Source organism: Hyla sarda, chromosome 9 (genome assembly GCF_029499605.1).
Source record: "Hyla sarda isolate aHylSar1 chromosome 9, aHylSar1.hap1, whole genome shotgun sequence".
Taxonomy (NCBI): Eukaryota; Metazoa; Chordata; class Amphibia; order Anura; family Hylidae; genus Hyla; species Hyla sarda.
Window position 1 is genome coordinate 95,167,416 of NC_079197.1, and position 144,179 is coordinate 95,311,594.

Here is a 144,179-nt window from a genome sequence, read left to right on the forward strand (position 1 = left end):
AGGCTTTGGACAACACTAAACGCTTTCACTGGCACAAGGCAACAAGATCCGGCAAGGGAGTGCAGGGGAAGTGAGGTATTATAGCCAGGGAGCAGGTGGAAGCTAATTAGGCTAATTGGGCCAGGCACCAATCATTGGTGCACTGGCCCTTTAAATCTTAGAGAGCTGGCGCGCGCGCCCTAAGGAGCGGAGCCGCGCACGCCAGGACATGACAGCCGGGGGCCTGGACAGGTAAGTGACTTGGGATGCGATTCGCGAGCGGGCGCGTCCCGCTATGCGAATCGCATCCCCGCCGGCAATGTCAGTGCAACGCTCCCGGTCAGCGGGCCTGACCGGGACGCTGCAGAGAGAGGAACGCCGCGAGCGCTCCGGGGAGGAGCAGGGACCCGGAGCGCTCGGCGTAACAGTACCCCCCCCTTAGGTCTCCCCCTTTTTTTGTCCGGCAATTGCTTCACCTGGGACGAGGACACTGGGAGCGATTGTAGGGTTTCCTCAAAGGCAGGCAGTACAGCAGGAGTGGGAATGGGGAGGGAGGGTGAAGCTTGGCACGGGACAGGGTGTCACCAGGACGGGGGCTAAGAGGAGGCACGGCACAGTCCCGATAGGCCTTGGGGAGACCAGGCACAGGAGGAGACACTGAGGTCCGACAGACGGAACTGGAAGCAGAGGTGAGGCATTTCTTAAGGCAAGCAGAACCCCAATTCTTGATCTCCCCGGTGGTCCAGTCAAGGGTGGGAGAATGATGCTGGAGCCATGGCAGACCGAGGAGGACTTCAGAGGTGCAGTTGGGAAGAACGAACAATTCAATCTTTTCGTGATGGGGTCCAATGCACATTAAGAGGGGTTTTGTGCGGTAACGCACGGTGCAATCCAATTTAACTCCCTTGACCGAGGAAATGTAGAGCGGCTTGACGAGACGGGTCACCGGGATGCAGAACTTATTCACCAAAGAGTCCAGAATAAAATTTCCAGAGGCACCAGAGTCCAAGCAGGCCACGGCTGAGAGGGAGGAGTTGGCTGAAGGAGAAATCCGCACGGGCACCGTGAGACGTGGAGAAGCAGACTTCGTACCAAGAGACGCCACACCCACGTGAGCTGGGTGCGTGCGTGCGTTTCCCAGACGTGGAGGACGAATAGGGCAATCCACCAAGAAATGTTCGGTACTGGCGCAGTACAGACAAAGATTTTCTTCCCTACGGCGAGTCCTCTCTTCCTGGGTCAGGCGAGACCGATCCACTTGCATAGCCTCCTCGGCGGGAGGCACAGGCGTAGATTGCAAAGGATACTGTGGGAGAGGTGCCCAGAGATCTAGGTCTTTTTCCTGGCAGAGCTCCTGGTGTCTCTCAGAAAAACGCATGTCAATGCGGGTGGCCAAATGGATAAGTTCTTGCAGGTTGGCAGGAATCTCTCGTGCGGCCAGCACATCCTTGATGTTACTGGATAGGCCTTTTTAAAAGGTCGCGCAGAGAGCCTCGTTATTCCAAGATAATTCAGAAGCGAGAGTACGAAATTGGATGGCGTACTCGCCTACTGAAGAATTACCCTGGACCAGGTTCAGCAGGGCAGTTTCGGCAGAAGAAGCTCGGGCTGGTTCCTCGAAGACACTACGGACTTCAGCAAAGAAGGACTGGACTGTGGCTGTGGCAGGATCATTGCGGTCCCAGAGCGGTGTGGCCCAAGACAAGGCCTTTCCAGATAGAAGACTCACTACGAACGCCACCTTAGACCGTTCTGAAAGAAATTGGTCCGACAACATCTCCATATGCAGGGAACATTGATACAAGAAGCCACGGCAGAGTCGGGAGTCCCCATCAAACTTGTCCGACAGGGACAAGCGGAGGCTAGGAGCGGCCACTCGCTGCAGAGGAGGTGCAGGAGCTGGCGGAGGAGATGGTTGCTGCTGTAGCAGTGGCAGAAGTTGCTGTAACGTGGCATTCAGCTGCGACAGCTGCTGTCCTTGTTGGGCAATTTGCTGCGATTGCTGGGCGACCACCGTGGGTAGGTCAGCGAGACTTGGCAGCGGCACCTCAGCGGGATCCATGGCCGGATCTACTGTCACGATTCGGCTAACTGGATGTGGATCCTTTGTGTCAGCGAGGGATTGGCGTGGACCGTGTCAGTGGACCGGTTCTAAGATGCTACTGGTATTCACCAGAGCCCGCCGCAAAGCGGGATGGTCTTGCTGCGACAGCAACCAGGTCGTATCCACCGGCAACGGCTCAACCTCGCTGACTGCTGAGAAGGCGTGGGACAGAAGGACTAGGCAGAGGCAAGGTCAGACATAGCAGAAGGTCGGGGCAGGCGGCAAGGTTCGTAGTCAATGAGGATAGCAGAAGATCTGGAAACACAGGCTTTGGACAACACTAAACGCTTTCACTGGCACAAGGCAACAAGATCCGGCAAGAGAGTGCAGGGGAAGTGAGGTATTATAGCCAGGGAGCAGGTGGAAGCTAATTAGGCTAATTGGGCCAGGCCCCAATCATTGGTGCACTGGCCCTTTAAATCTTAGAGAGCTGGCACGCGCGCGCCCTAAGGAGCGGAGCCGCGCGCGCCAGGACATGACAGCCGGGGGCCGGGACAGGTAAGTGACTTGGGATGCGATTCGCGAGCGGGCGCGTCCCGCTATGCGAATCGCATCCCCGCCGGCAATGTCAGTGCAGCGCTCCCGGTCAGCGGGTCTGACCGGGACGCTGCAGAGAGAGGAACGCCGCGAGCGCTCTGGGTAGGAGCAGGGACCCGGAGCGCTCGGTGTAACAATCGTCGTATCTATTGCAGAGATGCAGAGCGGCTCTATACAGCGCTCACATCTCTGCACTGTACTCCAGCCAGTTATGTGAATAGAACGTCACTCATTCATATTTCCCTCTGAGAGCTGTGATTGGCCGGAACCATCTGGCCAATCCCCACACTGGGCGGAAAATGTGAATGAGTGCACATCACTGGCCGGAGTACAGAGCAGAGATGCGAGCGCTGTATAAAGCCGCTCCACATCTCTGCTATATTATGGACGATTGCATCAGGGTTCACAACTGACACCCGGGCGATATGTCTATTTGTACAGGTACTACAACTCCCATCATGGAACAGTGTGTTCCATGCTGGAAGTAGTAGTACTATCTAAAAACATATATGTTTTTAAATAGAGAAAAAAAAGTGAAACACATACACTTTATTAAAAATGTATTAAAATTTACTTAAATACATCTTTCTTCCACCACTACTGCATCCTTTTAGTTTTTTTGGTACCCAACAAATTTTGGGTAACAAAAAAAATGCCATTGGGGACAAAAATGCAATTTCCACTAAAATGCAAAAACCGCAAGAAAAAACGCAAGAAAAAAACAGACACAGGAAAATGCTGTGACGTTTTTTCTGGCGTTTTTTTTTTTTGCGTTTTTTTGGGCCATAAAAAAACCAAGTAGAAACTTAGCCTCAGTCTATCCTATCTTATTGTATAAAGAAAAAGTTTCTGAATTGGTCATTTGAACTCACTTAGCTAAGATGAAAGGGCTGTGTAGAATATATCATCTGCCCATTCTTTTTCATAGTAATTGTGGACGTACCAAACAGCATCCCAAACTTTAGGTTAAAGATAAGAAGTTTTCACGATGGATGCTTTGTCACCTAGTTGCATCACTTAGTGGTATAGCATTTGGGATTTAACTTTAATAGTGACATTACAAGGATCATTAGGTCATGTCTTGAGATAAGGTTTCCTGGGTGACTACTCTGTGTGAAAAGGGATACAGTTGGGTCAAATGAAGGGTAAGTAAATATAGGAGGGGTCAATGTGTCTTAAATATGCTATTTCCGTCTATTACCTTGTCCTCTGTGTAGCCCATGTTATTATGGATGAGATGTTACTGTTTGTTTGCATTATTATCTGCACTGTTATCTGATTATACTGTACATAGATATAATATATTAAATTAAATTTAAAGGGGATGCACAACCAAGCTGACAGAGCAGGGAGAAGGAGGAGAAGCTCTTGAAGAGACAGGGAATGAAAGGAAAGACTCATGAGAGATCCCTAAGAAAAAATCTGTAGAGAGACCCCTGAAAGAAGATTCTGCAAAAAGAGTAGCATTTACAAAAGCTTAGGAGACTTAACTGGTTGCTATCTAAGGATTAGGTGGCTCATCCTGAGACGGCAAGTGGTGTATGGCAAAGGCTTCCGACTCGAGCCTGCACCATACCTGCCACCCCCCAGCTGATTCCTGTAGCTGAGGGCCGGCGTTAATAGTAGACATGCTGTGATTGCCACGGCCACTGCTGAGGTAGCCGGAGGACTTACCTCTCCTTCCGTCCCGGCTCTGAGATTGATAGAGCCTGGCTGAACCAGGCTTTATCAATCGAGTGCAGAGTGCACAGATCAATGTTCTATGGAACCACATTGATCTGTATGAGGAATCTACTGATTCCTCCTGAAAGTCTCCTAAGGGGACTAAAAGTGTAAAAAAAAGTTTAATAAAAAGTTTAAAAAAAACACCCATTAACCCCTTCCATTGTAAGAGTTTGAATCACCCCCTTTTCCCAAATTCCATATAAAAAAGATGTAACCATAATAAAAATAAACATATGTGGTATCGCCGCATGCGTAAATGTCTGAAACATAAAAATATAATGTTAATTTAACTGCACGGTCAATGGCATACAAGTATAAAAAAAATCCAGAGTCCAAAAATGCATATTTTTGGTCACTTTTTATACCTTACAAAAAAGTATAAAAAGCGATCAAAAAGCCACATTAAAACAAAAATGGTACCAATAAATACTTCAGATCATGGCAAAAAAAATTGAGCCCTCATATATACCTGTATATGGAGAAATAAGAAAGTTATAGGGGTCAGAAGATGAAAATTTTACATATACAAATTTTGATGCATGCAGTTAATTTTTTTAAGTAGTAAAATAACATAAAACCTATATAAATTAGGTACCATTGTAACCATATGGACCTACAGAATAAAGATATGGTGTCATTTTTACCGAAAAATGCACTGCATAGAATCGGAAGCCCTCAAAAGTTACAAAATGGCTTTTTTTTTTTTAAAATTGCCCCACAAATTTTTTTTCTGGTTTCACCGTAAATTTTGTCGTGAAATGATTGATGTCATTATAAAGCACAATTGCTTATGCAAAAAAAGCACTCATTTGGGTCTGTATGTGCAAAATTGAAAGCATTAGGATTTTTAGAAGGCGATGATGAAAAAACGAAAAGTGCAAAAACTGAAAATGTCTGTGACCTTAAGGGGTTAAACAGAAGGACACGTGAGTTACAGGAGCATGACTAAGAATTGTGATGATGTCTGTATAAATGTTTGCAGATACTGTACATTGTGTCAACATATGTCTCATAGTTTGTCCGTTGGTGAAGTTAAGTTTTGTATTGCCTCTCAATAATAGTGCTTTGGTGATCACATATTATACTGCTTATGCCACCCTTAAGTTTATGGAATACTTATATTTTTTTTTATCAGGATATTTTGCATTTGGTTACAAACAGCAAGATTTTGGTACTTCAATGTTGTGATATTTTGTTATTTTAGTGGTTATTCAATGTGGTACATTTTGCTTAATATGTAGCTTGGTCAAGATGTACAGTATTTGGACAATGATATGATTTTTATAATTTAGACCGCCACAAAGAAATTGAAACCAACTATATTATTTTTAATTATTTAAAAAGTTTTTTTAGTTAAAACTTTTAACACAAATATTATAGTGCTTCTTCAAGTTACAATATAAATTGATTCCAGGATGACCATTGTATGTTAAAACCATTGTATGTCAAGACCATAACCTTTGGAATCAGGTACTGAACATTCGAGCTGATGATAGTAGTAGATGCAAATAATAGCAACGCTATTTGTAAAACTGCCAGGGTTGGAAGGCGCGATCCGCATTGATGTATGGCAAAACAATTGTGGTTATTGTACAAAAAATCTTTTTTATTCGACCAACATCAAATGCGTTTCGGGACAGCTTATTCCTTTCTCAATGAAAAAATGGCTATGACAGACAAAGGTAACATGTTCACTATTAATTATTTTTTTTTTTTTAAAGGTGCACAGTTACAGCCTGATTTACAGGTTGCCTAATGTGCATGGCACCTCACAGGAAGTGCATAACAATGACGTGTTCCAAAAATAAAATAAAACTTTAAAAAGGACACTGTTTCTAAAACAATAAAATATGGAAAAACACATTTGCTACGATTTCATATTTTGCCTAAAATCCTATTATGTGGTATTGGTGCATGTATTTGCATTGTGCATGATTGTTTTAAAATGTCCAGTTGTATGAACTCCATGTTCTTCATTTTCACTGTTGCAGATGTATGTTTATTTCATATTTTTTAAGTGAAGGTGATTGAACAGACTATTATACAGTCTTCTTTTGTTGGTCTTTATGATGAGTTCATTCTTTTGTTTTCTATTTTTCCGGGGATCCTGACTGCGGGCTTTCATGAGTGCTGCGGACTATGGCAGTTCGTACTGGCATTGCGCTTGGGCATTGCATGGGTTATAGTATGATGCTCTAGATCAGGGGTCTCAGACTCCCGACCCACAAGACGAAAGTTTGTGGCCAGCACCAGGTATGTGTAATTTATTTTGCCCAATGCCCAGGACAGTTCCGGGTGCCAGGCAGGTAACTTCTTCAGGCATTTAGCCCTGCTTTGGGCAAGCAGCGCTAGATGCTGGAAGGCTTCATTTACCCCGCCCTCCTCCTCCCGATCTCCGGTTGTCCGGCCCGAGTCTGATGAGGGACGTCGCACATGTGACATCCCTCCGCAGACCCGCACAGGAGGATGTCAATGACATCACTTGTCAGGCCACCGCCAGAGAGGAGAAGTGCAAGACAGGTAAGTGTGTCTATGTGTGTGCATGTGTGGGTGTCTGTCTGTCTGTGTGTGTCTGTGTGTGTTTGTGGGTGTCTGTGTGTGTGAGAGTTGGGGACGACGACAACAATGCTACCTAATGTGGGGAACCTGCTACTACCTAATGTGGGAAACCTGGTTCTACCTAATATAGGGAACCTGCTACTACCTAATGTGGGGAACCTGCTACTACCTAATGTGGGGAACCTGCTTCTAGCTAATGTGGGTAACCTGCTACTATCTAAAGTGGGGAACCTGCTACTACCTAATGTGGGGAACCTGCTTCTACCTAATGTGGGGAATCTGCTTCTACCTAATATGGGGAACCTGCTACTACCTAATGTGGGGAACCTGCTTCTATCTAATGTGGGGAACCTGCTACTAACTAATTTGGGTAACCTGCTACTACCTAATGTGGGGAACCCGCTTCTACCTAAAGTGGGGAACCTGCTTCTACCTAATGTGGGGAACCTGCTTCTACCTAATGTGGAGAACCTGCTACTACCTAATGTGGGGAACCTGCTACTACCTAATGTGGGGAACCTGCTTCTACCTAATGTGGGGAACCTGCTACTACCTAATGTGGGGACCCTGCTACTACCTAATGTGGGGAACCTGCTGCTACCTAATGTGGGGAACCTGCTTCTACCTAATGTGGGGAACCTGCTACTACCTAATGTGGGGAACATGCTTCTACCTAATGTGGGGAACATGCTTCTACCTAATGTGGGGAACCTGTTTCTACCTAATGTGGGGAACCTGCCACTACCTAATGTGGGGAACCTGCCACTACCTAATGTGGAAAACCTGCTTCTACCTAATGTGGGGAACCTGCTACTACTCAATGTGGGGAACCTGTTTTACCTAATGTGGGGAACCTGCTACTACCTAATGTGGGGACCCTGCTACTACCTAATGTGGTGAACCCCCAGAAGTAGCACCCCCATCATCCGTCAGCTCATACTATTACCACATGGGGGTAGGGGGAATGGGAGGAATGCTGGTGGATGATGAGGGGCGCATGATGGGGCATTATATGTGAAGTGAAGGTGATTGAACAGACCATTATACAGTCTTCTCTTGTTGGTCTTTATGATGAGTTCATTCTTTTGTTTTCTTTTTTTCCAGGGATCCTGACTGCGGGCTTTCACGAGTGCTGCGGACTATGACAGTTCGTACTGGCATTGCGCTTGCGCATTGCATGGGTTATAGTACGATGCATTAGATCAGCCGTCTCAAACTCCCGACCCGCAGGATGAAAGTTTGTGGCCTGCACCAGGTATGTGTAATTTATATTGCCCAACGCCCGGGACATGCAGTTCCGGGTGCCGGGCAGATAACTTCTTCAGGCATTTAGCCCTGTTTTGGGCAAGCAGCGCTAGATGCTGGAAGGCTTCGCTTACCCCGCCCTCCTCCTCCCAATCTCCGGTTGGCCGGCCCGAGTCTGATCAAGGACTTCGCACATGTGACGTCCCTCCGCAGACCCGCACAGGAGGATGTCAATGACATCACTTGTCAGGCCACCGCTGGAGAGGAGAAGCGCAAGACAGGTAAGTGTGTCTATGTGTGTGCATGTGTGGGTGTCTGTCTGTCTGTGTGTGTCTGTGTGTGTTTGTGGGTGTCTGTGTGTGTGAGAGTTGGGGGGGGGGGGAACAACAACAATGCTACCTAATGTGGGGAACCTGGTTCTACCTAATATGGGGAACCTGCTACTACCTAATGTGGGGAACCTGCTACTATCTAATGTGGGGAACCTGCTTCTAGCTAATGTGGGTAACCTGCTACTACCTAATGTGGGGAACCTGCTACTACCTAATGTGGGGAACCTGCTTCTACCTAATGTGGAGAACCTGCTTCCACCTAATATGGGGAACCTGCTACTGCCTAATGTGGGCAACCTGCTTCTATCTAATGTGGGGAACCTGCTACTAACTAATTTGGGTAACCTGTTACTACCTAATGTGGGGAACCTGCTACTACCTAATGTGGGGAACCTGCTTCTACCTAATGTGGGGAACCTGCTACTGCCTAATGTGGGGAACCTGCTACTACTAAATTCACATTGCGAATATTCGCGAGCAACACTATTCATGACCACTGAGTCCTCTGTTCATGTCCACTGATCTATAGTGTCCTCTGTTCATGACCGCTGATCCATAGTGTCCCCTGTGCTGCTCACTGATCTGTGTCCTCTGAACTTAATATGTTATAGATTTCTATGTTCCTGTTATGTTTCTGGTTTTTGAGTGACTATTAGTGTTCATTTTTATTAGGCCCCTGCACTTTAGTTCAGGAAGGGACCGGCGCCCAGTTGTCGATCCACCGGTTAGGGTGAATGGGCAAGTAGGCAGGGAGAGTGAGCCCTAAAATGACCCTCAAACTACTCTCCCTGTCCCCCGGTCCTTCCCTGACATTACCTTTATAAGCATGCTGTTGTACCTTCCTTGTCATGCCTGAAGAAGTTGCACATGTGAAGCGAAATGCTTTGCATCTTGGTCAATAAAGTCCTTTTGCATCCTCCATACCTTGTTCCTGGTCGGTCAGCACCATGTGAGCCGGAATTCCCTCATTGAAGCCATTTTATTCCATTGCATCTACTATCACAGGCAGAGAGAGAGATGTCCTTAATAAAGGACTATCCTTTTGCCATACAGGGAAAATAGATGAATTTCAACTATTCATAGATCTTAATGCTTATATTAGAAAACTCACCTTTACTCGTCACTTTTCTATGTTGGAACATAATGGATGAAACCATCTACCATCCAGGAGACCTCTACCATTAGACCTCTACCACCAGTAACCTTCACAGCTCTCAAACCAAAGTAAAAATTCTACCCGGCACACCACAAATGGGAATTTGTGGAAACCTTCGATGACCTAGTGGCAGAAGATTTCTGAAATATTAATAACCCCAAGGAAATCCAGTGAAACCTTACAGTAAAAGAAGAATCAATGAAAGAACTGGCAAACAATAGGGACATTGTTGTAAGGAGCGCAGACAAAGGCAATGAAATCGTTATTCAGGATCGTCTTGCGTACACTGCTGAAGCATTAAGAATTATATCTGACCAACACTACTATATTCAACTACCATCGGATCCTACCGCCAACTAAATGGGCGAATGCAACATCCTTATTGATCATGCATTTGACATGGGAATTTAAAATAAAAACAAACATGACTTTGTAAAAATGCAGAACCCCAGAATGCCACTATTCTACCATTTACCTAAGGTTCATAAAGATCCTGTCAACCCCCCTGGATGCCCAATTATTTAGGGAAACAGACTGGAGAGAAATGTGACCTATTGTAAATAATACAATTACATCTAGGGACTCACAATTACATCTTTTCTGATCAGTGGCATCTTCTTTGCTTTTCTTCTCCGTCTGAATCAGACCACCATGTCAATCTCTTACCATCTGTAGGACAAACCTGTTAGACATGTTTCCAGTGCCGTCCCCTACTCTACACAATCTCCCTATCTATAAGCCCACAAAATGTAATAATGCCCTCCTTGGTGTCCTTCTCAGAAAAATGGTAGGTAGGTAGGAAGTAAGGGAAATAGTTAACTAGCTAGGTAGATCAGGAAGGTTGCTAGCTAGGAAGTTAGGCAGCCACGTATGAAGGCCAGGTATATACATTGTTAGGTAGCAAGGTATGTAGGTAGGTAGCAAGATATGTAGGTAGGTAGTTAGGCAGCCAGTTATGTAGGTAGTTATATAGCAAGGTAGGTAGGTAGGTAGGTAGCCAGGGATTTAGTCAAGTAGGTAGCCGGCACCGCCTCCACCCAGTGGCGAATCCCACATTCTAGTTTTGGGAGGGGCACTATCAAAACCCCTATGTAGTTAGTAGGTAGCCCTTATATTAGTTTGGTAGTTTGTCCCCATATTAGCTAGGCAGGAACATAGTAGATGGTCCCTCACATTAGGTGTAGGCAGCAGAGTTCCCCCATAGTAGGTGTAGGCAGCAGAGTTCCCCCATACTGGGTGTAGGCAGCAGAGTTCCCTCACAGTGGGCGTAGGCAGCAGGGTCCCCCACAGTAGGTGTAGGCAACGGGTGCCTCAACAGTTGGTGTAGGCAGCAGGGTCCCCCTACAGTAGGTGTAGGCAGCAGGGTCCCCCCGACAGTAGGTGTAGGCATCAGGATTCCCCCCCACAGTAAGTGTAGTCAGCAGAGTTCCCCCCCAAGTAGGTGTAGGCAGTAGAGTTGGAGTTCCCCCATCCAAGTAAGTGCAGGCAGCAGAGTTAGAGCCCCCCAGTAAGTGTAGACAGCAGAATTAGAGTCCCCCCAGTAGGTGTGGACAGCAGAGTTAGAGTCCACCCCCAGTAGGTGTAGATAGCAGAGTTAGAGTTCCCCCTCCAAGTAGGTGTAGACAGCAGAGTTAGAGTCCCCCCTAGTAGGTGTGGACATCAGAGTTTGAGTCAACCCCCAGTAGGTGTAGGCAGCAGAGCTAGAGTTCCCCTCTCCAAGTAGGTGCAAGCAGCATAGTTATAGTTCCCCTCTCCAAGTAGGTGCAAGCAGCAGAGTTAGAGTTCACCCTCCCAGTAGGTGTAGGCAGCAGGGTTAGCGTCACCCCCCCCCCCCAGTAGGTGCAGGCAGCAGAGTTTTTACCCCTCCCCCTTCCCAGGTTGAAAAAAAAAAAAACGTATGCTCACCTGATGTCCCACGCAGTGATCTTGTACTCCGGAGAGCAGCAGGGCCCCGCGTCTTCCATCCTCTACAGTGCAGGCACCATTGAGTGACGTCATCCGTGCCTGCGCTGCATGGGGGCGGAGGTCATGTCTCCTCTGTGTATGTTGCAGATGCGACTCACACAGATGGGACACATTCTCCTGTATGTGCGTGTGTCTCCTGTATGTGCAGGAAAAGGCAGTGCTGGGGATCCGGGACAAGTGTCCTGGATCGTCAGGAGCGCCAGCATTGGAGGGCCCTGTACCTGGGTCAGTCCTCCCCTATTGATTTTAAAAAATTTTTTGCACATTGTTGGTCCCCTTTGAGGACTTTAAGGAGGAATCATTAGTTGCAGCTCCATAGAACTCCATTGATTTGTGTGATCTCTGCTCATTTGGTTAAGTCTGCTCAATGCAGGCTGAATCAAATGCAGATCTACAGCCACCATGGAGGAAGAGGTAAGCCCTCTGGCTATCTCTACAGTGGATCACCCCCTCAATCGGGCTGCAGGGGGACATCCACTACACTACACAAACAGGGACGCATTAAAAGTCCCTTAAGACACCGCTGTCAGCTTTGAAAGCAGCTATCTAGAGGATTAATAGCCAACAGCAGTGATTGCTGCATTCCAGCTATTAGGGGCAGCCCCCAGCTAGACAAATCAGCTGTGGGCCGTCTGGTATGGTGCAGGCCCAAGTCTGGAGCCTGTGCCATACACCTTTAATGGCACAACAACATGTATACACGTCATTGGTCATTAAAGGAAAACTGTCAGTAAACTCCCCCAGCACTAACCAGATGTACTGGCTGGTAGTGTGGGGGACGCTGATCAATTTGCCACCTACCATGCCCAGATCAGTCCTGCTGTTCACCCGTTATCTTCTTTTTTGTGAATATGCACATGAGCTGCTAACTGGCACGGGCTGAGTTACAAGGCTCCTTCTGACAATCTGACGTCAGTGCCGTTCGTCTGCCGCATCGCCCGACCTATGAATATTCCTCCCTCCCTCCGACTGTTCCTCCCCTCCCCGCTCTGTACTGGACTCCATTGGGGAGGGAGGGGATGAATATTCATAAGCCGGGTGGTGCGGCGGACGAGCTGCACTGACATCTGAGTGCCAAAAGGAGCCTTGTAACCCCGCCCATACCAGTTAGCAGCTCATTTGCATATCCACAAAAAAAGGAAGATATCGGGTGAATGGTGGAACGGATCCGGGCACGGTAGGAAGCATATCGATCAGCGTCCCTCAGGTTAATGCGGGGGGAGTTTACTGACAGTTTTCCTTTAAAGGGTTAAAGAAAAATTTGTAGCTAACTCATACAGAAAAAGCAAGTCCTAACATATAAAAGTAAGAAACAGCTGCTGGAAGTTGTAAATCACTGTCTATGTAGAGGACAGGAGCTTCTTCAGGTTCCTGTATAGTACACACAGTGTTCCAAAAAAGTTAAATGGAGCAGCCAACACCTGGTGTCCAAAGGAGCAGCTAACTCTGGCACAGGTAAAGAGTAATACAAAATACGTAGTACCTCCCTGTACTATAGGAATAAACGGAAGGAGAGGAAGTGGAAGCCGGTGATTGCACTGTCAGAATTGAGAAGGTAAATCAAGAATATTTTCATCAATTTATTTAGTTCAGTGAACACGCAACGCGTTTCAAAACCATCTGTTTTTTTCATCAGGCGTCTGATGAAAAAACAGACGGTTTTGAAATTTCCAATAAATCACTCACCTTGGTGACACCACTGATTTCACACAGGGAGCGCTCCGTGTTTGTTTAGTTTTGTACTGTAGGGAGGCATTACCAGACAGCCAGTCAGTGCATGCACTTCAGTAATACTGGTGTTTTACCAGTGAAATGTGAAATGCCCGATTGGTCAGTTCTTCCAGCCTTTAAAACGTTTCACAGATCTAGACTGTCCATTGCATTGTATTTTACAGAAAAGACCATTGTATGTTAAAAATACTGTAAGTTGATGCCATTGTAAGTTGAGGGACCATTGTATAGCCATTTCTAAATACTACCCCCCCCCCACATTTTAACAGGTTCAAAGGTTGACAAAAACTAACAAATTTAAATGGTAACTGTTTTCAAACAACTTCATGTGATAGATTCCTTATATGCTGTCTACTGACTTTTGTATGATGTCTACTGAGTTTTAAACCATCTTTTGTAAAAGTCAGCAGGAGAAGTTTGCTACATGGATTTGTTCCTACTCTGGACAGTTCCTGGCACAGGCAGAGGTGTCAACAGAGAGCACTGAGGTCAGACAGAAAAGATCAACTCAACCTGCTTTGCCATTTGTAGCAGCTGATAAGTACTACAAGGATTAAAGGGGTATTCCAGGATTAATTTTTTATTTGACTATGCTAAATGGGCTGTAACGTTAGTGTAGTTAATAATATAGTGTCTGTACCTGTGTGTGTGACGGTTTTCTCACAATTCTTCTGTGATTTTCAGCCCACTATTTATTTTTAACAGCATACAAAATGACTGTTGTCTCAATTTTTTCCCAGGTTGCTGTCAGAACCTGTAGTTAAAAAGTTCTGACAGCTTCTTGTTGTTCTTTGTTGCTGGGTAACGCCCAGCTGTCTGGACTGGTTAGCTGACCTTGTTTGCAGCCTCTGGTCTGGCTCTATATAAGCTGGCAGTTTACTCCCAGTCAGTGCTTGCTATAGAGCTCAGTTTTGTACTCTAGCTAGCTGTCTGCTGAATTTGTTATACCTGGCTATCTGAAACTTTGGCTCCTCTCTCTGACTACTCTCTCTGGTATTAGTGACTTTGTACTTCTGTCCTCTCCTTGATTTGACGCAGTTTGTTGTCTCTGACTTTTGTGTGTTTGTTTAGTTTTATTTTGTAAGGTTGCCTGTTTCCCACTGGTCCTGGACATTGACAGTTTCTTTGTATTTTATTGTGTCGACATTTACTCCCCTCATATTCAGGAAGGGACTGTCTTCGTGGTTACGGACCTGTCGGTTAGGGCAGGTACGTAAGTAGGCAGGGATAGGGGAACAGGCGAGATTAGAGTGCACTCCTTCCCTGCACATATGTGACATTATAGCAAGTCCATATACCTGCAATTGCTCGATTTCCTGCATTATGGAAGCAATGTCTGCTTTGGTGGAGCAAATGCAGGGCTTGACTCAGTTGGTCCAGGATTTAGCTGAGAAGGTACAGCAGCAAGAGTCATCTCAGTCTCAGTCTAGAAAGATTCAGGACTTGACTGAGAGACTTGAACATCAGGAGCAGCTGAATCAGAGGTTGTTTACCAGAATCTTGGAGCTTGAGTCTTCTCAGTCACAGCCAGCATTAGTTCAGACCTTGACTCAGAGACTGCAAGATAAGGAGCACTTAGTTAAGAGTTTGCTAGCCAGAATTCAGGAGCTGGAGTCTGCCTGAAATCAGGTGTCATCTGTTTTTGCTTCCGCTCCTGTGGAGCCACAAGTTAGTCTCCCTGACCGATTTTCGGGTAACCGCAAACTGTTTAAAACCTTTTGTGAGAGCTGTAAATTGTACTTCCGGTTAAGGCCTTACACATCTGGTACTGAGGCCCAAAAAGTTGGTATTATGTCTCTTCTGCAATGGGGTCCCCAGGAATGGGTATTTTCCATTGGTCCCAACGCTACGGAGTTGTCCTCAGTTGTCCTTATTTGCGGGATTGGGTCTTTTGTATGCTGTACCGAACCGTGGTGCATACGCTGAGAGTCAATTGCGTACATTAAAGCAAGGTCGCAGACCAGTAGAGAAATACTGTGCAGATTTTAGAAAATGGTGTGTGGCCTCCAACTGGAATGCTCCAGCCTTGATTTGTCAGTTCAGACTAGAGTTATCTGACACCTTGAAGGACATGCTTGTTATGTATCCCTCGCCTGACACTCTTGACCAAGCCATGACTCTAGCTGTACAATTGGATAGACTTTGCGAGAATGCAAACGGGAGTGTTCTTCATCCTCTGTCTCCTGTCCTGCTTGATTCCTCTCCTGTTTCCAAATTTTATACCTGAGGATGATCTATGCATATAGAACAGAGAAGAAATATCCAGCATCCAGGTAAGTTCCAAGGGTATACTTTATTGGAGGTAGCAAATACACATATATCTCTGACGCTTTTCATAGAGTAATAAAACAGTGATACAATACACTTATAAGTACTAAAACCATTTGATCACATCACCATGTTAAAAAAGAACACATAGAAAATCCGTACTGGATTCTAGTAAATCTAAAACCAGAAATGGAATAGCAGCTATAGAATTTCTCAGTATCTGTTCACACCTGCAGATTAAAAAATGACCAGAAATTGTCTACTATATCTGAGCACGTAACAACCAGATTAGGTGGCCAAATATTCAAAGCAAGGAAAAAAGACCAGATTTAATTTAACTAAACATAAACATAAAAGAATCTATCCGAAACTCTTCAGAAAAAATTCCCTGAGGATTCAATACTAACATGCATGTATAGTAGTCAAAAATATCTAAAAGTGGAGGATAATTATAAGGTATATATTGATATCTGTAACTACACAGATATCAAACAGAGGGGAGAGGACCATGTTTAATTATGATTATTGTATTGCCACATCTACGCATAATTATAAAACTATAAAAAGGTGGACATACATATGTGTATATGTTTTTAATAATTTCTTACCCCATTGTATCACAATGGATAATTATAATATTAATAATTTGTTTTCTACACATATATATATATTAATTTGTATTATTAGTTGGTATTCTATGCATATATATATTGATTGATATTATACTGTATCAATTGTTATCATATATTGCAGTAATCATACGTATTAAATTAATGATTAATTCATTTTATATTTGTATTATATGTTATTAATTATTCTGTTCCTATGAATCGATCATTATTGTGATTGTGGCGCAAGGCTAATGTGGTACCAATCTTCAAGAAGGGCTCTAGGTCTTCGCCAGGCAATTATAGACCGGTAAGTCTAACGTGCATTGTGGGTAAATTGTTTGAAGGACTTATAATGGATTACATACAGGAATACATAGGGGATAATAGTATTATAAGTGATAGCCAGATAGAAGTTGTCAAACCAATCTAATTTGCTTTTATGAAGAGGTGAGTAGAAGCCTTGACAGAGGAATGACTGTGGATATAGTGTTTCTGGATTTTGCCAAAGCGTTTGATACTGTCCCTCACAGACGTCTGACAGGTAAGTTAAGGTCCTTGGGCTTGGAAACTTTAGTTTGTAAGTGGATTGAACACTGGCTCATGGATCGTACCAAGAGAGTGGTGGTCAATGATTCGTACTCTGATTGGTCCCCGGTTATTAGTGGTGTACCCCAAGGTTCAGTACTGGGCCCGCTGCTGTTTAATTTATTTATCAATGATATAGAGGATGGTATTAACAGCTCTGTTTCTATCTTTGCAAATGACACCAAGCTTTGTAGCATGGTACAGCCTATAGAGGATGTGCATAAGTTACAAGATTACTTGGATAGACTAAGTGCCTGGGCATCCACTTGGCAAATGAGGTTCAATGTGGATAAATGTAAAGTTATGCATCTGGGTACTAAGAACATGCATGCATCGTATGTCTTAAGGGGGGATTAAACTGGCAGAGTCACTGGTAGAGAAGGATCTGGGTGTACTTGTAGATCACAGACTATAGAATAGCATGCAATGTCAGGCTGCTGCTTCCAAAGCCGGCAGGATATTGTCATGTATAAAAAGAGGCATGGACTCAAGGGACAGGGACATAATACTCCCCCTTTATAAAGCATTGGTACGGCCTCACCTGGAATATGCTGTTCAGTTTTGGTCGCCTGTTCATAAAAGGGACACTGCGGAGTTGGAAAGGGTGCAGAGACGCGCGACTAAACTAATATGGGGCATGGAACATCTTAGCTATGAGGAGCGATTAAAGGAGCTACAACTGTTTAGTCTTGAGAAGAGACGTTTAAGGGGGGATATGATAAACGTATATAAGTATATAAATGGCCCATACAAAAAATATGGAGAAAAACTGTTCCAGGTTAAACCCCCCCAAAGGACGAGGGGGCACTCCCTCCATCTGGAAAAGAAAAGGTTTAGTCTAAAGGGGCGACACGCCTTCTTTACCGTGAGGACTGTGAATTTATGGAAAGGTCTACCTCAGGAACTGGTCACAGCAGGAACAATTAACAGCTTTAAAACAGGGTTAGATACATTCCTGGAACAAAATAACATTAATGCTTATGCAGAATTATAAAACTACATCCCTTTCCCTTATCCCCTTACACCCTTCACTTCAATTCCCTGGTTGGACTTGATGGACGTATGTCTTTTTTCAACCATACTAACTATGTAACTATGTAATGTATTCCAAATGAAGAACAAACAATATCCCCATAAATTTCTTAATTTTACTTTGTTTATGATAAAACACAATATATTTTATTCTATTATATTCATGAATATATATCTATGTCCCTTAGTTATTATTTAATGCCCACAATATGTATCAACTGGAAATAACCTACTATCAATATGACATAATTAAATCTAATCTATGATTTAAACCTTGAGGGTATCTCGTGTTCAAAATGAACATCCAGTACGTCTCTCGGTTAAGTAATTTTTTCCTCATGTCTCCTCCTCTAATATTACACCTAACTTTCTCTATTCCCATGACACTCAGACTACTAGTGTCTCCTGCAAGTTGTTCTCTGAAATGTCTACTCAAAGCTGATATATTGAATTTCTCCGTACGGATAACCGAAATATGTCGTCTGATCCTCTCTTTCAGGTGATTACTCGTACAGCCAACATATTGTTGTTGGCATATATCACATGAGGCCAAATATATAACTGAACTTGTATTACAGTTTATATAAGATCTGACGGCATATTTCTTTTTAGTTACATAAGACATAAATTCTTTACTTATATTCATGTATGAGCATGTTATACATTTATTATGGCCACATTTCCAGTTTCCCGTAGTATTCAGCCAATTCCCATTATTAAAGGTTTTTTTAGGGTTACTGCTGAATAAAGTAGGGGACACTTTAGAGCCTATAGTGGGACCTTTCCTTGACACTACGTTCACACCACTCTCAATAGTTGCTTTAAGTATTGGATCCATTTCCAAGATAGGTAAGTACTTGTTAATGATCCGTTTAATACGTATGAACTGATTGCTGCAGGCTGTGACAAGCGTGGGTTTCCTCAAGCCCATGTTCACACCAGTTTTCTTTTTCTTCGCGCGTTTCTAAATTTTTTCCTAAAGTAATCCATTTTTTACTTTTGTCCTCTCTTGATTGATTTATTGTTTTTTCCTCTATTAGATCCTTATTATCTATTTTATCCACTCTCACTTCTGCTGTTTAAATGCCCTGCATACAATACCCTCTCTCATAGAAGCGTTTTCTCCATTAATTTTTCTCTTCTAGGAAGGTTTTAGGGTCTGAGCAATTACGTTTAATACGGCATATTTCGCTGAATGGTATATTTTTAACTACATGGTGTGGATGACAGGAACTAGCAAGCAATATTGCATTGCTTGCTGTTTCCTTCCTATATGGATTAATTTTAACACCATGTTCATCTGATGAAATAGTGATATCCAAAAAGTTTACTGACTCTTTACTATAATGGGACTTGACTCTTTACTATAATGCGACGTTTTCTGAAGAGTTTCGGATAGATTCTTTTATGTTTATGTTTAGTTAAATTAAATCTGGTCTTTTTTCCTTGCTTTGAATATTTGGCCACTTAATCTGGTTGTATGAGTACTGCAATCCATATGATTACTGCAATATATGATAACAATTGATACAGTATAATATTAATCAATATATATATATATATATATATATATATATATATATGCATAGAATACCAACTAATAATACAAATTAATATATATGTGTAGAAAACTAATTATTAATATTATAATTATCCATTGTGATACAATGGGGTAAGAAATTATTAAAAACATATACACATATGTATATCCACCTTTTTATAGTTTTATAATTATGCGTAGATGTGGCAATACAATAATCATAATTAAACATGGTCCTCTCCCCTCTGTTTGATATCTGTGTAGTTACAGATATCAATATATACCTTATAATTATCCTCCACTGTTAGATATTTTTGACTACTGTACATGCATGTTAGTATTGAATCCTCAGGGAATTTTTTCTGAAGAGTTTTATGTTTAGTTAAATTAAATCTGGTCTTTTTTCCTTGCTTTGAATATTTGGCCACCTAATCTGGTTGTTACGTGCTCAGATATAGTAGACAATTTCTGGTGTTTTTTGAATTCGCAGGTGTGAACAGATACTGAGAAATTGTATAGCTGTTATTCCATTTCTGGTTTTAGATTTACTAGAATCCAATACGGATTTTGGTCATGTGATCAAATGGTTTTAGTACTTATAAGTGTATTGTATCACTGTTTTATTACTCTATGACTAAGCGCTAATGCGTGAAAAACGTCAGAGATATAAGTGTATTTGCTACCTCCAATAAAGTATACCCTTGGAACTTACCTGGATGCTGGATATTTCTTCTCTGTTCCTTCATTGCGTGGCCAGGGGCGGAACCAGCCTATCCGAGCACGGGTGCTAACAGTCCAGAGGTGAGCTGTTTCCACTTGGATATTTGGTATCTATGCAGATAGAGTCCATTTGTACCCCGTAAGAACGAAAGAGGTTTCGTCAACTCTATGGCCTGTGTTTCTACTGTGGTGAGGACACTCATTTCATCGCCTCCTGTGTCAAGCGTCAGCGTCCAATTGACCATCGTGGTAACTACTTGGGCGCATAGGTATGTCATGCCTTCCATAGAGTTCTGGCAAAGTTCTTCTGGGGGCCATTGTTCCTACTAATGTACAACCGGATGTTAACTCTAAAAGTAGTATGAAGCCTTTTTTGCATCAGCCTCTGGTTAAATTGGCATCTTGTGACATAATTTGCAATAAGAGTCTGAAGAGTACTCGAGTTGATTTGGGGTCAGAGGGTAGTAATGAGGGTCTGGAGGATGACTGTGTGGACACCAATGACTGGTGTGATTTGGAGGATGAGGATACAGATGAGGATATTGATGGTCCATCTGTATCCAAGTCAAGACCTCTTTACTCTCAGGTTGTGAAGGGTCCGGTGGCCCCTACTAAAAGGGGGGGAACTGTCAGAACCTGAAGGGTTAAAAAGTTCTGACAGCTTCTTGTTGTTCTTTTTTGCTGGGTTCTGCCCAGCTGTCTGGACTGGTTAGCTGACCTTGTTTGCAGCACCATGTCTGGCTCTATATAAGCTGGCAGTTTACTCCCAGTCAGTGCTTGCTATAGAGCTCAGTTTATACTCTAGCTAGCTGTCTGCTGAATTTTTTATACCTGGCTATCTGAACCTTTGTCTCCTCTCTCTGACTACTCTCTCTGGTATTAGCGACTTTGTACTTCTGTCCTCTCCTTGCTTTAATGCGGTTTGTTGACTCTGACTTTTGTTTGTGTGTTTAGTTTTATTTTGTTAGGTTGCCTGTTTCCCACTCCTCCCGGACATTGACACTTTCGTGGTTACAGACCTGTCGGTTAGGGCAGGTACGTAAGTAGGCAGGGATAGGGGAGCCCGTGAGATTAGAGTGCACTCCTTCTCTGCCCATACGTCATACGTGACAGTTGCAATGCGGCCGGGACCTGACCTCACTAGTCAGCTGAAGACAGGGAGCCTTTCAGCTTCAATGGGTGGAGGGATCGCTTGGTGGGCGAGAGATTAATCTGCAACTAATGCAACAGCTGTAGGCACCCTGATTGAAAGCAACAATTTTTGGAATGAATGCAGCTCATTTATGTTTCAATGGGTGGGGTGGCTGATGTGTGGGAGGAGGAAAATGGAATTATGGGAATTGTAGGCAAAAAAGAAAACTCAAACAGGAAATACCAGTTCACAAAAAGCTAGTCAAAGTGTTATGATAATCTCACAACAGAGCCATTTAGCCCCAAGACAAGCACAGATCCTTCCTAAGCATGTCCATTACTGCCTGCCAGGTACGTTCTAAAATCACCTTATGGTGGATAACCCCTTTAAGATTTTTTTTTATATAAGTAATTTACAAATCTGTTTAACTTTCTGGAGCCAGTTGATATGGAAAAAAAATGTTTTCTATTGGAGTACCCCTTTAAAATTGAAATCAACATTTTATAGATAGCAAAAAGAAAGATCATATGACTTCAGGCAGTGGCCTGGCATGATTCCTCTTCTGCCTTGAAGCCAGTCCTTTCTATGTGGCAGTCAATCAGTAGGGACTATAGGTCTGACACAGTAGAGCAAGTGACATAGAGTGACACAGAGGAACAAGTCATAGCCACTGCAAAACCAGGAAATTTTGCTCATATGTGGGGATTAAGATAGCAGAGAGAAAACATCAAGCAGAGTTAGTGAGAGATAAAACAGATACAGAAGTTAGTAAGCACTTAGTATCAGTATGTGTTTCATAATGAAAAGGGAATGGAAGCGAGAGGTAGGATTTATCCTAAGGCAGACTGTGTAAAGCATCAAACATACACTTAAACTGTGCTGCTATTCATCAGCCTGTGTCCAAGGCTTAAATCTTGTTCCTGATAGCAACATGCAGTCAGTATTTACTGTATTTAATTGTTTATTTAGTGTCAAGTAAGAATGGGTACAGTACTGTTTTTCTTCAGCCTGTCTCCAAGTGAAAATGTAAATCCTGTTGCCAATAGCAACATGTAGCATGTTTCACATCTAATTGTTATTACCACCAAAAATAGGATTGTTTTGCATCAAGCAAGTGTTTATACAGAAAGGCTTAACTTATGCCAGACAATTTTACTTGTTTTGCCAAAGCACTGTTTTGTATCTAATTTTGTGCCTTAAAAAATGCAATTGTCTGCATCAAACAAGCATTTGTATACATTTAAACAGCACCACTAAACTTCTGCCTATATTTAAGTGACAGTTAACCCCTTAAGGACTCAGCCCATTTTGGCCTTAAGGACTCAGACAATTTCATTTTTACGTTTTCATTTTTTCCTCCTCGCCTTCTAAAAATCATAACTCTTTTATATTTTCATCCACAGACTAGTATGAGGGCTTGTTTTTTGCACGACCAGTTGTCCTTTGTAATGATATCACTCATTGTATCATAAAATGTATGGCACAACCAAAAAACACTATTTTTGTGGGGAAATGAAAACAAAAAACGCAATTTTGCTAATTTTTGAAGGTTTCGTTTTCACGCCGTACAATTTATGGTAAAAATGATGTGTGTTCTTTATTCTGAGGGTCAATACGATTAAAATGATACCCATTATTACATACTTTTATATTATTGTTGCGCTTAAAAAAAATCACAAACTTTTTAACCAAATTAGTACGTTTATAATCCCTTTATTTTGATGACCTCTAACTTTTTTATTTTTCCGTATAAGCGGTGGTATGGGGGCTCATTTTTTGCGCCATGATCTGTACTTTTTTTTGATACCACATTTGCATATAAAAAACTTTTAATACATTTTTTATATTTTTTTTAATAAAATGTATAAAAAAAAGTAGGAATTTGGGACTTTTTTTTTTTTTCGTTCACGCCGTTCACCGTACGGGATCATTAACATTTTATTTTAATAGATCGGACATTTACGCACGCGGCGATACCAAATATGTCTATAAAAAATGTTTTTTACGCTTTTTGGGGGTAAAATAGGAAAAAACGGACGTTTTACTTTTTTATTGGGGGAGGGGATTTTTCACTTTTTTTTACTTTTACTTTTACATTTTTTTACATTTTTTTTACACTTGAATAGTCCCCATAGGGGACTATTCATAGCAATACCATGATTGCTAATACTGATCTGTTCTATGTATAGGACATAGAACAGATCAGTATTATCGGTCATCTTCTGCTCTGGTCTGCTCGATCTCAGACCAGAGCAGGAGACGCCGGGAGCCGGACGGAGGAAGGAGAGGGGACCTCCGTGCGGCGTTATGGATGATCGAATCCCCGCAGCAGCGCTGCGGGCGATCCGATCATTCATTCAAATCGCGCACTGCCGCAGATGCCGGGATCTGTATTGATCCCGGCACCTGAGGGGTTAATGGCGGACGCCCGCGAGATCGCGGGCGTCGGCCATTGCCGGCGGGTCCCTGGCTGCGATCAGCAGCCGGGATCAGCCGCGCATGACACGGGCATCGCTTCGATGCCCGCGGTTATGCACAGGACGTAAATGTACGTCCTGGTGCGTTAAGTACCACCTCACCAGGACGTACATTTACGTCCTGCGTCCTTAAGGGGTTAAACTCTTCTTGCTGATAGCACCATGCACTCAATGTTTTGCATTACATTTGGTGCCATCAAAAATCATATTATGCAAAGTAACCATTTGTTATAAAATGTAAATAATATTGAAATAATAATTATAACCTGTCTATTTATATAATGCCATAAAATTCCAAAACACTGTACAGAAATTGTGACTGACAGTTTGTGATCAATCTTTATTGCAATTTTAAAAAATTGTGTAAAAATGTAAATGTATTTTATTTATTCCTAAAATTTACTTTTGATCATTATAGCATGTTTCTGTTACTACTGGCCCTGCACAACCTTCTATCTCCGGCCTTGTTCTTTATGTTCCATACTGTACCTCTGTGTCTGCTGCTACTTCCCCTGCTACCAAACTACTAGCCTTACACAGCTGCACATCTCCTGCATTGTCCTTCATGTTCCATAGTCTTTTTCTGCTACCATTGCTGCAGCTACAAGCCCTTATGCCCAGACTACGTGCTCTACACAGCCACCTATCTCCTACCTTGACCATCATGTTCCATAGTGTACTGCTGCTACAGCTACTACTACCTCTGGTGCCCCCTCTATTCCCCCTACAGAAACACATATCTCCTGTCTTGTCCATCATATTCAACACTGTACTGCTGCTGTCATTGATGCAGCTACTACTACCCATGCTGACATTACTATTAGTTCTACTTTACTCTTCTACATTGTCCATCATGTTTTATAATGTACTGTTGCTGAAAAACATACTGTATCATAAACCTAAAACTAATGCTAAAATGGTGTAATATTTTGTGTAATATACAGTGGGGAAAAAGTATTTAGTCAGCCACCAAATGTGCAAGTGGTCCCACTTAAAAAGATTAGAGAGGCCTGTAATTTTCATGATAGGTACACTTCAACTATGAGAGACAGAATGGGTGGAAAGAATATAGGAAATCACATTGTAGGATTTCTAATGAATTAATTGGTAAATTCCTCAGTAAATTAAGTATTTGGTCACCTACAAACAAGCAAGATTTCTGGCTCTCACAGACCTGTAACATCTTCTTTTTAAAGTGTCTCCTCTGTCCTCCATTTGTTACCTGTATTAATGGCACATGTTTGAACTTGTTATCAGTATAAAAGACACCTGTGCATAACATCAAACACATGTTGCCTGATGAAGAGACCGTCCTAGGTCTCGAAACTCTTATGTTGCACAGAATAAAAATAACCATGTTTTAAAAGAAACTGGTTGTTCCTACGATTTTTCTTCGGAGGGGAAGCGCGTGGATAAAGTCCCTATTTTTATTGCTGGAACGCAATATCCACATAACCTACATAACCTACATAACCTCAAACAGTCACACTTCAAACTCCACTATGGCCAAGACCAAAAAAGAGCTGTCGAAGGAGACCAGAAATAAAATTGAAGACCTCTACCAGGCTGGGAAGACTGAATCTGCAATAGACAAGTAGCTTGGTGTTAAGAAATCATTTGTGGGAGCAATTATTAGAAAATGGAAGGCATACAAGACCACTGATAATCACCCTCGATCTTGGGCTCCACGCAAGATCTCATCCCGTGGTGTCAAAATGATCGCAATAACGGTGAGCAAACATCCCAGAACCACATGGGGGACCCAGTGAATGACCTGCAGAGTGCTGGGACCAAAGTAACAAAGGCTACCATCAGTAACACACTACGCCACCAGGGACTCAAATCATGCAGTGCCAGACATGTCCCCCTGCTTAAGCCAGAACATGTCCGGGCCCATCTGAAGTTTTCTAGAGAGCATTTGGATAATACAGAAGAGGATTGGGAGAATGTCATATGGTCAGATGAAACCAAAGCAGAACTGTTTGGTAAAAACTCAACTTGTCGTGTTTGGAGAAGAAAGAATGCTGAGTTGCATCCAAAGAACACCATACCTACTGTAAAGCATGAGGGTGGAAACATCATGCTTTGGGGCTGTTTTTCAGCAAAGGGTCCAGGACGACTGATCCATGTAAAGGAAAGAATGAATGGGGCCATGTATCGTGAGATTTTGAGTTAAAACCTCCTTCCTTCAGCAAGGGCATTGAAGATAAAACATGGCTGGGTCTTTCAGCATGACAATGATCCCAATCACACCGCCCGGGTAACAAAGGAGTGGCTTTGTAAGAAGCATTTCAAGGTCCTGGAGTGGCCTAGCAAGTCTCCAGATCTCTACCCCATAGAAAACCTTTAGAGAGAGAGAGGAAAGTCCATGTTGCCCAGTGACAGCCCCAAAACATTACTGCTGTAGAGGAGATCTGCATGGAGGAATGGGCCAAAATACCAGCCAGCAACAGTGTGTGAAAACCTTGTTAAGACTTACAGAAAACTTTTGCCAACAAAGGGTATATAGCAAAGTACTGAGATCAAATACTTATTTTCCAACATAATTTGCAAATAAATTCTTTAAAAATCAGACAATGTGATTTTTATGGATTTTTTTTCTCATTATGTCTCTCATAGTTGAGGTATACCTATGATGAAAATCACAGGCCTCTCTCATTTTTTTAAGTGGGAGAACTTGCACAATTGGTGACTGACTAAATACTTTTTTTCCTCACTGTATCCTAAGCTTGAAAGGAGTTAAATGCAAATCTAGAAGACCTCCACCTTTTATTGGCCTCAGAATCAAAATCAAACCGAATGACATATTTGATCAAATCAGAAATGAAAAGAATTTCGAGAAATTCTTTCATCTTTAGTCACCACTCCAGTGAGTTATATTTAGCTACTATATTGGCATTCATGAAGGCATCTGCTGATTGTAGTCTTAGTCCATGATATTATGGTATTTCTAACTCGTTTAGAGTATTCTTGACTTAGCTAAATATTGTAAAATGTTTTTTATTTATTATATACAAGAAATAAATTCAACAATCATCCACTTTAGTTATCTTTTGTACTCTGCTAAGCCTTGCTAAGTGTTACTGAGCTTAAAAGTTTTAACCTTTTAAGTATGTACCTATTTGTTGTATTGGCCACACCTAATGTTTCTGATTTTATTTTTCAGCCCATGATGGATCCCAGAAGAAGGCTGTAATGCCAAAATGCATTTAAAGGGGTACTCCGCACCCCTAGACATCTTATCCCCTATCCAAGGAATAGGGGATAAGATGTCAGATTGCCCCATGTGACATCACACCCAGCCCCCTCAATGCAAGTCTAAGGGGGGGGGGGGGCGGCGCATGACGTCACACGGGGCGGAGTCGTGACGTCATGCTCTTCTGTCATTGTGGTCGGGATCCGAAGCCTCCAGCGTTGCCGGTGTGAGGTGGAAGCCGTACAGGTGGGTGCTGCAGCCGAGATCCCGGGGGTCCCCAGCAGCGGGACCCCGGCGATCTGACATCTTATCCCCTATCCTTTGGATAGGGGATACGATGTTTAGGGGTGCGGAGTACCCCTTTAAGTGGTCAGCCCACCGGATGTCTTGCTGATAACTGTCTCACCTGTATGGGCATTTTCATTGCTACCTGTTGTTATTTTGGGGACTGCATTTACACTGTACTATTGCAGTTTTGCACCTAGATTATTTCCAATAGAATTTCCACACAGAAGTATTATGAATTTACTTTTGCTTTAACTAGTGATGTTTACATAATACTTGGCACTTAGCTATGTGGAAAAACAGAGCTGATTTCTTCACAAAACAGCATCACACCTGTCCTCAGGTTGCATCTATTGCAGCTCAGTACTATTGAAGTGAATGGAGCCAAGTTGTAATACTACACACAACATGAAGACAGGTCTGGTGCAGTTTTTTGAAATAGGAGTAGTTTAGGAGTAGACATGTCTCCTGTGGCTCAACACCACCCTGTTGACACCTTAGCTCTGACCATAATCTAGAGATGACAGTTTCACTTTAAAGAGGTTTTTCAGGCCTTGAAAAATGCCTGTCATCACTTGTACAAGAAGGCAGTAGAATCCCTGGGAGGGCAAGCTAAGGGGACTAAAGCTCTGGGTCTGGCGCCCAATTCCCAGGATCTGAGACCAGCACCACACAAATTAATCCCGCTGCTACTTTTAGTGACTTGTACTGTAATACATTTAGGGAAATGATCACCTCCTTAACAACCCTAGCTTCAGTGTTCAGCAGAGGCAGCTCTAGACTTTATGAGGCCTTAGGCGAAACTCAATCATGAGGCCAAAATACAACCCAATCGAAGAAAAGTTATTCTTTTGGCTATAGCTTTTAGAAAAAAAAACTAGAAAAATAGGTACAAATATGACCAGAAAATAGACTACAAGTGTTAAATGTGTTGAAATTATGGTCTACAGTATAAACATCTCAAAATATATGTGAAAAAAACTGACATTTATAAGCCATAAATATTAATTTAAAAAATGTTGTTGGACTCTTCTGTTAATTAACTTTGTTGGCATAAATTGGATTCAAGCACTCACTAGAGATGAGCGAACTTACAGTAAATTCGATTCATCATGAATTTCTCGGCTCGGGGGTTGCTGACTTTTCCTGCATAAATTAGTTCAGCTTTCAGATGCTCCCGTGGGCTGGAAAAGGTGGATACAGTCCTAGGAGACTCTTTCCTAGGACTGTATCCACCTTTTCCAGCCCACCGGAGCACCAGAAAGCTGAACTAATTTATGCAGGAAAAGTCAGCAATCGCCGAGCTGAGAAGTTCGTGACTAATCGAATTTACTGTAAGTTCGCTCATCTCTAGCACTCACCTCAAGGAAGTAATACCAGCTGGAATAATGGTTTACTAACTTGTGGGCTATACATTCTACTGTACAGAAACAGAGACTATTACACTGTAAGCTGAATTTTAAATATATGTATAGATGTATATAAACTGGACAACCCCTTTAAAATACAAACTAAATTTAAATTAGTGTAAAGATAATAAATATACAGTACAGACCAAAAATTGGGACACACCTTCTCATTCAAAGAGTTTTCTTTATTTTCATGACTATAAAAATTGTAGATTCACACTGAAGGCATCAAAACTATGAATTAACACATGTGGAATTATAGACATAACAAAAAAGTGTGAAACAACTGAAAATATGTCATATTCTACGTGGAAAGTGTCCCCAAGTACAGTCACAAAAAACCTTCAAGAGCTACAAAGATACTGGCTCACATGCGGACCGCCCCAGGAAAGAAAGACCAAAAGTCACCTCTGCTGCGGAGGATAAGTTCATCCAAGTCACCAGCCTCAAAAATCGCAGGTTAACAGCAGCTCAGATTAGAGACCAGGTCAATGGCACACAGAGTTCTAGCAGCAGACACATCTCTAGAACAACTGTTAAGAGGAGACTGTGTGAATCAGGCCTTCATGGTAGAATATCTGCTAGGAAACCACTGCTAAGGACAGGCAACAAGCAGAAGAGACTTGTTTGGGCTAAAGAACACAATGAATGGACATTAGACCAGTGGAAATCTGTGCTTTGGTCTGATGAGTCCAAATTTGAGATCTTTGGTTCCAACCACCGTGTCTTTGTGTGACGCAGAAATGGTGAACGGATGGACTCTACATGCCTGGTTCCCACCGTGAAGCATGAAGGAAGAGGTGTGATGGTGTGGTGGTGCTTTGCTGGTGACACTGTTGGGGATTTATTCAAAATTGAAGGCATACTGAACCAGCATGGCTACCACAGCATCTTGCAGCGGCATGCTATTCCATCCGGTTTGCGTCTAGTTGGACCATCATTTATTTTTCAACAGGACAATGACCCCAAACACACCTCCAGGCTGTGTAAGAGAAATTTGACCAAGGAGAGTGATGGGGTGCTGCACCAGATTACCTGGCCTCCACAGCCACCAGACCGGAACCCAATGAAGGCAAAAGGGCCAACAAGTGCTAAGCATCTCTGGGAACTCCTTCAAGACTGTTGGAAGACCATTTCAGGTGACTACCTCTTGATGCTCATCAAGAGAATGCCAAGAGTGTGCAAAGCAGTAATCAAAGCAAAAGGTGGCTACTTTGAAGAACCTAGAATATGACATATTTTCAGTTGTTTCACACTTTTTTATGTCTATAATTCCACATGTGTTAATTCATAGTTTTGATGCCTTCAGTGTGAATCTACAATTTTCATAGTCATGGAAAAAAAAGAAAACTCTTTGAATGAGAAGGTGTGACCAAACTTTTGGTCTATACTGTATATATATATATATATATATATATATATATATATATATTTTTTTTTTTTTATTTTTATTTTTTTTAAGTTTAGATGTGGTTTATATAAGGTTTAGTTCCTGTATACCCTTTATTAGTTAGTGTCAGCATTCAGCTTGATGTTCAAACAGAATAATATGCTGAATAGTACAAGCAGTTCTTTTATTCTCTGGGAGCACTGGTTACCGTACATTAACATTCTTGTTACTAGAAGCAATACTTGCAAATCATAATTTCATATGTCATATTATAAAATAACTAGGAGTCATATTAAATAAAAAGAATGAAGTAACTCTGAAACATAAAATGGGTCATAGTTGAAACATTTATAAATGCCTATAGAGCAAGCAGAAAACATCATAATGCACCATTTTAGGAGACAGTGGGAGGATAAGAGATACTGCTGCATAGATATTGACAGACATAATGCTGTGCCATTGCAACAGGTAGTTATGATGTATAAGCTCTGCTCCACAATAAACTACTGTTTATTCTTGGACACTATGAAAAGAAAGCCAGGGTCACATGACAGTCACTCAATCAAACCATCAGTGAGGTCCTAGCCATCAGACATTGACTGTTCAGTCTAGTGGTAATAACATGTAGCTCACAAAATTAGTGTCACTTTCTTCCATGCATCGTTTATTAAAGGGGTTGTCCAGAGGAAAAAAGTATGATAAAGCAACTTACTAACATTATGTTATTAGCTGTAGTGCTAAGATTTCTATATCAGCCATGCTCTAAGCTGTGATTGCACGTCACAGGCTATAAAATAAGTCTAATCCATATCTCCTCCTCCTTCCTCTCCTGTCAGCATGGAATGAGACCAGTCATGTGAAGTGAGGGGGGGACCGGTATTACTGCTCATCATATTTATGATTCATAAAAATAAAATATTCATTCATAAACATATTCTGATGGAATAGTGTCTCCCTGCTGCCTTATCTAATGAGTCATAAATCTAATGAGCAGTCATTCCAGCACCCCCCCATACACACACACACATCACATCACTTTTCTCATCCCATGCTGACAGGATTTTTCTGCATTCAGAACACGTGACCTGACACCACAGCTTACACAAAAAAAAAAGAGCACAGCAGATATGACTCTGCACTATGGCTAATAACATTATATTAGTAAGGCTGCATTCACATCATGGTAAGGCACTAAGGCTGCCGGGTCCGGCTGGAAAATTTCAAAACCGGAAGGTCCCGTATCTCAACCGGACTGGCGTGAAACCCATTTACTTTATTGAGCCGACCAGAGTCAGATAGTGACTCCGGTCGGCTCATTTTTGCCCCATATACAATTTTCTGACCGGACCTAAAACTGTAGTATACCACGGTTTTAAGTCAAAACCAGATACGGGGCCAAAAATTAGCCCAGTGACTCTGGTCGGCTCAATAAGTGGATGGATTTCAGCACCGGTCTGACTCGGATACAGGAGCTCCAGGTTTTGAAACTTCCCAGTCGGACCCGGCAGCCATAGTGCCTAAATGGGATGTGAATGCAGCCTTGGTTGCTTTGTTGTACTTTTTGACTTCACACAGAGGTTTTCTCTTTCCCCAGACAACCCCTTTATTGCAAAGGAAAAAAGTATTTCATTACAAAAATAGGACAGTTGCAAAGTTATGGCAAAATGATAATAAAGTTATAACACAAAAATCCATTGCACAGGCCAGAGTAAAAACAACGCATTCAGTACTATGGCAATCTTTCCAGTAACATTTAAGTGCAGGATTTTACCCTTAGAGAACACGCACGGTAAATGTACTTTGTTGTGCCCTGGTACTTAGAACACAGCAACTTACATGTATGTTGTGGTGTCCACAATACCATTGATGTCTGCCATTAACCCTTCAGATGCTGTGATCAATACTGATCACGGCATCTGAAGTATCTGCAGGGCTTGTGGGTAGTCATTGGACCACCCGTGGCACGATTGCGATGATTCAATGCCTGCAGATGTCTACCGGAGTTCCCCTTAACTGCTCCTGGCCAGACCAGAGAAGTAGATTGTAGATAATACTGATTAATGCTATGCCTATGCATAGGCATAGCACTGAACAGTATTAGCAATTAATAGATTGCTATAAATAGTCCCCTATGGGGACATTAAAAATGTAGAATAAATAGTTTAAAAAAATATAAAAAATATAGTTTTAAAAAATGTGAAAAAGTTCCTCTCCCAATAAAAAAAAATTTGCCCCTTTTACCCATTTTACAAAAAAGTATTGATCAAATTGATCAGAGTTATGTGTTTGAATAAAATTAAACAGGTTTGTTTTCTTCTATAAACTACTGAAAAAATTATATTAAATATCCTTCAGAGCATTTATTTGTAGAAAAAAAAACTTGTCAAAATTAGAAAAAAGATGAATTGTTTCCAGACCTTAAATAATACAAACAAAATCATTTATAATTATTTTCAACAAAATACTAATGTTATAACTTAGGATAAGTTCAGAAATCCGTATTTGGTAAAATAACCATGTTTTTTAATGACAGATTTCAGGTATTTTCTCCACCAATATGTCAAATTGCTGTTGGGTGAAAGAGGGGACCAAAGTTCACAGTGGATACAAAGGCCTAGAGGTCACAGTGTCTCATTTCCCCTGTGAAATTTGGTGAAGGATCCATTATGATCTTGGGAGGCTTTAGCAAGGCTGGAATAAATGCAGAATCAAGCCGAGTGCAAGGCATAGCACATGCATAGCACGGACCAGTATAATAGGCAATTTATTTATCTGGTCTGCTAGAAGGCAGACCAGAGAATAAGACCCTGTGAGATGAGGATACCTTATCAGATCTTCACAGTTGTGCCACAAGCAATCTGATAAGCTCCACCAAACTGCTGTGCTGAAGTAGACACCCAGATCAGTAATGATCATCTGAAGAGTTAATGGTGGGGATCAGCATGATCACTGATGTCCGCCATTGCCAGTGGGTTCCCAGGTGCTAATAGCGCTCCTGTGCTTCCTTCATGTACAGAACAAAATGCATATCCTGGTACACGAAGTACCAGGATGTGCGTAAGAGGTTAAAAAAATCTGTTTATTTTGCTTTAAATATACCTATGAATAGTAAAACTAGAGAAAATGCCTAATTTGCAGTATACTCCTAACCCCTTAAGGACACAGCCCATTTTGACCTTAACCCCTTAATGCATATGGATATTTATAAATCTATAAGCGGTTCCTGCTCAGCAGGTGAGGGCGCATCATACCTATAAGCAACCAGGACCCGTGACTAATGCCGGACATCACCAATCGGGCTGATGTCCGACATTAACTCTTTAGACACAGAGATCAAAGTTGATCGCTGCATCTAAAATGAAAGTAAAAACTTCCTGGCAGCTTTATTTTACACTGTGTCCCAATAATGGACCATTAATAGCAATCTATTGATTGCTAATACTGTTTATTGCTATGTATTATCTATGCATTATCTGTGATCTACTTCTCTGGTTTGCCATAATGCAGATCAGAGGAGAAGATCATTGGAGCCTGCCAAGAACAGGTAAGCAGAGCCCGACACCTATCTTCATTCATCAGACCACTGCAATTCCACTGTGAGTGCTTTGATGGCAACCCTCGAGCCCACAGTTACGTCAAATGCCTTGATCAGTATTGATCTGAACTCCGTGCTGGGCGATGCAGTGATCACAGAATTGTGCAACGTACATGTATGTTAATGTTCACTAAGTACCCTCTAAGGCTCAAAGAGGACCTCTGGCTTCACCAAACATTCTCACTTTTTAATACCTTTAAAAGCTTAGGGTGCCCTGAGTTTAGGGGTATTGTTATTTTATTACTGAACCCCTCCCCCATTCCCCCATGAAGTTTTTATGTACCCCCATCGAACTGTCCGTGAATCTGTCAAATGGGAGTATCCTTCATTACATACAAATCATTTTCAGCCCGGGAAGCATGGCTCGTGCTGCCTGAAAGTTGAAACAACAAGGGGAATCAGAAAAGAATTGTGCAGCTATTATCACACCCATCATCCCCTACACTTGCTGGAAGGTATGTGATCACATACATCTCATAACATGCTGCTGCCTGAGACTTACACAGCCGGCTTCAGCACACCCCTGTATGTAAATTACAGCACCTCACTGTAACATCAGCACACAGTACTGTCATGAAGGGTTGATATACACCCATATAGATATACAGTGGTCCCTCAAGTAACAATAATAATTGGTTCCAGGATGAAGATTGTATGTTAATACCATTACTCTATGGCAGGGGTACTCAACTCTGGACCGCAACCGCCAGTCATCCGGACCACCTGCCAGATCTCCCCTCATTCATTTGTATAGGTGTCTTACCGATACAAATGAATAGCCGCGGGCGAACGCTGTGTCACCTGCCCGACACTTGTTTTGTGATGCAGGCTGCGCGATCAGGCTGAGAAGGGATGGGGGGGGGGGGGGGGGGAGAAGGGGCACTAAGGCATCATTCACTGTGGGGGCACAGCTACATCATTTATGGAGAGGGCACAGCGGCATCATTCATTGTGGGGGAACAGTGACATAATTTATGAAGAGGGCACAGCGGCATCATTAATTGTGGGGGCATGGCAACATCATATATGGAGAGGGCACAGTGGCATCATTCATTGTAGGGGCACAGTGACATCATTTATGGAGAGGGCACAGCGGTATCATTCATTGTTTTATGGTAGAATAAGTAGGTACAGGGCACAGTGTTTGTCAAAATTATATTTGGGGACATAGGGGGAGATTTATCAAAAGCTGTGGACAGACAAAGTTGCCCAGTTGATCATAGCAACCAATCAGCTCGCTTCTTTCATTCTTAAAGGGGTTATCCAGGAATAAAGTTTTACATATATATATATATATATATATATATATATATATATATATATATATAGACAAAGAATAAGTTCTGTTGCTGTATCTATCTATCTATATATATATATATATATATATATATATATATATATATATATATATATATATATATATCAACTGGCTCCAGAAAGTTAAACAGATTTGTTAATTAGAAAAAAGAACGGAGAGGCTCCTGCGGAAAGTTTAACTAGAATGACCCGGGCAACTCAAACTAACACCTGTACCCAAGGTGTCTGAAAAGAGAGTACTAGACAAAAAGAATTTTTGAGGCTCAAGGTCTTTGGATAAGGAACACACTTGTTGGTCAAAATATATGCAATATTTATTAATTAATTAATTACTATCAACTGATAGTCCGGGATCACAGGGCCCTTGTAAATCCACGGAATCAGAAGATTCATAAAAATATAAAATCATAAAATTCATATGTATATTCATAAAATAAAATTATATATATCTATAGATGTATAAGACCACTGAAAAGGGTAGCAGCTATTTCAAATCGGCACTCTGGATAGTAATTGTATAAATAATGTCCATCAAAGTGCTAGTGCAGTCCTGAAAATTTGTAACACAGTCTATCACACTTATAAATGTCCTTTCAAGACAGTAAAGTGGCAGTTGAATAATATTCAGGTGTCTGTGGCTCCAGACTTAGATGTCGCTCTGTATGTTATACAGAGCAATCCTAGGATGCTGTATTCCACAGCGGTAAATTCAAACTATGCGCATAGTGTTTGGGAAAGGTTTAGCTCACCGGTCCTGATGCAATTCTCGGGAGGTAACTTTACCGTTCCTTGCTTGTCCTCAGCGATGTCAGGCAGCCGTCTGTCCCCGCTCTCTGGCCTGAGAGCGCACCGCTGGAGTCTCCGCCGACTCCTATTCGCGCGATGTTAGCAGATGGTGGGCGATAGATACAGGGGCTGCTGCGCTTGCAAGGCAGGTAATCCAGGTAGCGTCCTCGTGTAGAGAGCGCGCGCTCCCGGTCTCTGACCGCGCTCTCAGAAATGTCCGTGTGATAGCTGATAATAGCTCTGGACTGCAAATGATGATAGTGGTCTCATACGTCTCTTAGGGGGGGTCGCCGGACGCGTTTCAGCACCCACTAGGTGCTTTCTTCAGCGGCTTAAATATATTATATTTTAACCAACAAGTGTGTTCCTTATCCAAAGACCTTGAGCCTCAAAAATTCTTTTTGTCTAGATTTGTAAATTACTTCTATTAAAAAATCTTAATCCTTTCAGTACTTATCAGCTGGTGAAGTTGAGTTGTTCATTTCTGTCTAAGTGCTTGTCACGATGCCGGCTGGCAGGTAGTGGATCCTCTGTGCCAGAGAGGGATTGGCGTGGACCGTGCTAGTGGACCGGTTCTAAGCCACTACTGGTTTTCACCAGAGCCCGCCGCAAAGCGGGATGGTCTTGCTGCGGCGGTAGTGACCAGGTCGTATCCACTAGCAACGGCTCACCTCTCTGGCTGCTGAAGATAGGCGCGGTACAAGGGAGTAGGCAAAAGCAAGGTCGGACGTAGCAGAAGGTCGGGGCAGGCAGCAAGGATCGTAGTCAGGGGCAACGGCAGAAGGTCTGGAAACACAGGCAAGGAACACACAAGGAACGCTTTCACTGGCACTAAGGCAACAAGATCCGGCGAGGGAGTGAAGGGGAAGTGAGGTGATATAGGGAAGTGCACAGGTGTAAACACTAATTGGAACCACTGCGCCAATCAGCGGCGCAGTGGCCCTTTAAATCGCAGAGACCCGGCGCGCGCGCGCCCTAGGGAGCGGGGCCGCGCGCGCCGGGACAGAACAGACGGAGAGCGAGTCAGGTAGGGGAGCCGGGGTGCGCATCGCGAGCGGGCGCTACCCGCATCGCGAATCGCATCCCGGCTGGCAGCGGAATCGCAGCGCCCCGGGTCAGAGGACGTGACCGGAGCGCTGCCGCGGGGAGAGTGAAGCGAGCGCTCCGGGGAGGAGCGGGGACCCGGAGCGCTCGGCGTAACAGTACCCCCCCCCTTGGGTCTCCCCCTCTTCTTAGAGCCTGAGAACCTGAGGAGCAGACTTTTGTCTAGGATGTTGTCCTCAGGTTCCCAGGATCTCTCTTCAGGACCACAACCCTCCCAGTCCACTAAAAAAAAATTTCTCCCTCTGACCTTTTTGGCAGCTAAAATTTCTTTGACCGAGAAGATGTCCGAGGAGCCGGAAACAGGAGTGGGAGGAACAGACTTGGGAGAAAAACGGTTGAGGATGAGTGGTTTGAGAAGAGAGACGTGAAAGGCATTAGGGATACGAAGAGAGGGAGGAAGAAGAAGTTTATAAGAGACAGGATTAATTTGACACAAAATTTTGAAAGGACCAAGATAGCGTGGTCCCAACTTGTAGCTAGGGACACGGAAGCGGACATATTTAGCGGAGAGCCATACCTTGTCTCCAGGGGAAAAAACGGGGGGAGCTCTTCTTTTCTTATCCGCGAACTTCTTCATGCGTGATGAAGCCTGTAAGAGAGAATTTTGGGTCTCTCTCCATATGATGGAAAGGTCACGAGAAATTTCATCCACAGCGGGCAGACCAGAGGGCAAGGGAGTAGGGAGGGGGGGAAGAGGGTGACGGCCGTACACCACGAAAAATGGGGATTTGGAGGAAGACTCAGAGACCCTGAAGTTATACGAGAATTCGGCCCATGGGAGGAGATCTGCCCAGTCATCCTGGCGGGAGGAAACAAAATGTCGCAAATAATCACCCAAGATCTGGTTAATCCTTTCTACTTGTCCATTGGACTGGGGATGATATGCAGAAGAAAAATTTAATTTAATCTTGAGTTGTTTACAGAGAGCCCTCCAGAATTTAGACACGAATTGGACGCCTCTATCCGAGACAATCTGCGTAGGCAATCCGTGAAGACGAAAAATGTGTACAAAAAATTGTTTAGCCAACTGAGGCGCAGAAGGAAGACCAGGAAGAGGGATGAAATGTGCCATTTTGGAGAATCGATCAACGACCACCCAAATAACAGTGTTGCCACGGGAAGGGGGTAAATCAGTAATAAAATCCATACCAATCAGAGACCAAGGCTGTTCGGGGACAGGCAGAGGATGAAGAAAACCAGCGGGCTTCTGGCGAGGAGTCTTATCCCGGGCACAGATAGTGCAGGCTCGCACAAAGTCCACAACATCCGTCTCCAGAGTCGGCCACCAATAGAAGCGGGAGATGAGTTGCACAGATTTCTTGATACCCGCATGACCTGCGAGATGGGAGGAGTGACCCCATTTGAGGATTCCGAGGCGTTGGCGAGGAGAAACAAAGGTCTTTCCTGGAGGAGTCTGCCTGATGGAGGCAGGAGAAGTGGAGATCAGGCAGTCAGGTGGAATGATGTGTTGCGGAGAGAGTTCAACTTCTGAGGCATCCGAGGAACGAGAGAGAGCATCGGCCCTAATGTTCTTATCGGCAGGACGAAAGTGAATCTCAAAATTAAATCGGGCAAAGAACAGAGACCACCGGGCCTGGCGAGGATTCAGCCGTTGGGCAGACTGGAGGTAGGAGAGGTTCTTGTGGTCGGTGTAGATAATAACAGGAGAACTTGATCCCTCCAGCAGATGCCTCCATTCCTCAAGTGCTAATTTAATGGCTAGAAGCTCTCGATCCCCGATGGAGTAGTTCCTCTCCGCTGGAGAGAAGGTCCTAGAGAAAAAACCACAAGTGACAGCATGCCCGGAAGAATTTTTTTGTAGAAGAACAGCTCCAGCTCCCACTGAGGAGGCATCAACCTCCAATAGGAAGGGTTTGGAAGGGTCAGGTCTGGAGAGGACGGGAGCCGAAGAAAAGGCAGACTTGAGTCGTTTAAAGGCGTCTTCTGCTTGAGGAGGCCAGGACTTGGGATCAGCATTTTTTTTGGTTAAAGCCACGATAGGAGCCACAATGGTAGAAAAATGTGGAATAAATTGCCTGTAATAATTGGCGAACCCCAAAAAGCGTTGGATGGCACGGAGTCCGGAGGGGCGTGGCCAATCTAAGACGGCAGAGAGTTTGTCTGGATCCATCTGTAGTCCCTGGCCAGAGACCAAATATCCTAGAAAAGGAAGAGATTGGCATTCAAACAGACATTTCTCAATTTTGGCATAGAGTTGGTTGTCACGAAGTCTCTGAAGAACCATACGGACATGCTGGCGGTGTTCTTCTAGATTGGCAGAAAAAATTAGGATATCGTCCAGATATACAACAACACAGGAGTATAACAGATCACGAAAAATTTCATTGACAAAGTCTTGGAAGACGGCAGGGGCGTTGCACAGTCCAAAGGGCATGACCAGATACTCAAAGTGTCCATCTCTGGTGTTAAATGCCGTTTTCCACTCGTCCCCCTCTCTGATGCGGATGAGGTTATAGGCGCCTCTTAAGTCCAATTTAGTGAAGATGTGGGCACCTTGGAGGCGATCAAAGAGTTCAGAGATGAGGGGTAAGGGGTAGCGGTTCTTAACCGTGATTTTATTAAGACCGCGGTAGTCAATGCAAGGACGTAGGGAGCCATCCTTTTTGGACACAAAGAAAAATCCGGCTCCGGCAGGAGAGGAGGATTTACGGATAAAGCCCTTTTTTAGATTCTCCTGGACGTATTCGGACATGGCAAGAGTCTCTGGGGCAGAGAGAGGATAAATTCTGCCCCGGGGTGGAGTAGTGCCCGGGAGGAGGTCGATAGGGCAATCATAAGGCCTGTGAGGAGGTAGAGTCTCAGCTTGTTTTTTGCAGAAAACATCCGCGAAGTCCATATAGGCCTTAGGGAGACCGGTTACTGGAGGAACCACAGAGTTACGGCAAGGGTTACTGGGAACCGGTTTTAGACAGTTCTTGGAACAAGAGGACCCCCAACTCTTGATCTCCCCAGTGGACCAATCCAGGGTAGGGGAATGAAGTTGAAGCCAGGGAAGTCCAAGGAGAATTTCCGAGGTGCAATTGGGGAGGACCAAAAGTTCAATCCTCTCATGATGAGATCCGATGCTCATAAGAAGGGGCTCCGTGCGGAAACGTATGGTACAGTCCAATCTTTCATTATTTACACAATTGATGTAGAGGGGTCTGGCGAGACTGGTCACCGGGATGTTGAACCTGTTGACGAGAGAGGCCAAAATAAAATTTCCTGCAGATCCAGAGTCCAAGAAGGCCACTGTAGAGAAGGAGAAGGCAGAGGCAGACATCCGCACAGGCACAGTAAGACGTGGAGAAGCTGAGTAGACATCAAGGACTGTCTCACCTTTGTGCGGAGTCAGCGTACGTCTTTCCAGGCGGGGAGGACGGATAGGACAATCTCTCAGGAAGTGTTCGGTACTAGCACAGTACAGGCAGAGGTTCTCCATACGGCGTCGTGTCCTCTCTTGAGGTGTCAGGCGAGACCGGTCGACCTGCATAGCCTCCACGGCGGGAGGCACAGGAACAGATTGCAGGGGACCAGAGGAGAGAGGAGCCGAGGAGAAGAAACGCCTCGTGCGAACAGAGTCCATATCTTGGCGGAGTTCCTGACGCCTTTCGGAAAAACGCATGTCAATGCGAGTGGCTAGGTGAATAAGTTCATGTAGATTAGCAGGAATTTCTCGTGCGGCCAGAACATCTTTAATGTTGCTGGATAGGCCTTTTTTGAAGGTCGCGCAGAGGGCCTCATTATTCCAGGACAATTCTGAAGCAAGAGTACGGAATTGTACGGCATACTCGCCAACGGAAGAATTACCCTGGACCAGGTTCAACAGGGCAGTCTCAGCAGAAGAGGCTCGGGCAGGTTCCTCAAAGACACTTCGGATTTCCGAGAAGAAGGAGTGTACAGAGGCAGTGACGGGGTCATTGCGGTCCCAGAGCGGTGTGGCCCATGACAGGGCTTTTCCGGACAGAAGGCTGACTACGAAAGCCACCTTAGACCTTTCAGTGGGAAACAGGTCCGACATCATCTCCAGATGCAGGGAACATTGGGAAAGAAAGCCACGGCAAAACTTAGAGTCCCCATCAAATTTATCCGGCAAGGATAAGCGTATCCCAGGAGCGGCCACTCGCTGCGGAGGAGGTGCAGGAGCTGGCGGAGGAGATGACTGCTGAAGCTGTGGTAGTAACTGTTGTAGCATAACGGTCAGTTGAGACAGCTGTTGGCCTTGTTGCGCTATCTGTTGTGACTGCTGGGCGACCACCGTGGTGAGGTCAGCGACAACTGGCAGAGGAACTTCAGCGGGATCCATGGCCGGATCTACTGTCACGATGCCGGCTGGCAGGTAGTGGATCCTCTGTGCCAGAGAGGGATTGGCGTGGACCGTGCTAGTGGACCGGTTCTAAGCCACTACTGGTTTTCACCAGAGCCCGCCGCAAAGCGGGATGGTCTTGCTGCGGCGGTAGTGACCAGGTCGTATCCACTAGCAACGGCTCACCTCTCTGGCTGCTGAAGATAGGCGCGGTACAAGGGAGTAGGCAAAAGCAAGGTCGGACGTAGCAGAAGGTCGGGGCAGGCAGCAAGGATCGTAGTCAGGGGCAACGGCAGAAGGTCTGGAAACACAGGCAAGGAACACACAAGGAACGCTTTCACTGGCACTAAGGCAACAAGATCCGGCGAGGGAGTGAAGGGGAAGTGAGGTGATATAGGGAAGTGCACAGGTGTAAACACTAATTGGAACCACTGCGCCAATCAGCGGCGCAGTGGCCCTTTAAATCGCAGAGACCCGGCGCGCGCGCGCCCTAGGGAGCGGGGCCGCGCGCGCCGGGACAGAACAGACGGAGAGCGAGTCAGGTAGGGGAGCCGGGGTGCGCATCGCGAGCGGGCGCTACCCGCATCGCGAATCGCATCCCGGCTGGCAGCGGAATCGCAGCGCCCCGGGTCAGAGGACGTGACCGGAGCGCTGCCACGGGGAGAGTGAAGCGAGCGCTCCGGGGAGGAGCGGGGACCCGGAGCGCTCGGCGTAACAGTGCTCTCTGATGACACGTGTCTCGGGAACTGTCCAGAGTAGAAGCAAATTTCCATAGCAAATCTATTCCGCTCTGTGCAGTTCCTGAGACAAGCAGAGATGTCAGCAGAGAGCACTGTTGCCAGACAGAAAAGAACAATTCAACTTCAGCAGGATTAAGATATTTTAATAGAAGTAATTTACAAATCTGTTTAACTTTCTGGAGCCAGTTTATATATATATATATATATATATATATATATAAAAAAAAAAAGTTTTTTCCTGGAATACCCCTTTAACCCCTTAAGGACGCAGGACATAAATGTACGTCCTGGTGCGGTGGTACTTAACGTACCAGGACGTACATTTACGTCCTATGCATAACCGCGGTCATCGGAGCGATGCCCGCGTCATGCGCGGCTGATCCTGGCTTCTGATCGCAGCCAGGGACCCGCCGGCAATGGCCGACGCCCGGGATCTCGCGGGCGTCCGCCATTAACCCCTCAGGTGCCAGGATCAATACAGATCCCGGCATCTGCGGCAGTGAGCGATTTGAATGAATGATCGGATCGCCCGCAGCGCTGCTGCGGGGATACGATCATTCAGAACGCCGCACGGAGGTCCCCTCTCCTGCCTGCGTCTGGCTCCCGGCGTCTCCTGCTCTGGTCTGAGATCAAGCAGACTAGAGCAGAAGATCACCGAAAACACTGATCTGTTCTATGTCCAATACATAGAACAGATCAGTATTAGCAATCATGGTCCCTATGGGGACTATTCAAGTGTAAAAAAAAATGTAAAAAATGTAAAAGTAAAAGTAAAAAAAAGTGAAAAATCCCCTCCCCCAATAAAAAAGTAAAACGTCCGTTTTTTCCTATTTTACCCCCAAAAAGCGTAAAAAAATAAATTTTATAGACATATTTGGTATTTCCACGTGCGTAAATGTCCGAACTATTAAAATAAAATGTTAATGATCCCGTACAGTGAACGGCGTGAACGAAAAAAAAAAGTACAAAATTGCTACTTTTTTAATACATTTTATTAAAAAAAATTATAAAAAATGTATTAAAAGTTTTTTATATGCAAATGTGGTATCAAAAAAAGTACAGATCATGGCGCAAAAAATGAGCCCCCATACCGCCGCTTATACGGAAAAATAAAAAAGTTAGAGGTCATCAAAATAAAGGGATTATAAACGTACTAATTTGGTTAAAAAGTTTCTGATTTTTTTTAAGCGCAACAATAATAAAAAAGTAAGTAATAATGGGTATCATTTTAATAGTATTGACCCTCAGAATAAAGAACACACATCATTTTTACCATAAATATGTGAAAACGAAACCTTCCAAAATTAGCAAAATTGCGTTTTTCGTTTTAATTTCCCCACAAAAATAGTGTTTTTTGGTTGCGCCATACATTTTATGATATAATGAGTTATGTCATTACAAAGGACAACTGGTCGCGCAAAAAACAAGCCCTCATACTAGTCTATGGATGAAAATATAAATGAGTTTTGATTTTTAGAAGGCGAGGAGGAAAAAATGAAAACGTAAAAATTTAATTGTCTGAGTCCTTAAGGCCAAAATGGGCTGAGTCCTTAAGGGGTTAACAAGGCCTGTGAAAAATGAAAGAAGCAATCTGATTGGTTGCTATGGGCAACTGGGCCACTTTGCCTCTCCACAGGTTTTGATAAATCTCCCCCATAGGGTGTGGCAGAAATATACCAGGGATATAGCGTGTGGCAGTACTATACCAGGGGAATACCGTACGGTAGAAATATACCAGGGCACAGTGTGAGGCAGTAATATATCCAGTGGCACAGCATGCAGGCAGTAATATATACAGGGGCATAGCATGTGGCAGTAATATATGCAGGGGTATAGTGGATGGCAGTATTATATTCAGGGGGTACAGTGTGTGGCAGTAATATATTTAGGGTTACAGTGAGAGGCAGTAATATATTTAGGGGTACAGTGTGTGGCAGTATTATATTCAGGGGTACACAATGCGGCAGTATTAAATTCAGGGGCAGTATTTTATTGTCTGTGGCAGTATTATTTTCATGAGTACAGTATGCGGTAGTATTATTTTCAGAGATACAGTCTGTGACAGTATTATTTTCAGGGGTACATTATGCAGCAGTATTTTCAGGGGTACAGTAGGCAGCAGTATTTTATTTAGGGGTACAGTATGCGGCAGTATTATTTTCAGGGGTACAGTAGGCAGTAGTATTATTTTCAGGGGTACAGTAGGCAGTAGTATTATTTTCAGGGGTACAGTAGGCAGCTGTAGTATTTATAGGAGTACAGTATGCGGCAGTATTATTTTCAGGGGTACAGTAGGCAGCTATATTATTTTTAGTGGTACAGTATGAGGCAGCATTCTTTTCAGGGGTACGGTAGGCAGCAGTATTATTTTTAGGGGTACAGTATGCGGCTGTGTTATTTTCAGGGGTACAGTAGACAGTGGTGGTATAGTTATTGGGTACAGTATGTGGCAGTATTATTTTTAGAGAGTCTGACAGTATTATTTTCAGGGGTACAGTATGCAGGGGTATGATTTATAGGGGTACAGTATGCAGCAGTATTTTCAGGGGTACAATAGGCAGCAGTATTATTTTCAGGGGTACAGTAGGCAGTAGTATTATTTTCAGGGGTACAGTAGGCAGCTGTAGTATTTATAGGAGTACAGTATGCGGCAGTATTATTTTCAGGGGTACAGTAGGCAGCTATATTATTTTTAGGGGTACAGTATGAGGCAGCATTCTTTTCAGGGGTACGGTAGGCAGCAGTATTATTTTTAGGGGTACAGTATGCGGCTGTGTTATTTTCAGGGGTACAGTAGACAGTGGTGGTATAGTTATTGGGTACAGTATGTGGCAGTATTATTTTTAGAGAGTCTGACAGTATTATTTTCAGGGGTACAGTATGCAGCAGTGTTATTTTTAGGGGTACACTAAGCAGAGGTATTTTTAGGGGTACAGTATGCGGCAGTGTTATTTTCAGGGGTACAGTAGGCAGCGGTATTCTTTTTAGGGGTACAGTTTGCAGCAGTATTCAGAAAATACAGAAAACAGTATATTTACATCCTCCAGAGTTCAGTCATTTTACCCATATCCTTCTTGGCCCTGCGGCCACTAGGTGTAAACCAGGCTTTAGCGCTTAGCTCGGACCTTTACCAGTGACAGACCTGGATGAGCGGACCCTCACTAAAAATAGTTGAGTACCCATGCTCTATGGAAACCTGGTAATTGGTTCTGAAACCCCCAAAATGTCATCCAAAATAGGAGAGTGAGGAATAAAGAAAAATAAGTAGATAACTAATAAAGATAAAGCAAGACCTTACATATAAAAGTAAGAAAGCTGATAAAAGCTGTATATCTATGTAGGACAGGACTGTTTTCAGGGTCCAGTACAGTACACACAGGCCACTTTTTTGACTTAGCTGTGCCACATTTGCTTAAAATGTGGTGAACACTATTAGTGCCACGTATTCATATATTTAGCCCCTGATATAGCACCCTGTTAGCCAATTTTCTAAAAGGGGCGTAGTTAGGTTTTGGGCTATTTTCACCTTATTTTCACCTTATAAAAGTTAAGCACAACTTTCTCGAGCACAAAAGTGTTGCAGTTTTTACTAGGGATGAGCGAATCGAATCGGAAGATTTCAAATTCGTTAAGAATTTCAGGAAAAATGTGTGTCACGCATCTGAATGGAGAATGTCACGAAACTGGAAGTGGATCCTCCACCTGTGTGGCTGATGACTCGGACCGTATCGGGGAGTGGAGTCTAAGGTGCTGCTGGTTTTCACCAGAGCCCGCCACAAGGCAAGATGGGCTTGCAGGTCGCTACCTCTGACACGGCTCGACCACACAGGTAACTGGGCAAGACAAGGTACCAAAGGATGAGGCTGTAGCGTAGCCAAACATAGCAGAAGGTCAAGGCAGGCGGCAAAGGTTCGTGGTCAAAAAATGTAGCAGGAAGGTCTGGATACACGGAAATGGCAAAACAGGCAATGGGAACGCTTTCTCTCTGGCAAATGGCACTGAAGATCCGGCAGAGAAGTGTGGGAGGTGCAGGGACTTATAGAGTAGTGTCAAGTGTTACACATAGTTATGGGCGTGTTGGCCCTTTAAATTTCAGAGCTCTTGCGCATGCGCGTCCTAGGAGATGGGGACACACGCACCGGAGCTGAGACACAGTGGAGGAGGTGGCAGAGGAGCAAGGTAAGTGATGGTCCGGGATTCGCATGCGGGCGCGTCCCACGATACGAATCCCAACATGTGCGGCCGGAGCGTAGGCTGTAACAGTACCCCCCCCCCCTTTTTGGTCTCCCCCTCCTTTTGCAGCTCAGGAATTTCTTGAGAAGGTCTTTGTCCAGAATATTGTCCTGCGACTACCAAGACCTCTCCTCCGGACCAAAACCTTCCCAATCTACCAGAAACAAGCGTTTTCCTCTGATGAACATAGAGTCCAAGATTTCCTTTACAACATACACATCTGAGGTACCAGAGATGGGAGCAGGATGGATGTCCCTTTGAGAAAAACGGTTGAAGATGTCTGGTTTCAGGAGGAAAACATGAAAGGAATTCAGGATCTGGAGAGAGGAGGGAATATGGAGGGAATAAGCCCATGGATTGAGCCATTTCTTGACTTTATAGGGACCCAAATAACGAGGACCTAGTTTATAACTGGGTATCTTGAAACGGATATATTTAGTGGAAAGCTAGACTGTCACCAGGAGAATATTCAGGAGGAGGAGGTCTAATTTTGTCTGCCTGAAATTTCATGTGAGAAGTAGCCTAGAGTAGTGTCAGATGTTACACATAATTATGGGAGTACTGGCCCTTTAAATTTCAGATACAGTGAGATACAGTGGAGGAGTTGGCAGAGGAGCGAGGTAAATGACAGGCCGGGATTCGCATGGGGGGGCGTCCCGCGATGCGAATCTCGGCCCCGCCGGGAGTAGGGACAATGCGCTCTCGGCCAACATGTGCTGCTGGAGTGCAGGCTGTAACAATGTGATTCGTAATGAATCCAAATGTCGCCGCAATTCGATGAAACAAATCGCTTCATTAAACTCCATTTAGTGCGGTCCAGGGCATCTAAAATATGCGGATCCACATGTGAGGATATGGAGCAAGAAACTCCAGGAAGGCGGGTAGGCGGGATGGCCCTGAATCACATGCAGCATGCAGCCTATCAGCAGCCAGACAGTCCTGTGATGTCACAGCCCTATAAAATTGGCAGCTATCTTGCTGCCAGCCATTCCCGCATTTTATGTCAGAAAGAGAATTTTATTGCAAAGAGAGATAGAGCCGTGTGTGTGTGTGTGTGTGTGTGAGAGAGAGAGAGAGAGAGAGAGAGAGAGAGAGTGAGAGAGAGAGAGAGAGAGAGAGAGAGAGAGAGAGAGAGAGAGAGAGAGAGAGAGAAGTGAAAGTACACTCTTGGGTACTTACTGCTATAGAATGGTGTACAGCAACTCTAAAGCATATAGGGGCCAGTTAGGCTGAGGCTAAAAGCCATTGTCATCTGCTATTAATGCATTATAATACTGTACTGGGCTGTACTACACAAAGACTTTGTGCTGCAGCACAAGTGTGTACTACATCTCTAAAGCTAACAGGGCCAGTTAGGCTGAGCACAAAAAGCCATAGTCACCTGACTTCAATGCCTAATACAAGTTGCATAGCGGAGCATGTTGTACTCATAAGTGTAACCTGTGCGTACATAAGTAGTGTACATTTTTTTCCCTGTCAAACTAATTTGGGCTTTCTTACTGTCAAAGGCCAGCCAAAGCTACACACTTGTTTTTGTAGCCTAATACAGTTTTAAGCGGAGCGTATTGTCCACCTCTCATAAGTGTAAACTGTACGTACACCTACGTGGTGTACGTTTTTTTTTTTTCCCTGTTAAACTAGTTTGGGCATAGTCCCTTTTACACACTTGTTTCTTTAGTCTAATACACAAAAAGAAGGATAAATGGGATAGCTCACAGATCAAGACCAAGATTAGAGATAGACCGGGATGGCCAAATGTTGCACTAATACCCTAGGTACAATAGGATAAACAGAAATACGAGAAAAGAATTTGGAGCTCAAGGTCTAAAAAAATATATGGATAAAGATGAATTAAAAATCAATTGATTTATTGTATTAAATAAAAGAACAGGGCCCTTGTGGGTGGTTATGGTAGAGTAAATGTACAAATGATGCAAAGAAAAAATATATATTGAAATAAAGATGCAAATCAAAACATTTTGCAGTATCTTGTAATACCTTATTTTATTGGACTAACAGAATTTTGTAGAGAAGCTTTCGGGATTCCTACCTTTATCAAGTCCAAAGCAAATCTAAGCTCACAAGCAGAAGACACAGGTTACATCTCACAAATATGCAGGGGTTAAGACAATAGATGTGGAAAATTCACACTAAGATGGGTCATAAATTGTCCTGCTATAGGAACATAGATTACATAGATAAGGATGAGAGAAAGGGGGAGGGAGGGAGGGAGAGGGAGCAAGGGAAAGACTGTAATTAAGCAGGACAAAGTGAGATGTAAAAGAAAATCAAGTAAAGCATAGGTAATAATGAGATATCAACATTTCTTATAACCTGTTCTATACTGGATTCTCTTTTGCATCACACTTTGTCCTGCTTAATTACAGTCTTTCCCCTTCTCCCCCTCCTTCCCTCTCCCTTTCTTTTATCCTTATCTATTTAGTCTATGTTCCTAAAGCAATATAATTTATGGCTCATCAATTATCCACATCTATTGTCTCAACTAGAGATGAGCGAATCGAAGCAGATGAACCCGAATTCCTTACGAATTTCAGGATTTATTCGATTTGCAACAAATGTGAATATCGCAGCGATTCTATGGCGTGAATCACTTAATTAAACTCCCTTTTTACAGCGTTCCAAGCTCCAGGACACCTAAAATGGCGGATCCACACGTCAGTACATGGGGCAGGGGATGCTGGGAATGCAAGGCGGGAAGGGAGGTAGGCGGGATGACCCTGAATCACAGCCCTATATAATCGGCAGCCATTTTGCGGCTGCTCATTTCATGCCATTCACTGCAGAGTGAGAGGACGGCTGAATGTCTCTGTGTGTTACACAGAAAAGCTGAATTGATCATACCGCAACGTTCCACTTCCATCTGCTAGTCACATCAGCGTTGTGGACAGAGAGCAGTGCAGTGCTTTTCTTGTTCTCACTGAGAATGATTTTTACACCAGCCATTAACCTCCCAGTCAGGGGCGTAGCTAGAAATCATGGGGCCCCGGTGAGAAAAATTGCCCTGGGCCCCCTACAACCTAACGACCCTCTTCCCCAATCCCGGATGACCCCTTACTCGGCTGCACAAAGATATCAGTGACTACAGTCAGGGGAATACACAAAAATATAAGTGACTAACAGGCAGGGCCAGACAGACAAAACAGGCATTTAAGAATAAGCAGCCCATTTTTCTGGAGGGGGTCCAACTGCTGGGACCCCTATCAATCAACAATCAGCTGTTAAAAAGCTATAACTCCCATCATGTCTGGAGAGCCTCAGGCATTATAGGAGTTGTAGTATTTCAACAGCTGGAGAGCAACAGATTAAGGTACAACATCACCCATCATCACTGCGGAACTTACAAGTGACTCCAGCTCTGATGGGACAGTTAGGAGAAAACACAATGATATCTGTGACCTGAGTGACATCTTCTCTGTTGTCTTTTCTTTTCTTCTTCATCTGGTCCAGACGTCAGGACTTCTTCCAGCTCCATCTTCTCTGCAGAGTCTGACACCCAGACATCATAGGTTCTCACTTTGTCAGTAGATCCTCATCCTCTGTATGAAGACAATAATCATTATTATTGCTAAATACTGTACCCCTTGAATATAATACTGCCACACACTGCACCCCCTGAATATAAAACTACCATCCACTGTACCTCCTGCATATGTACTCCCTGAATATTATACTGCCACCTACTGTACCCCCTGAATATAAAACTACCATCCACTGCACTCCTTGAATATAATACTGCCACGTACTTAATCCCCTGAATATAAAACTACCATCCACTATACTCCTTGAATATAATACTGCCACCTACTGTAGCCCTTGAATATAAAACTACCATCCACTATACTCCTTGAATATAATACTGCCACCTACTGAATCCCCTCAATATAAAACTACCATCCACTGTACTCCTTGAATATAATACTGCTGCCTACTGTACGCCCTAAATATAAAACTACCTTCCACTGAACTCCTTGAATATAATACTGCCGCCTACTGTACGCCCTGAATATAAAACTACCATCCACTGTACTCCTTGAATATAATACTGCCACCTACTGTAACCCCTGAATATACAATTACCATCCACTGTACCTCCTGCATATAATACTGCCACCCACTGCACCCCCTGAATATAATACTGCCACCCACTGCACCCCCTGAATATAATACTGCCACCCACTGTACCCCTTGAATATAATACTGCCACCTACTGTACCCCCTGAATATATATCTAATATCCACTGTACCTCCTGCATATAATACTGCCACCCACTGTACCCCTGAATATAATACTGCCACCTACTGTACCCCCTGAATATAATACTGCCACCTACTGTACCCCCTGAATATAAGACTAATATCCACTGTACCTCCTGCATATAATACTGCCACCCACTGTACCGCTGAATATAATACTGCCACCTACTGTACCCCCTGAATATAATACTGCCACCTACTGTACCCCCTGAATATATAACTACCATCCACTGTACCTCCTGCATATAATACTGCCACCCACTGTACCCCCTGAATATAATACTGCCACCTACTGTTCACCCTGAATATAATACTTACCTCTTAAATATAATACTGCCACACACTGTGCCCCTGAATATAAACCCTCAAAATAGCCATGCTATACGCTGTACCCTCCCGCACATCATACATACATACATCTATCTTACACACATCTATCATTCATACACACACATTATTCATACATATATCATACATACAGTGACTTAGAGAAACAGAGAGTCGGCACTGATTGACTTCTGCTAATACTGCACATCTGCAGAGTCCATGTTAGTGCTTGTGGAAACACAAATCCTAAAACTGTATGCTCCGTGGTGCTCAACCTTCAGAGTGCAGGAATTTCATTCACATAAAGACAATGAAGAAAATCAGGTGGCACTCACGGTATTGTGAACAGAATCTTCTTGATTCGGTGTGGTGCATAAACAGACAGCGGGGCGCTTGGATCAGCAGTGTAACGGACGACAGCTATAGCTGTCCTCCATTACACTGCTGATCCAAGCGCCCCGCTATCTGTTTATGCAGCGCACCGAATAAAGAATATACTGTTCACAATACCGTGAGTGCCACCTGATTTTCTTCATTGTCATCATGCATACACACACATCATTCATACACACACCACCTCCGGACCCCCCAAACACATGCATTATACATACATACACACACACACATCATACACACACATACATCATACATACATCTGCCGCCTTCAGATCCCTCTGCATAATTCATCTCCACACATCATACATACATCCTTATAGCTTACACACATCTCCACACATCATACATATACATCTTGATTACACACATCATTCATACATCATACATACAGTGCATACACACATCATTCATACACACAACGTCTCTGGGCCCCCCACACATGCATAATACTTACACATCATACATACACATACATCATACATAAACACATATCATACATACACCTGCCGCCTCCAGATCCCCCAACATAATACATGTCCACACATCATACATATATCCTTCTAGCTTACACACATCATACATTCATCTTGCTTACACAACATCTATCATTCATACATCATACATACAGTACATACACATGATCCCCCCATACACTCGCTGCCTCCAGACACCAAACCCCCCATGCATATATACATCGCATAACACATACATGCAAACATCATACATACACATGATCCCCCTCATACACACACAGCATTCATACACACGCTGCCTCCAGACACCAAACCCCCCATGCATATATACATCGCATAACACATACATGCAAACATCATACATACACATGATCCCCCCAATACACACACATCATTCATACACACGCTGCCTCCAGACACCAAACCCCCCCATGCATATATACATCGCATAACACATACATGCAAACATCATACATACACATGATCCCCCCCCCCATACACACACATCATTCACACACACGCTGCCTCCGGACCACAAACCCCCCCCCCATGCATATATACATCGCATAACACATACATGCAAACATCATACATACACATGATCCCCCCATACACACACATCATTGGTACACAAGCTGCCTCCAGACACCAAACCCCCCCATGCATATATACCTGGCATAACACATACATGCAAACATCATACATACACATGAACCCCCGTCCCCGGGTCCTTGGCCTCCTCACCTGCATACGCCGCGAGCCGCGAGTTCTGGGTGATCCAGTCCCGGGAATCCAGTGTCGGAGGCAGCAGGCCGCACGGAAGCTTTAGTGCCCTGGGTAGGCCAAAGCAGAGTCCCGTGCTACAGGCCCGGGGGTGCGGGAGGTTGGGGTTCGGGGTTTTTAGGGGTTTTAGTTCAGAGGGGGGCACTGCTGGGGGCCCCTAGATAGACGGAAGGCCACCAGGAACATGTTGCCATGGATGTTGGGCTCAGAGGCAGATAGGGAGCACCGGCTCCCATCTACTTGCCAGCCTCCACTTCTTCCTAGGCGCCAGGAGCAAGAAGACGTTCGTGCCTGCGCGGCGCACGTTTGCCTCCAGCAGCCAATCTGCTGCGGCAGGAGGAGGGGTAAGAGCGGCCGCAAACTTAAAGAAAAAAAAAGTTTTTAAACATTGCGTTGAGGCAGATAGCCCCCTGGACGGCCCGGCGTGCCCGATATCCAGTCCGGCCCTGGCTGCAGCATAGCATAGTATAGTGAAGTGGCAGGGGCGCAATTGCGACCCTTGCGACCTCTATAGCTACGCCACTGCTCCCAGTCACTTTATTCAGCATTTTATCAGAGAGGGGCAGATAGCTTTTCATTGCCTCATACATATCAACAAGCTGCCTTAACTTCATGAACCTTATCATAGGAGGCAGGAATGACTTTTCAGCGCATTCTGTGTAATTTTTCCACAAGAAATCATCTGCTGCTTATACTAGTCTGTAGACGGTATAATAACCAGCAGAGTGCAATTTTATTTTATTTATTTTGTGGTGCTGCACTGTTGTGTCCTGCTGCTGTGCAAAAATAAGTTTTTTTTCAGCGGACTATAGTGCATTTTTCTGCCCTCATACGTGCATACCACATACCTACATCAAAGAAGTCTACTCTTTTGTATCTGTAAATCTGCAACAAGTCTAGATACTGGGAAAGTCCAGGCAAAAGTAATCACCGGCTGGTGTTTTACGAAAATACGTTTTCCAAGTGTACTGTAGCGCATTTTTTGCCTTCATACGTGCATACCACATACCTAAATCTAAGTAGTGTACCATTTTGGACCTGTTAATCTCTCAAGGGCCCAAATACTGTGAAAGGCCAGCCAAAAGTAATCACCTGATGCTGTTCTAGACAAATGCTGTTTTAAGAGTAGTGAAGCATATTATACTACCCTCATATACGCACTAAGTATGTCATTCAGAGAAATGCCAGGATGTGCACAGAGGAGTGGCAGAGGCCTAAATCCTTCAGGCAAAGGTCGCAGCAGACTAGGGACGAGTGGCAGCAGGAGTCACAGCGAGACGCCTGAGCTCCCTTTATCAACTAGCGGTCGAGTCTTGACCAGCAACCCATCTACCATTGTCGATTGGTTAACACGGGCATCCACTTCATCACAAGTGACATCTGACACCCCCAGTAAACTGTCGTTGGGTTTCTCAGACACAACCTTCAGTTGACATGGCCCGGGAGCAGTCCCTGTCCTCCCATTGCCTCTGTCCTATCTGTTCCCTCTCCTACAGAAGTATCTTATGCTGTGGGTTCAGCTCCACTATTCACTGAGGACGATCAAATAGAGAACAGTCAGCAGCTACTGGCCAGCCGAGAAGTGGAGGAGACATGCGCCCCTTCCTCCGCTAGGCAGGCAAGTAGTGATGAGGAGAGTGACATGGGAGGCGGTGTTGCCAGGGTTCAGGGTCCTGAAACAGACACTGTTGAGGAACCTGAGGAGGACATCAGTGACATGCAGACGCAACTCAATGATGATGATGGTGAAGTTGATCGCAATTGGGAGCCGGGTGCAGAAGGGGCTTCATCATCATCAGGAGAAGAGAGTTGCAGGTTGCCCGTGAGGCAGCAGCTGAGCCAGCAAGGCGATAGCATGGTTGCCAGTTAGCGTGGTGGCAGAAGTGGAAATTCTGGAGCCAAACGTGCCGAGGGGAGACCACCTGCTTCACAGAAGCCTACCTTTCCGGGAGGTAGTGGACCAGGGGTTCCTGGAGACAGCATCAGTAGCAGTCAATTAGTGCGGACTGTAGGTGAGAAAATCGATTTTTATCTATATATATATAGCACCGCCCCTACTGTAGTACTACTATACTACATTTCATTTTATTTTACTCTCTGCTATTTTATTTTGGAATCCTTGTCCGTACCTTTTGGGAAACCTCAGATCCGGCATGCAGACTTTACACGAGGACGACAGCTTGCCGACTTCTTCTTCCATACTTGCACACTGCCATATGTGCCGGCCAGCGCAACAAGAACTACATACCGCAGCGCAAGAAGAACTACACACCGCAGCCAGCACCGCAGACCCAGCAAGATACCCCGCTTTGCCACACCCAGGTCTGTATACTGAGAGGGCTTGCGGAACTCCGCTAGCAGCCGCTCTCACTGCAAGAACCAGGGAGGACTCGCTTAACCCCTTAAGGACCAGGCCATTTTACACCTTAAGGACCGGAGCGTTTTTTGCAATTCTGACCACTATCACTTTAAACATTAATAACTCTGGAATGCTTTTAGTTATCATTCTGATTCCGAGAATGTTTTTTCGTGACATATTCTACTTTAACTTAGTGGTAAAATTTTATGGTAACTTGCATCCTTTCTTGGTGAAAAATCCCAAAATTTGATGAAAAAAATGAAAATTTTGCATTTTTCTAACTTTGAAGCTCTCTGCTTGTAAGGAAAAGGGATATTCCAAATATATTTTTTTGGGGTTCACATATTCAATATGTCTACTTTATGTTTGCATCATAAAATTTATGAGTTTTTACTTTTGGAAGACACCAGAGGGCTTAAAAGTTCAGCAGCAATTTTCCGATTTTTCACAAAATTTTCAAACTCGCTATTTTTCAGGGACCAGTTCAGGTTTGAAGTGGATTTGAAGGGTTTTCATATTAGAAATACCCCATAAAAGACCCCATTATAAAAACTACACCCCCCAAAGTATTCAAAATGACATTCAATAAGTGTTTTAATCCTTTAGGTGTTTCACAGGAATAGCCTCAAAGTGAAGGAGAAAATTCAAAATCTTAATTTTTTACACTCGCATGTTCTTGTAGACCCAATTTTAGAATTTTTGAAAGGAATAAAAAGGAGAAAATTTTTACTTGTATTTGAAACCCAATTTCTCTCGAGTAAGGACATACCTCATATGTCTATGTTAATTGTTCGGCGGGCGCAGTAGAGGGCTCAGAAGGGAAGGAGCGACAAATGTTTTTTGGGGGGCATGCAGCATTTAGGAAGCCCCTATGGTACCAGGACAGCAAAAAAAAACACATGGCATACCATTTTGGAAACTAGACCCCTCAGGGAACGTAACAAGGGGTAAAGTGAACCTTAATACCCTACAGGTGATTCACGACTTTTGCATATGTAAAAAAAAATATATATATTTTTTACCTAAAATGCTTGGTTTCCCAAAAATTTTACATTTTTAAAAAGGGTAATAGCAGAAAATACCCCCCAAAATTTGAAGCCCAATTTCTCCCGATACAGAAAACACCTCGCATGGGGTTGAAAAGTGCTCTGCTGGCGCACTACAGGTCTCAGAAGTGAAGGAGTCACATTTGGCTTTTTTGAAGGAAATTTTGCTCTGGGGGCATGCCGCATTTAGGAAGCCCCTATGGTGCCAGGACAGCAAAAAAAATACACATGGCATACCATTTTGGAAACTAGACCCCTTGGGGAACGTAACAAGGGGTAGTTTGAACCTTAATACCCTACAGGTGTTTCACGACTTTTGCATATGTAAAAAAATATATATTTTTTTTACCTAAAATGCTTGTTTTCCCAAAAATTTTACATTTTTAAAAAGAGTAATAGCAGAAAATACCCCCCAAAAGTTGTTAGGCAATTTATCCCGAGTACGGTGATACCCCATATGTGACCCTAAACTGTTGCCTTGAAATACGACAGGGCTCCAAAGTGAGAGTGCCATGCGCATTTGAGGCCTAAATTAGGGACTTGCATAGGGGTGGACATAGGGGTATTCTACGCCAGTAATTCCCAAACAGGGTGCCTCCAGCTGTTGTAAAACTCCCAGCATGCCTAGACAGTCAACGGCTATCTGGCAATACTGGGAGTAGTTGTTTTGCAACAGCTGGAGGCTCCGTTTTGGAAACAGTGGCGTACCAGACGTTTTTCATTTTTATTGGGGAGGGGAGGGGGGCTGTGTAGGGGTATGTGTATATGTAGTGTTTTTTACTTTTTATTTTATTTTGTGTTAGTGTAGTGTAGTGTTTTTAGGGTACAGTCGCACGGGCGGGGGGTTCACAGTAGTTTCTCACTGGCAGTTTGAGCTGCGGCAGAAATTTTGCCGCACCTCAAACTTGCAGCCCGATACTTACTGTAATCCTCCGCCCATGTGAGTGTACCCTGTACATTCACATTGGGGGGGAACATCCAGCTGTTGCAAAACTACAACTCCCAGCATGTACGGTCTATCAGTGCAAGCTGGGAGTTGTAGTTTTGCAACAGCTGGAGGCACACTGGTTGTGAAACACCGAGTTTGGTAACAAACTCAGTGTTTTGCAACCAGTGTGCCTTCAGCTGTTGCAAAAGCTACAACCCCCAGCATGTACGGACAGCGGAAGGGCATGCTGGGTCTTGTAGTTATGCAACAGCTGGAGGCATACTACTTTGGCTGGGGATGCTGGGGATTGTAGTTATGCAACAGCTGGAGACACACTGGTTTGCTACTTAACTCAGTGTGCCTTCAGCTGTTGCAAAACTACAACTCTCAGCAGTCACCGACAGCCAACGGGCATGCTGGGAGTTGTAGTTATGCAACCACCAGATGCACCACTACAACTCCCAGCATGCACTTTAGCTGATTGTGCAAGCTGGGAGTTGTAGTTACACAACAGCTGAAGGTACACTTTTCCATAGAAAGAATGTGCCTCCAGCTGTTGCAAAACTACAAGTCCCAGCATGCCCATAAGGGAATGCTGGGAGTTGTGGTGGTCTGCCTCCTGCTGTTGCATAACTACAGCTCCCAGCATGCCCTTTTTGCATGCTGGGAGCTGTTGCTAAGCAACAGCAGGAGGCTGTCACTCACCTCCAACGATCCTTGCCCCACAGGTCAGTCCCTCGTCGTCTCTGCCGCCGCCGCTCCTGGGGCCCCGATCCCAACAGGGGCGCCGGGGATCAGGGTCCTCAGCACCCGGGGTGCACGTCCCGCACCCGCTCACGTCCTCCGGAAGAGGGGCGGAGCGGGTTGCGGGAGTGACACCCGCAGCAGGCGCCCTGATTGGTCGGCCGGTAATCCGGCCGACGAATCAGGGCGATCGTGAGGTGGCACCAGTGCCACCTCACCCCTGCTGGCTCTGGCTGATCAGCCAATAATTCCGGGTCACCGGGTCACAATCAGCGATCTGCGGCCATCGCCGACATGGGGGGTCATCATGACCCCCCTGGGCGATATGCCCAGATGCCTGCTGAACGATTTCAGCAGGCATCGGGGACCGGCTCCGCTCCAGATGGTTGCGGGGTGCCGGTAAAACACATGACGTTCTCATACGTCATGTGTCCTTAAGGACTCGGAAATGGAGACGTATGAGAACGTCATGTGTCCTTAAGGGGTTAAACATCTAACGGTGAGTGGTACAGTGTACCGGTATCTATTACAGGATCATCTCTTATCTCATTTGTGCATTATTGATGACTGTTTCATTTATTTAATACAACAAATCAATTAATTTTTAACTCATCTTTATCCATATATTTTTTAGACCTTGAGTTCTAAATTATTTTCTTGTATTTCTGTTTAGGCTAATACAGTTTTAAGCGTAGTGGAGCGCATAGTCCAGCAGAGTAGGGGCGTGGGGCAGCAGGAGTTACAGCGAGAGGTCTGAGCTCCCGGTGTCAGCTTGCAGTCATGTCTCGACCAGCAACCCAGCAGCGGTGATTGATGGGTTCACTCGGTCACCCACTTTATCCCAAGGGACATCCGACAACCCCAGTCAACAATCGGTGGGTTCCTCAAACTTAACCCTTAGTTGGCATGGCCCTCATGCTGCTGCCACCTCCAGGCTCTGTCATTGTGCCACCATATGGTCTCCTTATACTAATGCTGCCACCTCCAGGCTCTCTCATTGTGCCGCCATATGGTCTCCTCATGCTTATGATACCACCTCCAGGCTCTCTCATTGTCCCGCCATATGGTCTCCTAATGATGATACTACCACCTCCAGGCTCTGTCTTTGTGCCGCCATATGGTCTCATCATGCTGATGCTACCACCTCCAGGCTCTCTCATTGTGATGCCACGGATACTGAAAAAATAATTAAGGTGCTGCTCCCCAGTTACAGAAATTCCTCCACATCACACCATAAGTAAGTGTTGAGGATACGTATAAGCTAAAACTTAACTTTTCTAAGGATAAAATATATGGAGCCAAATTTTTTTTGAAATCTAACAAAAGGAAAGGTGTTCACAAAATATCATGTGCCACCTACACCACCAAGTATTGATGCGATGCAAAGACCTCTAAAAGGTGGAAGGGAACAACGTATGGTCCATTGTAACAGGTGGGGGTAAAAACTTTCCCTCTCAGGCCCTACTCTCGCACTATTAGTTCCCTTCTTTGTAAGTGTTACTCGTCCTAAAAAGGGTGGCCCCATATAGGAACCTCTCCCTATTTCAACCTAAAAAAACACTGCCATTTCCCAGGGCTTTTAGGTGGAAATAGGGAGAGGTTCATGTGTGGGGCCGCTCTTTTTAGGGCGAGTAACACTTGCTACAATAGACAATACGTTGTTTCCTTCCACATTTTGGAGGCAAGTGTTACTTGTCCTAAAAAGGGCAGCCCCATACAGGAACCTCTCCCTATTTCCAACTAAAAACTCTGGGAAATGGCAGTGTTTTAAGGTGAAAATAGGGAGAGGTTGCTGTGTGGTGCCGCCCTTTTTAGGGCGAGTAAAACTTGACAAGAAGGGAATTAATAGTGCAAGAATAGGGCCTTACAGAGGAAGTTTTTACCCCCCACCTGTTACAATGGACCGTAAGTTGTTCCCTGCCACCTTTTAGAGGTCTTTGCATCACATGAACACTTGGTGGTTGAGGTGGCACATGGTGTTTTTTGCACACCTTTCCTTTTGTTAGATTTGAAAAAAAATGTGGGTCCATATATTTTATCCTAAAAATAATATTAAAAGTTAAGTTTTATGTAATGCATATCCTCAATACTTACTTTGACAAAAGAGACCATTTTCTTCTGCCTACCTGCCTGGCGGTTCTTCACATAGTCACACATGGGAGGAACTGCTAAAAGTGATTCATCAAGAAATTGATTCATGGCTTACGCCACGAAAACTGAAAATGGGAACCATGGTGACCGACAACGGGAAGAACACCTTGCCTGTGCTGTGTCAAGGAACCCTGAGCCATGCGCCCTGCATGGCACATGTGTCAATCTGGTTGTCAAGAGGTTCCTACATCTGCAAGACATCCTAACAATGGGAAGGAAAATTTGCATGCACTTCAGCCACTCGTACACTGCAAAGCACACCATCCTTGAGCTGCAGCGTCAGAATGGCATCCACAACATGGTCTGATTTGCGACGTTGCCACACGTTGGAATTCCACCCTCCATATGTTGGACCGACTATACAAACAGAGAAATGCCATCACCGATTTCTTGATGATCCAAGCAGATAGGGGGACTCCCCTGTGTAACTTCAATGTCAACCAGTGGCAGCTCATACGTGACACCTGCCGTTTGAGGAAGCCACATTATTAGTCAGTCCAGAGGATTATGGGATTAACAACTCCATTCCACTGCTTTACTTTCTACAGCACATATTTGAAATGATGGCTGGCCAGGGCACTGTAGATGTGGCGCCTACATCTCACAGCCACATGAGCCCTCCGGGGGCTGAACTGGAAGAGGGGGAGGAGGGGGAGGGGGCCAGTGGAGTACAGGCAAGGTTTTGCAAAATGGGAGAGGAGGAGCAGGCTGTGGAGCTACAGGGTGATGAATAAGACGAGGCAGAGGACCCAGAAACACCGTGGCCATGTGGTCTCCTCATGCTGCTGGCACATTAGTTTCTTTTTTTTACGTTAATCTATTTGAAATCTTCAATTTAAATTTCTAAAAATATCTTTGATCTTTTCAATTGTGAGTCCCTATGGTCTCGTCGGGCTGCTGCCACCTCTAGGCTTTGTCATTGTGCCGCCATGTGGTCATACAGTATTAGTTCAACACTTCGGGCACCCGGGACATTAAACTTGAGAATCTATTCAAAATTTTAAATTTATAATTTATAAAAATCTATGTAATCTTTTCAAGACTGAGGCCCTATGGTCATCATCATATATTACATCTGGAATTACCACAAGTACCAAATGAAACAGGTCGGAGCTAAAAAAAAAAATGAACCACAACTGATTAAATGAAACATTTGCTGTTTCACACAGAGTAAGACTGTCGGGGGGTGGGGGGAGGGGAGGCGTTGGGGCGCTGAGAGACAGGGGCTGGAACAGGTGGCAGCTTGCATCACGGCGGACCACCAACTCGAGTGCTTGAGTAACCAGAATGGGTCCTCAAAAAAGGATTTAAAAAAATTTTAATAAATGAAAATTAAATTAAATAAAATTTAAATTAAATAAAAATGTAATTAAAAAATCTCTTTAATCTCTTCAATTGTGATGCCGTATAGTCTCCTGACCCTGCTGCCACATCCAAACGGCCTGTGGCAGTGATTCTAATAGTGATGCCTGTAATCTGCATATTATACCAAATAACAGTATTATTTCACTAACACGGCACACACTCTATGCGTGTTATGACAAGGCAAAGTGTTCTACACCCCTATTGAGGCTCTCTGTAGCCAAGAAATAGCCGTTTTTAATAATGATTCGCTGCAAATAAATTCGGACCAAAACTATTTTTTTTTGTAAATTTGGTGAATCAATCACCCAAATCAAATTTTCCCAAATGTCGCTCATCTCTAGTTAATACCAAGCTAACCTGATGCAATTTTTGGGTTTTTGCCGGAGGACAAAAATTTTCAATATTTTCAAAAGCCATGCTCTACTTTCTGAAAATCTGTCGCTAATAAAACAGCACTGATAACACTATAATAGTCTTTGAATATTCCCCCACAGCGTCCCAAAAAAGTAAGATGGATATGCCCCCTCCTGGTGTCCAAAGAAGCAGCTAACTCTAGCACAGGTAAAGAGTAGTAAACAACATGTAGAACCTCCCTGTACTGTGCACTTCAGGAATCCAGGTATTTTCCAGTGAAATGCGCACTCTGATTGGTCAGTTCTTCCAGCCTTGGACACATCTCACAGATCTAGACTGTCCGTATGATTGTATGTTGACTACGATTTCAAGTTACAATGGTCCAGAAAAGACTATTGTATGTTTAAAATCAAACACACACATATATCTATCTATCTGTCTATCATCAATAACTGTGTTTTATTTTTTCAAGAGATTTATCTACTCATTTTTATTTCTAACAGCTTAAAAGACATTTTCATTTCTATTTTTGGCAACAAGCAAAGTGTGAAAGGCAATAATGCCAAAAGGAGGTGTTAGAGATCTCAGAACAGAAGGGTGTTATGCTTGTTTTTGTTATGCAGAAAAGTTTAAAAAAAAATAAAAAAAGACTGCATATACAGAAATTCATCATGAGATGTAAGGTAAAACTAAGACAAACATATGTTCCTAAGAATATCTTGTGTTTCTTATATTTAAGAATATATATTTATATACTATTGTTTATTTCTTGTAACCATAAAGAGGTATTCTGTCCCTAATACATCTTATTCCTTATCCAAAGGTCATTGCGCACCCACCTTTGGGAGCTCTAGGCAGCGCTGGAGGATCCGAGTGTGTAGCGTGACGAACACAGGGCCGGAGTATCATGATGTCACGTCTCCGCCCCCGTGTGACATCACACCCTGCCGCCTCAATGCAAGTCTATGGGAAGGGGCGTGATATCACGATACTCTGGCCCCATGGTCGTCACACCACACACTCGGATCCTCCAGCGCTGCGTAGAGCACACAGAGGTGGGTGCGCAATGACAGATTGCGGGGGTCCCCAGCGAGGAGACCCCCGCAATCATACATCTTATCCCCTATCCTTTGGATAGGGGCTAACATGTATTGGGACCGGAGTACCCCTTTAACTCCTTGGAGACGAAGGGCGTATGCATATGCCCTTGCGTCCCGTCACTTTAGGATGGAGGGCGTATCCATACGCGCTCTGCATTTCCGATCACCGCCGCTCGCCGGGCGGTGATCGGACCGGGATGACTGCTGATATCTATGTCAGCATTCGCGACAAATCGTTTACCCGATCGCCCGGAAAATAAAAATGATCGGAGTTGTCAGAGACAGCTCTGACCATCCTAAAGGATTGGAGTGAGGTGGCAGTGTTGCCACCCCCTCCTATCTCCTGACATTAGTCTGTCAGGCTGACCACCAGTGTCAGGAGGGGGGGGGGTAGAGTTAATTTCCCCCGCTCTGGCCACAGATCAAAGTCAGGGCAGAGCAGGGGGGAACACGAACGGCGAGGTGGGATCATGGCCCGCCTTACCCGGACCGGCGGAGTCGGCATCTCGGAGCAGCGGCGGCAGCAAGAAGAGCGGCGGCCGGAAAGTGCAGTGGAGAAGGCTGCAGTGAAGATCGCGGTAAGTGATCTTCTCTGCAGCCTTCTAAAAGCTGTAAAACTGCAACTCCCAGCATGCCCACACAGCCAAAGGCTGTCTGGGCATGCTTGGAGTTGTAGTTTTGCAACATCTGGAGGGTCACAGTTTGGAGACCACTGTGTAGTGGTCTCTAAACTGTGGTCCTCCAGATGTTGCAAAACTACAACTTTCAGCATGCACTGACTGTCTGGGCATGCTTGGAGTTGTAGTTTTGCAACATCTGAAGTGGCACAGTTTGGAGACCAGTATACGGTGGTCTCTAAACTGTAGCCCTCCAGATGTTGCAAAACTACAATTCCCAGCATGGCCAGACAGTCAGGGATGCTGGGCATGTAGTTCTGCAATATCTGGCCCTTCATATGTTGCAGAACTACAACTCCCAGCATGCCTGGACAGTCTGGGCATGCTTGGAGTTGTAGTTTTGCAACATCTGGAGGGCTACAGTTTGGAAACCACTACTTAGCGGTCTCCAAACTGTTCTTCCCCAGTTGTTGCATAACTACAACTCCTAGCATGCCCAGACTGTCCAGGCATGCTGTGAGTTGTAGTTCTGAAACTGTGAACTCCCGCCTGTGTGAATGTACCCTAAAAACACTACACTACACTAACAAATAATAAAAACACTAAATAAGTAAAACACTTCATATTCACCTTACACGTTACCCCCCCCCCCCCCCTCAATAAAAATGAGAAACTTCTCATACGGCAGTGTTTCCTAAAGGGAGCCTCCAGCTGTTGCAAAACAACAACTCCCAGTATTGCCGGACAGCCATAGACTGTCCTGGCAGGCTGGGAGTCTTGCAACAGCTGGAGGCACCCTGTTTGGGAAACACTGCTGTAAGGTTTTACTGTAGGTAACCGGGTTTGCCCCATTGCAAATTATTATTTAGGCCTCAAATGTGCATGGTGCTCTCTCACTTCAGAGCCCTGTCATATTTCAAGGCAACAGTTCAGGGCCACATATGGGGTATTTCCGTACTCGGGAGAAATTGCACTACAAATTTTGGGGAGATTTTTCTCCTTTTACCCCTAATTAAAAGGTAAAGTTGGGGGCTACACCAGCATGTTAGTGTAAAAAAAATAAAAAATGTTTACACTAACATGCTGGTGTTGCCCCATACTTTTCATTTTCACAAGAGGTAAAAGGAGAAAATGACCCCCAAAATTTGTAACACAATTTCTTCTGAGTACGGAAATACCCTATATGTGTACGTAAAATGCTCTGCGGTTGAACTACATGGCTCAGAAGTGAGAGAGCGCCACGTAGATTTGAGGCCTAAATTGGTGATTTGCACAGGGGTGGCTGATCGTTACAACGGTTCTGACATAAACGCAAAAAAAAAAAAAAAAACATTTTGGAAACTACACACCTCACAGAACATAACAAGGGGTATAGTGAGCCTTAACACCCTTCAGGTCTTTGAAAAATTTTCGTTAAAGTTGGACATAAAAATAAAAAATTTGTTTCTTTTCCCCTGAAATGCTGGCGTTACCCCAATTTTTTTCATTTTCAAAAGGGGTAATAGGAAAAAAGCCCATCAAAATGTGTAACCCCATTTCTTCTGAGTATATAAATACCACATATGTGGAAGTAAAGTGTTCTGTGGGCGAACTACAATGCTCAGAAGAGAAGGAGTGCCATTGGGCTTTTTGAGAGAGAATTAGGCTGGAATTGAAGGCTATGTGTGTTTACAAAGCCCCCATGTTGCCAGAATAGTGGACCCCCTCCACATGTGACCCCATTTTGGAAACTACACCCCTCACGGAATGTACCAAGGGGTACAGTGAGCATTTACGCCCCACAGGTGTCTGACAGATTTTTTGAACAGTCGTCCGTAAAAATGAAAAATTTAATTTTTCATTTACACAGCCCACTGTTCCAAAGATCTTTCAAATGCCAGTGGGGTATAAATGCTCACTGCATCCCTTATTAAGTTCTGTGAGGGGTGTAGTTTCCAAAATAGTATGCCATGTGTTTTTTTTTTCTAAATGCGACATGCCTCCCAAAACCATTTCAGCAAAATTTGCTCTCCAAAAGCCCAATGTTGCTCCTTCCCTTCTGAGCCCTCTAGTGCACCCACAGAGCACTTTACATACACATATGAGGTATTTCATTACTCGAGAGAAATGGGGTTACAAATTTTGTGGGGCATTTTCTCCTATTACTCCTTGTGAAAATGAAAAGTTTTGGGTAACACCAGCATTTCAGTGTTAAAAATCACATTTTTCATTTTCATGTCCCACTTTAACGAAAGTTCGTCAATCACCTGTGGGGTAATAAGGATCACTGTACCCCTTGTTACGTGCCTTGAGGGGTGTAGTTTCCAAAATAGTATGTCATGTGGGTATTTTGTGCTGTTCTGGCACCATAGGGGCTTCCTAAATGTTACATGCCCCCCAAAAACCATTTCAGCAAAATTTGCTTTCCTATAGTCAAATGTGACTCCTTCTCTTCTGAGCATTGTAGTTCACTCGCAGAGCATTTTACACCCTAACATGGGGTATTTCCATACTCAGAAGAGATGGGGTTACACATTTTGGGGTCCATTTTCTCCTATAAGTGGGGCAATAGGGCTTGAGCACCATCTCCAAATTAGTAATGGGGCAAAACACTTTTGTCGGTACCCTGGAAGCAGGCAAACTCTCCATGTCAGAAGAGGGCCTTGGTACATAGGTTGGTACTTGTGCAGAAGGCAAACTCTCATTGCTCCGAGAGGGCCTAGGTATGTACGTTGGTACCTCTGGAACAGACAAACTCTCATTGCTCCAAGAGGGTCTAGGTACGGTCTTTGGTGCCCGCAATTTAGGCTTACTTTCTTGAACTTGAGCAGGACTTGACACTTTACTGTACACAGAAGATGATTGGTGTTGTAGAGGCTCCTCCTCCTTGAGTACGTTGGTGGAGGCATCAGGAGCAGACCATTTTGGCCTCAGGTTGAAAGGATCTGATTCCCAATCTGTAGACGGAAAGCATTTGAAGGGAAGCTGTGTTGGGGCTGTTGGTCTTATGTACCCCACAATTTCACCCACCTCCAAAGAGTAGAACTTTTTATGAAGATATGGCCTCTGTACTGCTCGCCGGTTTGTGAGGATGGTTTGCCCAGTGAGGCAATCAAGAAGTGTCCCATAACCTCTGACCTTGTCGAACTTGGCCACAGTTACACTTCGTCGTTCTAGAGGCTCCTCCCCTTCTCGGTGATGGTCCCTCTTGCGGATGAATAAAGCTTCCATTTCTTTAGTATTCTCCTGGTAGCGGATTCTTTCTTCAGGAGGCAAATGCACATGCTTAGGGGCATACAGTTCTTTGCGTCGGGCCTTTAATCTTTCAGCCAGCTCGGCTTCTTGACGGGCCCTTTCCCTTTGTGCGGCTGGAATTGGTGGGAGTGGCTTCCCAGGTATAGGTTGTAGAACCGCGTGCATATACTTGATGAGTCCCGGCTTGTCCCCAAAGATCGACTGGGGACGTGGTGAGCACGGTCTTGCACTTGGCAAATTTGATCGAGGTATAGCATCAGGGCTGGAGAAGGAAGAAAAGTCCGCCTCTGGCGGGGTACTCACTGCAGACTCCTCCGATGGGATCTCGGCCCACGAGCCCCAAGTTCTGTGGTGAGGGGACAGTCTCACCGGCAATGCACCTCCAGGTGCCCTGCGCTCTCCGCTGGAGGTGTCTCTGGGCAATCGTCATCATCATCAGGCAGTGGGGGGAAGATTGCAGGCCAGGGGCTGGGCGTGGCGCAGCGCGGGCCTTCTTCGCACGCTTTTCCGGCAGCAGTTCAGCTCCGTCTGTGCTGACCGGACTAGAGAATCGCAGCATGAATTCATTGCGTAGTTTACACATCCTAGTTGCAGATAAATTTTCACCTCCCTCCTTACTTTTCTCGTGGCCCCCTTGTATGGTGCACCACGGACACCGCTCCTGTACACAACAACAGGGTTCACAGCACATGAATAAAGTTCGTTATTTTGGGGGAGTACACTTTCACTAGTGGCAACTGTAGTAGGCACACACCCAAATCCTGTTCGTGCGATGCCAAAAAGGCTTTGTGGTAGCCCTTGGGGGGGTTATAATACAGTGGGGGTGTTGCTTCGGTGTATGAGGGGTTAATTTAACCCCTGTCACTCGTGACGCCAGGGTGAGGGTTAAACACTGAGGTAAATCTTCGGCCTATTGCCACCCTTCCCAGAAACGATAGGTGCGTGCTTAAATGAATGAAGGTCCACAATAGGGATGAACTTGAACTTGCATAAACTTTACTGAAGTATTTGCGGTATATCCAATTAACAGCAACAGTCTTAGTAATACAGTTTCTATGCAGCTCAGCAATGATTGACAGATTCTGCGGACCATTGACTTATCCAAGGATTAATAGAATTAGAGATCTGTCCGGATTTAGGTGTCTGTTTAGGTCCGGTGATCTTGCGAAGTTAACAGGGATTGAGATAACTCACAGTTTTGTATGGATGGCCGTTGTGGCAAGGCTTGGGCCTAGTCATTGCGGAAGACAGCTGCGCAGATCCTTCATCATCAGCAGCCCACGAGGAAAGAGAGTGAGTAATGGCTGCCGCTCCCTTATATGAGCAGGGGCAGGGCCGTTTTGGATTGGTCCGTGTCAGCTGTCACTCATCGTTACAATGCATGGTGGGTGCATACGTCACGGGAACGTCCAAAGGTCCTAAAGCAAAACCATAGAGTTTCCACCTGATTACATGACCCGCAGGTCTTGCTACGCTGCAAACAGGTACATAACTAAATATATACATCTCTATACCTATAGTTGCATAAATATCAAATAGAAGCACCACATATGTACTGACTAAGTGAGAGGTGACAAGGGGAAAACTAGACAAGAGAGACACCGATGTCCTAGGGACTCTGACTATGGGGACCTCTATACAGGTAACGTATAGGATACGGTACCGGGACACCACATTACTAATATGTGGTGAGGGGCCCCTCAAATCCACTTCAAAATGGAACTGGTCCCTGAAAAATTCCGACTTTGAAAATTTTGTGAAAAATTGGAAAATTGCTGCTGAACTTTGAAGCCCTCTGATGTCTTCCAAAAGTAAAAACATGTCAACTTTATGATGCAAACATAAAGTAGACATATTGTATATGTGAATCAATATATAATTTATTTGGGATGTCTATTTTCCTTATAAGCAGAGAGTTTCAAAGTTAAAAAAATACAACGTTTTCAATTTTTTCATCAAATTTGGGAATTTTTCACCAAGAAATGATGCAAGTATTGACAAAATTTACCACTAACATAAAGTAGAATATGTCACAAAATCAGAATGAAAAGTAAAAGCATCCCAGAGTTACTAATGATTAAATTATTGACAGTGGTCAGATGTGCAAAAAATGTCAGGGTCCTTAAAGGGGTACTCCGCCACTAGACATCTTATCCCCTATTCAAAGGATAGGGGATAAGATGTCAGATCACCGTGGTCCCGCTGCTGGGGACCCCCGAGATATGGCACCCCGCTATCATTACTGCACAGAGCACGCGCTGTACGTAATGACCGGCGATACAGGGGTCAGAGCATCGTGTCTTCACGGCTCCGCCCCCTTGTGGTGTCACGGCCCGCCCCCTTAATTCAAGTCTATGGGAGGGGGCGCCACACCCCCTCCCATAGACTTGTATTGAGGGGCGGGCCGTGACGTCACGAGGGGGCAGAGCCGTGACGTAACGATGATCCGGTCCCTGTATTCCTCGTCATTACACACAGAGCGAGTTTGCTCTGTGCAGTAATGATGGTGGGGTGCCGCAGCAGAGATCCCAGGGGTCCCCACTCCCAGCGATCTGACATCTTATCCCCTATCCTTTGGATAGGGGATAAGATGCTATGGGTGGAGTTCACCTTTAAGGTGAAAATGGGCTCAGTCCTTAAGGGGTTAAAGGCAGATGCCTGCCAGTGTTTATCTGCCCACACAGGTATTAAAGTAATAGATTTTTCCAAGCATTTAAAACGTATACCCATATAAATATCTGTGTTATTAACTACTTCACTGCACTAGTGTCCCTCACAGAGATCTTCATCTAACACCTGCTATCTCTAAAATGGCTGCAGAAGCTTAGTGTATAGGCATATATAGTGATATTGACATCACCCCCATACCTACTCCTGATTTATAGAGAGAACATTTTAAAATACATTTTGGGATTCCTTGAGGTCATATCATCCTTTCTCCATCTCCTTTCTGCCACATTGCTGATTTTTTTTTAGCATGTTCTGCTGAACCGAACCTCCCAAAGTTCGAGTTCTGGCTGAACTTGAGTTCTTTGGGTTCAATTTGCCCATCAATACTCCTGACTTGATACTATTATAAGGTTAAAAGTAATATGGTCACACATTAATGACACCCTCTTATCCTGAACCTAGGTCATCATAGTACATTTTACAATTACAACCATCTAAAGTTTTTGACTTCATTTTAAGCATAGTAATTGTCTGTTATGAGAATAGCCCAGGGGATCACCATCTCCAGGGTTAGACAAGCACTTTTGGCACACAACAAGGGTATGTTCACACAGCGGAATTTCCGTACGTAATTCAATGCCTATTGATTTGAATGGGATTCCGCTGTCCCATTCTGTTACTCTTTCCATATTTCGCAGAAATATGGAAATCAATTAAATCAATGAGGCTTGAATTTCAGTGGAAGTCTGTGTTTTAGGAACTTTGCTGAACGGAATGTCTGTGAAATTGGGTAAAATTTACAGTCTGACCATATCCTAACAGTCCACATTAGTCAATTATGGGCCACTAACTATACATTAAATAGCTAAGCAGAACGAAGGCTAGTGGACAGCTCCCAAACAAAAACATCCACCATTTGGTTACTAACAATGTGTTTTTTATATTTTGTAATTTAAAAACAGTTCATGGAAAGTATGGTGCCTATTTAAAGGGGTACTCCACTGGCCAGCGTTTAGAACATTTAAATCAGAACGTTAAGTTCTCACTGTGGGGTTGGCCTTGCCCCCTCGTGGTGTCAGGCCATGCCCCCTCACTGGATGTCTATGGGACGGGGCATGGTGGCGGTCACACCCCCTCCCATAGAATTGCAGTGAGGGGGCATGGCCTGACATCATGAGGGGCGTGACCGATCCCCTGCAGCCCGAACACAGCATTAAGAACTAAATGTTCTGAACACTGCCCAGAGAAGTACCCCTTTAAATTGTTTAAGCTTCACTCACCACTTTTGAACCCATTCTATTATATGAATGTCTTTTTATAGGTGAATTCTTAATAATAAAACACAATATTCCAGATGTGGTATCATTAATGCTTGATAGAATGAGATCACTGTCTTTCTCTTCCTACTGGTCATACCAGTGTTTTCCTGCAGGTGTGCCTCCAGTATGTCCAGACAACCAACGCTGGTTAGGAAACACTGGGTTGCATATTTCAGAGTAAATTATAAAAGATTATATTCTTTAATCTCATTAGGCTACATTAATCAATTGCAATTAATTGAAAGAGTAAAAAGAAGAGTAAATACTGGTCCAAAAAATCTTCGTTGTCATGTGCAAATATTAAAATTCTATTGTTATAATTCCAGTCTGCATAACAAAGCCCAGATATTATTCTTATAGTCTCAGGAAGCCGACAAAAGCAATAATGAATATTTTTGAAACAGTAAATTCATATTATATCACAGTTTTAATCACAGTAAGTAGGATTCTGAACAGAAAATGCATTTCTATTATTAGCTGAGCTAATCGCATTTACATCTGATGACAATACAGTAGATCTATCTGCCAAGATTTAATTATTTTAATTACTTACTTAATTGCTAGGAATATTATTACCTTGTATTTATCTTTTACACATAAAATGTTTACTGCCCTCATTCTTGCATGTCTTCAGTACCTCCCTTTACATTGCATGAAATGTTAATTAACATGTGTACAATTTGTGACATAGGAATTATTTCAGAATTCTGTCCTCATGCAAATTTTAATCTCACATCCCATTTACTAAATACTATGAACTTTAAAAAGACTTATAAACACAGACCTTAACCTTTTCAATATTCTGCATTTTGATGAGCTGCCTTTCTTTCTAGTTTTACTCTGGCTACTTTTACTGTAAATAGGGGAGTATGGGATGATCCATGCTCCATACTACAGAATGCTTCAAAGGTCAGAACAACAAAGTTTACTGTCAGTATGAATAAACAAAACACCATATTAACTGCATACTATATCATAGAAATATTACATTGCTGTAAATACAACTTAGCAATGGGAATGAGTAAAGTAATTAAAAACTTGCAGTAAATCAAGTGTAGTAAAGGATAATACATTTAATTATGAAAATTGCTTAGGAGGATTTACCCTGTGTATAACGGATATTGAATACCACTTTTAAGGAGCATGTAATGCTCAGGAGAGCGTGTCATCTGCATAGCAGGTTCTACATTTTATTTACAGGGAGTGCACAGCCCTCAGGAGAACCTACCTCTACACAGGAGTGATATTGCCTTCTTGTTTGCAGGGAGCACACAGCACTGTGCCTGCCCAACATTGACTGTATTGTTTAATGTTGACAACCTGACAACCACATAGGGGGAGATTTTTGCATGTAGTTTATTTCATTTATGGAGCAATTTTGTTTTGGTTTTTATTTGTCACAGGTGACTAGGTGGGAGGTCGCTAGGGCCCAGCAAACCTCCTCATAGTTTTTCACCACAAACATTGATTTAAATAAATTATTTATTTTCACTTTACTTGAGTCTAATCGATTTCTTTATTTCCCACACACCGAAACAGGTGACTAAATGAAAATAGCAAGATCAATTTTATCATTTAATCCTAGTTCGTCTTGGTCATTTAGTCACCTGTTTCATATAAGCATTGCATTTTTGTACGTTTAAAAAAAATTTAGCTGCAAATTTGCACTTGTTCTTGTTAAAGCATATGCCCACTGGCGTCAGAGATACAGGTATTTAACACCTGCTCTGATGTTTGTGGGGGATTGGTCCGAGGAAGTGCCCAGTGCACAAAATAGCTATCACCGCAATACTCTTCCTTGTGTTTGTATGCACACATGCACCTTTCCTGATTAAAGTTCTACATTTTACCCACTGAAGACTGGTGAGTGCCATTCATCTACTCTCGTATATATGCATGGACTATCTCCTGAATTGAGCACCCGTGTAACCAGGGAGTTTTTTGGCTGTTATCAGAAAGTGAAAGGAGGTGAAAGTGTTAATATCAATAATCACAATTGAGATGTTTTTTGAATATTTAAAGTCTTTTGGCTATGTTCACACATTGAATTTTTACTGCATTTTGTCGGTTTCTGAAGCGATTTTCCAAAAATTGCTGTAAAATACATTTTATTGCCATGATTTTGCTATTGGAAAAGCCCAGCAAAAAATGCAGCGAGAAATAGAATGTATGAATACATCCTTAGGAAAGGTGTAAAACTATTATACATTCTGATCCCATAGAGAGAGAAGCAGCAGGAGTATACAGATAGAGATGGGAGGGTGGAGAGGGGTCTGTGAACTGCTAGGAGGGAATCTGGTAGGTAAGGATGTCATCCTACAATTCACAGAAAGTCAACTGACCCAGGACTTGTGTTCTTTTTAACACATTGATTTGAATATGTGATCAGAATTACCCACACTAATCTGTTGCAATCCTGGTACTTTGGAACATGAAAATTACCTGCTTGATGCACAAGGGACATTTTCAAGTTCACTGAGCACAGTGATGTTCTGTTGGTATCTTCCTATTAATGCCTCCTCCCAGGTGCTGAGCCTCCTCTGAAGAATGGCACTCTACTCTGCAGAGGCACAGCACAGTGGAGTGCAGGAATTGCAAAGGAGTGGAGGCACAGAGCAGAAACCGATAAGTTTCATTGTCATCAGTTTTACCTACAAGCCTGTATGATAGGTTAGTGTGGGTGACACTGATAAAATATTCTCTTTAATGTGTTAAATAGAAGTCCTGAGTCAGCTGACTCCCTTTATCCTACTCCACGGATTCAGAAGCTATACTTCTGCTGCTAAAGTGTATCACGTCACTCCACAAGTGTGGTCCTAGTATGGCACATAAGTATAGTCATTAGTCTGAGTCTTCAATATAATGGTGGGGGTGCTGAAAGGTTGCTGAGGAAGATCGAGGCCTTATTTGTGCTCCTCGGGCTTCCATGGATCGGCGATTGTTAAGAGTTGCCTAAAAGAGCCTTTAGCAATCAAATGCTGATTATAGATGGATCAATGTAATGCAATTGCATTACATTGATCTATGTAAGCTTTCTAGTTATGGTTTAGGATGAGTCCCATCTTGAAAAATTAACCACATAACTTCGGTATATGAGCTGTCTATGTCTCAAACCAGTTAAAACAACATTGAAGGTTTCATTATCTTCACAAATATTGAATTTGCTTTTCAAGCCTTTATTTAGATACCCTAGCTACAGAAGATTGTTTTGTTATAGACCCTCATAGCACCCTTTATTTAGATACCCTAGCTACAGAAGATTGTTTTGTTATAGACCCTCATAGCACCCAGTACCTAGAACCCTTGCAAAGAAACAAAAACTTTAGGTAATGTAAAATGTTTATTTAAAAAGAAAGAGATGATTTCAATATTATGGTATATTTTTGGATGCCTCAGAATATGGAGTTTAAATTCAAATTAAAGTGTCTGCATATGTGTATTTATGAATTGCACTGTGACATACAGAACTGACCTTTAGAATGCACTTCTGTTATAAATTAATACCCATTTGCGGTCTCCGACGTTTATAGGCATTAAAATGTAAGTTTCCTGTTTTAACTTATATATTAACAAGACATTCATTGTCACATGTTAGAAATATGTCCATTATTTGCTGACATTTTTCCTAAGATGTAACTGCTGTAATTTATTTTTTCATTAATGTGATAGTTTCTCTAGTTCTACTTAACATAATGTTATAATTTTAAGACTTACGCTAATCAGCCATAACCATAACCCCTTAAGGACTCAACCCTTTTTCACCTTAAGGACTCAGCCCTTTTTTGCACATCTGACCACTGTTACTTTAACCCCTTAACGACCACGGACGTAAATGTACGTCCTGGTTGGGCGGGACTTCCCGCATTAGGACGTACATTTACGTCCTGTGTATGACCACGAGCATCGGAAGGGTGCTCGCGTCATACACGGCAGGTTCCGGCTGCTAGCCGGCATGGCCGACATGGCCGACATCCGCGATCGTACTGATGTCCGCCATTAACCCCTCAGATGCCGTGATCAATACAGATCACGGCATCTGCGGCATTGCGGTACTTTGATTGGATGATTGGATCGCCCGCATGGCGGCCGGAGGTCCCCTCACCTGGCTCCGGCTGGCTCCCGGGGTCTTCTGCTCTGGTCTGAGATTGAGCAAACAAGAACAGAAGATCACCGATAATACTGAGCAGTGCTATGTCCTATACATAGCACTGCACAGTATTAGCAATCAAATGATTGCTATAGATAGTCCCCTATGGGGACATAAAAAGTGTAAAAGAAATGTGAAAAATCCCCTCCCCAATAAAAATAAAAATTGTCAGTTTTTCCCATTTTACCCCCAAAAAGCTTCTTTTTTTAAATAAATATATTTGGTATCACCGCGTGTTTAAATGTCCGAACTATCAAAATACAATGTTAATGATCCCGTACGGTGAATGACGTAATCGTAAAAAATTAAAAAAGTCCAAAAATGCTGCTTTTTTTGTCACATTTTATTTAAAAAAAATTTATAAAAAATTATCTAAAAGTTTTATATATGCAAATGTGGTATCTAAAAAAAGTACAGATGACGACGTAAAAAATTTGCCCTCATATTGCCCTATATACGGAAAAATGAAAAAGTTATAGGTGGTCAAAATAGGGCGATTTTAGATTACTGATTTTGTACAAAAAGTTTTAGATTTTTTTTAAGCATTACAAAAATATAAAAGTATCTAGCCATGGGGATCATTTTAATTGTATTGACCCACAGAATAAAGAACACATATATTGTTTACCGTAAATTGTACAGTGGGAAAACGAACCCCTCCAAAATGTGCAAAATTTTGGTTTTCATTAAAATTTCCTCCCTAAAAAAATTTTTTTTTTGGGTTCGCCGTACATTTTATGGTAAAATGAGAGGTTTCATTACAAAGTACAATTGGTCACTCAAAAAACAAGCCCTTATATGGGTATGTAGATGGAAATATAAAAGAGTTATGGATTTTAGAAGGCGAGAAGGAAAAAACGAAAATGCAAAAATAAAATTGGCCTGGTTCTTTAGGTGAAAATGGGCTTGCTCATTAAAGGGTTAAGCATTAATAACTCTGGGATGCTTTTACTTTTCATTCTGATTCCGAGATAGTTTTTCATGACATATTCTACTTTATGTAAGTGGTAAATTTTCGTTGATACTTGCATCATTTCTTGGTGAAAAACTCAAAAATTTTATGAAAATTTGGAAAATTTTGCCTTTTTTTTTTACTTTGAAAACGGACATCCCAAATAAATTATATATTGATTCACATAAACAATAAGTCTACATTATGTTTCCATCCTCAAGTTTACATATTTTTACTTTTGGAAGACATCAGAGGACTTCAAAGTTCAGCATCAATTTTCCAATTTTTCACAAAATTTTCAAAATCAGAATTTTTCAGGGACCAGTTCAGTTATGAAGTGAATTTGAGGGGCCTTCATATAATAAATACCCAATAAATGACCACATTATAAAATCTACACCCCTCAAAGTATTCAAAATGGCATTCAGTAAGTGGTTTAACTGGTTAGGTGTTTTACAGGAATAGCAGCAAAGTGAAGGAGAAAATTCAAAATCTTCATTTTTTACACTCGCATGTTCTTGTAGACCCAGTTTTTGAATTTTTACAAGGGGTAAAAGGAGAGAAATCACCATAATATTTGTAAAGCAATTTCTCTTGAGTAAGGAAATATCTCAAATGTGTATGTCAAGTGCTCTGTGGGTGCACTAGAGGGCTCAGAAGGGAAGGAGCGACAATGACATTTTTGAGAGTGAGTTTTTCTGAAATGGTTTTTGGGGGGCATGTCACATTTAGGAAGCCCCTATGGTGCCAGAACAGCAAAAAACACCACATGACATACTATTTTGTAAACTACACCCCTCAAGGAACGTAACAAAAGGTCCAGTGAGCCTTAACCCCCCACAGGTGTTTTTGACGACTTTTTGTTAAAGTTGGATGTGTAAAGGAATTTTTTTTCACTAAAATGCTGGTTTCCCCCAAATTTTAAATTTGTACAAGGGGTAACAGGAGAAAATGTCCCCCAAAAATTTGTAACCCCATCTGTTCTGAGTATGGATATGCCCGATGTGTCGACGTCAAGTCCTCTGCTGGAGCACTACAATGCTCAGAAGAGAAGGAGTGCCATTGAACTTTTGGAGAGAGAATTTTGTTGAAATAGAAGCCCCCATGGTGCAAGAACAGTGGACCCCCTCACATGTGACCACATTTTGGAAACTACACCCCTCACAGAATTTAATAAGGGGTGCAATGAGCATTTACACCCCATTGGCGTTTGACAGATCTTTGGAACAGTGGGCTGAGAAAATGAAAAATAACATTTTTCACTTTCACAGACCACTGTTCCAAAAATCTGTCAGACACCTGTTCGTGCATGCTGGGGGTAGTTTTGCAAGATTTAGAGGGCCTCCAAACTGTGGCCCTCTAGATGTTGCAAAACTACAAATCCCAGCATGCCCAGACAGCAAACTGCTGTGTGGGCATACCGGGAGTTGTAATTTTGCAAGATCTAGAGTAGGCCACAGTTTAGAGTCCACTGCACAGTGATCTCCAAACTGTAGCCCTCCAGCTGTGGCAAAACTACAAATCCCAACACGCCCAAACAGCAAACAGCTGTCTGGGCATGCTGGGAGTTGTAGTTTTGCAACATCTGGATGGCTACAGTTTAGAGACCATTGTATAGTGGTCTCCAAACTGTAGCCCTCCAGATGTTGCTAGGCAACAACTCACCGGTTTTCGTAGGATCGCCGCACCAGGAAGCCGCACGTCATCGCCGCCTGCCGCTGATTCCCCCATTCTGCCCGGACTACAGTGGGTAGGCAGAGCTGGGGAACAAAATTTTAACCCCCCCTACCCCGCCCCTGATCTGCCATTGGTTGTTCGCTTCTGACCGACCAATAGCAGGGATAGGAGGGGTGGCATCCCTACCCCCTCACTCCTATCCCTTCAGGGGGTGTTTTGGTCAACCCCGACCCCCCTTATTTTCCGGGTCACTGGGTCACCAGAGACCCGTATGACCCAAATTTGTCACAGATAGCCGATCAGAATTGACCAGTAGACATGTGCAATTCGGTTCGGCGCGAATGTCTAATTTACCGAATTTTACCGTTTTCGGGCATTCGGACCGATCCGAATGCACGAAAACATATTTTGAACATTCCCGAATAGCCACGATAATACGAATAGTAAAATAACAAATCCATTCGTTAATTACCAAATGCATTTGGTAAATAACGAATGCATTCGTCATCCGTAAACAAACGTAAAGAATTCCTTCTAATAACAAAAAATAAATAAAAAAAGATACAGTAGTGATGGAAAAAATTGTATCTAATGAAATGTATCTTTTTTATTATGAAATGTTTATTAATTTTTAAACAGGGATCGATTTATGTGAGCGGGTAAAGCACTAAAAATGTAGTCGACAATAATAAAAATGTAGTGTGTGCGTGTTTTTCACTTTTTTTTTTACATTTTTTAGGTAGTACTACTACTCCCAGCATGGAACACACTGTTCCATGATGGGAGTAGTAGTTATCTGTACTAATTGACAGATCACTGGGGTCCCTTGGGATCCTCTTGTATAACGTATAGATGCGGCGGCCACTCTTCTATGGTCCCCTGCACTCACGTATATATATATACATATTCATATTTCCCGCAGAGCTGTGATTGGCCAGATGGTTCCAGCCAATCACAGCTCTCTGTGAGAAATAGGCATATGTGTATATATATATATATATATATATATATATATATATATATATATATAAATATATATTTATAGATGGCTGTGCAAGGGACCATAGGAGAGTGGCCGCCGCATCCATACATTATACAGGAGCATCACAGCGGGTGTCAGGAGTGATACCCGCAGTGATCTTTCCTTTACTACAAGTACTACTACTCCCAACATGGAGTACACTCTGCTCCATGCTGGGAGCTCTAGTACCTGCATTAATAGACAGATCGCAGCGGGTGTCAGAAGTTACACTCACTGAGATATGTCTATTAATGGAGGTACTATAGCTCCCAGCATGGAGCAGAGTGTGCTCCATGTTGGGAGTATTAGTACCTGCAGTAAGGGACAGATCCCAGCGGACGTCACCCCTCCTGACACCCGCTGCGATCGTCCTTATGTGAATGTCGGGATCAGCTGTTCTCAGGGCTACAGAGCTGGGAGAACAGCTGACGCTGAGCCGTAGGTATACATCGTATATCTACTGCCCAGCAAGAACTTACAGTGAGCCTGCAATGTGTATACAGTATACACATTGCTGGCTCACTTAACCCCTTGCTGAGCTGTGCGCTATGCGTAAGCCCAGCAAAGACAGAGTTAACTTACACTGCTGGACAGTGTAGGTTAACCCTTTGGGCAGTATACATTATATACAGCTATCTATAGATAGCTGTATATAGTGTATACAGAAGACGAAGTCTGCTTATTCCCTTGAGTACCGGGCAGGTCTGTGTAGCTCCGCCCCCTAGTGATAATGTCATTACAGAAGGGAACAAGGCTAGTTGATCTGAATCTCTGTTCACATTGTCCATTTTGTATAATGTGAACAGACCCTTCTGGCAGTGTCTACCCAGACAGGGAGACTCCAGCTGTTGCTAAACTACAACTCCCAGCATGCCCAGACAGCCAAAGGCTGTCTGGGCATGCTGGGAGTTGTAGTTTTGCACCAATTGGTGGCTCCCTGTTTCGGTAGACATTGCATTGAATGAAAATATGGGGAACCTTATGCGTTTTTTTATTTTATTTATTTAAATAAAAAAAACATATAGGGTTCTCCGTATTTTCATTCTCAGCACAATACCAACCAAACAGCAACAGCCTGACGTTACTAGGGTGGGCGAGGACCATTGTTTCTTGCCCTCCCCAGCCTAAATAACGCCAGCCTGTTACCGCCTAGGCCCAGGAGCGCCATTTTTGACACTCCGGGCCTGTTGGTACCTGCTCTTCCCGTCACCCCTGTGGCGGTGGGTACCGGGTAATAATTGGGGGTTAGCACTGGCTGTTTTTGGGGCTAACGCTAAGCCCCGGCTTAGTAATGGATTCAGTCAATAAGACCGGCTTCCACTACTAAGCCTGAAAATTCAATAAAAAAAAAAAAAAAACACATTGGAAAAATTATTTTATTTAAAAAAACACTCCCCCACAGCCCTCATTAACCATTTTATTAAAAGAAAAAAAATAATCCATTGAATCCGCAGTAAACCTCTGCATACACGGATCTGAAACGAGAAGAAAAAAAACACAAAAAATTGGTTATGACATTTTTGGCACTGTCCGCTGGGGAGAGCACCCATGATGCAATGTCTACCGAAACAGGGAGCCACCAATTGGTGCAAAACTACAACTCCCAGCATGCCCAGACAGCCTTTGGCAGTCTGGGCATGCTGGGAGTTGTAGTTTAGCAACAGCTGGAGTCTCTCTGTCTGGGTAGACACTGCCAGAAGGGTCTGTTCACATTATACAAACGGACAATGTGAACAGAGCTTCAGATTAACTAGCCTTGTTCCCTTCTGTAGCTCTGCCCCCTAATGACATCATCACTAGGGGGCGGAACTACACGGACCTGCCCGATACTCGAGGGAAGTAAGCTGACTTCGTCTTCTGTATACACTATATACAGCTATCTATAGATAGCTGTATATAGTGTATACCGCCCAAAGGGTTAACCTACACTGTCCAGCAGTGTAAGTTAACTCTTTCCTTGCTGGGCTTGCACATAGCGCACAGCTCAGCAAGGGGTTAAGTGAGCCAGCAATGTGTATACTGTATACACATTGCAGGCTCACTGTAAGTTCTTGCTGGGCAGTAGATATACGATGTATACCTACGGCCCAGCATCAGCTGTTCTCCCGACTCTGTAGCCCTGAGAACAGCTGATCCCGACATTCACATAAGGACTGGTGTCAGGAGGAGTGACATCCACTGGGATCTGTCCCTTACTGTAGGTACTAATACTCTAAACATGGAGCAAACTCTGCTCCATGCTGGGAGCTGTAGTACCTGCATTAATAGACATATCGCAGCAAGTGTAACTTCTGACACCTGTTGCGATCTGTCTATTAATGCAATTACTACAGCTCCCAGCATGGAGCAGAGTGTACTCCATGTTGGGAGTAGTAGTACTTATAGTAAAGGAAAGATCACTGCAGGTATCACTCCTGACACCCGCTGTGATGTTCCTGTATAATGTATGGATGTGGCGGCCGCTCTCCTATGGTCCCCTGCACGGCCGTATATATATATATATATATATATATATATATATATATATATATATATATATGTATGTACGCATATTCCTATTTCTCACAGAGAGCTGTGATTGGCTGGAACCATCTGGCCAATCACAGCTCTGCGGGAAATATGAATATTTGTATATATACGTGAGTGCAGGGGACCGTAGAAGAGTGGCCACCGTATCTATACATTATACAAGAGGTTCGCAAGGGACCCTGGCGATCTGTCAATTAGTACAGGTAATTACTACTCCCATTATGGAACAGTGTGTTCCATGCTGGGAGTAGTACTACCTAAAAAATGTAAAAAGTGAAAAACACGCACACACTTCATTTTTATTATTGTCCGCTACATTTTTAGTGCTTTACCCGCTCACATAAATTGTTCCCTGTTTAAAAATGAATAAACATTTCATAATAAAAAAGATACATTTCGTTAGATACAATTTTTTCCATCACTACTGTATCTTTTTTATTATAATTTTTTAGGGTACCCTACGAAATTTTAATAAAAAAGATATTTCCATAATTTTTTAGGATCGCTAAAGTCCAAAAAGAATAAAAAGATTTACCGAATTTACCCAAATACCGAATGTATCCGAAAAATCAAACCGAACACCCGAATACCGAATGTATCCGAAAAATCAAAACCGAATATATTACCGAACCGAAAAATGTTTCCAAAAGGAAACGAAACGAAAATGTTTCTAGTGCACTAGTCTATTGACCGGCAATTTGCAGCGATAGCCAACATAGGGGGGTCTCAGGACCCCCCTCGACAATGTGCCAGGATGCCTGCTGAATGATTTCAGCAGGCATCGCGGTCCGGTCCGCCCTGGAGAAACGCAGGGCGTACCTGTATGCCCTAAGTTCTTAAGGACTCGGCAACGGGGCGTACGGGTATGCCTTGCGTCCTTAAGTGGTTAAAGGGGAACTCTGATACAGAAGTTATTATCTATTATCCACAGGATATAAGATAAGTGTCTGATCACTGGGACCCCCCACAATCTCCTGCATGGCACCCCAGCTCTTCTCATTCACAGAGCGACCTCTGCTCTGTGCATGGCTTACTGTAAACCCTGCACAAAGTGGTGGACGACATGCCCCAACTTCTGGGGCGAACTGACTTGCCTGTTCGTTCGGACATGGTTCAAGGGCAAAGAAGGGACCGCTGCTACCACCGCTACCAGGCTAACGCTGTTTTCCGCTGTATGTGCTGCTCACGTGAATACTGCTGAATCAACCTACCTGGCTACCTCCCTACCTACCCTTTTTTGCACAAGACACCAAAGGGGTGTAAGGGAATTTTATGCTCCCCGATTTTGCATGTGCTCCTCCCCTCAGCTCTCTGTACCATTTATTGGCTCTGCCTCCGCGAAAAACTGTCCAGGACGAATTGCCTTCACCTCCTCACCCTGTACTGCATTTTGGATTGTATAAGTTTTTACAAAACAGTGTGTAGGTAGATTTTGCAAAACTTCAACTACCAGCAAGCCCAGAAAACCAAAGCATGTATGGGTATGCTGCAAGATGTATATACACTGCTCAAAAAAATAAAGATAACACTAAGGAACACTAAGATAACACATCCTTGATCTGAATGAATTAACTAATTGTAAGAAATACTTTCATCTTTACATAGTTGAATGTGTTGACAACAAAATCACACAAACATTATCAATGGAAAGAACATTTATCAGCCCATGGAGGTCTGGATATGGATTCACACTCAAAATAAAAGTGGAAAACCACACTACAGGCTGATCCAACTTTGATGTAATGTCTATAAAACAAGTCAAAATGAGGCTCAGTAGTGTGTATGTGGCCTCCACGTGCCCGTATGACCTCCCTACAATGCTCCTGGTCTCCTGAGGGATTTCCTCCCAGACCTGTACTAAAGCATCCGCCAACTCCTGGACAGTCTGTGGTGCAACATGGCGTTAGTGGATGGAGCAAGACCTGATGTCCCAGATGTGCTCAATCGTATTCAGGTCTGGGGAACGTTCGGGCCAGTCCATAGCATCAATGCCTTCATATTGCAGGAACTGCTGACACACTCCAGCCACATGGTCTAGCATTGTCTTGCATTAGGAGGAACCCAGTGCCAACCATACCAGCACATGGTCTCAAAAGGGGTCTAAGGATCTCATCTTGGTACCTAATGGCAGTCAGGCTACCTCTGACAAGCACATGGAGGGCTGTGCGGCCCCCCAAAGAAAGGCAACCTCACACCATTACTGACCCACCGCCAAACCAGTCATGCTGGAGGATGTTGCAGGCAGCAGAACATTATCCACGGCATCTCCAGACTCTGTCACGTCTTTCACATGTGCTCAGTGTGAACCTGCTTTAATCTGTGAAGAGCACAGTGCGCCAGTGGCGAATTATCCAATCTTGGTGTTCTCTGGCAAATGCCAAGCATCCTACACGGTGTTGGGCTTTAAGCACAACCCCCACCTGTGGATGTTTGGATCTCATACCACCCTCATGGAGTCGGTTTCTGACCGTTTGAGTGGACACATGCACATTTGTGGCCTACTAGAGGTAATTTTGCAGGGCTCTGGCAGTGCTCCTCCTTGCACAAAGGTGGAAGTAGCAGTCCTGCTGCTGGGCTGTTGCCCTCCTACAGCCTCCTCCATGTCTCCTGATGTACTGGCCTGTCTCCTGGTAGCGCCTCCATGCTCTGAACACTACGCTGACAGACACAGCAAATCTTCTTGCCACAGCTCGCATTGATGTGCCAGCCTGGACGAGCTGCACTACCTGAACCACTTGTGTGGGTTGTGGACTCCATCTCATGCTACCACTAGAGTGAAAGCACCGCCAGCATTCAAAAGTGACCAAAACATCAGCCAGGAAATATAGGAACTGATAAGGGGTCTGTGGTCACCACCTGCAGAACCACTTCTTTATTGGGGGTGTCTTGCTAATTGCCTATAATGTCCACCTCTTGTCTGTTTCATTTGCATAACAGCATGTGAAATTGATTGTCAATCAGTGTTGCTTCCTGAATGGACAATGTGATTTCACAGAAGTGTGATTGACTTGGAGTTATATTGTGTTGCTTAACCCCTTAAGGACCCAGCCCATTTTCACGTTAAGGACCCGGGCATTTTTTGCACATCTGACCACTGTCACTTTAAGCATTAATAACTCTGGGATGCTTTTACTTTTCATTCTGATTCCGAGACAGTTGTTTTGTGACATATTCTGCTTTAAGTTAGTGGTGACATTTTGTCGATACTTGCATCATTTGTTTATGAAAAGGTTGAAAATTTGGAATTTTTTTTACTTTGAAACTTTGCTTATAAGGAAAATGGACATCCCAAATAAATTATATATAGATTCACATATACAATGGGGGATATTTTTCAAAGCTGTCTGTGTCCCGCATCAATATAGACCAAACTACAGAGTGTTAGGCTGGTCTATTGTGCGCTTAATTTATCAAAAGTCACAAGGCTCTTGATGAATTCTGCACACAGACGTCAGGATCTATGCTTTAGACTGTATTTAAAGGGGTTATCCAGGAAAAAACTATTTTTTATATATATCAACTGGCTCCAGAAAGTTAAACAGATTTGTAAATTGCTTCTATTAAAAAATCTTAATCCTTTCAGTACTTATGAGCTTCTGAAGTTAAGGTTGTTCTTTTCTGTATAAGTGCTCTCTGATGACAAGTGTCTTGGGAACCATCCAGTTTAGAAGCAAATCTCCATAGTAAACCTCTTCTGAACTGGGCGGTTCCCGAGACACATGTCATCAAAGAGCACTTAGACAGAAAAGAACAACCGTAAAGGGGTTATCCATCATAAGGTGATTTTAGTACGTACCTGGCAGACAGTAATGGGCATGCTTAGGAAGGATCTGTGCTTGTCTTGGGCTAAATGGCTTTGCTGTGAGATTACCATAACACTGTGGCTAGCGTTCTGTGAACTTGTATTTCCTGTTTTCAGTTTTCTTGTTTGCCTACAAATCCCATGATACCATTTTCCTCCTTCCCACACATCAGCTACCCCGCCCATTGAAACTAAATGAGCTGCAGAACTGTGGTCTTCAATCAGGAAGAAAAAAAAAAGGATAGGAATAGGCTAAGAAAATCAGTTCATCCAGATCAACTTGGATCTTCTTATTAGCCTTTTTTTTTTTTGACATTTGGGTCGTATATATATATATATATATATATATATATATATATATATATATATATATATATATATATATAGCAGTTAACTCACACAGGTGTCTGCACTTGCTTTCTGAGAATATGAGAATCTCAAAACAGCCAATTTCTCCCTCCCACAAACCCTCCCCTTCTTTTTCCCCTAATTCCACGCAGAATTCCGTGCAAATTTCGGGCAAACGTCCGCTCTAATTGAAAATTCTTTTTTCTGCACAAACTTTTTTCAGTGAATTGAATTACTCAGTTCAGTGTGAACACACCCTTATACTTTCCAGGATCCAGTACAGAGCGGAGATGCAGAGGCAATGCATCTCTGATGATTTTTCATGGTGGTGGAGCCAAGGAATGGTCAGGAGCAGGGCCGGTTTTAGGCTTGGCGTGGCCCTAGGCAAAATCAAAAGAGGGGCCCCAAAAGTTGTAATAGTGCACTAACCAGATTTGCACATTTTTGGTCACTTCAAATACCATAAAAATATTTTAAAAAGCAATTGAAAAGTCCCATCAAAACAAAAATGGTACCGATAAAAACTACAAATCACAGCGCAAAAAATGACTTCATACATCCCCATATACAGAAAAATAAAAGAGTTATAGGGATCAGAATAGTACAATGTTATATTTTTGTATAGTTCCCCCACATTAGGTTGGCAGTATAGTTCCCCCACATTAGATAGGCAGTATAGTTCGCCCCACATTAGGTTGTAGTTCCCCCACATTAGGTTGACAGTATGTTCCCCCACATTAGGTTGTAGTTCAGCCACATTAGGTAGACAGTATAGTTCCCCCACATTAGGTTGGCAGTATAGTTCCCCCACATTAGTTTGGCAGTATAGTTCCCCCACATTAAGTTGGCAGTATGTTCCCCCACATTAGATAGACAATATAGTTCCCCCACATTAGATAGACAGTATAGTTCCCCCACATTAGGTTGGCAGTATAGATCCCCCACATTAGGTTGGCAGTATAGTTCCTCCACATTAGGTTGCAGTTCCCCCTAATTAGGTTGACAGTATGTTCCTCCTAATTAGGTTGAAAGTATAGTTCCCCTCTTGCCCCCCCCCCTACTTTTTCCATTTTTCACAATTCCTTACTTGGCCGCGCTCCGCAGGCTCAGGTAATGCGGTGGGTCTTGTGGGCTGTGGGGATAATATGACGAGTGACGTCTCCTGCCGGGCCCTCTATGCTGCGTCAGGGACGTCACTCCTCATTTCCTGCAGCCGGACACAGAGCGCTTCACGACACAGTTTTTTTTTTCACTACTCCGGCGCTGCAGGAAATGAGGAGTGACGTCCCTGACGTAGCATAGAGGACCCGACAGGACACGTCTCTCAACATATTATTCACACAGCCCGCAAACCCTCCGTTTTAAAGTGACCGCGGCCGGGTTGCTTATCTTTAATAAGCAGCCAGCGCTGCGGACACTTTAAAACAGTTGCCCCCCCCTTACTGAGCAGTGGGCAGGGGGGCCCCTGGGGGATGGGGGCCCTAGGCAATTGCCTGGGTTGCCCCCCCCCCCCCAATGCCAGCCCTGGTCAGGAGGGCTGAGTGGAAGAGCAGACATAAATTGTCCGGGGCACATAAAAATCCCTCACAGCGGCATTATAACAGTTCAGGGCGTATGGATGAGGAGATAGTGTAGAGGAGAGGAGGGCACTGGAAAAATTCAGAGTCTAACAGTTTGTCCTGCAGATATTAAGAGATTTAAGTTTTAGATGAAAGAAGCCATCATGGCGGGTCTAATGGAGAAGAAAAGGAGAGGACACCCCTTATCAGAAAAGACATTTGTGATTTCCCTAGATGTAACTGTAATTACTTGGTGTATATGGTGTTTATATCCTGTGTACAGATGGTATCTACCTCTATGTGGTCCTATATATAATCACTTATATAGTATACAGATCCTATGTACAGTTGGTATCTGCATCTATATGGTCTTGTATATAATCACTTATATGTAGAGATGAGCACATTTTTTGAAAAATTTGATTCGGCCTATTCACAGAATTGGTTTGGTCCGAATTTATTTTCAGCAAATTGCATTTGAAAGTGGCTATTTCTGGGCTACAGAGATCCTCAATAGGGGTGTAGAACACATTGCCTTGACATAACATGCATAGGGAGTGTTCTGTGTTATTCAGTATGACATGCAGATTAGAGGCGTTGCTATTAGAATCACTGTCACAGAGAGGTACAATTACAGAGCCTGGAGGTGGCATCAGTATGAGGAGACCATATAGCGGCAGAATGACACAGCGTGGAGGTGGCGGCAGCATGAGGAGACCATATAGTGGCTGAATTAATCAGCCTGGAGGTGGCAACAGCCTCTCAAGACCATAGGGCATCACAATTGAGACCATAGGGCATAACAATTGAAAAGATTAAAGATATTTTTTAACATTTAAATTGAAGATTTAAAACAGATTAACCTAAAATGTGATGAACCTTAATGTGCCAGCAGCATGAGGAGACCACATATTGGCACAGCCTGGAAGTGGCAGCAGCATGAGGAGACCATAATCTGGCAGAATGACACAGCCTGGAGTTGGGAGCAGCAAGAGGAGACCATATAGTGGCTGAATGACACAGCCTGGAGTTGGTGGCAGCAAGAGGAGACCATACTGGCAGCTGCCTGCAGTGTCTAGGACTGAGCCTTGCTGCAGAAATTCAATCACGTTGGAAGTTGTAGTTTTGCAAAAGTTGGAAGCACCCTGGTTGGAAAACACTGAACTACATAGATAACTACTCAGTCTACCTGCATTCACATCAATAAGGGGGAATCACAGTAAATCGGCAGCACAATCCCCAGTTGAACTGTGGAAAATTGCAAATTTGTAGTAAATTATGTTGCCCTGATGAATTATCTACTGCACCTAGCTAGCTTTAGGCAAAAACAAGTGTATTTCTATGTAGTGTGTAGATTTAGTGATGGGTCTTATCTGCCATATTTTATGGCATATTTTCTACATATTTTGAGTTCAATGGTTGGGAAAATATGCAGCAAAATATGGCTTGTGTGACCCTACCCTTAATGTGTTACATGCATATGTGTATAGTGTGCGTGTACTGCATGTACATAGGGATTGGTTACTGTGTGGGGCCGTTTTTTTTAAGACGAGTTATACTTTCCACGAAAAGGTGGAAGGGAACAATGTATTGTCCATTCTAGCAGGTAAGGCCCTACACTCGCCCTATTAATTCTCTTATTGGCAGGTGCAGGTGTAACTCACCCGGAAAAGGGTGGCACCACACAGGAAACACCAAACAAGAGGATAACAGCAGAACACTGCTAGCACTAAGCTAAATGTAAAATGTGACATGGTTTACTTTGCAATATTGCTATCATGCAAAATAGAGGTTCTTAGCTTACCATTTGGCCAAATAGTGTGTACCATCCCACCACGATAAGGTGACCTCATTTGGGACAAACCCTACACTATGAATATGCCTCTCCTAGGAGTTGTAGTTTTGTAACAGCTGGAGGCTCCTTGTTTAGGAGTACACTACCAGAAAGGGTCTGTTCACATTATACATTTTTAACATGCCTTTTTAAAACAAAAAGGCATGCTAAAAATGCATTATGTGAACAGACTCATACTTACCGACCTTGTTCAAGGCAGTGATCTTCTGGTGCAGCTAAGCCTCTAGTGACATATTCATTAGAGGCTTGTTTACAACTTGTCATCAGTTGCGGCATGCTGGATGCCGGACATATGTGAACCCAGCCTAACTTGACTGTTGCTTTAGGAGATGTTTCTGAATTATATTGCATGATGAGAAGACTCCCAGATACGCTGTTTCAAATGTGAGTTCTGTCATATTGTTTTATTTTTTATTTTTTAGCGATGATTAAGGGTGCATATTACCACCAGAAATGTGTTGATTAAAATTAAGTAATTAAGAGGGATATATGACCAAGATACAATGTGTTTTTGGAAAGACTAAAATAAAAATATTTTTTTCTGGCTCAAAGCTGGATGAAATCAGTTATCTTTCCATAAGTGGCAAAACTTATTGATGTGGGATCTGTGCTACTGAAAATACAGTTAAAGCTACAGCAAACAGAGTGCTGGTGCCTCTTTTGTTTACCACTTTCATGCTGCCTGAACAACAACTCATTGGATCTGCCCTGGGTTTCCTATTTGGGTATAGGGAAATATCTATCAATCAGGCTCACGGGGCTTGGAGAAGCCACTGCAGCAATGACTCATGGTTCAGCCAGTATGAATGGATTACACTTTTTTTTAAAACATTTATTTATATAGCGCCTACAGATTCCGCAGCAATCACAATTATGGGGTACAAACAAAGACAAGTATCAGACATAAAATTACATAATAATTATTCAAACAAGAGGTGTGGGGATATATTGAGGATATGTTGAGGATATGTTGGGGATATGTTGGGGATATGTTGGGGATATGTTGAGGATATGTTGGGGATATGTTGGGGATATGTTGGGGATATGTTGGGGATATTTTGGGGATATGTTGAGGCCAATTAGAGACTGTTATAGGCCTGTCTGAAGAGATGTGTTTTTAGGCCACGTTTGAAACTATGGATGTTGTTGTTGAGTCTGAGGGATTGAGGGATAGCATTCCAGAGAACCGGTGCAGCACGAGTGAAGTCTTGGAGACGGGAGTGAGAAGTTCGGATTATAGAAGATGTTAGTGTGAGGTCATTAGCAGATCGGAGAGAACGTGTAGGATGGTAGACAGAGATGAGAGAGGAGATGTAGGGTGGTGCAGAATTGTGGAGAGATTTGTGTGTGAGACTAAGGATTTTGTACTGTATTCTGGACTGAATTGGTAACCAGTGTAGTGACTGGCACCGGGAGGAGGCGCCGGTGTAGCGGCTGGAGAGGAAGATGAGTCTGGCTGCGGCATTAAGGATGGACTGGAGAGGAGAGAGTTTGGAGAAAGGAAGGCCTATTAGTAAAGAGTTAAAGTAGTCGAGGCGGGAGTGAATCAAAGCAATAATGAGAGTTTTAGCAGTTTCAGTAGTGAGAAATGGGCGGATTCTTGAAATGTTTTTGAGATGCAGGTGACAAGAACATGAAAGAGACTGAATATGGGGAGTGAAAGACGGATCAGAGTCAAGTATAACTCCAAGACAGCGAGCCTGCTGCCCGGGAGTTATGGTAATACCGCCTACCGAGATGGAAATGTCAGGGTTAGGTACAGTATCAGTTGATGGAGAAAAAACAAGAAAACATTCTAATTCATATAAAATATTTTAAACAAATCATAGTCTTTTCCATTAGGTGGGGTCTCCACAGTATCTTTCTGTTACATGAGAGTTGCATAAGTCATAATTCTTTTAATTGACACCAAACTTGTAGTATTAACAGTCACCATGTGACTCTACTTCTAGTTTTAGGAGTCAAAATGTAAACAATAATAAGTAAAATGTTTATCATTTTAGAATAACTAACTAAAAAAATTAAATCCCTAAATTTGTAAAGGGAAAATGAGGCCATAGAAGAATATCCATCAGCCCATGTTACATATAGTGGAAACAACATTCATTTAGCTTGTTTGCAAGAGTTGTTTTTGTTGATGAGGAGATAATTATTCATAACACTTTCTTTGTGAAAAACAGTCACATCTGAGACCTTATAACAAAACATCCACTGCTTTTGTTGGCTAATCTGACTGCAACATTAGTAAAATCAGGACTAGATTTACTCAATACTTTCAAAACAAAAATGCTTTTTGTTTTACCGTTCATAAAAAAAAAGAAAGCTAGAGAAATATATACAATTTATTTAAGTGAACCCATACTTCTATAGCAGATTGTGGATCAGAATAGATTAGTATTTAAAAAACTATATATTATCAAAATTTCTACCCGAAGGCAAAGTTTCCAATGTTTTTTTTATTCTACCAGCAAAATCACCCAAAAATATTAAAGAAACTGCCATTGTTTCTTCTGTGGATTGTGAGTTTTTCTCGTGTTTTTGCTTTTGCTATGTGCCAGCCCAGCAAGGAAAGAGTTATTTCACACTGTTGAGCAGCGCTGGTTAACTCTTTGTGTTGTATACAGTATATCCAGTCATCTATAGTGGTGAGTATGGATCTGTTCTCATTATTCATTTTGCTTTTTGCTTTGGCTGTCTGGGAATGATGTGGGTTGTAGTTTATTTGTAGTTCCCTATTTGGGGACACCCTGGCTTATGTGGCCTCTCCCCCAGGTAAGAGCGTCCTATATGTACTGATCCATTTTTTGTGTTTTTTTCTTTTCTGATTCATGTATCCTGTATTGAATTCCATGGACTATTTAATTACCAGCTTTTCATTTTTCTTCAATAAAATGGTTAGTGAGGGCTTGTGGGGGAGTGTGTGGGAGTGAGGGAGTATAAATGAGGCGTGATTGAAGTACATTAGTTTATTAGACAGATTTATTATATGCCACTTTTTAAAGTCACAACATTTTGGTTCAACTCCACCCCACTCAATAGGTGGCGTACAGATCGTAAAACAAACAAGTTTATAAAATAAAAAGATACATTTTGCAAAACTGAAACTTACATTGAAGAGAATGTGTAAGCTTAAAAAAAGTATGAATAGGTTTCAATGATAAATCCCACCCCAAAGTCTCCATAGCAGCAGGTCTTAACAGTCTCAGGGCATGAAACGGCTGTAGCCTTTGGTGAGCGCTCCCCATCTGTAAGGTCTTCACATTCCCATGCACCATCTCCCTCCATCTCTAAGTAGTTCTAAATAATTAAGAGAAACAAACAACATCATCTTGTGAGTGCTCCATTAATTAACCTTTCTACTGCTTTCGTTTGTCACTGTTTGGATCAATAATGCCGGAGAAACCATCACTGACTCTTGCTTGTCTGCATGGGTTAACAACTCTTGGATTATTCTCTGTTGTTTATATTTTTTTTTTTATATTGTTGCATATTTTTTTATATTTTTGCATGAGAAAAGAATTTGAAATCCTGAACAGTTTTTGTAGTGCAGAAGGGAGCATTGTATTGTTTCTGACATAAGACAATGCCATTATCATTAAGAGGTGTATTTTGTCTGCAACAATGTTAATCTGAGTGGGACATGTCAAATTCCAAGCAGAATATTTCCCAGAGAATCATGCTCCCTCTGATGTGTTTCCCAGAGAATTATACTGTCTCTGATGTGTTTCCCAGAGAATCATACTGCCTCTGATGTGTTCCCTTCTCCCTTTAGCAAGTGATGCACACCCAATCATGATATAAAAAATGGTTGTGATATATTGTGTATTATGTATCCTTTCTGTCATAGCCAACATTGACTGTCTCAGTGATTTGTGCTGCAGTATATATTTTGTTGAGTTACATCAGATGGGCTAGCCTTTGTGTTCCAAAGGAATCAATAAGCTTTGGGTACCTTTATCCCTGTCCTAGGTTTATCAGTTGTCCTACCTTAAACCATTACAGTAGACACTAACCACTACATTCTGAGATAATCCCACAAAACCTGCCATTTTGGAGATGTCAGTAATGGGCTAGATGCCCTGCAGTTATCACATCACATTCTGGCCCTTATATAACAGTCTTAGACTCCAATGTTCCCACATTTTACCTGTTTCTAACAAATGTCAACCTTGACAAGCACTAATGCAACAAGATAATCAATGTTAATGACTTCACCTGTCAGTGGTTTTAATTTTATGACCAATTGGTCTAGTGGTTCATGAAGCATGTGCAACATATGCAGGAATATTATTATTATTATTATTACTACTACTACTATTATTTTTATTTTTACATTAGATAAAATTGAATTTCATAATTTAATTTAAATCTTTATATTTCAACATTTTATTGCTTTACCGGAGTTTTACAGTTCCATATGATGGAATATATAGGATTTTCTGTAAACAGCCTGAATGATAAAAGAAGTTAGTTGATCCCTAAAGGCATCATTACAGTTGATATGATTTTAAAGCTGATATAACTGTCACCCAGGATGCAACCCATTCTATAAGATCTGGTCTTAGTTTCTATAAACATAATCCATTTTACTCTGAACATCTGGTCAAAAAGATATCACTGATGCCCACAAGCATTCCCATCTTCTGTACTCATTTAGGCAGAAAATACAATGAATGTCGGAGACGGCCCTGCTTGCAGCAAACATCTGTCAACCGATTAGCAAAATACTTTTCTCTCTTTAAACGTGTGTTTGTTTTGGCAGTACTAGGGCATCTAATGATGGAGCTATCCAACAAGATGCCCATCTTTAAACACAAGGCCACCTGTCACATCATGCTGTAAACTGCATTTGAGATTAAGTTAGAAGTAGCATAATAACTACATGTTGTTTACAGATAGTTAAGTGCTAAAACATTACATCCTGCTCCATAAAACAAGCACATTCATTTTTCAATGATTTGTTTCAGATTCAGTTTTTATCGAAATTGAATTAATAGAAGTTGTATTTTTTGTAAAAGACATATTATGCACTTTTTAAATACTTATTATATGATATACTTTTATATATACTTTAGGGTGATATTTTAATCTGTAAAATGTAACCATACTGACTAGTTTAACCCTTTACAGAAGCAGCACATTTTTGTTTTAGTATTTTAGTTTTTTTTTAGTCTCACCTTCTAGGAGCCTTTTTTTAAATTTCTTATATTTATAATTTGTTTTACTTGATTGTTTACATTTATGCAGATTATTTTGTAGTAAATTAGCATGTTTATTCTTTGGGTCATTACAATTATACCATATTTATCTTGTCTCCATTGTTATTTACTACTGTTATGCTTTGAATTGCCCTATTTTGACCCCCACAACTTTAGATGTTTGGCGATCTTCAGCTTTTATCTGTACTATTTTGGGGTATATCAGACTTTTTTTTTTTTTTTTAGAGATGTGATGTGACAAAAAAACTGTAATTCTGGCATTGTTTTTTTTACAATTTATTACAGTGTTGCCTATGAAGAATCAATAGAGTTATAATTCAAAGGACATCTGCAGTGATATAACACTTATCCCCAATCCACAGAAGCCAGTGTTTGATTGCTGGGGGTCCGACCGCTGGGACCTTCCGCGATCTCCCAAACAGGGCCCCGGCATTGCCGCCATGTGCGCTGGTTAATGTACGTAGCGTTGACCTCTCTGAGGTCGACGGTAGACCCCCTTCCCATGCAGCTCTTTGGGAGAGTCGGGGAGGCACCAACGCTGTATCCCCGCCTCTCCCATAGAACTACATGGAGGAGGCGTGTCTCCTGCATGGGAGAGCTGCGGCAGAGCCGTGGCCCCATGTAGGAGATCGTGGGGGGTCCAAGCCTTCAGACTCCACTCAATCAAACACTTATCCCCTATCCTGTGGATAGGGGATAAGTGTTATATTACTGCAGATGTCCTTTAATAATTTGGACACTTTAACATTCAATGATACCAAGTATGTTTGTTTTGTTTGTTTCTACATCTTTTCTGGAAACTACATTAGGCCAAGCTTGAAAATTTGCCTTGGTACTCTAATCCACCCATACCATTAATAACCTTGGCTGTCCTCCTCTGTACCTGCTCTAATTCAGTGATAAACTTCTTATATACAGATACCCAAAATGAAACACAATACTCCATACTCTTCTTACTAGGAATTTATACAGAGGGGAACTTTGTTCTCTTTTGAGGCATCCCATGATTTTATTAGCTTTGGCTGCAGCTGCCTGGCACTGGTCACCAAAGTTGATCTTAATGACCACCATTAATCCCTGTAAATGTATTTAGTGTTTTTACGGTCCAAGTGCATAACCTTAAATTTATCCACAACAAACCTCATTTGCAATGTCTGTACTTAAACCTCCACCTTCCCCAGATCCCTCTGTAATATTATCTTATCCTCCTCTGTGGTGATCACCAGTTGATCATCATCTACAAATATTGAAATTCTACTCTGTAATCCATTTTCAAGGTCATTAATAAACATATTGGACCCAGTACTGACTAAACTAGAGTAAATTCAATTGATAACCACCCTCAAATGCCTTAGATAAATCCACATCCACAGCTTCACTCAGGTCCAATCTATAACTGACCTCTTCATAGAAGGTGATCAGTTTAGTCTGACAGGACCGATCCCAAATAATTCATGTTAGTGCTGTGTTATAAGTTTATCTTCAATAAGATACGCCAGAATAGCATCTCTCAGAAAACTCAAATAATTTACTGACAAATAGATGTTAAACTTACATGCCTTAGTTTCCTGAATGCCTTTTAGACATCAGATTTTCAAAGAGCCAGTCCTGTGAAACAATCCCTGTCATTACTGAATCTATAAAATAAAAAAGAAATAAGGGTTTATCAAGCTTGGTTCTTAATTCCTGTAGAACTCAGGGATGGATACCATTGGGGCCCGGTGATTTGAGTATTCAACCCCTTAAGGACTGAGTGTTTTTCCGTTTTTGCACTTAAATTTTTTCCTCCTTACCTTTTAAAAATCATAACCCTTTTTTGCACCTAAAAATCCATATCATGGCTTATTTTTTTTCCCACTAATGATGTCAGTCATTTTACCCCAAAATCTGCGGTGAAACGGGAAAAAAAATAATTGTGCGACAAAATAGAAGAAAAAATGCACTTTTGTAACTTTTGGGGGCTTCCGTTTCTACACAGTACATTTTTCGGTAGGTCCATACCTTCTCTTTATTCTGTAGGTCCATATGATTAAAATGATACCCTACTTATATAGGTTTGATTTTGTCGTACTTCTGGAAAAAATCATCTTCTGACCCCTATAACTTTTTAATTTTTCTGTGTACGGTGCAGTATGAGGGCTCATGTTTTGTGTCGTGATCTGAAGTTTTTAGCGGTAACATTTTTGTATTGATCTGACTTTTTGATTGCTTTTTATACATTTTTTCATGATATAAAAAGTGACCAAAAATATGCTATTTTGAACTTTTGAATTTTTTGGGTGTACGCCATTGACTGTGTGGTTTAATTACCGATATATTTTTATAACTTGTACATTTCCGCATGTGGCGAAACCACAGATGTTTTTTTTATTTTTATTTACACAGTTTTTTTTATGGGAAATGGGGGGTGATTCAAACTTTTATTAGGGAAGGGGTTAAATGATATTCACTTTTTTTTCCACTTTTTTGTGCAATGTTATAGCTCCCATAAGAGGCTATAACACTGCACACACTGATCTTTTACATTGATCAATGGTTTCTCATAGGAAACCATTGATCAATGATTCTGCCGCTTGACTGCTCATGCCTGGATCTCAGGCAGTGACCAGTCATTCGGCGATCAGACAGTGAGGAGGAAGGCAGGGGACCCTCCTGCTGTTGTACAGCTGTTCGGGATGGCACAATTTCATCGCAGTGGTCCCGAACAGCCCTCTGAGCTAACCGGCAGTGTTTTACTGTCACTTTAGATGCGGCGATCAACTTTGAACGCCGCATCTAAATGGTTTATAGCGCGCGGCAACGCGATCAGTGGCACTTGCTATTTGCCACGGTACCCAGCGTGGCCCCGCGTTATAGAACGGGAGCGGACTCAGGGCGTTCAGGTATGCCCTAAGTCCTTAAGGAGTTAAATTTTGAAGTTGTTATTGATAGAACATTGTAGCAAAATGCTAAATTATATAATATATGTGTCAAATCACTTTCGCCTCATGGCAATAATCACACTTTGAAGAAAACATATCAAAACAACATGTTGTATGAACTGAAACTAACCCACTTATGAGTCTCAGCAGTTTAGGCTTCTGGCTGCTAGAGTCTAGCCTGGTGATCTCATTATGGGACCTGCAGCAATAAGACTCCATCCGTCACTCTGCAAAGCTAGATACCATCATGGGTGAAAACCCATGACTGCCATATCAGATAAAATAGGTAAGCACAAAGCATACCCAATAACCTTTCAATTATTCTGAATTTTGCATACAATTGAATAATTTGTGGCTCACAATTACTGATGGATTGGAAAAAGTTAAGATACATTATTTGGGATAGAGAGGCCTACATTCTGTTTTCGCTTTTTGATACCCTTTGTTGTGCATGTCTACCCGCGTCTAAGAAGTACTATTATTTGTTTGTAGTAAATTAGTGTAAAAGTGTTCCTGAATAAAGCTTAAACAGCTAACACAATTTTCTAAAATCCATCTAACACATCATTTAAATTAGAAATATTTTTTATTAATGCAACAAAGAATAGAAGAGTAAAGCCATTACATTCTGCAGTCTGCTGAATACAATACAGCACAGAATACTGTAAAAACTGTCTTGCTATGAAGGCTCCAGTTTCTTCTTTTCTATTGAAAAGAAAAGATATTTTTAAATCCAACATACAATTTAGCATTAGGCACTTTCTAAACATTTCTTCTTGTTTTAGCATTAACCAGAGGTTAGTAAGAGCTTCTTAAGCTTGAACACTAAACTATCATATTAAATTCTCCTTCATAAAATATGAGGAAAGGATAAGATGCAGTGAGATATGTATTTCCAAAATGAATTGAATTCCTTAATAAGTAAAGTTAATGTTGTCATTAGTGGCAGTTCTCAGCAAAACTTTTATCTTCTTTTTCTACAGATAAGTAGTCTTCAGGGAGATGACAATTGCTGCAGTCATATTGTACTTTAAGTTAATGAGATGTGAGCTCCATTTGTTAGAGTTTTATGGTAATTAAGATTATGATTCACTTGGAAACTGTTTTGCTTTCAAAATATTCCCTTTTAGAGGGGACATTTTATTTGCATTATAAAAAAACAAAAAACTTTTTGTGTATATGTGGCTGGTTTACGCCACTGGAAAAAATAAATGACATTTGATGTAATTAATATCATAAATTGTATTTAATTTACAAAGTAGGAATGCCTGCTTTGAATGTCTTTCTTGTATTGCTATATTGTGGCATTTGCTGCCAAATTTGCCTACTGAATATTTAAAAACACACTTGTAGCAAGAGAAATAATGCTTGATTATGTTGTTTTGCTCAAAATACATTCTGGGAAATTAAAAGGGTACTCCGGTGGAAAACATTTCTTTTATTTTTTTATTTTTTTATTTATTTTTCAAATCAACTGGTCCCAGAAAGTTTAACAGATTTGTAAATTACTTCAATTTAAAAATAATAAACCTTCCAGTATTTATTAGATGCTGTATGCTGCAGAGGAAGTTGTGATGTTATTTACAGTCAGACCACAGTGCTCTCTGCTGACACATCTGTCCATGTTAGGAACTGTCCAGAGTAGGAGCAAATCCGCATAGCAAATGCCTCCTGCTATGGACAGTTCCTGACAAGGACAGAGATGTCAGCAGAGAGCACTGTAGTCAGACTGAAAATAACTTCACAATTTCCACTTCAGCATACAGTAGCTGATAAGTTCCTGACAGGAACTGCCCAGAGCAGGAGATGTTTGCTACGGGCATTTGCTCCTTCTCTGGACAGTTCCCCACACGGACAGAGGGGTCAGCAGAGAGCACTGTGGTCAGACTGAAAATAACTTCACTACTTCCTCTGCAGCATACAGCAGCTGATAAGTACTGGAAGGATTAATATTTTTGTATAGAGGTAATTTACAAATCTGTTTAACTTTCTAGTACCAGTTAATTTAAAAAAATAATAATAATGAGAATTATAATAATTCCACCAGAGTACCCCTTTAAAGAAAGAACTATAGTTCAGCTGGTATTTGAATTCATTTTGCAATGTCAACACCATGTATGCGATATCACAAGGTTAAAATGAATGAAGAGTTGATGCATACTTTTGTACTATGGCTCTGTAAAATGAATTATGTAGCACCCATATTGGTACATGTTGCATGAGTCTTGACGGATGCTTCTGCCTGGTTTAAATAAGAATTCACCACAGTTGCACCAGACTTTTTCAGTGCTCATGTGCACCTTTCTCATGTCCAATTAAAATGAATATCTGGTGTCCTGACCCAACTGAAATATGCGGCTGTGGTGCCAATAAACAGGCACCGGTGGTCAAGGGTGGAGTGGGGTTTCTGCAATTTTGTTACAGATGATAAATCTGACGCAAAAAGATTTACCATGCAATCCACGCCAACTTTGCCCAACAAATATTCCCTTTGGCCCAAATGTGCACCTGCAAAAAGTCAAATAATAAATACTTTACATTGGCCAGTTGTTTACAAATACACATGTTTTAGTAAACAACCCCCTATGTGATCTCTATTTATTTATATAAAATGCAGTATGTTTCCAAAATGAAAATTTCCAAAAGTCCTTAGTGTAAATTTGGCCTAATGGATACCTGAATTTCAATTTTTAAACCAGAGGCACATTTGTAAGTCTGACTCAAACAGTTACATTAGTAGAGTTTCCCAAAAACAAATATGTTAACATCTTGGATCTCCACCTTTCTAAAAAAAAAAAAACATGATGACTTGGTTGTTTCCAAAGTCAACTTTAGACCTCATCCACATTTATCCTGTAGTTCTTTCTCCTTCTTAACAAGTATTTCCTACAGCAGTGTGGCACCACTTTGACAACCTATATATAAATTTCAGAGAGAAGGCATACATATATAATTGTAACCCACTTTAAACTTACAATAAAATGTTAGTCATTATAAACAGTGACACATGAAAAAAGAGGGCCCATGGCAAAGAGCAACACAAGTCCCTAATTATAGTGTAAGGAGTTTGCTTCCCTATGAACAAAAGAGAGTTTTCCCCTTCACATTCTTTTTTATTACCCCTTGATTGGCAACAATAGACATCCTCAACAGATTGTCACCCCTTTGTAGAATGGGGATGGGATTGAGTATGACTATGTCCCTTTTCTCAAAGTGCCCCCTAGCAAATGCATGGTCTGACTCTATAGTACAGTATGTATGCCCTTGGTTTCATAGACAAAGTAAGGAATTTACTATTACTGCCTAATTTTAGACTAGACATTGTAAGAATGCTCCACATTTATTGCCTTGGTTCAGGTTGTATGCTAAAACTGGCATATCTAGAGACTGTCTAGTCTAAGTTTAGAACAAGTAATTCAAGTAATTTTACTTTTGGTAAAATAGTGTACCAAAATGTTGGCACTTTTTTTGTGCACGGCATTATATTTTAAAACATGCCCTTGAAATTACTACGGAAGTGTGCCGCACTACTCTGTTTGCTCAATTTATATTATTGTCAGTGAGAGTTATGCAAAATGTGTAACACAGCCAACTCAGCTGTTTTTAGCACTCTACCATCTCTGCTGCCTGCAAACAGGATAGAGATAGCCAGGCTATTTTGCTAAAATATTCTTTAATTTTCAGAAATTTTAAATAGAAAAAGCACAGAAATAGACAACTCCCTAAACATCCACACCACATATAGTTTCACACAGGCCAATAATAGTCAAAAAGTTAATAAATAAAACCAATACACATAAATAGTCTTCTCATATGTAACTTTAATGTAAGGCAGGTTACAATAAAAGCAATAAGAAGTGATGGCAGTATAAAATTCCCAACTTTCTGTTCTATGCAGACTGCCTCTTCAATAGCAATAAGAAATTTTGAAGACTGCCCACAGCATTGTCCCTGATTTGCTAAGAATTAAGTGACATTTTTTTTGTGTCTAATTCCCTACAATTTTTTTCCATGGTATTTACTAAGGTTTCCCTACATTTTGCATTTTTCCCTACATTTTGCGTTTTTTTTTTACACATGCTCTGAGCTGTGGGATTTTCCTCACCTCAAATCCACTACATTTTCTGTGGGAACCATAGTAAATATGTTGGGTGTTTGTGAAAATGTCAGGGACACCCTCCCTTTTCAGCTGCCATGCCCCCTTTCTCAATGGCCACCCCCCTTTTTTGGGGTTTCTCAGTAAAATGGAGAGTTGGTTGGGTTTCTTTTGGTCCACAACCAGACAAAACATGTTGGGTTTACAATGGTAAATCGGGGCCATTGTGTCTGTTTGCAGGCTAGTTTCTAACCAGTGATTTTGCCCTTATAAAATACTACACTAAAAAACATGATTTTGTTTCTTTTTATCCACATTTTAGCCAATCATACTGACTTGTTAAAACATAGCCTGATAAAATTAAGAAAAATATTTGTAAGTGCTTTCATGTTGTGAAGTTACATTACTTGCTAACTTCTAGTTGATACATTCTGCATTTGTAACAGTTCATACAACATCATGCAATGATCCTACAAACAAATATATACAATGCAATAAGTTAAAAATAAGAGCAAAGCTTCCCATAGGATGATAATATTCTATTTAGATGTCATTACAGAAACAAATGCATCGCTCACCTTGTGGGGTTGTGTGAAAGAGATGACTTATGATAGCATGATATTATCAAATGTTGGTACTGCTCTTTTTGATTCGGCATTATAAGAGTTTCCTGGATGATGAAGATACAATAGTAATTGGAATCCAAAAGGAAAAAAGGCTGGTTTTCTAAAGGCGCTATGCACACGAAGATAGTTTAACATTTGTATGGTTAAAAACAATAAGAATGCACATCTTTACCAGTGTTAATTTGGCATTATTCACATTTATAAAGATACCTGCGAGTATCGAAACACATCTGTGATTGGCAGAATAAGGCATTCTTAACCCCTTAACGATGCAGGACGTATATTTACGTCCTGCGCTGGCTCCCGCGATATGAAGCGGGATCACGCCGCGATCCTGCATCATATCGCTTCTGTCCCGGCGCTCATCAACGGCCGGGACCCGCGGCTAATACCACACATCGCCGATCGCGGCGATGTGCGGTATTAACCCTTTAGAAGCGGCGGTCAAAGCTGACCGCCGCTTCTAAAGTGAAACTGAAAGTACCCTGGCTGCTCAGTCGGGCTGTTCGGGACCGCCGCGGTGAAATTGCGGCGTCCTGAACAGCTGATCGGACACCGGGAGGGCCCTTACCTGCCTCCTCGGTGTCCGATCGACGAATGACTGCTCCATGCCTGAGATCCAGGCAGGATCAGTCAAGCGCCGATAATGCTTATCACAGGCGTGTTAATACACGCCAGTGATCAGCATAGGAGATCAGTGTGTGCAGTGTTATAGGTCCCTATGGGACCTATAACACTGCTAAATTTTTTTTTTTTTTAAAGTGTTAATAAAGGTCATTTAACCCCTTCCCTAATAAAAGTTTGAATCACCCCCCTTTTCCCATAAAAAAAATAAAACAGTGTAAAAAAAAAAAAAATAAAAATAAAAATGTGGTTTTGCCGCGTGCGTAAATGTCCGAACTATAAAAAATATATCATTAATTAAACCGCACGGTCAATGGCGTACGCGCAAAAAAATTCAAAAGTCCAAAAAAGCATATTTTGGTCACTTTTTATACCATTAAAAAAATGAATAAAAAGTGATCAAAAAGTCAGATCAAAACAACAATCATACCGATAAAAACTTCAGATCACAGCGCAAAAAATGAGTCCTCATACCGCCCTGTACATGGAAAAATAAAAAAAGTTATAGGGGTCAGAAGATGACATTTTTAAACGTATAAATTTTCCTGCATGTAGTTATGATTTTTTCCAGAAGTGCGACAAAATCAAACCTATATAAGTAGGGTATCATTTTAAGTAGGGTATCATGTTTTTTTTTTTATTTTGTCGCACAATGATTTTTTTTCCGTTTCGCTGTGCATTTTTGGGTAAAATGACTAATGTCACTGCAAAGTAGAATTGGCGATGCAAAAAATAAGCCATAATGTGGATTTTTAGGTGGAAAATTGAAAGGGTTATGATTTTTAAAAGGTAAGGAGGAAAAAACGAAAGTGCAAAAACGGAAAAACCCTGAGTCCTTAAAGGGTGAAAGGGGTACTCCGGTGGCAATTTCTTTTTTTTTTTTTTTACCAACTGGGGCCAGAAAGTTAAACAGATTTGTAAATGACTTCTATTAAAAAAAATCTTAATCCTTCCAGTACTTATTAGCTGCTGAATGCTACAGAGGTAATTATTTTATTTTTGGAACACAGAGCTCTGTGCTGACATCATGACCACAGTGCTCTCTGCTGACACCTCTGTCCATTTGAAGAACTGTCCAGACTAGGAGAAAATTCCCATAGAAAACATATACTGCTCTGGACAGTTCCTAAAATGGACAGAGATGTCAGCAGAGAGCAATGTGGTCATGATGTCAGCAGAGAGCACTGTGTTCCAAAAAGAAAAGGATTTTCTCTGTAGAATTCAGCAGCTAATAAGTACTGTAAGGATTAAGATTTTTTAATAGAAGTAATTTACAAATCTGTTTCTGGCACCAGTTGATTAAAAAAAAAGTTTCCCACTGAAGTACCCCTTTAACCTCTTCAGGACATAGGGCGTATGGATACGCCCTGCATCCCGAGTCCTTAAGGACCGAGGGCGTATCCATACGCCCGTGGGAATTCCGGCCCCCACCGCTAGCCGGTTGGGGACCGGAGCCGGATGCCTGCTGAAATCGTTCAGCAGGCATCCCGGCATATCGCCCAGGGGGGTCATTATGCCCCCCCATGTCGGCGATCGCCGCAGATCGCTGGACAATTCAGTCCAGCGATCTGCAGCGATTCCGGGTCAATCGGGTCTCCAGTGACCCGGTGACCCGAAATTACTTGCTGTTCGGGGCCGTCTCTGACGGCCCCGAACAGCCAGAGCCTGCAGGGGTGAGGTGGCACTGGTGCCACCTCACGATCGCCCTGATTCGTCGGCCGGATTACCGGCCAACCAATCAGGGCGCCTGCTGCGGGTGTCACTCCCGCACCCGCTCCGCCCCTCTTCTGGAGGACGTGAGCGGGTGCGGGACGTGCACCCCGGGTGCTGGGGACCCCGATCCCCGGCGCCCCTGTTGGGATCGGGGCCCCAGGAGCAGCTGCGGCGGCGGAGACGACGAGGGACTGACCTGCAGCGTCTGGATCGTTGGAGGTGAGTGACAGCCTCCTGCTGTTGCTTAGCAACAGCTCCCAGCATGCAAAAAGGGCATGCTGGGAGCTGTAGTTATGCAACAGCAGGAGGCAGACCACCACAACTCCCAGCATTCCCTTATGGGCATGCTGGGACTTATGGTTTTGCAACAGCTGGAGGCACATTCGTTCTATGGAAAAGTGTACCTTCAGCTGTTGTATAACTACAACTCCCAGCTTACACAAACAGCTAAAGTGCATGCTGGGAGTTGTAGTGGTGCATCTGCTGGTTGCATAACTACAACTCCCAGCATGCCCGTTGGCTGTCGGTGACTGCTGAGAGTTGTAGTTTTGCAACAGCTGAAGGCACACTGGTTGTGAAACTCAGAGTTTTTTTTACCTAACTCAGTGTTTCACGACCGGTGTGCCTCCAGCTGTTGCAAACTACAACTCTCAGCAGTCACCGTACACCATGCACCGTACATGCTGGGAGTTGTAGTTTTGCAACAGCTGGAGGCACACTGGTTGTGAAACACTGAGTTAGGTCACAAACTCAGTGATACATAACCAGTGTGCCTACAGTTGTTGCAAAACTGCAACTCTCAGCAGTCACCGACAGCCAACGGGCATGCTGGGAGTTGTAGTTATGCAACAGCTGGATGTCCCCCCCAATGTGAACGTACAGGGTACACTCACATGGGCGGAGGATTACAGTAAGTATCTGGCTGCAAATTTGAGCTGCCGCAAAATTTCTGCTCCAGCTCAAATTGCCAGCGAGAAACTACTGTGAACCCCCCGCCCGTGAGACTGTACCCTAAAAACACTACACTACACTAACACAAAAAATAAAATAAAAAGTAAAAAACACTACATATACACAGCCCCCTACACAGCCCCCCTCCCCTCCCCAATAAAAATGAAAAACGTCTGGTACGCCAGTGTTTCCAGAACGGAGCCTCCAGCTGTTGCAAAACAACTCCCAGTATTGTCGGACAGCCGTTGACTGTCCAGGCATGCTGGGAGTTTTGCAACAGCTGGAGGCACCCTGTTTTGGAATCACTGGCGTAGAATACCCCTATGTCCACCCCTATGCAATCCCTAATTTAGGCCTCAAATGCGCATGGCGCTCTCACTTTGGAGCCCTGTCGTATTTCAAGGCAACAGTTTAGGGTCACATATGGGGTATCGCCGTACTTGGGAGAAATTGGGCTTCAAATTTTGGGGGGTATTTTCTGCTTTTACCCTTTTTAAAAATGTTAAATTTTTGGGAAAACAAGCATTTTAGGTAAAAAAATTATTTTTTTTTTACATATGCAAAAGTCGTGAAACACCTGTGGGGTATAAAGGTTCACTTAACCCCTTGTTACGTTCCCCGAGGGGTCTAGTTTCCAAAATGGTATGCCATGTGGTTTTTTTTTTGCTGTCCTGGCACCATAGGGGCTTCCTAAATGCGGCATGCCCCCAGAGAAAAATTTGCGTTCAAAAAGCCAAATGTGACTCCTTCTCCTCCGAGACCTGTAGTGCGCCAGCAGAGCACTTTTCACCCCCATATGGGGTGTTTTCTGAATCGGGAGAAATTGGGCTTCAAATTTTTAGGGGTATTTTCTGCTATTACCCTTTTTAAAAATAAACATTTTTTGGGAAAACAAGCATTTTAGGTAAAATTTGTTGTTTTTTTTTTACATTTGCAAAAGTCGTGAAACACCTGTGGGGTATTAAGGTTCACTTTATCCCATGTTACATTCCCCGAGGGGTCTAGTTTCCAAAATGGTTTGCCATGTGTTTTTTTTTTGCTGTTCTGGCACCATAAGGGCTTCCTAAAGGTAACATGCCCCCCAAAAACCATTTCAGAAAAACGTACTCTCCAAAATCCCCTTGTCGCTCCTTCCCTTCTGAGCCCTCTACTGCGCCCGCCAAACACTTTACATAGACATATGAGGTATGTCCTTACTCGAGAGAAATTGGGCTACAAGTAAAAATTTTGTCCTTTTACCCCTTGTAAAAATTCAAAAATTGGGTCTACAAGAACATGTGAGTGTAAAAAATGAAGATTGTGAATTTTCTCCTTCACTTTGCTGCTATTCGTGTGAAACACCTAAAGGGTTAAAACGCTGACTGAATGTCATTTTGAATACTTTGGGGGTGCAGTTTTTATAATGGGGTCATTTATGGGGTATTTCTAATATGAAGACCCTTCAAATCCACTTCAAACCTGAACTGGTCCCTGAAAAATACTGAGTTTGAAAATTTTGTGAAAAATCGGAAAATTGCTGCTGACCGTTGAAGCCCTCCAAAAAAATATGTATTCGTAATATCCATTTTCCTTACAAGCAGAGAGCTTCAAAGTTAGAAAAATGCAAAATTTTCAAATTTTTCATCAAATTTACGGATTTTCCACCAAGAAAGGATGCAAGTATCGACAAAAATTTACCACTATGTTAAAGTAGAATATGTCACGAAAAAACAATCTCGGAATCAGAATGATAACTAAAAGCATTCCAGAGTTATTAATGTTTAAAGTGACAGTGGTCAGATGTGCAAAAAACGCTCCGGTCCTTAAGGCCAAAATGGGCTCCGTCCAGAAGGGGTTAATGGTTTTTATCCAAACATATGTTGAACTGTCTTTGGGTGGATAGATCCTCAGAAAGCCAGCTTTTTTTCTTCTGGACGCCGGATATATGTGAACGCAGCCTTACTATAATATTGTCACAGCCTTACTAGAAAATTGTCGCAGCCTTACTATAATATTGTCGCGGCAGTAGGATACACGTTCAAACTCCCGCTACTCCATAGACCGCTTATAGAGCTAGCAGTCTATGAAATTTCCAGAAAGACCCATAGACTTACACAGAGGTGCCAGAGGTTTGAACATGTATCCTGCCACCACACAAATATTATAGTTACCCTTTTAAATTATAAAACATAAAAATTATTTTGATACATTCTACAGTGACTTCACATAATTTGTTTTACTTACTTGCAGTCAGGAACACTGCCTAATCGTTGGCTCCACTTTATACTTAAGACCATCTTTCATTAGTAATGAAAAGGTGTTTGCTGTAAATGGTGCTGGAAGAGAGGCAGCAATTTCAATTAAAGCTGGACACATTTTGAGACAGGAGTTTGCTAAGCATCTTCTCATTAGAATGTTGCCTTTCCCCTGGTAGACGTTAGCAAGTTTGAAGTATAATACCATTTCCAAAGGCAATAAAAGCTACTGCATTGGCTATTATCTAGGCCTCAGTCACTTTGAGTGAAGAATAGAGGTGCTGAAGTCATTAAAAAAGTATGAGTCTCATAAACCAATGTCCTTTATTTTCAGCTTAAATAACTTTTAGTTCGCCAAGGGGTCTATTCAGTAGTAACTCAGTCTCTGGAAATTTTCTGCATAACAGTGCATGTTTTTAAATCATTTTTTTTTTTTTTTTTATTCAGTCTCCGACTTGGCAAGATGCTGTATTTTGGACAACACTTACTGAAATCATTTTACCAAATGAAAGATCTGCTGTATTTATTGTAACACATCCAAATTTAAAGCATTGTTAAATGATACACATCTATCTATTCTTGAGTAAGGACACCTTTTTTAGATGCAGCAGTGCTTGATTGAAACTGTGACAATATATGAACAACAATTTATGTTACAATTTATAAACTGATCAATATACATTAGGGAGATGGCAGATTAATTTATATAATATGGAAATATAATAGGAGAAACAAAAACTGAGAGGATGTTACAGTGTTTGATGATAAACAAAAGTTTACTTTTTGCATATCTTGCTTTTATGTGTTCTGGAAACAATTTAACACCTTGATATGGGGTTGTTTTAACACATTTGACATGTGTCTCTTTATGTGGTAATAACTTTCACATGCTTTTACTGAGCGAAGTGATTCTAAGAATGTTTTTTTTATTTCCAGACATATTGTACTTTATTTAAGTGGTGAATTGTTGTTGATGCATGCAGGGATTTTGTGAAAAACTCCAATATGTTGTGAAAAATTAGATAAATTTGCATTTTTCTAGATTTGAAATTCTCTAAATATAAGAATATAAGTGAAATAGTAATGCTAAATCAATTATTTATTAATTCACGTCTACAATATGTCTACTTTATGCTCGCATTTGTTAAATATTCTTTTACTTTTTTAGTGCACTAGAAAGCTTGTAATATTATAACCATTTTTTCTAATTTTCTAGGACATTTCAAAATCCTATTTTTGTGTTGTGATATTCTGACTTTTTTTTATTTTTATTTGACTGCATTGTGTGAGGGCATATTTTCTGTGGGACAAGCTTTACTTTTATGAATAAAATGTTTACAATTGGAAGAAGAAGAAACAAATAGAAATAAAGCTGCACTCACCCGTATTTAGAAGTTTGCCAAAAGGTGCTTTTATTTTCAGTGTCTGTAACAGCTTTGCGGCAGGCAGATAGCTGGATGTGCGGGGAGCGAGATCCTAAGCTCTCAGGTGCAGGGGGTGTACCTCAGGACGACTAGTTTCCCGTTGGAAATTACGTTTCTTCTGGTACTGCTGACCAGAAGAAGCGTCATTTCTGACATGAAACTAGTCATCCTGTGGTACGCCCTCTGCACCTGAGAGCTTTGGCTCTCGCTCCCCGCACGTCCAGCTATCTGCCTGTCGCAAAGCTGTTACAGACACTGAAAATAAAAGCACCTTTTGGCAAACTTCTAAATACGGGTGAGTGCAGCTTCATTTCTACTCGTTTCTTCTTCTGCCAATTGCACAAGTCTCTTTTATTGTAAGCTTGCACCCCCATGAATACCAACCATATAGTTTCATACAATGGACTGGTGAACATTGATGCTTGTCAGTATAGCTGCAGTGCCTTATTGCTGTCACCTGTATGATCACAATTTTTACAATGCATGCTTCCTTCTGATTATTTTAATTCCACTTTTTTGAAGGTGACAAAAATTTGCAATTCTAGCACTTGCTGTTTTTTCATGGTGCTCACCGTGTGGGATAAATAACATTCTAGTTTTATAGGTCAAATCATTATGAACATTGTGATTTTTTTATATGGTAATATAGGACTTTATTGGGAAGGGGCATTTTTTCACTTTATTTTATAAAAAAATATTTTATTTTGATACTTTCTCATTTTTAATTGTTCCCCTAGGAGATTTAAAGGGGTTATCCAGGAAAAAACATATATATATATATATATATATATATATATATATATATATATATATATATGTATATGTATATATATCAAATCCCCATAGGAAACCTCTTCTATTATGTGCAGTTCCCGAGACAAGCAGATATTTCAGCAGAGAGCATTGTTGCCAGACAGAAAAGAACAACTCAACTTCAGCAGCTGATAATTATTGAAAGGATTAAGATTTTTTAATCAAAGTAATTTACAAATCTAATATGTAGTATATAATCACTGGCGCAGGGATGGTTCCCTTTTAGGCAGCCAAGATACAACAATGAGGGTCCTGGCTGGGGCCCAAATAAAAGGAATAAGCTCAAGGATAAATTGTGTTTGTGTATCGGCGCACATTTTTATACACGCCAGTGTTAATACACGCCAGTGATCAGCATAGGAGATCAGTGTGTGCAGTGTTATAGGTCCCTATGGGACCTATAACACTGCAAAAATTTTTTTTTTAAAGTGTTAATAAAGGTCATTTAACCCCTTCCCTAATAAAAGTTTGAATCACCCCCCTTTTCCCATAAAAAAAATAAAACAGGGTAAAAAAAAATAAAAATAAACATATGTGGTATCGCCGCGTGCGTAAATGTCCGAACTATAAAAATATATCATTAATTAAGCTGTACGGTCAATGGCGTACGCACAAAAAAATTCCAAAGTCCAAAAAAGCGTATTTTGGTCACTTTTTATACCATTAAAAAATGAATAAAAAGTGATAAAAAAGTCTGATCAAAACAAAAATCATACCGATAAAAACTTCAGATCACGTCGCAAAAAGTGAGTCCTCATACCGCCCCGTACGTGGAAAAGTAAAAAAGTTATAGGGGTCAGAAGATGACATTTTTAAACGTATAAATTTTCCTGCATGTAGTTATGATTTTTTCCAGAAGTGCGACAAAATCAAACCTATATAAGTAGGGTATCATTTTAACCGTATGGACCTACAGAATAATAAGGTGTAATTTTTACCGAAATATGCACTGCGTAGAAACGGAAGCCCCCAAAACTTACAAAATGGCGTTTTTTTTTCCGATTTTGTCGCACAATGATTTTTTTTTCCATTTCGCCGTGCATTTTTGGGTAAAATGACTAATGTCACTGCAAAGTAGAATTGGCGACGCAAAAAATAAGCCATAATATGGATTTTTAGGTGGAAAATTGAAAGGGTTATGATTTTTAAAAGGTAAGGAGGAAAAAACAAAAGTGCAAAAACGGAAAAACCCTGAGTCCTTAAGGGGTTAAAGTTGCAATCTCCTGATTGCTGTTTACTGTACTGCAGCATAGTATAACTGTCAGTAACTCACTGACTGTTTGCCTGTGAGATCCAGTCTATGGCTCAACCTCACAGGCTTCAGTACTTGGCAAACACAGAAGCCTTCATCTGGCCCCTGGCTGCCATGGCAACTATCAGGACCCCACAATCACATTGTGAGGTCATATATGGGGACAGGGGAAGTCCCCTTTCTTGTCAATCATTTAGATGTAGTGGCCAGTAATGACCATGTCATCTATGGGTTTTAATCTGCTGAGCTTTTCACTACTATTGAGTGCTGCGGTCATCCTTTATGTTTTATCTATCTATCTATCTCATATCTATCTATCTAATATCAATCTATCTATCTCCTATCTATCAATCTATCTCATATCAATCTATCTAATATCTATCTATCTATCTATCTCTTATCTATCTATCTATCTATCTATCTATCTCCTATCTATCTATCTATCTCATATCTATCTATCTATCTTATATCTATCTATCTATCTCTCCTATCTATCTATCTATCTATCTATCTATCTCATATCAATCTATCTATTTCATATCTATCTATCTATCTATCTCTCATATCTATCTATCTTCTATCTATCATATCTATCTATCTATCTATCTATCTCATATTTATCTATCTATCTATCTCATGTCAATCTATCTCATATCTATCTATCTATATATCTATCTATCTCCGATCTATCTATCTCATATCTATCTACCTATCTATCTATCTCCTATCTATCTATCTCCTATCTATCTATCTATCTATCTATCTATCTATCTCATATCTATCTATCTCATATCTATCTATATCATATCTATCCCACTGCTGCCGGCATATATTTTTCATTCACTTACAGCCTATTTAGACACCGAGACAGGGGATAAGTTATAGATTGTGGGGCATCCGAGCGCTAGGACCCCCTACAATCTCCCGAACAGGGCCTCTGCAGTCTGCTGGAAGGGGGTGTTGAACCCTGCACGGAGCTTCCCGCGGGGGACATTGGAATGGCCACTTCCGGCAGACTGACAGGGCCCCGTTATGTGCCTCTCACTTATGATGCCCCCTGTCATGTGCCCCGGACTTATAATGCCCCCTGTCATGTGCCCCTCATTTATAATGCCCCCCTGTCATGTGCCCCTCACTTATAATGCACCCCTGTCATGTGCCCCTCACTTATAATGCACCCCTGTCATGTGCCCCTCACTTATAATGCCCCCCTGTCATGTGCCGCTAACAAATAATGTTCTCTGATTTATAATGCCCCCTTTTATGTGCCCCTTACTTAAAATGCCCCCTGAGGGTGCAGGACAGGGGGCATTATATGTTAGGGGAACATAACGGGGCATTATAAGTCGAAGCACATTATATATTAGCGTCCCAAGACAGGGGGGCATTATAAGTGAGGGGCACATGACAGGGGGGCATTATAAGTGAGGGGCACATGACAGGGGGCATTATAAGTGAGGGGCACATGACAGGGGGGCTCCTCATGTATAATGCCCCCCCTGTCATGTGCCCCTCACACTTAATGCCCCGTCATGTGTCCCTCACATTTAATGCCCCCTGTCATGTGCCCCTCACTTTTAATGCCCCCTGTAATGTGCCCCTTACTTAAAATGCCCCCTGAGGGTGCAGGACAGGGGGCATTATATGTGAGGGGAACATAACGGGGCATTTAATGTATGGGGCACATGAAGGGGGCATTATAAGTTAGGGGCACATAACAGGGGGCATTAAATGTGAGTGGCACATGACAGGGGGCATTAAATGTGAGGGGCACATGAAGGGGGCATTATAAGTTAGGGGCACATAACAGGGGTCATTAAATGTGAGGGGCACATGACAGGGGTCATTAAATGTGAGGGACACATGACAGGGGGGCATTATAAGTGAGGGGCACGTAAAAGGCCCTCACTTATAATGCCCCCCTGTCTTGGGCTGCTAACATATAATGTACTTCAACTTATAATGCCCCCTGTTATGTGCCCCTTACTTATAATGCACCCTGAAGGGACAGGACAGGGGGCATTGTATGTGAGGGGAACATTACAGGGGCATTATATGTGAGGGGCACATGATAGGGGGGCATTATAAGTGAGGAACCCCCTGTGATGTGCCCCTCACATATAATGCCCCCCTGTCATGTGCCCCTAACATAATGTGCCCTGTCTTATAATGCCCCCCTGTTATGTTCCCCTCACTTATAATGCCCCCTGAGGGAGCAGGATTGGGGGGCATTATATGTGAGGGGAACATTGCAGGGGCATTATATGTGAGGGGAACATTACAGGGGCATTATATGTGAGGGGCACATGATAGGGGGGCATTATAAGTGAGGAACCCCCTGTCATGTGCCCCTCACATATAATGCTCCTGTCATGTGCCCCTAACATATAATGTGCCCTGTCTTATAATGCTCCCCTGTTATGTTCCCCTCACTTATAATGCCCCCTGAGGGAGCAGGATTGGGGGGCATTATATGTGAGGGGAACATTGCAGGGGCATTATATGTGAGGGGCACAGCACAGGGGGGCATTATATGGTAGGGGCACAGGACAGAAGGCATTATTATTATGAGGGGGAACAGGACAGATCATAGTTATATGTGGGGGTACAGGATGGGGCATTACTACTATATATGAGGGGCACAGAGTATAAGGAATTTCTGGGTAGTACCGTTTTCATTAGCCACAATACATCATGGTATTGTATTCAGAGGGATATTTAGAGCGTACAGTGTGTAGTAGTATTATATTCTGAGGGTACAGTGTGTGGGCAGTATTATATTCAGGGGTACAGTGTGTGGCAGTATTATAGTCTGGGGTACAGTGTGTGGCAGTATTATATTCAGGGTACAGTGTGTGGGCAGTATCATATTCAGGGGTACAGTGTGTGGCAGTATTATATTCTGGGGTACAGTGTGTGGCAGTATTATATTCTGAGGGTACAGTGTGGGGCATTATTATATTCTGAGGGTACAGTGTGTGGCAGTATTATATTCTGAGGGTACAGTGTGTGGCAGTATTATATTCTGGGGTATAGTGTGTGGCAGTATTATTCAGTGGGTACAGTGTGTGGTAATATTATATTCATTGGGTACAGTGTGTGGGCAGTATTATATTCAGTGGGTACAATGTGTGGCAGTATTATATTCAGTTGGTACAGTGTGTGGCAGCATTATATTCAGTGGGTACAGTGTGTGGCACTATTATATTCAGTTGGTACAGTGTGTGGCAGTATTATATTCAGTGGGTACAGTGTGTGGCAATATTATATTCAGTTTGTACAGTGTGTGGCAGTATTATATCCAGTGGGTACAGTGTGTGGCAGTATTATATTCAGAGGGTAAAGTGTGTGGCAGTATTATATTCAGGGGTACAGTATATGGCAGTATTATATTTAGAGGGTACAGTGTGTGGCAGTATTATATTCAGTGGGTACAATGTGTGGCAGTATTATATTGAGTCGGTACAGTGTGTGGCAGTATTATATTCAGAGGGTACAGTGTGTGGCAGTATTATATTCAGAGGGATATTTAGAGCGTACAGTGTGTGGTAGTATTATATTCAGAGGGTACAGTGTGTGTCAGTATTATATTCAGAGGGTACAGTGTGTGGCAGTATTATATTCAGAGGGCGGAGTGTGTGGTAGCATTATATTCAGAGGGTACAGTGTGTGGCAGTATTATATTCAGTGGGTACAATGTGTGGCAGTATTATATTCAGTTGGTACAGTGTGTGGTAGTATTATATTCAGAGGGTACAGTGTGTGGCAGTATTATATTCAGAGGGTACAGTGTGTGGCAGTATTGTATTCAAAGGGTAAAGTGAGTTGTAGTATATTCGGAGGGTACAGTGTGTCAGAATTAGATTCAAAGGATATATGGTGTTTGGCACTATTATAATAATACTTTTTTCATAAAGAGGATCAGAATCCGCTGACACAGTGAAGAGCCGTCTGGGCATCAAGTTATGCAGCGAGAATATTTAGCTGGACCCGATGGTATGTACCATCTGAATTAGATAAGGAAAGACTATAGAGAAGACGTCACCTGTAGTCACTGATATCATTGTGTATTGTCCTGACTGTCCCATCAGAGCTGTAGTCACTTGTAAGTTTTGCAGTAATGATGGGTGAAACAACAACTCCCAGCATCTCCTCACCACTACTTACTGTAGTTTTAAATGGTAAAAATGTATTTTTCGCTTTCCCATTCTGTGGCAATTGGTGTATTTGATTATTATAATGGATACATTTAATAATATTGTAAGTTCTTTAAGCAACATCTTATTTTCTGTCCGCCAACGCAAAATTCTCTAATAGTGTCCCTCCCGAGACTAGACTATGGATCCGCCCCTGGCTTCTATCTTGTGCGGTGTAAAGAAGGCTCTAATACTACTGTGTGACACTGGCGTGCAACTTTTCGTAAATGCTAATTATTGCATATGCAAATTTTTGCATGTGTAAATTTTTGCATATGCTATATATTACGAATATGCAAATTTAGCAAATATATGATGAATATTCGTCCATATATTGGCGAAATATTGCAAATTCGAATATGGTCTATGTCGCTCAACACTAGCTATGATTTTCAGGCAGTTTATGTGCAACTGCGACTCTGCTTCTGACCACTTCCCCCCCGTGGAGGAAGAACCGCATCAGGCTCCCCAGCCGGTCAGGCTGGCATCTGATTCTATGATCTGGTCTGGTTTGGAATTGAAAATTGTCCTTCCATTCCAATCCTGGACATGTCGGAGCCACCATTGTAGTGCCAGAAATATCGCCTGAATCGATGCCGACAACAGACCTACAATCCGGGCAACTGCACGCAAGGACACCAGCCCTTTCCGTAACAAGGCCCTTATTTCCTAGTGAATTAGACTCAATTTCTTGTTGGGCAGACTGAGAGTCGCCGATCGGGTATCTACCAGAAACCCCAAAAACTCAATTTCCCGCGCCGGGACAAGAACCGATTTCTCATTGAGAAAAAAACCCAGTTCCTCCCGTAGAGAGACAGTCCAATTTCTATGCCGTAAAACCTGATCTCTCGTACGAGCCATAATCAGTATGTCGTCGAGGTAGATTATCAACCGTACCCCTCGACTCCTGAGGACCGCCATGACTGGCTTCATTAGCTTGGTGAAACACCACGAAGCCGAGGACAGTCCGAACGGGAGACAAGAAAACTCCTAGGATGTATCGGTACTGTGAGGTACGCGTCCTTCAAATCTATCTTTGCCAACCAGTCTCCTAGGAGCAGTAAATCTTCGAGTAGATGTATGCTCTCTATCTTGAAGTAGTGATACAAAACGTACTCGTTTAGGTCCCGTAGATTTATCACAGGTCTGTGCCCTCCGTCTTTCTTCTTTACCAAGAAGATGTTGCTGAGGAACCCCGGACGATTCATGGGGACCGGAGATATGGCACGTTTGGCATACAGATCTTTGATCTCTGAGCACATTAATTCTTTGTCTGAAAACCGAATCATTCTTGGCCACCGCGCTTGCACAGGCTGAGCTATAAACTCTACCACGTAACCCTTGACTACCTGCAAAACACACGGGTCTGAAGTAATCCTTGACCAAGCGGGGAAAAAATATCGCAGTCTGCTCCCTATCGGGATCCTCCGACTCACCTACTCCTCTACCTCTGGAAAATCCATGGGAACTTCCTCTCGCCCTCCAGGGACGTCCTCGAGTAGGGAAGAATTGGGATGCAAAAGGGGCTGGGACCACTGCATGTACCTGAGGCCTGTCATAGACATATTGTACTTGGGTCCTGCCATAGGGTCTATAAGGGGTTCCGCGGCCAGAAGCGCATCCCTTACCCCTTCTGGCCTTTCCAAAAACCTTATGGCCTAAGGTTTTTTTAAGAGAGGTCTGTGCCTGCTCAAGGCTTGAAAACAGACCTACAAATGTATTAATGTTTTTTATAAACGAATCTCCGAAGAGGAGGCCCTCAGCCGAGGGACCTGGTTCCTCTGTGGCTAAATGTATAAGTTGTGGGTCCAGGTTCATGAGAATCGAGTGACGATGCTCAGCTGACATCGCCGTATTAGCTTCCCCAATAGGCAAGTCAATGTCAAGGCCCAACCCCTAAGGACCCCAGCGTCCACAGGCTCGCCCATGGCCACAGCATGTTCGGACAGGTGCAAGATCTTCGTCAGGGGCCCCAGTAAATCCAGCATTTTATCCCGCACTGCTTTAAAGGAGCGGTTAACTCCCCTTCTCGGGTTTTTCCCCGATTTCATTAGGTACTTTATTAGTATAGGATCCAGTTCGGGGGTCACCGCAATTGTATTATTCAGCGATGGCCTGGGGCATTCTGCCCTTAATTTACTGTGATTGCCCTTCTCAAGGGGTCTCCGAAGCCATGCTTCTATATATTTTGCCACTTGTGGCAGAGGTGCCCAATCCCCGGATCGCGGATGAGAAATTGCGTCCGAGTCAAAAAACGGGACCCCCTTGGAATCTAGTACGGTGTTGGAAGATTGAGCAGCCGTGGTAGCGGGACCAGGCAGGGTATGACTAACTTCCATACCATCATCCTCACCATCATTGCTATCGGCGGAAGGGTCGGAGAGGTCGTCCGCCGAAACGGAGTCCTCCTCTGACTCATCTATATAGGAGTCAGGCTTAGTGCGTTTCGCTGACCGCGAAGCCCAAAATGTTAAAGCATCCTCACGGGCAGAGGGTTTGGTATCTGTAACAGGGACCCGAAGGAACAATGCCCATCGGCATGTTTAATCCATCTCCTGACATGGGTTGGGACACAGGAGAGTTAATACAGTCAGCGCAGTGGTGACGTTTCTGGTCCGATTTTCCAGATTTGCACACGATAGGTGCCTGGACCGGGGCAAGAATTGAAACCGCAGGGATGACTGTAGCCTCCTGGCGAGAATGCAGCATAGCCAGCAACACTGATTTAGAAATGGTCTCATTAACAGATGCCATGGCAGACGTCAAGGCAGAATGGACCGATCTATTAACAAGCTGCTGAACTTGTTCCGCTGATAATAATTAGGGCTTGTGACCGGATATGGGGCCATCCCCCAGGGTCATATCAGTTTTACTGTCAGACATAATGCACTTTATGGTACAGAAGAGTAACAGCAGCAATTGGGGCTGTAAAGAAAAAAGAAAAATTGAATGAATAAGTATGTTGCAAAACACTAAACTCTATAGAGGAATTTTACATACACCATAGACAATTTTATTAGTATATAGATAAATATCTGAGATGAACAGGGATTGAACCCTGGACCTAGTGAAAGTAGCTCCTAAAAGCCAGATCACCTAACCACAGAGCCACAGCTGCCAGGCTTGTAATTGGCAGCCAACATTAGTATCTAACATGCAACCAGCAGGTGTCACTGTACAATACACTGCTCTGAATCCTATCCTATAGAGAGATTGGAGAACAGAGCTGTCCGTCATCCGAACAAGGGGGTGTGGCCACGAGCACAGTCCGAGAACGCAATCAGAGCGCGTGAGGTGCAGGAGCAGCCCCATCTCGCATGGAGAAGAAGGCTGACGTTACTCCAGTAATGGCGGGTGCCGAAACAACAATGGGACCGCCGCCACACAGAGGGAACAGAACAGATGCTGCAGGACACCAATAACTGTAGGAAAGCAGAGAAAAAAGGGGGTTTATTAGGAAAGAAATAAGGAAATAAAGAAATAAATGGTCAGCAGGGGGATAAAGAAGGAACAAACAGTGGAAAGACTGGGAAATAGAAGGACAGAAAAAAGCAATGAAATTGTACCAGACAGAAAAACAGGGTCTGAAGTACCGACCCTGAGTCTGTAAGGGAAACAATGAGAGTAGAACTAATATGGAATACAATATGAACAATGGAGCCTATAACCACCTACCCCACTGTAATTTGTACTATATCCCCCAAGAACTATATATTTATCTAGCTATTGAGCAGAAAGAAAGAGGAAGAAGGTGGATCCAGAGTCGGTTTTTATGGAGCATCCTGAGTTGGGATTGGTCGGATTGGAGATGGGAGGCACAAGGGGTTGCTAGGCACCCTGTACAGTTTTTTGTTTTGTTGATTAAGATTTACATTTTTTTCTGCTATTGAGCTTAATAAAGGAAGAATATGCATTGATACGAGCCTCCTGTCTGCCATAAAATTGCAGTTTTCTTTTCAATTTCCCCACACAAATAGTATTTTTTACATTTCGCCATACATTTTATGGTAAAATGAGTGATGTCATTACTAAGCACAACTGGTTGCGCAAAAAACAAGCCCTTATACTCATCTCTGGATGGAAATATAAAAGAGTTTTAGAATGTGAGGAGGAAAAAACCAAAATACAAAAAATTGCCCGTGTCCTTAACCCCTTAAGGACCCGGGGTTTTTCCGTTTTTGCATTTCGGTTTTTCCTCCTTACCTTTAAAAAATCATAACTCTTTCAATCTTTCACCTAAAAATCCACACCCACTCCCCTAGACTTGCATTTAGGGTGCGGCACTATGACCTCACGAGCTCCCAGCACCGGTTCCAGTGTTCAGAACTGTTTGTTTCAAATCCTGAGCAGTGGAGTACCCCTATAAGACCAAAATGAGCTTTGTCCTTAAGGGGTTAATGTTATGTTTTAAATTTTATTTATATAATAAAATAATCGTTTAGATAATTTCGAGTCATGTGATGCTGGGGTTGCTGGTGATTTATCAGAACGTGATAATATGGTAGTGTTCCCTTTTTCTTTTTTTTTACCTTTTTTAATTTATCTCTATTATAATTTGCCAATGAATGGTTTATGTGCCCTGAGCTGTAGCGACCGAGAGTGTCATAGATGGTAGTGATAGTGAGACCACTAATTTCTGGGGTTGCCATCTATTTGATGGTGCTCTGAGGTGTGTGTGGCCGTGTGGATTCGGTCCCTGACATATACATGTGCCTTGTGCCAAGCCCATATACTTACCTCACCAAGATGCCACAAAATGGGTACTTTTTAGCTATCAACATGAAAACAGAGACCATGATTTACTTTTTTGTTCATTTTATTTTGGTTATTCTACTTTACTTTGCCCCTGCAGGAAGGCAATAAGGCCTTTAAGATGGCCTTGTGGTGTCCGGGTCTCTTGTGCGACAATATGCTGGCAGTGCCCTTGATAGGGATGACCCTTATGTTTCTAATGACTGATCAATATACTAATAGTAATATGCCATTGCTGCTGGAAAAAATATCTGTTCCCCTACCCTTTAACCGATATACATCAGAATGTTATCTGCTCGTGACTCCAGACCGAGACCTTTCCATGATGCCATGCGGGAGTAAAAGACTAAATATCTGACGAACAGAGAACTTTTGCCAAGAAATTAATGGATACTAGATATGCTAATATATACGGACACAATAGTTGAACAACCAATCCAAATGTAACATGCTAATTGTGATGTCACAACTATTTTGCCTTTCTTACGAATGTAAAAACCAAATTTACTTCCTGTAATAAAGCAGAACTCTTTTGGGAGCAGCAGAGCTTCATGCTAAGAAAGAGTGTATACCAACATACCCTGTGTGGTGTATATCTTTTTGTGTCGACACTTGGTAAAGTATATAGCAGCACAGTCATTCACATTTGAAAGCCCCCACTTGGTCGATTGGGAAGACCTAGTCTGGGGGAGCGACTACTTTAACCATCCGGAGGAATCTGAGGCCGCTCAAAGGGCTTGATCAACCCTACAGAACGCGGTAAGTCTGCTGATTTTATAAATCTGTAGCTCTTATCAGTGTTCATTGAGAGGCTCTGAGAAGATTTTTGACATTTAAAAAAAAAATCTGCTCAGTGGAATACGGTCAAGAAAAAAAGTGCTGTAGATTTTTGGGAGATTTTTATTATTATTATTATTATTATTATTATTATTATCTCTGGTATTAGGAGTGTATCTTATATCTTTTCCGCATATGTTGTACTCTAATAACTGAATTGAGAGAGAGTGAGATGTGCTCTATCACTCGGAGTAGCCGTATCAGATGACAGCGGTGTACTGCCTGAGGGGACATACCAGACAGTAACAGTATCAAGGTATAGCTATTGTGTAAAGTTCTGCTGTCAGTCAGTCCAGTAGCCTCTCTATTGTATGCTTGATAGCTTTTTAGTGGCCTGCTGATTATAAATATATCAGTTCAGTGTACGAGTACCAGAGATTAGCATCAGGAGGCAAACTTTGGTTGACAAATGCACACTATTTTGTTTGTGCTGGATACCAATTTGTGTACGGCCAGTCCACTGAGAGATTTTGCTAATAGGGTTATTTGCAACCCTTACTCAACCTGAGACTTAAAAGGCTTTAAAACTGTTCAATTCCTGCACTGGTTAACTTTAAAGGGTAAAATATGAGCAGTTTTCAAGCTCCCTTCCTCCCTGGGTGTGAGGAGCCACATGACAATGATGATGATTCTAGCTGTTGGTTGTGCCCCCATAGTGGTCAACAAAACCTGCCCTCAGTAAAAGACTGTGTTTCCTGTTTACAAGCCCGGCCTGTAAATGCTCCACCATGTACTGTCACAGCACCTCCGTATACTGGAAAAATGGAGGCCCCCCCCCCCCAAAAAAAAAAAAAAATGCACCCACCCTACTGTATTCTATTCAACCTCCGTATAGTGGTCGCCATGTTACTACAGTAACTTCCTGTACTGGCAGCCATATTGGAGTGGCCGGAGGTGTGGCTTGCCCCACTTCCGGTACTGGTAGCCATATTGGAGGCCCAGGAACTGTGGCAAAATCCATTTCCTGTGCTGTCAGCCATCTTGGTTCAACAAATCTACTTACTACGTGTAATGAGCCGTCATCCAGTACACCCAAGCAGAATTTGCCAGTTGCTGGAAGGTTTCCAAATGAAACTTCCTCTAGTGCTAAAGCACTTGATCTCTTTCCAGGTATGACACAGGATGGGAGTTACCCAAGTCAAACCCACACACTCCCGGATCAGCCTTCACTGGAAAGCTCTCTATTTCATTCTGCTAATAATTGTTGTGCCTCACCAAGAAGTCAGACCTCTGTACCCAGTGAAGACAGTCCTCTATCCCAAGATGAACCCCATGCACAGTATCAGTCTCCTATCACTGATCATCATCATCAGTCCCCAGGAAAGATATCACTTTCACCTGTTAATACAATCACACCTACTGTGGCGCAATTTCATGTGCCTTCCAATACCTCCAACAGTAACATGTACCAAATCATTAGATCAAGTATGGTGTCTGAATCCTTTCAACCGGCCCTTGGAACAAAGATCTGGAATAACACCCTACTCCGGATTGGCATGGGTTCCATGGAAACAAAAAATTCACAGAAACCGAATAACAGGTCTATTGACACCAAATATTATCACAGAATTAAAATATAACTTTTATTTCTAGCCCATAAAACAAGGGTACCACAAAATCAAAACACAGATAATATTAATCACCAATCGGATTAAAATACACACAGTTGAAACGTCACCAAAATAACCAGAGATGTGTCTGATAAAGCATATAAAACAGATCACATCAGCCACTCAGGGTATGAATACAGTTACAGTTAGAGATAATTTTACCAAGTATACAAATATGTATCTATTAAACCCTAACCCCAGATGGCACAGGGTGGGATATGGGAGGGACAACTACACTAATCCCTGTTAACGGCCCTCACCCTAGGCGGAATTGTCACCCTAAGAGGGACGGTCCCGCACAGGAACCTCCTAAACTATACTGTCAATTAACTATAATAAACTAACTAACTAACTAACGAATTGCTGTCTCTCTACCCAGGCAAACCCCTAATTCACTATGTGTATTGATAGTAACACAACAATTAAACTACAAAAAATATGCCCAGAGAGGGGTGCAAAAAATGTCACTGGGTGATATCAGGACTGTGCATAAAGAGGAAAATGATGTCACTATGGTTGATGCTAATTGTAAGCCGCTATATTGTATGTTGCACCATAAAACAGGTAAGTATGTATATATATTAGTGGATGCAGTAAAGATATAAAGCAGCAGCCATACAGGTCAAGCGCGGAGCACACATAAATATAGATATACATAAATATAGATATACAGCTACAGTAGATATACATCACCAAAGCAGGCGTGACAACAAGCGGCTGACTAATGTGTCACAGACAACAACTCACTCAAAAAAGCGACAAGTAGCTAGTTATCTCAAGCCATGCAATAATATAAGCGCGACACATAGCCAGCACAGTGACAATAGAACCAAGATAGATCCACACTTACTGACAGGGCAGCCTTCTGCTACCTAAAAATAGCATATATGCCTGAAAATGTATGAGATGATACATAAATGTATACTTATATGGATAGCTGTTCGATGGATATCAAGTCAAAACACTCGTCGCGTTTCTCCCATCACGGTCATCAGGAGAGTAGATGAGATGAAGGTACATGTGGCTCAAACCCCCAGCGTTCCCCTACATGGAGATCCCATCTCGAGTGGCGACATCTATGTCTGATGTTTGCATTCTTAAATATGCCGCTCATGATGGGTAACTCCACCTTGTTGAATGAATATGTCCGTTCATTGGTTTCTAACCTGACCTGGATGTAATCCATGAAGAGGAGTCTCCCGTCTTCCGCTTTTCACTGGACGGAAGTCCCGGGACCTCACAATATCATGCGTGTCACAGGCCAGATATGACTACATACGCCGGCATATACAGGATCAAACCTTCGTTGTAAACCGGAAGTGAGGTTATGCGCATGCTCAATAGAGCGATATGCGCTAAGCTGGTAAACTAATTTCCAGGATGTCTCCAGCGTGCGTGTCACGGTGCATTCCATGAAAAAGGACATGCGCACAACGAAGCATCTAAGTTACATATAATGCACTGATGTCTCAAGATATTGGGCACTCCTGAACAGGAACGCATGCGCAGCGTAAGTGTCCCATATCTTAGCATCATGCACAAGACATATACATATATATCAATCTATCTATGTTGCCAGTAGTTCGCATGACACGAGCGTATATGCATGAGATCATTACCATCCTAAAATGCCACTGTGGATCAGAACCCATGCATTACATCTCTCTTTATGATGTTAACCAATAATAAACTACAGTGGTTAGTATCTTCCGTAGGTCTTACTATAGTGAGATAAGCTACGGGGCATAGATACTTCTAAGGTGAGTATTCAGGAGGGCACAAGAGCCAAATTTGGGTCACAACAGATGTATTATATAAAATTCTAGGTTCAGAAGAGTCCGAACCATTAGATATGACACAGAAACGGCACATTACACTAGAGCCAATAAGGCAGAATTATTAAATACTAGATTAGACCGGGTTTAAATTAATTGACCAAAAATAGTATATGTAACAAAAATCAGAACGCAGGGAAAAAGCCTAAATAAAACAACCAAATGCAATGGCTTCATTAAGTCCCAGGGGTGCTTGTGATTTAATTCCATTGTAAATTCCATTGTAAAGATCCATTGTAATCCTTCTCCTAAATTCCCTTTGGGTCTTCCCGACATAATCCTTAGGACAACTGCACTGCCATATGTAGATCAAGCCTTTAGTTTTACAATTTGAGAAATCCCAGGAGAAAAAAGTTTTCCCATTACTAGAGCTAACCACCCCATTCTTTTTGGGGACATGAGGACATGCCACACATGACCCACAAGGAAATGTCCCCTTTGGTTTAGGGGGGAGCCAAGTACCTGATGATTTTGGCCGAGTATAATGGCTGTGTACAAGTCTGTTTTTTACGCTGCGTCCCTTTCTATAAGAGACCAAAGGTCTATCAGAGATGACCCTATCAAGAAGTGGGTCAGCCTGCAAGACTCTCCAATGTTTTAACAAAATCATACGTTCCTATGATTCTGGTAAGTCCGTCAGAGGTCTTATCTCTCTTGGGGGAAAGAAGTGTCTGTCCGTCAGCTCTCTTAGCATTGGAGAGAGCTGTATTTAGAGTGTCACCAGGGAACCCCTATCTGTAAAGCGTTGGTGTAGTAGCAGTGATTTTTGTTCGAAGTCTAACTCAGAAGAACAGTTTCTGCGTAGTCGCAGAAACTGCCCTTTAGGTATCCCCTTTTTCAGAGACAGGGGATGGTAGCTAGACCAGTGCAAAAGAGAGTTCGTTGCCGTGGACTTACGGTATAAAGTGGATGAAAGACCCCCATCACTGTTCTTGAAGATTTTAACATCAAGAAATGATAATTCAGATGTGTTTATCTCGTAGGTGAAATATAACCCAATGTGATTGACATTTAATGAGTGGATGAAGTTTTTAAATTCATCAACACTCCCTCCCCATAGTATAAAGATGTCATCTATATAACGCATCCATATTTGGATGCATGATGTCCATCTGGTCTCTTCTGGGGGAAATACGACCGTGTTCTCCCACCAACCCAGGAGCAGGTTCGCGTACGTGGGGGCACAGGGGCTCCCCATCCCGAGGCCCCTGAGTTGGTGGAAGAACTGACGGTCGTATAAGAAATTAAGGGTTCCATGGAAACCCAGCAAGTGCAGGCTATAGTTAACCCTGCAAATCCATTATTTGCATAATTATGGCCTTGCAGCTGCCTTAGTGCATGCAGGGGGGACTAGTATACAGCATGACTCTGATCTGTTGGTACTACAACAAGGGCCCATTTCAACCTCCCAACTGGCCATTACAGGCGCTGGGACACTGCCTTGCAACATAATACATGTTATTGGTCCCAGATATTCCTCTGCCCAACATGATGCCTGTATAAGGCAGCTTCAGTCCACAATACACCACGTTCTTGGTCTAGCTGGAGAGAAGGAAATTTCCTCTCTGGCTAATCCACCCATCAGTTCTAGACTCTTTGGATTTCCTCCTAATATCTGTGCCAATGCAATAGTGTCCAGTATTAAACATCACAAGCCAATACCAGCATTGCAAGAAATCAGGCTTATCTCTAAAACATGCAAAACAGTCCAAGCTCTGGTGGATGCTGTCAACTTGTTGAAGAAACCTAACCTCTTGGGTAAACACCCAATGCCACATGATGATTCACATAACCTACAACATGGATTACCCAGATCCACGCCATCAAACTTTTACCCACACAGCCTGATGATTCCAGAGATCTCCTGCATAGTTTTGGTGAATCCAGTCCGCCGCAAACTATGTCAATACCACTTGCCTGTAGTGGTGGAAATAAAGGATCTGAGAAACTTCTTTTGGAAACTCTTTATAAATATGTTCTGTTTACCTCGGTGCAAGTAAATAATCTTGTAGCCCAACTCCCTGACCCAGAGAAACAGCGAATGCCTTTTTACAGAAGAATCAAGCAAATCCAACAGACCTATTCATCAGTATGGAAGGATGTATATAATCTAGTCTCCATCAGAACTGAAGACGCCTTCTGGCCTATCATTTCCACCAGCCTTGATAGTTCTGCTATTATGGACGAGGAGACATACTCTTCTGGAATAGAATTCTGCCAACAACTACAAGCCTGGGTCAGAGACAGGCTAGCTTCAAGCTCCACCAATGTATCTGATGCCTCTCAGGAACCTACAGAATCAGCTGAAAAGTTTTTCTCCAGACTACATAATCTGTTCCAGGATCAAGGTTATGACCTAGGAAGCAACTTCCATAAGACACTCTTCATTTGCACCTTTGTTACTGGCCTCCATGATGCTACCAAGAAAAGGCTTATGGACACTTGGCCTGAATATGTGACACTTGAACCAAACCAGCTCTTACTCATTGTCAGAGCTATTGAAAAACAAATTGAAGTGGCACCTACTAAGAAGAGCTCGGATGTGTCAATCTGTCAAGATGCACCGATGATGCGTAATGCTACAGCACAATACCCGTTTACGAATTAGGTCCCTCAATTCCAAACCATTCCTGGTCTTTACCGTGCTCTGAATTATCCCCCTTGAAGATCACCCGTCAGAAAGATCATCTGCTACAGATGTGGTAAAATCGGACATGTCCAGCGACACTGCAGATCCAGACCTCTTCCTTCCGACTATTGAATGAATTCAGCCACTCTAAGGCCAATGATGTCACAAAACCGTCATAATATGGACCAACGGCAATCTGGACCTCTCATTGGACACCCAGGCCACTCCAGGATGAGTCAGCGGTGAAGACCCGACAGCAGAATAACTCAAGAGAATCCAGCTAATTAAGTCCCGGATAGAAATTGTAAAAAATCTGGATCTGAAATTTACTCCTGAAACTCGAAGCCACCAATAAATATGAGGATGATGGGATGTACCTTGAATTATCCTAACCACTTACACCTGAAGAACTTCGTGTCCTGCAAGCCGCTCCACTGATGGTGATGAACACCCCAACAAAGATTATACCCGATGTCCATCTACAATAAATTCCTGACTGTGTCTGGTCGAAATGCCCAGATGATATTGGACTCTTGCCTGTTCCGCCTGTTAAGGTCTTCTTAAAACCCGAAGCGAAGATACCTAGAGTACCCCAGTATCTGCTCAAAGCAAACCAAGAAACTTCTCTTTCTGAACAAATTGCAACTCTTCTCAAGAATGGAGCCTTAATCAAATGTGTTTCCCCAGCAAACACTCCAGTTTTTCCAGTAAAGAAGACACCAAAAGGACAACCTGAGAAGTTCTGCATGGTATATGACCTTCATGCCATCAATGCAGCCACAGTTCTAGATACTCCCATTGTTCCCAACCCACATACTCTGCTCAGCTCAATACCACCAGATGCCAAGTTTTTTACTGTTCTGGACTGACCAATGTTTTCTTCAGCGTTCTTTTGCATCCAGACTGCAAATACCTCTTTGCCTTTACTCACCAAGGAGGACAATACACCTGGACATGCATGCCACAGGGAGCTTGAAAGTCCCCTAATCACTTTCCTCAAGCCTTATCCACCTGCATGCATCCATGGTTATGTGCCCATCCTAATGTGACTTAACTTCAATATGTGGATGACCTTCTACTCTGTGCCTCATCACAAGATGAGTGTGCCACAACTTCAGTGTATCTGCTATCTTTTCTTTCTTCAATCAACTGCAATTTGTCCCTTGGAAAAATCCAGTGGGCACAACAAAAAGTTGTCTTCCTAGGACATTGTATCTCTCAAAGTGCTAAACACTAGTGTTGCTCGCGAATATTCGCAATACGAATTTTATTCGTGAATATCACATATTCGCGAATTCGCGAATATAGCGCTATATATTCGGAATTATGAATATTCGTTTTTATTTTTTTGTTTTTTTTTCACAGTACACATCACAGTGATCAGCCCTCTCTGCTTCCAGCTTGTGTGTTGTAAAGAAGGCTCTAATACTACTGTGTGAGACTGGCGTGCGAATTTTCGCATATGCAAAAATTTGCATATGCTAATTTTCGCATATGCGAATTTTTGCTTATGTTAATTTTGTTTATGCTAATTTTGGCATATGTTAATTTTCGCATACGCGAATTGGCGCATATGCGAAAATAAATCGAGAATATTACGAATATGCGAATATTCGCGAATATATGACTAATATTCGCCCATATATTTGCGAATTCGAATATGGCCTATGCCGCTCAACAACTACAGCCTTTCTTGGTATGATCACTTACTGCCGACAATGGATTCCGGATGCCTCAGCACTGATGCAACCTCTGTATGATGCCATTCCAGCTATGACTCAGAAGCAACCACTTTCATGGGAGGCCATACAGTGTTTGAACTGCCTAAAAGACCTTACCGTGTCCGCTCCTGCACTTGACATCCCGAACTATGAACTACCATTTTATCTGTTTCTCTCTGAAAACAAAGGACCATGCTTCCTTGCACAAAAAACATGGAGACAAATTGAGACCTTTGGGATACTACTCATGCAGACTAGATCATGTTGCACAAACTGCACCTAAATTACTTTGAACTGTGTTAGTTGCTAAAGACCTTTTGGATAAGACTTTGGTCATCATTCTTGGACATTCTATCATTATCCTTGCTTTGCATGACCTGGAAGCTATTCTAACGCAATGTCAAAGAAATCTACTTTCTCTACAAAGACAAGTGAGACTTCAATGCTCTCTCTTACTCCCGGATAATGTCACCCTTCAGAGATGCACAGTCCTCAATCCAGCTACCCTGTTTCCTCTCTCGAGGGGGGATGATGAAGAGAAACAAATTTAACAAAATAATGGAGACCTCGGTGACCCTAAGCACAATCGTTTACATTGGGCAATACAACCTTTACTCTCTACCCAGACGGGTCCAGATATGCTGATGAAAGTGGCAACTTCCACACAGGATACTCAGTGGTTGGCCCATTCAAAATTCTGCGAGCAAGACTTCCCATGTTTCAGCATAAGAGGTGGAACTCATTGCCTTAGCTGAAGCCTGCCGCATTTTGGAAGGACAAACTGTCAACATCTACACGGACTCTATGGCCATGGAGTGGTGCTGGACTTCGGATTAAAATGGGCCCTAAGGGGGTACATGACTGCAAATGGAACCCCTACAAAGAACTTTGAAACTGTCAGGACCCTGATTGAAGTCTTAAAATTGCCTGAACAAGTGGCAATCATCAAAGTCAAAGCACATGGAAGATTGGACTCTGAAGAAGCCAAAGGAAATTTCTTAGCAGCTAAAGAAACTGCAATACTGCCCTTTGCTCGAGAGGAATCATTGGTATATGTAGTGACAAGAAAACAGGAGAAAGGGTCAGAAGAACAAGAAGAGGGAAAGAAGAACCCCGGACCATAACAAGAAGACAGAAGAAAGGATCAGAAGAACCAGAAGAGGAAAAGGAAAACCCCAAACTCAAGACACTGAAACAGTTACAGACTCAAGCCTTGAACAAGGGAAAGAGAAAATGGGAGCTGAACTCAGACGGCCTATGAAGAAAAGCAAACAAGATTTGTCTTCACCAAGCCCTTTACCCAGGAGTGACTCAAGGGGCTCATAGAGTCACCCACAGAGGGAAAAAACAAACAAATGGCCACTTCTATCAACAAAATCTACCTTGCACCAGGAATAACAACACCATTTGAACAATATGTTGAGGGATGGGACACCGGCAACACCTGTAACCCTGAAAGAACAGAAGTTACTCCGAAGAAGCACTTGGCCAAACCTTGCTACCCATTTCAGAGGAACTAGATTGACCACATGCAATTGCCTAAAATTTAAAAGTTTAGTACATGCTAATAGCAGTGGACATTTTCTCAGAATGGCCAGAAGCCTACCCAGTCACTAATATTACAGCAAAGACTACTGTAAAGAAACTACTAACAGAACTGGTATGTAGATTTGCAGTCCCTGAAGTAATTAAAAGCGACCAAGGACTGGCTGTCATTGCGGATATTACAAGAGAACTTTGGAGAATGGTGGGAGCAGACCTCGGACTCCATACTCCATATCATCCTCAGAGCAGTGGAAAAGTTGAACGACTAAAAGTCACTCTAAAGAACAAAATCCTAAAAGCCAGTAAAGAATCGTCCCTTCCATTGCCAGAAAGCCAGAAATGTTGCCCATAGCCCTGTACTCTATTTAGAAACACACCTCAACAGCCAACAGTCTAACCCCATATGAGACACTTTTTTGGGAGATCCCTAAGCTAGGATGTTATTACCCAAAGTACCCTCAGTGCAGGAAGTGATAGTTCGGTAAAGTTTGTTATTGCATTGTGTAATGAGCCGAAAGTAACACATGTTGCAGCTTTATTCTTCCATTCCAGATCCAGACACTGAGCAAGGAAGTCACAATCTGCAGCCTGGAGAGTTTGTCGTCGCGAAAACACACGTATGTGTGTGGGGTGTGGGAGGGGGGGGGGGGTCACTGGAACCTAGATTTGAAGGTCCTTGTTATTACTGACAACTCTGACTTGGGTGAAACTGGAAGGAGAATCAACATGGATACGCCTCACACTGCAAGAGGATTCCTACACCATGCTTCTGATGCACATCCTTTTCCTATAAGTGGAGTGCAAACCCAGCAACCCAATCCGACTCCACCACCCTACTGGGCTGACTTGACAATGACCCGAGAGTTGTATCCCACGTTTTGATAACTCTCCCAGTGCCCAAGTGACTACTTTAAATTTGACTACTGTGGCATAGTGAGTTGTCCCGAGGTGCCAAAACAATGTCTTATGTATAGGGATGACAATTCAATATACACATGTGTGACGGATGACTACTGGGGGAACAACTGTGATGATTGGAGAGCAGTGCGATGGAACACAGGGACTGGCTGGGACTATAGACCACAGAGTGCCAATAGAAGAAGAGACAATACTGACAAATCTCTACTACAGAGAATGACAATTGGATGTTGCATGGTCCCCTTTGTAAAGAAAATAATAATCTTCACTGTAGAGGCCGCATTTCAACCAGGGAATAATGCATGTGGATATTGAACCTACTATTTCAGCTTATCTGAACCAAATTGATACTTCAGACCCAAATATGACCGAGGGAATTCCACCCATGAAAACAACCATCTTGTATGCCAATGGTGCAAGGGTAAACCCAGCAGAGTAGGGTGAACATAGAAGTCCCAGGTAAAGGACTAGTCTGACTACAAAGGGGGGCGGTTCACCAAGAGCCGCTCTTCTCAATTCAGTGAAGCATCCCATACCCGTTTTTTATTTTTCTCCGCTTGAACCTGGGACTATTAGGCAGAACGCACCATAGGGAGAGATGTCGTGTACGGTAACAGATATCTTTTAGGGGGGAATTGATAGGGATGACCCTTATGTTTCTAATGACTGATCAATATACTAATATTAATATGCCATTGCTGATGGAAAAAATAACTGTTCCCCTACCCTTTAACCGATATACATCAGAATGCAATCTGCTCGTGACTCTGGACCAAGACCTTGCCATGATGCCATGTGGGAGTAAAAGACTAAATATCTGACGAACAGAGAACTTTTGCCAAGAAATTAATCGACACTAGATATGCTAATATATACGGACACAATAGTTGAACAACCAATCCAAATGTAACTTGCTAATTGTGATGTCACAACTATCCCGCCTTTCTTCCGAATATAAAAACCAAATTTACTTCCTGTAATAAAGCAGAACTCTTTTGGGAGCAGCAGAGCTTCATGCTAAGAAAGAGTGTATACCAACATACCCTGTGTGGTGTAGATCTTTTTGTGTCGACACTTGGCAAAGTATATAGCAGCACAGTCAATCACATTTGAAAGCCCCCACTTGGTCGATCCTTATCACCGTTATTCAAGATCGCCTCACGATGTCCGGGTCTCTTGTGCGCATGCGCAGAGGCAAGGAGCCTGGTTGCCAAGACTACCAGTACGCTCTGTGATCACCCACAGGACATGACGTAGTCTCGGTGCGTCCGCATAGTTATTCAGGTGTGGCGACCTCCTATCTTGACCTCCTATCCCCACCTCCTATCCCGTCCTCATATCTCGACCTCCTATCTTGTCCTCATATCCCGCCCTCATATCCCGTCCTCCTATCCCGTCCTCCTATTTCGACCTCCTATCTCGCCATCCTATCTCGACCTCTTCTCCCGACCACCTATCCCGACCTCCTATCCTGTCCTCCTATCCCGTCCTCCTATCTCGTCCCGACCTCCTATCTCGACCTCCTATCCTGTGCTCCTTTCCCGTCCTCCTATCTCGACCTCATATCCCAAACCATAATATGTATACCAGGTATCGAAATATCTCCAGCCGTACTGAAAGTTATGTGGGAACATACATTTCTCATTGATTTGCATGGGAATTTAAACAAAACCCCCAACCCTGGCAAATGGGGGTGAGTAAGGGTTAAATTACCTATCCTATATTTGTTGTTGACATATGAGTAACATGTGTGCCAAGATTCATGTTAATAACTTTAGACGTTTGGACGTGATGCTGGAACATACACACGTACACACATGCAGCTTCTAGATTCAAAAATGAGGGACTTCCATGCAAACTTTCAACCCCTTTGTCACCCCCATAAGGGTTGAATTTCGAAAAATGTCTTGTCTACGTCTTAAAAACAACACCTGTGAAAAAATTCAGCTTTCTAGGTCCAAGGGTTTAGGCTGGGCGTTGGTGAGTCAGTGACCCAGGCCTTCTCTTTTTATACATATAGATTCTTATGCACTTTTTATGATTTTGATGGGGTCTGAATATAATGTTTACACTAAATTTATTAATGACACTATTGGCACATGATTCATACCCTTATATAAAATGTGATGTGCACCATTTCTACTGAGCATGAGAAACACCAGGTGAGCTGGTCGTAATGTTGCTTTTGGACACTCTTGTTTTGAAGGAATAAATTTACAAAACTTTTTTAAAGGATTTGTGTGCTGCGGAAATTCCTTTCTACTAGATAGATAGCTTGATTTAGATAAAAGGAGGCATAGAGGGTGTATTACCATCCGTGCCTTTCTGATCGCTCATTGCAATGTCAGCCCCAGTTACAGGGGAAATTAGCAATAATACAAGTGTATTTTTTTTAAATAGACAATGCCCTCAGAAGGTCTTTTCTGACATTATAGGGGCACAAAATGTAAAACAAATAGAATGTCAATATGGAAAAATAAATAAAAATAAAAATAAAGGAATAAAATTCATAACAGAAAATAAAAACAAATGTCCTACATTACACCCCTAACCTGATCTCTATATACAATCCCTACATAATAACTAGGGATGAACGAATCAAATCTGAAGAATCCAAATTACGAATTTCAGAAAAAATTTGATTCGTAACAAATGGGAATATCGCATTGATTTGAACGTGTGAATCGCTTCATTAAACTCCATTCAGTGTGGTTCAGGCTACAGTGGTCGGGCATCTAAAATGGCGGATCCACATGTGAGGACATGGGGCAAGGAATCCTGGGAACGCGAGAACAAGAGTCGGCGGGATGACCCTCAATCAAATGCAGCATGCAGCCTTTCAGCAGCCAGCCACCCCTGTGATGTCACAGCCCTATAAAATCGTCAGCCATCTTGTGGCCACTCACATCAGTGAACAGTGTGTTGCACAGAAAAACTTTTTTACAGCAGCGATTCACCTTAAGACCAAATCCAGCCTAGAAACACTGACAGGGAAGGGAGTGAGATTGAGAGAGAGAGAGTGCAATTTTGGGTGTATTACAGCAGTGATTCACCACAAGCCCAAATCAAGCCTAGTAGCACTGATAGGGAAGGGAGTAAGATGGAGAGAGAGTGTGTAGTACACAGCGGCTGTGTGCTGCAGCACTGGTGTGTACAACAACTGAAAAGCTAATATAAACCAGCCAGTTAGGGTGAGGAAAGAACTAAAAGTGTATTGTCCGCTATTAAGTGTAACTTGTGCGTACATCAAAGTGGTATACCATTTTGTTCCGGTTAAGTCTTAAGGGCCTAGATACTGTGAAAGACCAGCCAAAAGTACACACCTGCTGGTGTTGTAGACAAATACTGTTTTAAGCGTAGTGGAGCGTATTGTACTCCCCTCATATACACACTAAGTATGTAAGGCAGAGAAATGACAGGATGTGCACAGAGGAGTGGCAGAGGCCTAAATTCATCAGGCAGACATCGCAGCAGACTAGGGGCAAATGGCAGCAGGAGTCGCAGCGAGAGGCCTTAGCTCCCGGTATCAGTTAGCGGTTGTGTCTCGACCAGCAACCCATCTGCCATCAAGTTGGAATTCCACCCTCCAAATGTTGGACCGACTATATGAAAAGAGAAAAGCCATCACCGATTTCTTGATGATCCAAGTGGATAGGGGGACTCCCATGTTTTACTTCAATGTGAACCAGAGGCAGCTCATACTTGACACCTGCCATTTGCTCAGGCCCTTTGCGGAAGCAACATTATTAGTAAGTTGCCAGGATTACGGGATGAACAATGTCATTCCACTGCTTCATTTACTACAACACGTGTTGGAAATGATGGCTGGTCAGGACACTGGAGACGTGTCACCTACATCTCACGGCCACACGATCCCTGTGGAGGCTGAACTGGAGGAGGGGGAGGGGCACAAGGGAGCACAGTTTTTGTTTCGCGAGTTATGTGATTTTTCTAGTCATCTGACAGGATAGGAGGAGAAGGAGCAGCCAGAGGAGCTAGAGGGTTATGAGGAAGGTGGGACAGAGGACCTAGACACACCATGGCAGTATGTAGTGGAGATGGAGGCAGGGATTCCCTCCGAGTCATTTTTACAAATGGCACGATGCATGCTCACTTTCTTGAGTAGTGACTGCCGAATTGTCAGCATTCGGCAGCGGGATGACTTCTGCCTCTCCACCTTATTGGACCCTCGCTAACGGCACAAAATGGGGGCCTTTTTTAAACCCATTGAGAGGGAGGACAAACTGACCTACTACAGAGACATCCTATGTAGTCAGTTGGCAGATGCCTATCTGCGCCATCGTCAATCCTCTCGCAGGTCTAACTTGGGGGGCACTCTGCGCTCACCTTTCACTGCCATGGCTGCTGGGGAAGGTGGGGTGGCAGGAGAAGTAACAACTTCATCAGCAGCCTGAGTCTACCATCGCTGATGAGTAGCTTTCTTCACCCGCATAGTGAAGCAACTCAACAGCAGCAGGTAGACCTGGAGCAGGACCTGAAGCAGAAGGTGGTGTCATTCCTTGACATGACCATGTGAACACACTTTGAAGATCCGCTGTACTTCTGGGCAGCCAAACTTGATTTGTGGCCGCAACTAACAGAGTTTGCCCTGGAAAAGCTATCCTGCCCGGCCAGTAGTGTGCCATCAGAGTGGGTGTTTAGTGCGGCGGGGGCCATAGTAACCCCAAGGAAAACTCATCAGTCCACGAAAAATATGGAGAGACTGAGCTTTGTGAAGATGAATAAGGCATGGATCAGCCAGGATTTCCACCCACCAATACCTGATGCATCAGAGTTGATTGACCATGGTGCCACACCAACACTTCACAAATATGGATGGTGCAAAACCTATTTAAGGTGCTGCTCCCCAGTTTCAGACATTTCTCTGCATCAGACCACAAGTAAGTATTGAGGATATGCATTAGCTAAAACTTAGCTTTTCTTAGGGCAAAATATATGTACCCACATTTTTTTTTAAATCAAACAAAAGGAAAGGTGTGAAAAAAAACACCATTTGTATTGATGTGATACAAAGACCTCTAAGGTGGAAGGGAACAACATATGGTTCATTTTAACTGATGGGGGTAAAAACCTCCCCTGTAAGGCCCTATTCTCACATTATTAATTCCCTTCTTGGCAAGTGCTACTCGCATTAAAAAGGGTGGCCCCACACAGGAACCTCTCCCTATTTTCATCTACAAACACTGCCATTTCACAGGGTTTTTAGGTGGAAATAGGGAGAGTTTCCTGTCTGGAGCCGCACATTTTCCCCTTACAGGGGAATTTTTTACCACCACCTGCTACAGTGGGCAATATGTTGATCCCTTCCACCTTTTCAAGGAAAGTGTTACTTATCTTAAAAAGGGCGGGCCCACACAGGAAACTCTCGCTATTTTCACCTTAAAACCTTGGGAAATGGCAGTGTTTGCAGGTGGAAATAGGGAGTGGTTCCTGTGTGGGGCTGCTCTTTTTAGGTCGAGCAACACTTGCCAAGAAGGGAATTAAAAATGCAAGAGTACGGCCCTACAGGGGAAGTTTTTACCCCCCACTGGCTACAATGAACCATGTGTTGTTCCCTTCCAGCTTTTAGAGGTCTTTGCATCACATCAATACTTTGTGGTGTAGGTGGCACATGGTGTTTGTTGCACACCTTTCCTTTTGTTTGAATAAAAAAAAAGTTGGGTACATATATTTTATCCTAAGACTATTATTAAAAGTTACGTTTCACATAATGCATATCCTTAATACTTACTTGTGCACACTAACACTTTTACAAAAGAGACCGTTTTCTTCTGCCCACCTGACTCAACTACTATTCTGATCCTGCCAACTGCCTGATGCCACACATCTGATGCTAAGTTCTCCTTTTTTCACCCACTTTCATCACCGGGTACTGGTGTTGCCACCCACCGCCCCACTATGTCACCGGGTGCTGATGCCACCTCCAGGCTGTCTCATTCTGCCACCATATGTTCTCCTCATGCTGCTGCCAGCTCCAGGCTGTCTCATACTGCCACCATATGTTCTCCTCATGCTGATGCCACCTCCAGGCTGTCTCATTCTGCTACTACATGGTCTCCTCATGCTTCCACCACCTCCACGTTGTGTCATTCAACCACTATGTGGTCTCCTCATGCTGCTGCTACCTCCAGGCTGTGTCATTCAGCCCCTATATGGTCTCCTCATGCTGCCGCCAACTCCAGGCTGTGTCATTCAGCCACTATATGGTCTCCTCATGCTGCCGCCAACCCCAAGCTGTGTCATTCAGCCACTATATGGACTCCTCATGCTGCCGCCAACTCATGGATGTGTCATTCAGCCACCTAATGGTCACCTCCACGCTGAGTCATTTAGCCCCTATATGGTCTCCTCATACTGATGGCAAAAGGGAAAGTATTTTACACCCCTATTGAGGCTCTCTGTAGGTCAGAAATAGCTGTTTTTAATACAGATTTGCCGCAAATAAATTTGGACCAAACTACATTTTTTTGGAAAATTTGGCAAATCGGCCGAATCAAAGTTTTCAAACATTTGATCATCTCTAGTATTGAAAATAAATGAAAGAAGATGCAATTTAAAACATTATTTTACTGTCATTTTTGCATAAATAATTGAAAAACTAAAACCAGACACTTTTCTATTTTTACATTTTCTTCTGATATCCCAATATATCTATATCTATCTATCTAAGGATAAATTGGCCAGCATCATTGATCCAAACAATTGTAAAAACCTGGCTTGCAGGTGCAAGCTGCTGGGCTAAATATACAGCAACAGGAAAATACAGCAGCACACTGCTAGCACAAAGATACAGATGAAACATGAGTATATAGATAAAACATGAGTATATAGATAGAACATGAAAAGCTATACAGCTGTAATGCAATAAATGAAGATATGAAACTATGAAAATATTTGCAAGCTAAGTACCTCATGTTTTCATAGTTTCATATCTTCATTTATTGCATTACAGCTGTATAGCTTTTCATGTTCTATCTATATACTCATGTTTTATCTATATAGTCATGTTTCATCTATATCTTTGTGCTAGCAGTGTGCTGCTGTATTTTCCTGTTGCTGTATATTTAGCCCAGCAGCTTGCACCTGCAAGCCAGGTTTTTACAATAGTTTGGATCAATGGTGCTGGCCAATTTATCCTTTGGTTGTATTACACATACGGGGGAGTGGCTACCTCCATGTTGGCTCCTGCACCCCACCCACCTCTTTTAGGTGTATATAAGGTGCCTTGGATGTTTCAGACCTTGCAATGCCTGTTGTACTGTTCACACAGAGGCATATACACAGTGTAGCGTCCGTCCCAGAATGAGGTCACCTTACCGTGGTGGGACAGCCCACGCTATTTGGCGCCAAATTTGCAAGCTAAGTACCTCATATTTTCATAGTTTCATATCTTCATTTATTGCATTACAGCTGTATAGCTTTTCATGTTCTATCTATATACTCATGTTTTATCTATATACTCATGTTTCATCTATATCTTTGTGCTAGCAGTGTGCTGCTGTATTTTCCTGTTGCTATCTATCTATCTATCTACAAATGTAGTAAAATAAAAATGACATAAAAATAAAGCCTGATATATCACTTAAAATAAAGAACAAAAACTCGCTTTATAGCTTGTATATCTGCATGTACTAAAAAAAAAAATCCAAAATGTCTCAGATAAGGGAGGGAGTGAAGAGTGAGGAGACTGGTCTAGAAATTGTTAAAGCCACAAAAGTAGACTAATCCATTCACTATACATTCCAAATTTACAAATCCAACAGGAATGTTATGGCAGGACATAAACTATATTTGTGAATTGTATCATTTTCCCCTGGAAACACTGATCTTTTGTCTTTACTTTTTTATCTTTTTGTTCTAGTGGTGCTTGTGATGTTAGTTTCTTCCTGTGCCCTTTGCTTTGCTATTTTCTGTGATAAATGGATTTCAATTCCAGGACATTTTTCACTAAGATACTTTTCCTTTGTCTGGTTATAAGAATGACATACAGGGACATCTTGTACACAAAAATATATGTTCACACATTGGGTTCAGTATTTCCTTTTTCCTATCCTATAGCTATTTAGCAACTGTTAAAAATAACTATCAGTAAATTCAGAGCTGTCACGCTCTGCCAGAAATAACAATTTCTACCTTCATTAGCTGCAGTCAATCTAGTTAATAATTAGACCAAAAAATCTTCTCAGTAGAGAATATTACCATAAAAATTATTCCCTGTATATATCTTTAGCTATGAACTGATGAGCAAATCAAGTAGTTGTAAGTTTATTTTCTTTCTGTGAATGTTAAAGGGGTACTCCAGTGGAAAACAAATGTTTTCAAATAAACTGGTGCCAAAAAGTTATACAGATTTGTAAATTACTTCTATTTAAAGATTTAAACCCTTCCAGTACTTATCAGCTGTTTACTACAGAGGAAGTTGTGTAGTTCTTCTCAGCCTGACCACAGTGCTCTCTGCTGACACCTCTGTCCTTGTCAGGAACTGTCCAGAGTAGAGGCAAATACTCATAGCAAACCTCTCCTACTCCAGACAGGTCCTGACACAGACAGAGGTGTCAGCATAGAACACTGTGGTCAGACTGGAAAGAACTACACAACTTTATTTTCTTGTGTAGGATACAACAGCTAATACGTACTTGAAGGGTTAATATTTTTAAATAGAAGTAATTTACAAAACATTTTTTCCACTGAAGCACCCCTTTAAGGATACATTCACAATGGTAGAGATTGTACAGCTTTTTACTTAAGAATTTGCACAGGTTAAGTCCACCACAGTGGATTAGAGAGGAGGTCAAGTTGATGGGATTTTTCAAATCATACGTGGCAGACTTTTTCCATTTGGTAAAATCTCAAAAGCTCAGGCTAGGTTCACAGTAGACCTGGAACTTCATTGGGGAGCTCCCTCATAGACTCCTTTTATGCCAGAAAAACTGAGCTGACCAGTTTTGCACAATAGACACCAACAGGTCCTATTTTTTTCAACGGGGTCCATCTGCTTTTTGTCTGGTTTCTATTGGAGATGAGCAAGAAAAAAAAAATATTTACAGTTTTTTTCTCTGCTCTTGTGCCGTCATTACAACGCATACAGCAAACGGAGCTCTAATGCTCAGGTGAACAAGGCCCCTTGCATGGATTGGTAATAAAATTTAAAAGAGCATAGAAAAGTTAAAAAGTATCTATCATTTTTGGCATCATGGAAACATGTCAGAAGTTTTGAGCAATAAGGGATTGGGAGACACCAATCAATAAAATAAAAGGGCAGAGCTGACCACTGTGTCCATTTTTCTCTTTAGAACTTGGAACCCCACCATTAAAACTTCTGATTAGAGATGAGCAAACTTTCGAAAAATTCGATTCGGCGGATTCACCAAATTTTCCGAAAAAGTTTGTTTTGTTCCGAATTTTTTCGTGGCGAATCTAGATTAAAAAAAGGCTATTTCTAGCCTACAGAGAGCCTCAATAGGGGTATAGAACACTTTGCTGTGTTCTAAAATGCATATGGAGTGTGCTGGAGTGGGGAAATAATACTGTTATTTAGAATAACATGCAGATTACCGGCATTGCTTTTAGAATCACTGCCGCACAGCAGCACAATGACAGAGCCTGGTGGTGGCATCAGTGTCAGGAGACCATATAGTGACTGAATGACACAGCGTGGAGGTGTTGGCAGCATGAGGAGACCATATAGTGGATGAATGACACAGCCTGGAGTTGCCAGCAGCATGAGTAGGCCCTAGGCCTTCGCAATCCCTAAGATTAAAAGATGAATTTAGAAATTTAAACCGAAGATTTTGGATAGCTGGTGCAACCTACCATAACAAAATTTTTATTCCCAGACCCAGGCACAGCAGCGGCATCAGTAAACCATATATTGCCTGAATGACACAGCCTGGAGTTAGCTGATGTATGAGTACACACCGGGGCTTCACAATCCCCAAGAAAAAACACAACAATTTTTGAAATTTAAAATGAAGATTTTGGATAGCGGGTGCTACCTATGAAAATAATTGAATTCCCAGACCCAGGCCCAGCAGCGGCATCAGTAAACCATATATTGCCTGAATGATACAGCCTAGGAGTTGGCTGATGCATGAGTACACACCAGGGCTTCACAATCCCCCCCCAAAAAACACAACAATTTTTGAAATTTTTGAAGAAGATTTTGGATAGTGGGTGCTACCTATGATAAAATTAGAATTTCCCAGACCAAGGCCCAGCAGCAGCATCAGTAAACCATATATTGCCTGAATGGCACAGCCTGGAGTTGGCTGATGCATTAGTACACACCAGGGCTTCACAATCCCCCCCAAAAAAACACAACAATTTTTGAAATGTTTTAAGAAGATTTTGGATAGCGGGTGCTACCTATGATAAAATTAGAATTTCCCAGGCCCAGTAGAGGCATCAGTAAACCATATATTGCCTGAATGACACAGCCTGGAGTTGGCTGATGCATGAGTACACACCAGGGCTTCACAATCCCCGCCCCCAAAAAAAAAAACACAACCATTTTTGAAGAAGATTTTTGATAGCGGGTGCTACCTATGATAAAATGTGAATTTCCCAGACCCAGGCCCAGCAGCAGCATCAGTAAACTATATATTGCAGGAATGACACAGCCTGGAGTTGGCTGATGCATGAGTACACACCAGGGCTTCACAATCCCTAAAACAAAACACAACAATTTTAGAAAGATTTTGGATAGCGGGTACTACCTATAATAAAATTTTAATTCCCAGACCCAGGCACAGCATCAGTAAACCAAATATTGCCTGAATGGCACAGCCTGGAGTTGGCTGAAGCATGAGGAGACCATTGAAATGTCTGATTTTTTTTATTTGAAATTTAAATCAAAGTTTGAGTGTCCCGGACCCCAGTGTGTGGGTACAAAGGACCAAACTTAACAAGCTACCACAGAGCTCATGTGGCCGTGAGATGTAGGCGCAACTTCTGCATTACCCTGACCGGCCATTGTTTCCAAGACTTTTCGCCAAGGCAAACAATGTGAAGAACAGCGTGACACTGCCGTGCCCTGCACACATGGTATGCTGAAGGGCCACTGAGACTTGTCCGGGCAGTGGAGGCTTAGGACACAGTGGAGGATGTGGAGGCGGAGTCGCACACTGTCACAGGACCAATGGGCTGACAGAGTGGAGCAGGAAGCCGCATGAGTGCACAAGAGGGGTTCATAACCCAAAAAAGTTAAAAAGGTGAACTTTGAAATCTCCATTGAAGATGCATGTGAGGTAGTGCTACCATCCAAAAATTTAAGGCCCAAGCCCAGAAGCATCAGTAAGCCAAGTAATTCCTGAAAGACACAGGCACAGACATCAGCAGTACACCCCAGGGTTTCATAACCCCTTTACATTGCAAGATCAATGTTGAAATTTCCATTAACCATGTATTTAGCTACTGCTAAACATCCAAAATTTAAAGGCCCAAGGCCAGAAGCGTCAGTGAGGCAAGTAGTTCCTGAAAGACACAGGATGAGTCAGAAGCAGGCATTCACAGTACCAAATAGGGTTTCATAACCCTAATTGATAACCCAAGAGGGTTTCATAACCATAATTGGGAAGTGTTGGTGTAGCAGCATGGTCAATCTACTCTGAGGCATCTGGCATTGGTGGCTGGAAATCCTGGCTGATCCATTCCTGATTCATCTTGACAAACGTCAGTCTCTCCACATGTTTGGTGGACAGACGAGTTTGCCTTGGGGTGACTATGGCCCCAGCGGCACTAAACACCCGCTCTGATGGCACACTACTTGCCGGGCAGGACAGCTTTTCCAGGGCAAACTCTGCTAGTTGCGGCCATAAATCAAGTTTGGCTGACCAGAAGTCCAGCGGATCTTAAATGTTTGTTGGCATGGCCAAATCAAGGTATGCCACCACCTGCTGGTTTAGGTCCTGCTCCATGTCTACCTACTGCTGATGAGTTGCTTCATTATGCGGTTGAAGAAAGCTACTCATCAGCGACTGTAGACTCAGACTGATGCTGATTGTGCTGGTACTGCTCCTGCCACCCCTCCCCTCCCCAGCAGCCATAACAGTGGAAGGTGAGTGCAGAGGGCCCCCCGAGTCAGACACCTGAGAATGGATGGACCATGTCACCGATAGGCATCGGCCAACTGACTACGTAGGATCTCTCTGTAGTAGGTCAGTTTGTCCTCCCTCTCAGTGGGTGTAAAAAAAGGCCCCCATTCTGGGACGGTAGCGAGGGTCCAATAAGGTGGCGATCCAGAAGGCATCCCGCTGACGAATTTTGACAATTCGGGGGTCACTACGCAAGCAACTGAACATGCATCTAGCCATTTGCGCCAGTGACTCGGAGGGACTACCTGCCTCCATCTCCACTGCATACTGCCACTGTGTGTGTCGGGGTCCTCTGTCTCGCCTTCCTCATAACCCTCTGGCTGCTCCTGCTCCTCCTCTCCTGTCCGATGACTAGAAACACCGGCCATCTCATCCAACCTAAACTATACTCCACTCTGCCCCTCATCCTCCTCCTCCAGTTCAGCCCCCACAGGGCTCATGTAGCCTTGAGATGTAGGTGCAACGTCTCCATTGCCTTGATCAGCCGTCATTTCAATAATTTGTTGTAGGGAATGTAGGAGTGGAATTACGTTGTTCATGCCGTAATCCAGGCGACTTACAAATAATGTGGCTTCCTCAAAGGGCCTCAGCAAACGGCAGGTGTCATGTATGAGCTTCCACTGGTTCACATTGAAGTTACACAGGGGAGTACTCCTATCTGCTTCTATCATCAAGAAATCGGTGATGGCTTTTCTTTGTTTGTATACTCTGTCCAACATATGGAGGGTGGAATTCCAACGTGTGGTAACGTCACAAATAAGACTATGTTGTGGGATACCGTTCTGATGCTGCAGCTCAAAGTGTGCTTGGTTGTGTACGAGTGGCTGAAGTGCATGCACAGTTTCCTTGCCATTTTCAGGATCTTTTGCAAATGGGGTGAAGACTTGAGGAAGTGCTTGACAAACAGATTCAACACGTGTGCCATGCAGGGCGCATGTTTCACACTTCCTTGTCGTGGTGCGGACACAATGTTCTTGTCGTTGTCGGTCACCATGGTTCCCATTTCCAGATTTCGTGGAGTAAGCCATACTCAGATTTCTTTACGAATGAACTTTAGCAGTTCCTCCCCTGTGTGACTCCGTTCACCAAGGCAAACCATGTGAAGAACAGCTTGACACCGCCATGCCCTACACACATGGTACGATGAAGGGCCACCGAGATTTCTACGTGCAGTGGAGGCGGAGGACACAGTTGCTGTTGTGGCTGTGAAGGAACCACATTTACCCAGTGGGCCGTAAAAGACAAGGATCGTCCCTGCCCGTAGTTATAGCTCCCCACATCGTCGCTACTGTGCACTCTTGAACACACCGACAGGCTCAAGGACTGGCCCACCTTCTCTTCCACAAACTTATGCAGGGCTGGTACTGCCTTCTTCGCAAAGAAATGACGGCTTGGGACTCTCCACCTCGGCTCGGCACAAGCCATCATTTCTCTGAAAGGTGCAGAGTCCACCACTTGAAAAGGGAGGGACTGCAGAATCAGCAACATGGACAGGTGCACATTCAACTTCTGCGCCGTTGGATGAGTGGGCGCATACTGTTGTCTCTTGGACGTGGCTTCGCCAATGGATTGTTGGCGGAATGGCTGACTAAAAGTGGGAGATGCAGGAGCATCTGGAGCAACAGAAGGAGGGTTTGACACACAGCTCCCTTCGGCTGAGGTGGTGGAGCCTTGGCTGGAGGAAGGAGGGAGCGGATGGCCACTGGGTGATGCAGCAGGCTGGACCACTACATCGGAGCCACGGTTCTCCCGGGCCGCTTTATGGTGGCGAAGCATGTGTTAACCCAGGGCCGTGATGCTGACATTGGGACCCTGGCCACGCTTCACTTTCTGCCGACATATCTTGCATGTGGCTACGTGAACCTCTTCCAGATGCCTGATGAAAAACTGCCACACCGCCGAGTAGCTGATTTTCCCACCTACAGTCTGCACTAATTGACTGCTATTGCTACTGGTCTCCAGTAACCCCTGTTCCACTACCTCCCACAAAGGTAGGCTGCCGCAAAGCAGGTGGTCTCCCCCGGGTATGTTTGGCTCCAGAATTTCCACTCCTGCCACCA